This window comes from Paramormyrops kingsleyae, chromosome 20 (genome assembly GCF_048594095.1).
Source record: "Paramormyrops kingsleyae isolate MSU_618 chromosome 20, PKINGS_0.4, whole genome shotgun sequence".
Lineage (NCBI taxonomy): Eukaryota > Metazoa > Chordata > Actinopteri > Osteoglossiformes > Mormyridae > Paramormyrops > Paramormyrops kingsleyae.
The window spans coordinates 20,569,936-20,714,114 of record NC_132816.1 but is presented as its reverse complement, the minus strand read 5'-3'; the positions used below and the strand labels follow the sequence as shown (position 1 = coordinate 20,714,114).

The following is a 144,179-nucleotide window of genomic DNA, read 5'->3' as shown; positions in this document are numbered from 1 at the left end:
CCCCTGTGTCGTCCAATGGGGTTGGCTAGCACCGTTCCTATGAGAGTCCTATACATTCCGTGTATTCATTATACCAATAGTACGCTCAGAACTCCCACAGTTGTTGAAGGGTGTGGTGGCCATTCAGATCAGCTTCTCACCACGTTCCTCAGCCCCTTCACAGCTACCAGCTGGCCGGCTTTCCATATGAATCCCTAATGGTTGGCATCTTTAGAGCCAAGCCTATAGCTTGTCCCACAATGGTTGGGATCCACCATTTCCTGCCAGGGTGGACTAGAACCAGGCCTCAGAAACACTGCAGCAGAGAGTCAGGAGGATGGATGTCGGCAGCCATTTAAGGTCTGGGGCTCTTCGTGCCTCCTGCTGTCTCACAGGTCCTCTTCTGATGCATAGGCAACATTGTTAATTCATTGTTTAATATGCTTATGTAGCTCTTCATGGTTGTATGACCGCTAATGGCTCTGTCTACTGATAGCATAATGATTAATAATAAATGATAATTACAGTGATACACTCAAAGCTACTCATTTGAGGTTTTGTTCCTTGAGACAGTTCAGTTCCTGGAAGGTTCAGTTTCTAAATTAGGAATGAAAGGTTTTGTGGTAAAAACATCTAAATTTAACGTGTAAAACGATACATCTTTTCGGGCTTTATATGGTCAGATCCTATTCCTAAGTGGAATAACTGATTACTATGTGCCCTTTATATGCAGAATAATCATTAATTCTGGATTTCAGCATCATATTTGAGTGTCACTTTGAGAATAAGCATCATCACTTGACAAACACGCGTCTATCTTTCATAATCTGGCAGCGTTCGAGAAACGCTCGCAGGGCGTGAATACTACTGCAAAGGCATTATATATGTTTTTGTTGTTATTGCCTGAGAATTTAATAACGACACCTCCGGCCCTGTGATAGCCGGGAAGGCAGGAGAAGGCAGAGAGCAATGGCTTTGTCTAGGCTTTTAACAAATAAAAATGTCCTGATCTCTTGACAGTCTATATGAGATCCACGGCAAGGAAAACCTGGCTCCGGGGGAGGGGGCTCAATTTCCAGCTGTCCCCGGCCAGGCAACCCATCCAGGCATAATGAGAACTGGAGAGTGGTGCCTTGACCACAGCCGGCCGTAGATAGAGAGCCTGCGAGCTGATGAAAGATCCTGATTCTCCCCGAGGTTCTGATTCCCCCATGTGGCCACTGAGGCCCTCATGATGAAGGCTGAGAGCTCACATCTCTCTCCTCTGTCCTCTTACACAGATCACATCCCTCTTCTTCACCGCCCACTCTTTGCTCACTTCACACATCCCCCTTTCCCCTCCCTGCTTCATTTCTTCCCTGGGTGTTTCCCCGATGAGCATTCGTTCCTTCTCTCACCTGTGTCTGTCTTGCCTGTGTTCTTTCAAAAAGCAAAGCTAACCACAGGCCTGGTAATCGCCATGACCTCGCTAACATTCAGATCAGGCTTGCAGCTAATGCTGTCGCTCCGGTCAGTGGCTACACCAGCGGGGAGCAGCGTGCAGTTGTTGCTCTTAATTGACAAGACATATGACAAGACACGGTAACACCTTGAAGCTGGGGTGTCCAACTTCTTCATGAGCTACTGTCCAGTAGGTTTTCTACCCTATCTGGCTTCTGATAAGTCACACCTTTTCCTGGTATTCACCTGAGAACTGGTGTGGCTCATCTGAAGCCAGCCAGGATAGGAAACCGGCTGGACAGTAACCCTCCAGGGCCGGAACTGGAGACCCCAGCCTTAAAGTAATATAGTCCGCTGGCAGAACCACAGGCTTGCCAGGTTAACACTGACCACAGCGCTACTCCTCGCCTGCGAAACATACAAAGGGCTTCCTGGAGCCGCATATCGAATATTAGCTGAGCATATCAATTATGTAACACGCTGTGACGTAATACATAGAGTTCCCGACGGTGGCGTGAAGCGCACGCATATTGAAAAATTATCCTGTTCAGACCGGCTTCTTATGGTTTTGAGCCTTTTGTTTCGTAAGCCGATACTTTTCTCGGAATATTATATTAGCTGTTAACATTTAATGACGCATAATGCCGTATGACCGTTATCATTATCAGGTCGTTATCAGGATAAGCACACCCTTAATTATAATACTCTTCTGATTCCGGACACCTTATTTATAGCGGCGTCCTGCCCTCCTCCCGCCGCGTTTCATCCAGCCTCCCCAACGCGACGCGCCGTGAATGTCAGTCCGGAATCCCCCACCCTCCGGGTCCGTATCCCTCATTGTCGCCATTCGCTGACCTTCTACGAAAATGCGGAGCTGAAGTCCCGGTTACAGTGAGCAGACTCGCGAACGTGTGCATCTGTTGACCTCATTCAGGGGCAGTGTTCTTCTGTGTGGTACTTCATATATTTCAGACACTAAATAGCTCCTAAGATAATATCTAGCTGACTGGTTAGCAGAACGTGCTGCCATTGTATGTCTTGAATAAGGAACGCGTTTATTTAGTATTTTGAGTAGTGACTGTTTGCGGCCCCCAGGTGGCCCCAGACCTCGTGTTTGAGTGGCAGCTTACCTCACTGCTGGCTACCAGCCTGGACAGTGAGAGATGTGATTCCGTAGACAGAGCACCGAGCAACACCTTAATTCTTACATCCTTCCGCCTTTCTCCTGCTTAACCAGTACAGGGTCCAATGCAGTGAGTTTGTGGCATAAACTCCCCAGCTGGAAGGTTCTGGTTAGGTAGACCGACTGCTATTATCAGTCAGTAACATTGCTGGGTTCATAAGAACATCCCAGTACTTCTGGTTTTGCTCCAGATAAGCAAACGACACACAGAGAGCATGAATGTTACACTGAGAAAGTTCTGGGCTGTAGAAGTGAAGTCGAAACAGCTTCTGAAAAAAATTGCCAGCAGATCAATTCTTCAGAAGTGTCATTTAAAGCAGAATACTGCATGCCGTGGGCTAAGATGTGGTAGGGGTGGGGGATGCAGCTCTGTGGGTTAGGGCACTGAACCTGTGTCCGGAAGGTTGTGGGTTCAAATCCCATGGCCAGGAGTATAATCATACCACCGTTGGGCCCATGAGCAGGGTCCATAACCTGTCATCTTTGCAGGGCCTTTTTCATGTTATAAAACTGTGTAATAAGAACACACAGCCACTAGGTGTCAGTAGAGTGGTTGAGGATGATGCAGGTCGGTGATGGTGGTGGGGGGGACACATGGCCAAATAGAGCAGGAAGCTCCTCCACTTGGCAGGTCCCCTGGGTGCTCTTTAAAACGCTAGATGACTTGTCTGTCATCTGCGAGTACAGAGCTCCGCCCTGAGCGAAACACAGAGCTCCGCCCAGAGTGAAACACAGAGCCCCGCCCCGAGCGAAACACAGAGCTCCGCCCAGAGCATCGCACAGGGCCGTGCTAGCATTAATCAATCAGCCCCCTTTCCTTTTATTTCTTCACGTGGCCCAGTGGTTTTCCGGAGTTTTCCGTGCCAGTATCGCCCCCACAGCTCTTTCCAGAAAACAACTCATTTATAATTGCTGGTGTGTGTGGATGTGTGACTCTGCTAACAGATCGTGTCACACACGCGAGCCATAAAAGCTTTGCGGGTCTTCAGAAAGGCACTCAGCCTCGTACCGGTCCTCAGGGGCTGGACTTCCATATTGGCAGGAGAATGGGGGGGGGGGGGGGTGAGGGATGTGTGGGATGGGGCAAGGGGGGGGCAGGTACCATTGTGTATGATCGTATCATTCTGTTTTCCAGTTCACCTGCACCCTGCCTCCCCCCCCCCCCCCACTCCCACCATGTGCCATTAGCCCACTGTGCCGTTGTCACCCTCCTGCCCGTTCTCGTTCTGCCCCTGGCATGACAGAGCCCTCAATGGCCGGTGGCAGATGTTTTTTTTGGGGGGGAGCAATGGGGTGGGGCTGCCAGCTCCCCCGCCGGACGGTGCTTGGGTGCCCATTAAAGCGCCCTCATGATGCTGCTCAAATAGCTATCATTACACCGCTGCCAGGGGGGTGGGGGGCTGGAGTTTAAAAATGAACATTTCAGAGTTAACAGCCCCCGGCGTTTTCTACCCTATTAACCGCCATATCACCATTTCGTCAGCTCTGCGTGAAGCTGCTCCTCGCCGGCCTTGTCTCCTCCCCTGATCACCGCCCTTTTTTTTATACCATACCGCCCCCCCACACACACACATCGCGGTGTCCTCCCCCCGAATGGCCACCCTTCTTTCGCTGCTGATTATTCCTTCGCCTGGCTTTTCCCCGCATCTGTCCGCTGTTCCATTGTCACTTCGTCCGCTCTGCTCCCAAACTCCCACCTATCCTCTGTGCTCCTTCATCACCCCCGCTTCGGAATAATCCTCAATCCTCAGTTTCCTCTCGTCATCTGCATTTTACTCTCTCTTGCCATATCTACAGTCCCTCTTTCTGTCCAGGCTCCCAGCTCTTCTGCCTTACACTTTTTAACTTCACATTTTCATTTATTTTTTTTGTTAAAGAAGCCCCCCCCCCTCCCCAGTCCAGGGGAGGAGGGGCATATGGTAGCCTCAGGGTCCTACATGGACCAGGTGCGCACTGACCGCTACTTCCCGAGGTCTGGAAGACAGATGAGACATACTGCACACAAACGGTCATGCAGACCGTGAACGGAAACACGTGCCAGAAACCGCACATCATGGTGCGGAGTGTGGAACTCACACATACACACACACCGCGACACAGCCATCATTAACACCCGACACACACAATTAACGGCATCTAGCATTTGCTCCGGCGAGGCACGCACGCGCGCCCTGTTCACGTGTGTGCGGTCACACATGTCAATACTTAAAAACACCGGGACACGCAGTCATCAGCATGGCTCTGCAGAAACGCATTATCACGCACACAAAAGGGGACACCCGTGCGACTTTCTCCGCTCATACGCACTGACATACAACCCGAAGCATTTAAACGCGTTTTAAAAAATAATTACATTTATTATGTTTATTAATCACGCAAAGTGTCGGCGGGGGAGCTTGCACAGCAGCATATAACCCCCCCCCCCCCCCCCCAATATATATATATATATAACGTTATATGATATATTTAATATATTAAACTCATCAAGAGCCTCCCCCCAAGCAACAATATAATTCCAGCCACGGCCATTGTAAACAAATCGTAAACGGCCGTTGTTCCTCAGGCCTGTCACTGTATCAGCTGACGTCACTTTAAAGGGCGTAAGTTTGATTGCAACACTGGTCGGGACCAAATCAGCCCCGAATCCCCGCCCGCCTATACACACACGGTACTGCCACAAAATTGATAGGCACATGTCTGTACTGTCCATACTATATATATGCCCTTGGTGACTATACTACGTGTAGGTACTGACACCCTTAAACGCCGCGCACATAAAAACAATAGCTGTCATATTCTGATTAAATTGACCTTGTAAAGTGTGATAAGTACCATAAGAATGTTAATGTTACAAAATATTGCATGTTTTGTAAACAGATAAATGCCCCTTTATTCATTGACACAAGTGGGAGATCCAGTATAATTTAAAACGATGTCAGATGGGTTTTGGCGAAGTGAACTTGTATCACTCACCAGTAGCTATAATGGCCTGGTTTATAAACCAATCTATACCGTACCGATGGCTGCGGCAGTAGATTTAATGCAAACCAGTTGTGCTATCTAAAATCCAATTGAAATCCAGCTGACAGTATATATAATGTTTCCATTTGATATTTGCAGTAGGGCGTGCACATTTTGCAGTAATGTTACATTACGTATTACATTAAAATGATGAGTTGGAGTTAAAGCGCCAGCACTTGAATCACGTTGCGCTTTACTAGTGAAGACGACCCCACTGGCATCTAAATATGCCGGCGCTCTGTGCAGTTCACTTGATTCGCCGCTGGGTGGCAATGTTGCAGTTCCTTTATTTGTGTTTCTACATTACGGAAGGGGGGGGATGAAAAAAAAGATTGATGTTCGGTTTGTCAGTCCTGGTGCCCCTGTGACCGTGCACATGGTAGGGCAAGATTCTCATTACTATTTTTAATCAGTCTTTTATTGCACAGTTAACTAATGGTCTCTCCTAGAAACGTCACTTGTGAACTCAAAGACACCAGCATGAGGATGCTATCTAAATCATCACTGAAAGCAGCTGCTCAATTAAACACTTAAATATGTCAAATGACCAGTTGACGTCGCTTTGCTGCTAGCCGACGTGAACCGCGCTGTATAATCGTACAAATATAGCTGTATATTGCAAATACACGAGGGCCAGCGACTGGTTTTGTAATCATTACATGAAATTCACTCCGTTATATTTTAGTTGTTCGTTAGTGGTCTCGTTTCTAAACGCCCTATTGCGCTTCTTCACAAGTAACAGTTTCGTCCATTTGAAAACGATTATTTCCATCTCTTAACACAACAAATAAGCACGCGTCATGTAATTGGGATTTTATGTAATAAACATAGACGTTAATCCCCAACGACTCCGTATTGAATTAACAAACGGTTTACAGCGTCCTCCTTCCCTTTAAATCAATAAGGAAACTACCGAAGCGTGCTTGCCTGTTGATCATATTCCTCGCTTCTGCTGTTTCTCACTAGTGGTACTTACTAGCGGCCCTAATGGATTGGGGTTTACGGTTACGGCTGAAATATCTGTTTTAATATAAGAATTTACTTAACATTGTTAAACTAAAAAGTTTGCGTCACCTTACGAAGCCCATCATGCAAACGGTAGTAATGTGTAAAGAAAATTAAGAAAGAGCTGTTGCAGCGTTTCAGACATCTTATTACTTGGCTCGCAGAACATAATCAGAATTAAAATAAAAGTGTCCGCAAAGGTATTTTTATTGTGGAGGAGCCACGTAGCGCCCGCTTTCTGTGACACACGCCGAGTGGCAGCTAAGGGTTAAAGTGGCGGGGAAAACAGGAAGAGCGCGCCGCAAGAAATTCGCCGCCGACCAATCCCGTGTGAGATTAGCACCTTGCCCTTCGTCGATTGGCCGTAATGGATTCAATGGGCGGTCTGCACAGTATGGGCCCCACGTGGGGTCTGGGCTCACGGCGGCATTTCCACGGGCTGAGGCGGCGTGGAAAGGACCGCCCCCATCCCCGGATCGCCTTCCTGATTGGTCGCACGGTCGTGCTGCGCGCCGTCCCCGCCTCCTTGTTCCCACTAGGCGGAAATATACCCCCGCGATCAGAGCGGAGCCAGCGCCCTCGGCTCGTCACTCCGCGGCCAGCAGGCAGTGCGTGAAACTAACATGGATCTGACATTTTGCACCGCACAACTTAACAGCCGTAATATGATTTCTTTTAAAAAACATGATTATTAGATATTATATTTAACTCAACGTCTCCGCAGCCTCCGTGCAAGACAGGCGCACTTGCCTGCTGCAAATCTTTCACCCTCTTTTTATTTCATTTTATTTAATTTTATTACTACTTGCTGTAGACTTTTCCCCTCTTCGTGTTCCACCCACAGCCAATATCCGTATTTTACTGCCGAGAGTTATACTACTGCGTATTTTAGGACACATCAAATACTCCAGGAATAAGTGTGGTTAGTTAATTTATTATGGAGCGTATTACATTGCGAGCTGCTCGTTGTGAGTTTCAGTACATAAAGGAACGTTAAAAGGCTGCCTTCGGTGTACCCTGTAGAAAAAAAAAGAAAAGAAAATAAACAAACGTACCCTGAATGTAAGACAAAGTGTAACATCAACCGGCAGTCATTGCCGTGAAGACGCCTAGCGCAATAACAGGCTATTTCTTGGGCAATCGCAACCACTTACTTGGCAGGCAGGCCTATAAGAATTGGCGAAACGTGTATAAACATGGATATATAAATTCATGCGGGGAGACTGGAAACAAGGAGAATTATCCGCATTAAACCTTGGAGTTACAGTCAAAAAGATTCACTGAATCTGTCCCGAATGAGACTCCTCCTAAAATCTGAACAAAATGCCCATACAGCAAAAGCTGAAACAGGAGTGAGTGAATCCTACAATAACCAACATTCCCATGTCGGGCCGGACCAGGCCGGCCAGATGGCCTGTGACATGGAGGGAACCACCAGTAACAGCTTCGTTAGGCCTTGACAGGTCTGGTAGGCGCCAGTGTAGGACGATTTACGTTTAAATTTACCATAATGAATGCTCTCAATTAATGGAGGCAGCATCAAAACCAGAGAGTTAATTGGATATGGAAGAGGAATCCCAAGTCCATCTGTTTAATTATTATTATTATTATTACAACCAAAATTTTTTCTAAGATCGCTGCTCTCTGGACAGGTCCCTGCAGTTTTAGCTCCACACCCAAACACTTCTCTCCAGGCCAGTGTGCCGCGCAGTGTAGGCCAGTGACAGATCGGTGGCTTCTGCAGTAAGCGCTTGCTGATGCGACTTTAAACAGCAGCAAACAAGCCATGCATACTGTATTTCAGGATTTAAGGCGACACATGTGATTTACGATTTTTTATTTTTTTGTTGTTAATAGACAAAGGCAAAACACGCCTTGTCACAGAATGTGAAGTATCTATTTTGTAAGATTATTATTTTTTTTGTAAAAAGGTTCCTGTTTTACTCAGTCACATGTAGATGCAAATGAGGGAGAACTTGGTCGTTAAAAAGCTCCCTGGTTGAGAGAAGTCCCTCAGATGGGAACTCATAAATCAGCAGAACAAAAGCACTTAAGAGTTTAATTTTCAGAAGGTGGAAGTCTGGCTGCCCGCTTTTGGGCCAGTGGGGGCGTTGTTGGCCTGGTAAGTAATTCTTAAACCGAAAGGACACCTTATGCGCTAATAACCGGCTCTTCACTGGGTCGTCGTCGGTCACGCCGGCGTCCCGGCTGCATTCAGGAGACACGTCCCACGGTGGTTCCGGCCGGATAATATAGTGAAGCAGTGAGTGGCCTCACCTGCTAGTCGGGATGGGGGTCCGGATATGGGGTGAAGTTGCCCCCCCCCCCCCCCCCCCCCGCACTCTAAAATATTCACTCCCCAAACCACCAGTAGCCCCCGGGTGAAATGAAACACTTTACCGGGTCCCAGTCTGAGATCCGAGACAACCCGGGGGAGGTACACCCCCCCACCCATCACCTCTGGCTCATTGACGTCGGTTTTGTGGAGATTTCTAATGTGGCATTCTTAGGCTGACAGGACTGGTGGGGTGGGGTGGGGTGGGGGCGTTAATGAGTTCACTTCGAGCACCCACCACACTCGCTTGCGCTCACTCTCTCTGCGACTCGGCCACTGGAGTGTGGCGAGTGGTGTGAGACGTCCGTAATCCATCACGGCAGAGTGCACCACGACGGCCTGTCCCTGTTCACGCACACACACACTCACACTCACGTGGGCCCTTCATTCATATGCAGTCTCTCTCTCACACTCACGTGGGCCCTTCATATGCAGTCTCTCTCACACACTCACACTCACGTGGGCCCTTCATTCATATGCAGTCTCTCTCACACTCACACTCACACTCACGTGGGCCCTTCATTCATATGCAGTCTCTCTCACACTCACACGCCTCCCTACCGTGTAGCCTGAGTTAGGTCAGCTAGCAAGATTAATAGCCCCCCATGTGTCCCAGAGGCCGGGCAAAAATACACAGTTTGTGGGGGGGGGTGCTTTTTGTTGCTGGGTTAGTGGCACTCGCAGGCCCTGCAAAGCCTCGGCACCCCGCGCGGGGGCGGCCCCCCCAGCCTGGACATGGATTAATGCCTTCAGGACAATTATTTCATTCATTACTGTCTGGGGCTTTTTTAGATAAGGACATTTTTCAGGTTGCTAACCATTATTACTGTCAGGACTGCCAGTGCTACTGGGGGGGTTAGGGTATAAAGAGGCAGCTCTCCCTTTGTTAGGGGCTGCTTTGCTGCTCGGTCTGCTCTGTGACCCCCCCCCCCCCCCCCACACACACACACACACACACATACACATACACACACTCCCCAGCCCTCTTTCTCAGGCAGCCATGAGCCTCTGTCTCACAGTGACTGTAGACCCACACGTTCTGTGTTTCTGTAGCTGTGGAAGGTCTTTCCTCTCCTTGTTTTTTCAATATTTACGCTGGGGCAGTTTCAGGGTATCATGCCGTTGGCTCTGCCTCCGCCCCCCCAGGCCCTAGTGCCTGTCACCAGCTCTGTTCTCAGACCTCTGGTCTCCGGGGGGCGCTGTGACAAGGAGCTGACAGCGCTGGGCGGCCCCTTGAAACTGGAGCGCTCCCCCCAGGCCTGACATTGCCCGCCATCCCCCGTCCATCCCACTAATCAGCATTCCATCCCAACACCAACCGCTTACGCTCAGTGGCTCCTGCAGGCTTCGTCCAATGAGGGAGGAGATGGGGGTCACATGGTCCAGTGCTCTGATGGCGGGGGGAATGCAAATGAGCCCTGGGGGGGATTTCTGGGTGACGGGGCCGAGCGGAGCCTTTCCACCTGCCGCGGAGACAGAGATCGCTTTACAGAGCACCTCTGGTGTTCGAGACGCATCGCAGCGGTGGCCGGGTCTGGGCCTGCAGGAACGGGTTTGGGCGGCGCTATTGCGGTGAGTGCTGGGCTGAGTCAGTATTTTAAAATGATCTGCACATCCCGGGCTGCTACGATTGGCTGGACGGCGACCCAAACAGCCTCTACCATGCCCTTTTGTCATGTGACCTGGTTGTCATGGCAGCCACTGCCAACCATGGCCTGAAGGGTTGTGCTTTGGGATGAGGGGACTGACAGAGACAGTCTGGGGTGATGTGGTGTGGGGGTCCTGGGGCATGTGAGTCTGATTGCAAAGTGTATGCCATCACCGCCCCTCAACCCCCCCTGGTCTCTGAAGGAGCCCCCTCTCTGCTGGTCTTGCCTGCCCCCTCCACTGCTCTCTAACATGTAACTGCCCCCCTCCCCATACACAGCTTCACCCACTACGGACAAAAGGAACAGGTTTCTGTGACTCTAGTGGGATGTGTCTCCAGGGGTGTACCTGCCGTGCTGGGTGGTGTGCATCTGTGTTTACTGACACCCGAGTCTGGTCTGGAATGGTCAGCAAGTAAAGGGGTCTACGCACCGAGAGGTCTATGCACTGAGAGGTCTATGCCCCAAGAGGTCCATGCACCGAGAGGTCAACACACCAACTGATCCACGCACCGAGAGATCTACGCACCGAGAGGTCCATTCATTGAGAGGTCCACGCACCGAGAAATCTACGTACTGAGAGGCCCATTCATTGAGAGGTCCATGCACCGAGAGGTCCATTCATTGAGAAGTCCACACACCGAGAAATATACCACTGAGAGGTCCATTCATTGAGAGGTCCACGCACCGAGAAATATACGCACTGAGAGGTCCATTCATTGAGAGGTCCACGCACAGAGAAATCTACGCACTGAGAGGTCCATTCATTGAGAGGTCCACGCACCGAGAAATCTACGTACTGAGAGGTCCATTCATTGAGAGGTCCACGCACCGAGAAATCTACGCACTGAGAGGTCCATTCATTGAGAGGTCCACGCACCGAGAGGTCCATTCATTGAGAGGTCCACGCACCGAGAAATCTACGTACTGAGAGGCCCATTCATTGAGAGGTCCATGCACCGAGAGGTCCATTCATTGAGAAGTCCACACACCGAGAAATATACCACTGAGAGGTCCATTCATTGAGAGGTCCACGCACCGAGAAATATACGCACTGAGAGGTCCATTCATTGAGAGGTCCACGCACAGAGAAATCTACGCACTGAGAGGTCCATTCATTGAGAGGTCCACGCACCGAGAAATCTACGTACTGAGAGGTCCATTCATTGAGAGGTCCACGCACCGAGAGGTCCATTCATTGAGAGGTCCACGCACCGAGAAATCTACGCACTGAGAGGTCCATTCATTGAGAGGTCCACGCACCGAGAAATCTACGCACGGAAAGGTCCATTCATTGAGAGGTCCACGCACCGAGAGGTCCATTCATTGAGAGGTCCACGCACCGAGAAATCTACGCACTGAGAGGTCCATTCATTGAGAGGTCCACGCACCGAGAGATCTACGCACTAAGAGATCTATGCACTGAGAATGCATTCACAAAAAGGCATGCCACATGGCGATATTGTCAAAGGCACCTCTTTGTGTGTGCTTGGATAGGTGACAGCGTGTCGCACACCATGTCGCACTGAGAGGTCTATGCACCGAGAGGTCCACGCACTGAGAGGTCTACACACCAAAATGTCTTCACACCAAGAGGTCCACACACAGAGATCTATGCACTGAGAGGTCTACGGACTAAGTGCATTCACAAAAAGGCAAGCCACATGGCGATATTGTCAAAGGCACCTTTTTGTGTGTGTTTGGATAGGTGACAGCGTGTCACACACCAGCAGGAGGCGACGACGAGGCATTCAGTTAGTCACTCTTAAAAGTATTTACACGGGCAGCACACAGTCTCAGTGGGGAGCACTGTCACCTGACGCCTACAGGGCTGGGGGTTCGGCTTGCCTACAGTGTTGGGGGGGGGGGAGAATTCACCCATTCTCTCCGTGTTTGCACAGGGTTCCTCTGGGGGCTCCGCTTTCCGTCTGCTATCCAGGAACACCCCGTTAGGTGAATCGGCGTCTCTAAATTGCCCATTGTTATTGTGTACTCCATGATGGACTGGCTTCCTGTCTTGAGTGTCCCCTGCCTCACACCTGTGTCTGTGGGGATTAGATCCAAGCTCCCCGTGACCCTGCCCAGGATATGGATGATGGATGGATGGATTCACGTCAAAAACAAAAACACAATTTATCATTGCTGCAGAACAATATTGTCCAACACGAGGAGGCTGCCTCTGTTACTGGTCTGAGCAGAAACGTTTTGTGGGGGTCAGAGGCCTTTAAGATCCCAGAATCCCAACACACACAGAAGGAATGTTTTTACAAATGAATGCATGTTTTTTTTTTTCGTTTTGTTTTTTCTTTTTAAATCCTAAAATTTATTTGCATCTGACTAGGAAGTAATGCAGTTTTCACCCACGGCTCGTTTGGAAGCATGCAGGTCACCCGCAAGGCCACAGACAGAGGGGGACGCTTGGCTGAGAAATCGCGGAGCTTGGCTGAGAAATCGCGGAATCGTGGGAATTTGAATGTGCAAGCCCTGTCAGTACTGCAATGCTGAAAAAAGGTGGAAAGAAATTAAGATCAGGCTGTACAACTTCAGGCACCGTAGGGTCATCAGAAATGGGGTTTGTAGTTATGGCCCATATTGCCCTCTGGTGGCCCTTCTCCATGAGAAATTCCCCTCTAGACACACAGAGCATGATGGTCGCCTCTTAACGAGTGCGATGACCACATGTTCTCTCAGAGTGGCAGTGCAGATGCAAACAGCGTCCCCTTCAGGATGCGGGTGCAAACACCCCCCCACACACACACACACGAGCCGTGACAGATTTACTAGACGCTATAACAGGGAGCTGAGCGGTCGGTTCGCCAGCAGCCCATTAAACGTAGCTCAGTAAATGTCAGAGCGTGAGACGTGGCCCAGGCGGCGGGGGGACTCCTCTGGGCCTAATCGTCACTTGCGTGCTCGTGTCGCATCGTCGCCGTGGCGTCAGGTGACATGGGAGTCTTGCACGTGGGTGAGCGCACCTGGGAGCCAGTGACACTGAAGCGAGCGGTGTGTCACATGACCCACACACACACACACACACACACACACACAGCCGCCTTGTTTACTAGTTGGCTGCTGGCTCGGTGCCAGGTGTTAAATAGAGATGCAAAGTTCTGCGGGGTATTTTGGTGGCCGGGGGGGTACGGGGGGGGGGGGTATAAAAAGCACCACCGTCGTGCCTCCCCCTCCCCTGCAGAGGCTGACAGGTGAGAAAATATATGGGGCCGAGGGACTCGTCTCTTAATGGAGGATCGTCTCGCTTTCGCGGGAGATCCGGCCGCGTAAATTATGCCCTGACAGGTGTGCGGCCCGACACCAGTGTGGCCCCCTAAACTGACACGGCACAGACCCTATTCCTGTCCTGGGGTGGCCCTCCCTCATCTACAAAGTGGGTGAATGAGGGCCGTGTCTTTCTGTGTGCCTGTTGTGCTCCCCTGGTGGCTTTAGTGGTCAGCTGATCATCCTGAAGCGTTAGCTTCGAATTGCGACAGGAATTGCAGCTTCCGCCCTGCAAGGGGCTCCATACTTTAAATTGTTCTGGAGACTGAGAAGTCTGGGTGGCTTGGTTTGGCTGCAATGGTGCATGGCCCAGTGGGCAGGACAGTGTGCCTGTGTTCGGAAGGTTGTTGGTTCAAATCCCAACATCAGCTGAGTGATATTGCTGTTGGGCCCCTGAGCAAGGCTGCTAATCCCAGTTATTCCAGGGACTGGCTGATCTCACTTTCTCTCAAAACGTTCGTCATTTTGGATAAAAGTGGTTGCTAAATAAATAAGTTATTATGTGAAACAGCCGCCTTATAATGTGACAGGCGGGTTTGGTATTTTATCAGCTTGTCACCCTTTTGTCAGCGGTCCCACAGCCATGACCTGAACACAAAACTTAGATGAGTGGCAGGGTTGTGGGGGGGTGGGGGGTGGGTCTTGGGTTCCATTTCCTGTCTTTGTTTGGGTGCTCTGATTCCTGTTCATAACCAACTCCCTATCCCCCCCCTGCCTGCAACCACCCACCCCACTCCCAACAATTAACTGTGCTGATAATGGATGTTGTTTACCGTGTTCCCCTCCCAGCGAAGTGAATTAGCACGGGGGGGCGGGGGGGGCTGAGTGATTATCTTATCAGCTCTAAGCACTGTAATGAAACATAGTTATATATATTGGTGCAATCCTTTTTAACAAATACCTGAGCACTGGCCAGTGATAAATCAGCACCTGATCATCTGGATGGCGGATGGACGCTCAGGGGGGGCAGGGTGTGGGCCGGGGTGGGGGCCACGTGTGAAGCAGATGGACGACCCGAGGATGCTGGCTCATAATACCAAAAAAAACTCTTAATTTTGCAGAAACTGTTTTTTATTGAGAAATGTGTCTTTTGCGTACAAAGTTCCACAACAAGCAATTTGGGTATGTAATCTCCCCCCCCCCCCCGCCCCCCCGCTTCTGCTTCTGGTATTTTTAAATTGCTTTCAGGAGACGCCGTTTGGGGCCCCCTCTGGCAGCCTACGGTATTGGTTTGGCCTGGCATTAACCGTACGCGAGACACAGTCCAATAGCTTTTAACTTTTTGTTTGCGTTTAAGATCAATTAGTTTTTCAACAGAGTCATTTCCCTGATTATTCGGCCTGTTTTCAATTACAGCGCGACTGGTCCCGGCTCAGTGGAACGAGGCCCTGCCGTTACGGAGTCCGGGCCGCCTCTCAGAAACCGCTCTCCTTCTCTTTCCGCCGTCACGCTTTCGTTGGCACGGTGACTAATTGCCCTAATCTCGCACTGCCGTTCTGGGAGCCCCGCAAAGTGCTCCCCGCGTCCCATCCAAAAAATATGAGCTGTGCCTCGCGTTATCCAGCGATGCGCTTATTTGTCTCGTCGCCAGCTGTTACCAGGGAAACACAATTTTTTTCCCCCCGTAACCCTCGGGTTAGTGAATAAAACTCAGGGGAGGTCAGAGGTCAGCAGTGGAATGTTTAATCCTCGCAGCGAATGTTTGGCTCAGGATCCCCCTGCTGTTGGCCGTGGGCAGCATGAGCAGGGGGTAGGCAGAAGGGGGGTGTCGGTGTCTTAGAGGAACAAAGGGGATGCGTGCCCCCCCCCCTCCCCCCTTGGCCCCGGAGGTTGGTGTAACTTGGTCCAAACAGCACCCATCTGACAGGAAGCTTTTCCCACAATGCTCTGTGGCCTAGAGCTTAACCTTCTGGGGCTCCTTATAAGGGCGACTCTTGGGAACTGTCCAATCGGCACCGGCTATCGCTACAGATCAGCAAAGTTGCGGGGAAAGCACGCGCGCATAGACACACACACACTGGTGTGTGTGTGTGTGTGTGTGTGTGGTGTCTCAAGAAGCTGATGCAGGGCACAGGAAGCCCAGACCCTCTGGGTTTTACTTCGGTAAAGCAGAGGAGGTGCTGGGGCTGTGAGGCTCAGGTCCATAAGCACACCTGGGTGTCTCTGGTGGGTGGAATTTTTGATGGGCGGAGTCTCTGATGGGCGGAGTCTGTAGCACAGATGGCAAGCCTGGATTTTTCAAGCATGTGCTTCACTCTCCCTTGACCTACGTGCCCAACAAAGGTGGCTCTTCATCCACGCTGGCCGGTCAAAAGAGTGACACCTGGGGGACTGGAGGTCCAGGCTGAGTAGGGATGGTCCAGAGCACCGAGCTGGATGTGACCGACACTCATCCCTCCGATCATCATCCTCATGTTTCTATGGTGACATGCAGGCAGGAAGGCCCCGCATCCCGAACCCCAAGCACACTTTCTGGTGGGGCAGAAGAATCGGGGTTCAGGCTTGTTTGAGGACAGACAAGAAAAGATGGATGCCAGTTCCTCCTGATTATAAGACAGTGTTTAGTGGCCTGGGTGGGGGGGGGCACCCCAGTGTGTTAATCCGGCGCACTTCAAAGGGTTAAGAGGCCGCTGGCCCCTCAGCTATCAGGCCTCTTGAAGAACCTGCAGTAAATCAGGCAGTACTAATCATCCATTAAAATCACTATTACGCTCACCATGTTTGCCGTCACCCCCCCTGCTGTCGCCACGGTGATAGGCCGCGGACTCCAGGCTGAACCCCCGGCAGGTTTGCCACCCACGGCACGGGTGCTTGGCTGTCTGTCCTGCACCTGGCTCCGTTCCCCTTCACATGGACCACCTGTCCTGGGGCTCATAATTGATGCGGGCGCGGCATTGGAGTTCCGTGGGGGGGGGGTTTCCCCCACGATACTTATCTCCTTTTTGATGCACACAGCTTTGAAGGAGATGCCAGACATAATCATGGTATCTGGGTGACGGCAGTGGCATTGGGGGTAGGGGCTCTCTGTTTTGGCCAAGTGATGAAAGTATGGAAGCAGTGAGGAACGAACTGCAGACATACGGGTACGAATGCTGGGCCTGGTTCCAGCAGGATGGCCTGTTTAAATGAACCTGGTGACCATTCGGTTTCTGAGAAGTTCCCAGTGCCGTCGGTAACCTCCTGGCCCAGGAAAAGGGTGACTTTCTTTGGTGGCTTTTCTTTTGAGTATATATAGAACAGATGACCGTGTTTGGGGAGACACCGAGCTCAGTCACTATGGTCACTGTCACGCCACACCCAGAATCTGCCGTCAGAATTTCCCAGAGTGAATTTTTCCCAGGCTTTTCACCAGTGGCTCACTGTGTGAGAAGCAGAGAGTTCAGCACTGCAAACATGGCCAGTGAAGGACTCTAACATCACCAAGACATCAGTGCCGGCTGGGAAGGCGGAGGATCATGTGACCCCATACTCAACTGGAACATGACCCTACCATACTATATTCTTTTCTAATTGCCCCCCATCCTCTCTCTCTCTCCACCTGGAAATCAGTTCTTCTTTTCTTAACAGATATTTACTTCAAGCTCATAGCAGATAAAGTAACAGTGGCGGAACGACCCCTCCCCCCTGCCTCGCTCATCCGGTTGGCCCAACCACTCGCCGTCTACCTGCTAAGAAAACAGAAATGGTCCTTGTTGTCGGGGGGAGCACCCCGCCCGCTCCGCCTGACAGGAAGGAGGAAGCAGGTAAAATAAACAGGGAAACCGGAATGCGGCAGAACCGGTCGTAGCCGGTGAGACGGGTCGCCCAGCTCCACGCGGCCGTCGCTGGATGTCCCCCACTAACGCCACAGAGCCGAGACCCGCTCAGGCACTGTCTGTGCCACACGCAAGGCGACACCGACCACAGGGACCCAGCGGGGGAACGCCGGGCTATGACTGTTCAGCCGCGAGTGCAGGCCCTTATCCGCGAGCCCCGGGGTGTGGTACGTCTGGGGTCCGTGTAGGAGTTCAGCAGACCGGGTTGGTGAGGGGGAGAGGGAACAAACAGCCGATATCGATTCACCGCCGGCATCCTGTCACCCAGGACAAGCGTGCGTGCCGAGTAGGGCCGCGTTTCCATGGAGACACAGACGGAGCAGGAGGCGGCCGGTGGGTCCGTTCCCGGCTGTGTCTCCGCTGCCCAAAGGGGCCGTTTTCCCATCCCTAAATCCCAGCTTCCTTGGCCGGTGGTGCTGGGGGGGGGGGGGGGACTGCTTTTGTCCATCCTGGACTCTTCACGTCACCCTTCCCCTAGTTCTAGAAATGTCACCCCCCACCCCCTGACATTTTTCTTTGTTTTTTTTCTCCATGGTGTACAATTCCTTTTGGCAAAGATATACATCAGCCACTGACCTTTTGCCGTCCCCCCTCCCTCAGAGAAAGCGCCATTAGGCCTCCATCTGAAGCCCCCCCCCCAAGTGACTCAGCTCCCCTTTGACCTTAAAACACAAAAAAGAGCGCAGGGCATTTCCTGTCCGTGTGACGGCATCTGCCAGGACACGTTTCTTGATTTAACTCCCCCCCCACCCCTGTCCCTAACTTCCTGTGACTGTGGCTCTTTGGGCTCATATCCACACCCCTCTTCCCCCAGTCAAACATTTTACAAAGCACAGTAGGCATGGATACTGCAAGACTCAAAGTCCAACCTCTAATTCAAGAACACAGATAGCTCCCCCCCCCCGGTGTGCTTAGACTGCTGACTCGGTGATCTGTCCTTTGGGGGGAGTTGGGACATTTTACCCCCACAGGTCCCGCCAGTCCTGGGCGCAGACGCCGTTTCCAGCGCTGTGGAGAAACTGCGGGTCTGGAGACGAGTTTGGTGTGTTTGTCAGTCTGTCAGCCACAGGGAGCCAGTGCACCTGGGCTCTGGAGGGAGCAACACAGGCGACTAGGGGCTTCGGGGGGGGGGGGAAGCTGCGGGGCACAGGTGAAGGAAGAAGGAGGGATAAATGGCGAGGGGCAGCATTGGCTGATGGCTCTGGGTGACAGCAGCTCTGCCGTCTTCACTGATGCAATGCAAGCTGACTTCATTCCAGGCTGCCGGAAAATTCTCTCATCCCTCTTTCTGCCTCTTTCTCTGATTTTTTCTATCTACATTATATGGACAAAAATATTGGGACACACCTGTTTCATTCAGGTGTGGGGTTATTTATCATGGGCTGAGCAATAGGCCCCTTAGGTCTAGTGAAGGGAACTCAGTGCTTTTGGACAATTCTATGCTTCTAGCTTTTTGGGAACAGTTTGGCGCCCTTTTCTGTTCCAGCATGACTGTGCCCTAGTGCAAAAGGCAAGGTCCTTAAAGACATGGTTGGGTGAGTTTAGCATGGAAGAGCTTGACTGGCCTGACCTCAACCCCATCGAACAGCTTTTGGATGAACTTGAATGGAGATTGTGAGCCAGGCCTTCACGTCCAACATCAGCGCCTGACCTCACACATGCTCTCTGGATGAATGTGCAAAATTCCCACAGACACACTTTAAAATCTTGTGGCAAGCCTCCCCAGAAGAGCAGCAGCTGTTATAGCTGCAAAGGGGGGGGGGGCGACTCCATATTGATGCCTGTGGATTTAGAATGGGACGTCATAGAGTCGGTGTAGTAGTTAGGTGTCCCACTACGTTTCTCCATATTGCAATTTTTTGTTACTTCTCTCTGTTGCACCCCCCACCCCCCCCTGGCAGCTCACCTTCCATCCTTCTGGCCGCTTTAGAGCAGTGCTGATGGAGGGCTCTTCTATCAGGAGGGGAGGAGTTGTTTGGTGACATTGGGGGTTAGTATTTGGTCCATGACATCATTGTATTCACCCTCACCTTTTTTTGGTGGGACTTGCAGGTCAGGGGTACGCTTCCCACTCTACCTCTGATGAGCAGATGATCACATCTGCAGTGACCCACCCTTCCAGGTACAGTGGGGGCAGGGTATGTCACTGGGAGGTGTGGGGGTCACTGTCCACCTTCTTACATATTCATGGAGTTCCAGCTTTATTCCGTTCAAAGTTCCAACGACTGCACCATTCCCAGGATCTTCTGGCCATCTGACCTTGGTCTTCCTCATATTCACATCCTCGTAGTCCTCAGAAAAGCAGAGTGGTGTCAGAGAGCACTTCTGTGGCCAGTCTGGGAATGATCCCCCCCGTCCCCCGTCCCCAACAGAAGAGAGAGCTGAGTGATTTTCTCAGCTGCCGTATGTTTGCTCTGATGCGGACTGGTTCCACCGGTTTCTGAGGGGGGGGGGTGGCTACTTGGAATTGGGATCTGGCTGGGAAACCCCCCCCCCCCATATCCCCTGAGTCTTCATGTTTCCTCACACACTGAGTTTCCAGTGAATTTATTTAGGGTAAAGTTTCTGTCCAAACATGTTAGTTGCGGTACAGGGTGAGAACTTCCTCGCCTGGGCTGCAGAGCGGCCCTGCAGTTGACGCGATGATGGGTGTCAGGACCTCACGCCTTCACCTAGGCCCTCGAGCGAGGACCTGCACATACAGGAGCGTGCAGCGCTGCCCCAGGGAATGCTGGGATAGGATCACCCGCATCCAGTGACACGCGGTGTCACGCACGGTTTAAGCTCCTGCTTGTTTCTCTTGCAGCAGTTGGCCCTCCCATCGGCATGGATACCGGCTTCGGTCTGACTGCGCCATCGGAGCGATCTGCTCCTAACCGCCGAGGAAGGAAAAAGCAAGACAAGGTCACATGGGTCCTGCGACGTGTGACGCTAAAGAGAAGTATATGGAGACAGACTGGAATTTAATAAGGATTGTGTGTGTATGTGTGTGTGTGTGTGTGTGTGTGTGTGTGTGTGTGTATGTGCGTGTGTGTGTGTGTATGTGCGTGTGTGTGCGTGCATGTATAACCATAAGTAACCAAACAAAATACAAGACTTTCGATATTTTTAGTTTTTTGATTGCAGTCACAGATTTTTATAAAACTGAGTTCTCCCTTGTGGGGACCAAAAAAATGTTTTTCCCCACGGTCAGGATAACAGGTTTTTAATCACATTGCGCGGACATTTCATCTCCACAATGTAATATATATCTGAACCCCCCCCCCCCCCACAAATACACACACACACACACGCATACAGACTTATTTGTATTCATATCTTTGTGGGGACCATCCATTCATTTCAATGCGCATAACCCTAATCCCAGCAATGACACCCTTAACCCCACCCTGCCCTAACCTTAACCATAAGTAACCAAACAAAATACAAGACTTTTTTTTTTCAATTCAAGTATTTTTAGGTTTTTGACGAAAGACTTTTATAAAAATCAGTTTCCCCTTGTGGTTTTCCCCACAGCATCAAAAGAGCAGGTTTTTATCACATTGTGGGGACATTTGTTCCCTACAGTGTAATATATACATACCCCCCCCCCCGCCCACACATACGCTGTGATGGATGGCCTGGTTCCTGCCCCTCCCCCCTGGGACAGTACAGGTCCGTCTGTCCGTCTCTCGACTGACACAGCTCTCCGCTCTGAAAAACAACAGCATGCTTGGGGTGTGTGTGTGTGGGGGGGGGCAGAAAAACAACCCAGCAGCCCCGTGGCTCAGCGGCGCCCCCCCAGGAGTCCGCCACCCTTATCAGCCCCGGGACGATGGCGGCCCGGATAAGGCTCACTTTGAAGGCGCTCTCTGTTTAACACTTTGTTTTGTTGTGCTTTCAGTTGTTTTATCAGCTCTCTCTATTCAGGGGGGGGGGGGCAGGTGGGGGACAGTGATCCTCTGTGGAACTAGCTGGTCTCCCCCCCCGCTGACTGTGGCCATCGCCTGCCCAACATGCCGTCACCTGTCCGGATGCATCTGGGTCACCGGGTCACAGCCGCATTACGGACGGCAGGACACGAGGCGAGTGAGGACCTCAGGGGGCCTAAAACTTTTAGAACATAATTGGACTGGTGTTGGTTCAGGGCCCAGAATGTCATGAGGTGTCCCTGCGTCATTGACAAAAATCTCAGTACATTTCCCCATAGTTTACATCATTTTCTCATTTGTGCCATAACCTCGTCTCGCTCCCAAATAAAAAATCTTGGTTGACAAATAATTTACATCATAGTTTTTGTCAAAAAATTTAGCACTGGTTCATGGGAAGTTCATGCCCCTTGTTTGGGAATCTCTGTGTTAAACAGACAACACTGTCACCTGTCTCTTAGGGCTCTGCCCATCATGGCTGCCCCCATGATGCCGTATGGCACGTTCTATCTCGGTGACCTGAAGTTGCAGGAATGAGCCCCCAGGGCGGCGCTCTGCTCTCATCCACCAGCTAAAGGTACTTTAGCTTTATATGAACCTTTCAGAGAAATGAACAGCTGTCAGATATGAACAGCATGATGTAATGTTGAATCTCCAGGGAGCAGGAGCTACATTTACAGCGCTTCGATTATGGAAGCGCTCTTTTGGTGCTCGCTAACGGGGGGGATTCGGGGTGAGGGGGGGTGGGTGGTAGTTTCTGCTAAGGTGCGTAACGGAGCCACTTTATCCGGAGAATCCGACCGTCCCAGCGGCGGAGAGCTGCAGTTAGTGTTACTCAGTGCAGTGAAGCTAATGAAATATTCATCGCATCCAGGCAGTGGCGGGCGGGGGGGTTATAAGTATGTAAGTGCCGTTTCTGCCCCAGGGGTCGGAAGTACAGGTGTGGGGGGGTGAGGTGCTCCATGGTAACTCATGGTGGTTGTTCAGGCTGACAGTGTGTGTGTGTGTGTGTATCTGTGTGTGTGTGTGTGTGCGTGCGTATGTGTGTGTGTGTGTGGATTAGGTTTATATTACATTTTGGGGGACAAAAAACAACCTGTTTTTTGGACGTTGTGGGGACCATTTTTTAAAAAGTAAAAATGCCAAAAATCTTGTATTTTGTTTGGTTACTTATGGTTAAGGTTAGGGCTGGGTAGGGGTTAAGATCGTAGAAGAAATTAATGGATGGTCCCCAGAAAGATATGAATGTGTGTGTGTGTGCATGTTATCTTTATTATTCGTAATTATTTCTTTGTAAGGACCACATTTCCCTGCACTGTAATAAAAACAATGACTGGAATCGCATGTAAATCATGCCATTGGTCACAGAAGTATTGTACCCTGTTGTGGGGTTAACATACATTCATTATAATATTCTTAACATATTTTTTTATGTACTAAATGCAGACTGTTGTTGTGAATGTCCTGTTGTTACAACATATTAAAGAATTATATCATTTCAAACAGCAACAGTAGAGGCTCCGCCCCCTGAGAACAGGTGGGTGTGCCCCATGTGGCCACACCCCCAAGCGCGGGTTTAGAATGGTGTCTCCAAATCGCTCACAGACCAGCTGTCAGTCTGTCTTTGAGCTGCGAAGGCCGACCCCTCTCCAGGGGGCATGGGTCCTGTCCCATGCTGCCCAACATCATTCAGGCTCCTCCCATGGGGACTGGAGCCTCACACCTCCTGGGTCAGAGGCGTTATTATTGTGCTCGGCTCCGTCTGCACGCGAGAGTTTCCGCGTTCTCTCAGTGATTGCACAGCTTCGTCTTTATGTTGCAGTTTCCTACAGTCTGCAAGTATGGTTGGTCACTGCATTAGAACATCCCCGCGCTCTGCTGATCCCCGTGGGGGAAACTGCATTCTCCACGAGACACGCAGATACATACAGAAGTGAGAGCAAGATTGGGGTCACGGCGCAGGAGCAGCCGGCATGCAGAGCCCCTGGACCTTGGGGTCATAGGCCTTGGACAGGTGTTAGTCTGCCAGCCCTGATATTCCAGCCTACTGATCACGGAAACACGTCCTAACCGGCTGAAAGTCTTATTTCCATACTTATTGCACCCTAATCATTTAATTCCACAAATACAAAAATGTAACTTCAGACATTGAGATTATTAGTCTGTAATCATACAGAGATGAATGTTACTTCAGACTGACATTAGATATTAGCCATCTGGAACCTGAGGACTCTGGTACCTGCTTTAGCGGTGACATGAACAGAGCACCAGTTAATTGACCTTTGACCCCTTCGTCTGGTGTATCACTACTCCACACACCATACCAAGGGCAGCCAAATGTGCCCCAGCAATGAAGACCAAATTCATAATAGAATCTGTGTGGAATAAATGATGCCTTCTTTGAAGCTAATGTCTAAACAGGCAGATCAGATATTGTGTAGATTTTATAGAGATTACTCAAATATTCACACCTGCCATCTTGGAGCTCACCTTGAGGTGCAAAGGCCCCTGGGAAATGTGGTTCCTGGAGGTGTCTGCAGTGGCAGCTCTCGGTGCTGGTGAGGAATAGGGTGTCTGTGCCATTAACGCAGCCTCGAAAACACCTTGGGGACGGGTCCCCAGCACGGCACAGCATGACAGAGCAGCAGTCATACCAAGTCCTTCAATTTCCCATTTTTTAATTACCTCATCATGGAACCCAAAGAATGTGAAAGCTTTCATTCCAAATATTTATTGCGTCTGTTTTCTTTGATACACCACAACTGTGTCATCAACAGCTTGCCTGGGGAATTATTAATGGCTCCATTTACATTTCTTATCAGAAAGACATAAGCTCATCTACTTTAAAAATATTTTCACTTTGTAATTTACTACTTAGTTATTGTACATTTTAAAATATAGCAGTCCACTAGGTTCACTAATGCCATTTAAATCTCCTACCCATTTCTTATGATGCTGTAGATGATGTGATGGTTTGGGTAGTCGTACGGAATGACTTTGCAAGTCTCCGCAAAAAGCTAAGTGTTGGAGAAGACAGTGGTTGCAGAAGTTTCCTTGTAGATCATCTGGTCCAGGTTGACCTCCACTGGGTAAGCCTCCCAGCGCTGGGAGAACATGCCAAAACCCCTCTCCTCGAACACGTAGGGAACCTCGTGGGCTTTCAGCCTTTTTTGGGGTAGACACATGAGAAGACAATCCTCACTTTGTTTTTCCTTGTGATGACGCCAAGACCATTCTCAAGGGATACTGTTTCATTTCTGAACATCACGCTTTCAGTGCTCTCCTGTAACAATAACCAGATACGCTGGATAAATATCCAACAACCACCGTATCACGGCAAGTATTGAAAAGGAAATACAATGAAAGATGTGACCAACTACAGGAGGTCAGTGATATTGTGCCAATCAGATGCGTTCCGTTTGAGGTCAAAGTGCAGTTTGGATGCAAATGGTCTTCATGAAGTCCTGGATTGGATGACTTCACTACCTCAGCAATCATCATTGTTTCTTTGCAAATCACCCGCAGTATGTGAAGTACAAAGAGTAGTATGTACTCTTATGCTGCTGAGAATGGTGAAGCAATAATGAAACCAAGTGATTGATGTAAATAAGACTATGTAATAAGTATTAATCTATATGAATATATAAACAATATTAATCCTGGTTGTAGAATCAAATGGTTTTTACCTGCTTTGTGTGGTTTTCATGTCAAAGCAGAACATACTAACCAGTCTTGCACCTAACAGTAACGATGTCGTTGAGTCACAGGTTGTGTTCAACCTCGGAAGTGTACAACATTATAATAATGTTACAAATTCATTCAGATACAGTTTCCAATTTGTGCAATTCTGTAAAACATAAAGACATATTTTTACAGACAATGAAAACCTGAGTAAATAAAAACCCGACTTATGAAGACAGGGTTGGGTGGGGGGGGGTGTAGACCCTAACCCATAGATGCTCTCCGCTGTGATGTTTTTTTTTGGGATTCCATTTAACAACAGCTTCAGCGGTGCCCATGTGAACGCATGACCTGCTTGGTGATATTCAGCACACCGCCTGTAAGAATGTTTCTTATCCTGTGCAAAAAGGAGAAAAGATGGACATTCTACAAAGAACTTTACAAATTTGCGAAGAGCCTTTTCACAAAAATGAAGGTTTGAAAGCTATCCACGTCTGAGACAGGAATCGATCGTTGTCCCTGCAGACATTCCGCTCGTCCCATTCCCGCAACGCCAGCTTGACCCGAGCCCCCCCAAGTCGAGTGAGGTGAGCAAATTAGTGAAGAAGGCAACATCTGCTTCTGGCCCAAATGGAGTCCCATGCTGTGTGTATTAACCACCACCCCCTCCCCCCCCAATCCGGAAAATTCTTTGCAGATTGATGAAAATTCTGTGGGAAAAATAAAACATCATCCCGAGAGCATGACTCAGAGCAGGGGGTGTAATCCAAAGGGAAAAAGATCCTTCCCCACTGAACAGTTTTGTCAAATCGATCTTCTGAATGTAGAAAGAAAGATGTTTTTCAATGTAGCGGCACAGAGGCTCTCAAAATACCTGAAACGGAACAATTCAATCAATACATCATTTTAAAAAGCGGCCTTTTCAGGATGCCCACAACATGCCAGTGTCACATGGCATCAGATCCAGGCAGAGACCAACATGCTTTATTCCTAGACCTCAGTCAGATGGAGTGGTGGCTCTGAGGCTCGAGATGTGTACCAGTAACTGGAAGGTTGTTGGTTCAAATCCCATGAATGCCCAGAGTGATTCTACTCCATTGGGTCCTTGAGTAAAGCCCTTAACCAGCGATTGCTTCATCCTGGGTATGACATTAACAACTTCCAGCTCTATAAGGAGGTCCTCCAACTTACAGGGAAGTTTGGAGGTTGGTGGCAGGATTGGCACTACAGTCACTGGGAAAAATCTCACACTGGTCCATTCGCACTGAGGTATCACCTGCCACATGGGTTACAGGGTTCTCATCCCTGAGGTGGTTTGTCGTGTGGTGGGTGTGGCAGCGCACTGTAATCAGCGCACACTCTTTACGCACTGTAATCAGCGCACACTCTTTACGCACTGTAATCAGCGCATACTCTTTACGCACTGTAATCAGCGCATACTCGTTACGCACTGTAATCAGCGCATACTCTTTACGCACTGTAATCAGCGCACACTCTTTACGCACTGTAATCAGCGCATACTCTTTACGCACTGTAATCAGCGCACACTCTTTACGCACTGTAATCAGCGCACACTCTTTACGCACTGTAATCAGCACATACTCTTTACGCATTGTAATCAGCGCACACTCTTTACACACTGTAATCAGCGCACACTCTTTACGCACTGTAATCAGCGCATACTCTTTACGCACTGTAATCAGCGCACACTCCTTACCTCAGTCATGACTATGGATCGTTTCCACATCCCTTTTTGTGGGAGGCAATCGAATTCTGCCAGGTAATTGTGATATTAACAAATTCGGTCAAGCACTGTGTCGCAGATCTGCAGGTGTCTTTGACAACACAAGACATCAGTGGAAATAATGGCTTTATCAGCTTTGACTGTGGTGATGGCGTTCATCATCAGATTGAAACATCAAGTCCTGTGAGCTCTAAATATGAAAAGATCATAGACATCTTGTCTGATTGCCAACCGCCCACATCCACCCTCTGGTCATGAAAGGGCCCGGAGCCTTTCCGTGGAAAGCCAGAGGACACTACGGGCAGGATGCCAGGTAATAGCAGGACTTGCACGTGCACGCGCACACACACACACACACACATTTGTATTCATATCTTTGTGGGGACTCCATTAATTTCTTTTGGCATAACCCTGATCCTAAGTATGACACCCTTAACCCCTACCCAGCCCTAACCTTAACCGTAAGTAACCAAACAAAATACAATTTTTAGTTTTTTCATTTTAGTCACAGATTTTGAGTTTCTGTTTGTATGGACTGAAAAAGTGTCACAGGTTTGGTCCCCACACACACACACACACACACACACACACCGTGGGCACAGTAGAGATGTTGCCTTGCCAGTCTGCATGTTTTTGGAGGGAGACTTGAACACTGGGTGGAAACGCTGCCAACATGGGCAGACACATATGGACTCCACCCACTCACACAGGGGGTGCTGAGAGATTCACACAATTGTTTTTCTTAATTTTTCCATTGATCAGTACAACTGAAGTACTGCAGAGTTTGTAATAAGATTATTGACTTACACTGAACACACGGCTGTAGCATTGATTCTGAGGTCTGGGTCCACGTCAACAGAAACTCGGACATATTCTCCATTTCTGTGAGTTCTCCTTCAGTACAGGATGGAACTGTTGAGTTAACTGCAAAAAGGGAAAAGAGCCCTTACTGGCACACTGATGTAGCGAGGCGGTTATGGATTTAGATGCCTTACCGATGAACGTCCCTGGACTACAAAGTGCAGGGGTGTCTTGCTGAGTGGAGTTGCTATACATGTCTGCCAGTTGTAACGGGCTGGAAATGTGCTGATTCTGACTCTGCTGATGTTCCTGTAAGTAACAGGGATTGATAATTGTTTCAGTGGCAGCCACGACTTCAAAGATGAACTGCCGTCCACATCGTACAGCATAAAGGGGAGAGCTGGATAGTAACGGCATGTACTCCTAAGGCTGGAGGGATCTTATTGTCCAGTGTGCAGGAATTCTGAAGACAGAAATTAGTGATAAAATTAGAAATTTTAGTGATAAATTGCAGCAAGGGGAATTCCATGCCAACAGAGAGTATGAAATGTATTTCATTACCTACAGAAGGAAAGGATGATGTCTACTGAAAATGTCTGCATGGGCGTTCCAGTGGCACCAGCACAGCGTACCACAGCAACCTGTTACACGTCGCCTACGTGTACAGAGTGTGAGAGAGTACACATACGTGTAGAATGAGTGTAAGAGACACGTTATATGTTGCTTGCTTGCGGTTTGACAACAGAAAGCAGGACAGTACATCACTCTTACTTTACCCAAGTGGATATCTGAGTGCTGGTACGTCCCACACGCTGCAGACTGGACTGTGCCGTGTCTGCATCTGACGTGGTCTCCATCTGGAGCGTGAGCGAGCATGTTGATTCTCCTGGGACAATTCTGAGGAATGCTGAAAAACAATTTGAAATGACTATTTTTGTATGAAATACTGCTCAGATACTGCTACGCATCCTCATTTTCATTTGTTTCTTATTTATATGCACAGAGCAATCCATGTATAACCCGAAGCAGGTGTAATATTCCGACATTTAAGTGATCAGTGATTTGCTAGGCGGGGAGGATCAGTGAGAGAGTCATGTGACACGTGCCATCACTGTATAAGAGGGACACTCATGGATATCACACCCTGCTCCCCCCCCCCCCACGTTCTCTCTCCCTAGTGTGGCTCCTGTTAACTCAATCCTCTTTTCAGCCCTCGTGTGACTCACTCCGGCTGCCTCTCATCTGCTCCCTCATCAGTGGTGTATAAAGTGCTTCCCAGTCTTGAGCTCCCCAGTCCGGTCATTGACGTCGCCCGAGTGTGTGCTCCAGTACGTTCCCTCATTACTAGTTGTGCTTTCTGTTTGACCCCATGCGCTCTGCCTTTTGTCTGTCCTGTTCCTGCATCCTTAATAAACCCCTTATTAGTTTATCCTCACGCCTGCTCTTGCCTATTTCGTCGTCAGAACATGACAGTGGAGAGTGGCGAGGTGCTGGTTTTCCTGGTGTCACATCTGGTACCAAGATCCACGTGGGTCAAAAGGCTCCTGGCCCCTCGTTTTTTTGAGGAAAAATCCAGCAACAACTTGCCACACTGTAATACAGAAGATAATACAAAAGCCATTTCAGGTCATTTTCTTTTTATTGCAGGATCATTTTGTGTTTATTAGAATTTTACTTCAGAAAAACTTACCGCATTTTCAAAGGTATATTGGTTGGAATCCAACCAACCAGTTTCACGTCTATTATTGCTGCCACAGTTCCCAGTGGAGCAAACCCAGATGTGTTGGGGAAAACATTGAGGTGAACAATAGGCTTCTTTGTATTGCAAACCACCTGCAAATAAAATTCAAAATAATGAGCAAGTTATACATGAGGTCATTTCCATCCAGGGATTTACAGGTACATTTCAAAACAAAAATATGAAAGAACATATATTTATGTAAGGTAATCTGTGTGGTTAGATTTCAGTCTGTATTATTGTCCTTGATAAATTCAATATGCTGTTTCAAATATTCAGTTTTAAAAAGATTATCTTTTCCCTGTGGAAGACGACAAAATATGTGTAGGTGTGGACCTTAATTCTGTGGGGGCCCCTTATGCAGGCTGTTTGAGATGTGAGCGTTTTTGGAGTCAAAATTGAAACCGGAGAGAATTAAAAATGATGGAACATCAGAAAAATGCTAATCAGTGATAAAACTTACTGATCAGATTGGGGGAGGGAGTGCTGTCAGTGAAATTCACCAAACGGCGGGAAGGGGGTATTGTACCGGCGGATCAGTCGGCCAAATTTACAAAGTTTAATGGTTCCGTCTTTCACTATAGCTCAGGAGAGCTTATACCTCCCGTAGCCCCTGAGGGTCTGAATTTTTGCAAACGTTAGTTTAACTGTGTTCTCTCCACATCTTTTCACAATCGTCTACCACTCTAGCGGGCCAGTATCAAAGATACAAGATGTAGTACTGACCTTTGTACTGCTCTCTTCTGTTATGCTACCTACGGCCGGTTCACTTAGCAGTTAAACAGCCGCTGCTGCTAGACTCCAATGCAAAAAGAATCGGGTATCGTGAAGTCTTACGGTAGAATAGTCCATTACAGATGAGGCAGGGGCAACTTTGAGCATACTGAAATACCGAAAACTGTCACTAAAAATGCAAAAACAGACACGTTGCTATAATTTAAATAAACATATTTACTTCTGGACATTCTGTCTTGATGGGTCCCCTAGCTTTTGGGGTCCCCTAGCTTTTGCGGGGCCCAGGCTTTTGGGTGTCCCTGGCTTTTGGGGGCCCCTGGTGGCTGCCTATTCTTGCCTTACGGTAAGTGCCTCCCTGAGTATTGGTCATTCTCAGTCCTCTGCAGTTTCACTGAACCAGTTCTGTACTATATATTATCTATATTGCATTAGTTTTATTCTAACCAATATCCACCCATGAAACTGCTGAAATTGTCCCCTATTGAAACATATGCGTGTTTAAAAGATATTTTAGATAAAGATAAAACTTTAGCAGTAGGTAATGCAATAACTATAAAACATGGTGATCAATTAATTATTACAAATTTCTTTATAATGGGGAAATACTTATAAAATTAAATCATGGTGACAGATCAAAAGGATAAGCAGATTCTTTCATTTTTTGTCTTTCCTTTTTCCTTTTTTGTATTATTCTGTCTTAATGGCGCGATGTATTACAACACACCCATGTAAAGAGCCATGGGGCAACTCTGTTGTGAAAGGCGCTATATAAAAATAAATTGAATTGAATAATACATGTTTTGTGACAATATTACTGCTTCATCCTCCTTTTAAAATTTATATTTCAAATTTTGATGAAAAGAACTATAGTTTCACCAATCAGTTTTGAAAATGGATGTATGTTATATTAAAAGCTATTTCATAGTTTAATATCAATGCCTTCAATAATAAGAATGTGTTACTTCCATTTGAGTTAAGCACTCAATGAACCAATACTGCTATAAAATTGTCACTATAGGCTTTTTATTGTTTTAATCTTATGGTTAAGTAACAAGATTAAGCTGAACAAAAAGCACTGAAGAACATTATGTAATGTTAGGGGACATTATAGGAAAAAACTTATGCTAAAGAGTTGTGACCTGTGGTCGCTGCTCACTGGAGGTCAGGACTGAACACGGGGCAGTGAAAGTGAATTCTGACAGTGTAAAGTTATACCTCAGCTGGATCTAAAGTGAAGAGCAGGTCTCCCTCAGAGATCCATCAGGGTTGTGTCCTTGGGGGGTAAAGTTCATGCCCCCCCCCATAGTAGTGGGACACTGAGGTTTTGGGCTCCAGTGGCAGCAGTAGCAGGGTGATGCGGAACATGCTGGAAGCCTTTGAGAGCTTCAGGGTGAAGCACAGCCTCTGCCTTTATACCGCCCACCTCGTTACCTCGTGTTAATCCCTGATTGTCATCACCTGTTTCCTGTTCCTTTTGACTTGTCCTGTGTATTTAGTCCGAGTCTCAGTCAGTGTTCCCCAGATCAGTCATTGTATTGTCCGGATGTTCGTGCCTGTCTGCCTGTTCGTTACCAATAAACCCCATTTGTCCATCTTCACGGCTCCGCTCGCCTGCTTCTCCGCTCGCCAGCTTGCGATCGTGACAACACGGCAGCCTAGATAGATGTGCAGATGCAATTGTGCAGTGCTGCTGCTGTGCAGTGCTGCTGCTGTGCGGTGCTGCTGGTGTATAGTGCTGCTGCTGTGTGGTGCTGTTGCTGTGCGGTGCTGCTGCTGTGCAGTGCTGCTGCTGTGTGGTGCTGTTGCTGTGTGGTGCTGCTGCTGTGCAGTGCTGCTGCTGTGCGGTGCTGCTGGTGTATAGTGCTGCTGCTGTGTGGTGCTGTTGCTGTGCAGTGCTGCTGCTGTGTGGTGCTGCTGCTGTGTGGTGCTGTTGCTGTGTGGTGCTGCTGGTGTATAGTGCTGCTGCTGTGTGGTGCTGTTGCTGTGCAGTGCTGCTGCTGTGTGGTGCTGCTGCTGTGTGGTGCTGCTGCTGTGTGGTGCTGCTGCTGTGTGGTGCTGTTGCTGTGTGGTGCTGCTGCTGTGTGGTGCTGTTGCTGTGTGGTGCTGTTGCTGTGCAGTGCTGCTGCTGTGTGGTGCTGTTGCTGTGTGGTGCTGCTGCTGTGTGGTGCTGTTGCTGTGCAGTGCTGCTGCTGTGTGGTGCTGTTGCTGTGTGGTGCTGCTGCTGTGTGGTGCTGTTGCTGTGTGGTGCTGCTGGTGTACAGTGCTGCTGCTGTACAGTCCTGCTGCTGTGCAGTTCTGCTGGTGTCCTGTCTTTGGAGGATTTTGTGTTTTTGTCCGTTTTAGGTTCCCAAGTTCCTCGTCCAGGTTCTCCAGTCCTCTGTGAAGTCTGCCTTCTGCTTCACCTCACCCTGGAGGCTGTCCATCCAGTCCCTCTGGTTCACTGTTTCAAGAAACGTTGGGACTGTTGCTCTCAGGGGGGGCCTGGGGGCAGAAGACTGGGCACAGGTGTGGTCGAGGTGTTCTGTCACAGACTTGGTTCATGATGGCTAATGTTTATACCTTGTACTCTGAGTCCCAGTCATTACATTTTGTGTCATGAAAAACATTACAACTAAATCGAGCATATAAGACCTCAGTGTCAAACTCCATTGCTTTCAGAGGATCTACAGATTTTTCCCAGTAAGCCTCCTTTCAAGTTTTGTCCACGCATTTCTATGTTCGTTCCATCTGTTCATCATGGCGTCTTTTCTCGAGGTTCAGTCACCCAGCCCCCACAGATCTGCTTCCTTTCTGCTCTCATTAAACTCAGGTCTAGCTCCCTAACCTTGGTGCCCATTGTCACACTCCCCCATTGTGAGAACGCCAGCTCATCAACGCCTGAGTGGAACCACCTGCCCTGTGCCTTTAAAACCTCAGGCTGCCTTACTTACAGTGCAAGGAATTGTTATCTTCTCATGCGACTATATACCGAATATACTAACTATGTCTCTTGTCTAGCCCTGATCCGTCCGTCCTGAAGGCCTGCCTGCCTGTTCTGGTCTTGTCCCGGCCCCGGTCCCTCTGGACTTCATCAGTGTGTCTTGGTGACCCTAACCAAGATCCTGCTGGCCGGTTCTGTTCCGGTTCCGTTTCTAACCGCCAGGTCCCTAGTAAACTCCCCATGTTCTACACTTGGGTTCCCCCGCTTTCTGTTCATAACGCCCTGTGATTATTTGATGTTATCAGCCAGAATACTGAGGCTGATATTCAGCTGGTTTAAGGAAACCTTTTTGTTGTGGGTCCTCTCCTTAATGACGATGGGTGAGTCTGCATTATTAATGGACTCAAAACCATCTTAGGCTGAACCGCATGCTGTCATTAAACCAGTCTCATAAATAACTGGCAGTTCTAGATCTTTCCACTGTGAGGGTACGTGGTTAGTGCGATTCTACAGCTGCATATGTGTCTTCTCTGAATGTGCGTGTCTGAATTCTGTCGGGGTTAGTACTCTTGCTAAGAGGATGTTCTGGTCCCATCCACGCTAGACAAGACGATGACATCTACAGCAGATTATCGTCAATTAATCGCTGGCTGTCTGAATGGTGCCCAGTAAATAATGTGGGATTATAAACAATTGGCAGACATTTTGGGGCAGGTCTGAGCTTTTAAAAAGAGACGTCCTTCACCCTTCATGAGTGGGTGTTGACCTCCGCTCTAAAAACATAGCAAATAGTCTTAGGTCAAAATGCTGACTCGCCAAAGGCCTGTCTGGGCAGTAGACAGACTGGCTGAGACAACTGTCTGCTAGCTGCATAGAGTTGTCACCTGGGGTCCAAAAAATCCGGACTGTGCCTGTTTCACGGACAAACAAGCATAGAGGTGCAGTCTGCCGTAAAAGATGCTTTGAAAACTTCAGCATCATCTTGAAGTATGTAATACATGAGATATAAATGTAAAGTTGGGTTTGTTGAATAGGTTATTAGTCACTAAGACCCTGCTTATAAATAATCTCACTAATGATCACGGTCTAGACAATTTGTGTTTGACGGAAACTTGGCTTAAGCAAGACGACTACATTCCTTTGAATGAATCTGCTTCTCCTGGTTATGCTGATACACATAACCCCAGACTGAAGTCCCGAGGTGCTGGTGTTGCTGTTACCTTTGATTGCAAACTAGGTATCACAGAGAGATTAGGGCATGAATTCAACGCATTTGAGTTCATGGATTTTAATGTAATGCTGCCGCAAGAAGCAAATCTCCCACAAATGTCACTATGGTGATTGTTCATAGGCCTCCTGGCAACTACAGTGACTTCATAAAGGAATTCACCGATTTCTTAACAAGCTCGATCATTCGTGCAGATAAAGTTGACATTGTTGGGTATTATAATATCCATATGGAAAATGATGGTGGACCCCTAAAAAAAGCCTTTATCCCCACACCTGATTCTGTTGCTTTTACGCAGAACGTCGTAGGTCCTGCTCATCTGTATGATCACACACTTAGCTGTGGTATTTCTGCAGAACATGGAAATTCTTCCAGTAAACTCTGCTATCTCAGACCACGCACTGGTGAGAGTCAGACAAGGACTCCCTCTGTTGCGTCTCCTGTTGATAAACTTCCACACACTACGCTTGTTAGGTGAAGCCACTGGTGAGCTGAAATGGATCATGTGTTCCAAAAGATCGAGCAGGCATTTTGTAGCAGTTTTGGCCCCGTCGCCTGAAACACGCCCCGTGGAACATCCGTAGAACATGTCAGCTTCCCGTAACCCAAATGTAAGTAGCGTTTCGCTAAGTTAGAGGCCTTCCAGATTGCCTAGGGCCAGGTCCACGTACCTCTCCAGACTGATATAAAACGACAAAAACGATCCCAGACTTCTATGGTGCTGTGTCACGCCTGACAAGGAATCATGCAGCATTGAACATGCAGGTCCCAGTGACACTTCGCAGTAATAACTTTTTTGACAAGATAACCAACATTAGTGAGATGATTCCGAGTGTTACACCAGCTGCTCATGACATTCAGACACACGGTTCTGCTACATCCGATCAAATACATGACGAGGCGTTTGAATTCTTCTGATAGGTGAATCTGATCTACTAAACTAATATCTTAAATAAAACCTACGACCTGTTTCTTAGATAACATTCCTGCAATGCTGTTTAAAGAAATTGCACCACTAATAAGCAGCACACTACTTAATATGATAAACTCATCTTTAAGACTGGGGTATATACTGGGGTATATACCAAATCCACTCAAGCTTGCTGTTGTCAGACCCGTCCTCAAGAAACTGATTTGTTGATATCAGGTTAGGGTGCTTTATAGTGCCTCATCTGCCAGCCTTCCTGAATTTTTGTACCATTGGAGTATTTTGGTGTCACACCTGCCCCAGGTTCCCTAATCAGGGAATGAAATCTGCTCTGGGCTGAAGCAGGAGGCTTTAATTAGAGCCAACCTTATTGACTGCCTTTGAAGGGCTCTGTGGCTCCTTGTTCAGAGTTTTGCTGCACGGGGTTTGCTGGTGCCCTGTCATCTGGCATTTTCACACGTGTCGTCCTGATGCTCTGCGCCTGTCAGTAACCAGCAGGTTCCGAATTGGCAGTGGGGGCGGCTTCCAGTTCATGGACCTTGTCGATTGGCATTTTGCCTCGGAAACCTGTTTCCCTCTGATCAGGCTAATTACAGACCTATTCCTAACCTTTCACTTATTTCTAAAATAAAACATATTTGTAAAAGGAAAAGTAGTTGCTAGTCAACAATCTCTTTTTTCTCAAAGGAACAACATTGATGAAATGTTCAAATCAGGTTTTAAGCTACATGACAGTGCTGAATCTCTGGGGGCCAATCAGCTTTCAGCAGGGGCCAGTGTCCCTGTAGCCCCGCCCCTGTTTACACCCCTGCCTAAACACAGCCCGAGTCCATCACCGGTGCCTGGAAGCCTGCCGCGTCCCGCTCTACTGCACCAGTCTGCCTGCTGCCTCTGTGGAGTTTCGACTCTCAGGTATGGTGGACAAGCTTCTGCTCCAGTGGGGGGAGGAGGATGGGGAGGGGGGGCTTAGCTTGGGATTAAGGTGAGGTTGTGGCGGGCGGGTGCTTGTGCACGTGATGGATGGCCCCCGAGCCAGTAGCAGACAGCGGAGCGGTGTAAATAATTGAAAGTTCAAAGGACAGGCTGCCGGTCCGGGCGTGAGCAGTGATGGATGAGTCAGAATGGCTCCGACAACTCTCACGAAGAATTCCTCATCTCATCCCGGCCTCCTCTGGGACCTGAGACACCCTGAAGCCAGACCATTACCCGAAAAGAAGAAAAAAGAGAGACCTGGCAGGAAGTGGAGGACTCCATGTATGTCACAACCAAGTATTTCCCCTGCCCAGACATCCGTGCCTGTCAGACACTCGGGCCCGGCTGCGGACAGCTTAATGAGCCTTCCTGCGCTCTGATTGGACGTTAGATTAGCTGTTTTATTTTGTCTGACACGTGGCCGATTGAGAGGGGGGATTTGTAGGATGGTGGTACGGGGGGGGGGGAAGGCTCGGTTGAGGGGGGTTTATCTGTCGGCATCGCCGCGCTGGGTCCCCGTCTTAATGGAGTCGTGGTAGTAGCTCGTGCTCAGAGCTCGGGGGTGAGAGTGACTGTAACGTGTGACGTGGGCAGCGTTTCTGGAACTACACCGAATCGATGGAGTTCACCGCGCTGCTCAGCCGACGAGATAACCGGCGCTGAAAATAATTCCAGACTCGAACCCCCCCCCACCCCCGAGCTGTGGGGATCTCCGAGCAAGGACTCCTTCGCTGTGATGTCATACATCTACCAGCAGAGCAGAAGGACATGGGAATTTCCTGAGATACCATCAGCACCGATTAATCAAGTAACTGACTAGCAATGACCAATCAACATATACCTCTAATAAAGATTGACTGGCAATAACCAATCAGCGTCTACCTCTAATAAATACTGACTAGCAATAACCAATCAGCGTCTGCCTCTAATAAAGACTGACTAGCAATAACCAATCGGCGTCTGCCTCTAATAAAGACTGACTAGCAATAACCAATCAGCATCTGCCTCTAATAATGATTGACTAGCAATAAACAATCAATGTCTACATCTAATAAAGACTGACTAGCAATAACCAATCAGCGTCTGCTTCTAATAAAGATGTTGCGTTAACTTCAAAGGAGATTAAGAGTCTAACAAATATTAGACTAATTTCCCTTCTTTTGAATTCAGTTGGAATAAAACTAAATATATAAATGTAAATAATTGCTTAATTAAATCAAATCCAGGGAAGTCGTAGTGAGAAGTATCTGAACACTGGGAGGAATTAAATCCATTCAAATTCAAATTTGGGATTGACTTGGCAGGCCGCCAGTGTCACGCGGCAGTAATGGCCTGGAAATCACTCTTTCCGTAAATGTTTAACGAGGCCACAATTCTTCATCATTTCAAAACAGCCCTTCGTTCCCATAAATCATCACTAATCTTTTTAATAAAATAAGTAATCATCATAACAAAAGGATAAAAACCATATGTTATATTAAGTTATAATGCAAATGTTAATTTAATAATAATACATCCAATGTAAAATGAAATAATAGTCCAACTAATTGAAATTCAATTATCCTTCCAGGCTTCTATCTTGTGATTTATATTTTTCAAAAATAGCATGTTGTCCGACTTTGTAGCTTTAAGCGTTTATGCCGGTTAGCCGGCATTAGCGCGGTTCTGCGTAGCCTGCCTATACCTGGGGCACCGTCTGAAGCGTTTATGCCGGTTAGCCGGCATTAGCGCGGTTCTGCGTAGCCTGCCTATACCTGGGGCACCGTCTGAAGCGTTTATGCGGGTTAGCCGGCATTAGCGTGGTTCTGTGTAGCCTGCCTATACCTGGGGCACCGTCTGAAGCGTTTATGCCGGTTAGCCGGCATTAGCGCGGTTCTGCGTAGCCTGCCTATACCTGGGGCACCGTCTGAAGCGTTTATGCGGGTTAGCCGGCATTAGCACGGTTCTGTGTAGCCTGCCTATACCTGGGGCACCGTCTGTGTTTTTAATTAGCCTGTATAGCTGCCCTGCCGGTTCCATTCACTCAGTACATCGGCTGCCTGTTTGCTTGTGAATTTCTCTCTTATTTGCCCAATTTGACAGCTATTCAGGGCAGTAAACTGGCAGCTGGAGATTCAAGGGGGCGATGTGGCTGAGTGGGTCAAGCAGCTGTGTCTGGAATAGCAAGGTTGTCAGTTCTAACCCTAGAGTTGGCAGAATGATGTCGCCTTTGAGTCCTTGTGCAAGGCCCTCAATCCCCAATTGCTCTAAGGCCTGACTCTGCGTCGGATAAGAGCATCTGCTAGATAAATAGACTGCAAATACTTTTCTGCATGGTAACAGTCGCTAAATGATAACGAAGTTGATTATTAAAATATACAAGGAAGAGTCGCCTTTCCGGGCGGCCAGCTGACCTAGGTACCAGAGAGCAGCCGCTTCCTGGAATTCATTTGGTGGCCAAAAAGGCTAAAGGACAGAGGCATGTGACACCTTGTGCCCCCCCCCTCCCACCCATGTCATCAAGAGGAGAAACTGAGAAGGCCAGCAAGTGAGACGTCTCTTATTGGCTGTCACGTGGCCCTCGGCGGGGTCTAGTAACGGCTAACACTGCATTTTATTGCCGTTATTTCCGCCAGGCGACTGCACGGCGCGATGCATCTGACGGCTGCATGTGAAACTGCCCCCCCCCCCCCAGTGCCCCCTGCCAGTGATGTTAAAATTAATGCGAAGGACGGACATGTTGGACAAGATGTGGATTGTGCTGTTTGAGGCCAGTGGGCCGGGGGCCACACGCCAGCCGTTGGCAGGGGGGCCCATAACGTAGATTTACGCAGGTGTTCCTGTGCCTCCCAGCTGCTGCAGCGTTAAGTGTCTCTCAAATGGGGGGGGAAGGGGGTTTGGGTGAGAACGCCAGGTGGTGGTTTGCTTTGTTGTGTGTGTGTCTGTATGTATGTGTGTGTCTCTGTGTGTGTGTGTGTCTGAGTGTCTGTGTGTGTCTCTGTCTGTGTGTGTTCATGGTTTCTTGAGCTTATACAGGCTCTCAAAGCACCACCTCAAGGTGCTGGCTGGTTGAGGTGGTGGTGGGGGGGGGGGGGGGGTCATGCCGAGGGGACATGGTACCCAGAGGGGTGGGAGCTTTGTGAGAGGGTGACGCTGATGAATGGGGGCATTGGGGGGGTGGGGGTTGGCTGAGCGTTTCAGGTTCCTGATGGATTTTGTGCAGGTGACGGGTCTGAGCGATCGCCCCTGCAGACACCTCCAGAAATGAAAAGGCCGGGGGCTTCCAGAGAGCTCTGCCCCCCCACAGGGGGCAAGGCGATATTTTCATGAGGCCCAGGCAGTGAAAGGTGACCCGCCTACCCAACAATAGCAACACCCAAGCAGGATTTAGAGGCTGTACATTAAAGGCACTATATTTACCTGCCTTAAAAATATCCAGTGTAATCCATAAACAAATGTAATGCTGGGTGTCGTCGGTTTCCTAAAATTCTTGCCGGCCATTTTGGCTCAGAGATGCCATTTTTGTTTTCCATTTTAGATCGTCCAATCAAAATTATGTAAGAAGAAGCAGGGTAAAGGCTGGCCTACAACTTCTCTGATGCACTGGTCTGCGAAGTGACCACAGGCTTATTCAACCCTGACTCCTTCAAACACCTAGCCGACGGCAGACTGTACAATAAAGGATCCAGAATGGAAGACAAACTTCTCTTCAATGGGCTTCCTGCCCACAGACAGATCATGTGACCCAGGAGGGATACACTGTGGTTCTCAGAGGAGGGAAGAACATTGAGCAAGCCGGAACGTCGCTAAGCCTGTGCTAATGTTAAGCCTCTCGACAGCTACACGTCCCTCACAGCTTGCATGCTAGCTCTGTTAGCCATAGTTATATATGCTACACTAACGGCCTTCTGCACTGCAGGTATATGTAGGACCTGCCAAGACTGGTCGAGTGTAGAAGAAGAGTTGTGAAGAAAAGGAGGCCTTTGAGCCCATGTTGTCCTAGGGTTGACCGGAATGGATCTGCAGACTGTGTCTCCACCCTGTGATCTGGAGACCCGGCTACTTGGTCTCACTGAATTGGTTAATGAGCAGCTGCCATCAGTGGTATGATCTGTCATTTAGCCCATTAAGGATTGTTTTTCAAAAAATACTGTATCGATTTTTGAACGCAGGCCTCACTCTCCAATCAAGGGCGTAGATTTGGGTACAGACGGCAGAAACATGGTCCTACCAATGCTGTGGGAGTTCCATGCATGTTTGATAGGGCGGGGGATTCGGGGTTGACCAGTGCCCTTGACCCAAATTCAAGGTCAGGGGTTTTTGGCCCAGAAACTCACCACTTCTGCAGGCACTTGGTCCCAGTAAGTTACCGTGAATGAGCAGCACCTGTTTATGCAGCTCCACTCAGGCCCTGGACCCATTACATCTGTGTTTTGACTGACCTGAATGTCCCCCTGAGTGTGACAAAGCGTGGGTCAGACGTCCCTTAATCAGCAGCATGGCCCCCTTCTCTCTGTGTCCCAAGGACCCAGAGAGGGGGGAATGACTGTCCCCAGAAGTGTCCCATGATGCACCACTGCTCCACGGTTTCAGTACTCGCTCAGTTTGAATGTCACGCTCTTAGCTCGTGCTCGGGGGGGGTAGACACAGCCGGGGTGAGGAAATGGTAAATAATAACAGCCAATATAGGTAAAATACCAGCACCTGCATCCTTATTAAATAACAATGTATCAATGGCAACAGAACCATTGTTGGTGCCAAATTAGAGTGAAGTGCTGCACCTTGGGTTTGGTTAGAGTTACAGCCTGAAGAGCTTTGCCTTTTGTCTGCAGTGAAACAGCTAAGTGTTCCCACAGCAGTGAGGGGGCTGATCTGCCACAGGGGGCGCCATTGCGCAAACCACACAGCATCTCAATAGAGGATCCCCATGGGACACGAATCATTAGACATTCTCCTTCCTTCCCACAACGTCTTTGTCCTCCACTGGGTGAGGATGAGGGCAAAAGAGGGTCAAGGGTCACCAGCGACAGGCGCACACCCAATCGCCCCCTTTGCAAGGCACACGTATCTGTGCCTTTGTGTGCAGAGTCTGCTCCAATGAGGACTGGAGAGGAGAGACAATCTGTGGCATTAGTGAAGCGTGGATCGTACCATCTTGACCCTTGTGGTGGGGGTCAGTCCCAGTGTGATTGTGGCAGCTGTACAAATCGGACCAATGAGATGCAGGGGTATGAAGTCACAGCACCGCCCACCTGTGCATGTGACACACAGCTGACAGCCGTCCGTTTACATGGATAATGATTCCCTGCTTAAATTGTTCTCTAGAACCTCAGCATCCTTAACGTAAAGCTGCCCTTAGTGTTGCTTTGAAACTATGAGGAGTATGAAGGGAAGGAGAGTGTCCAGGATGAGCTATGGCACACGAGGTGGGGGTGGGAGGGGGTTTGCCCAGGTTGCCACAGTAACATGTACATTCATTTTCATTAAGTACTGTAGTAAATATACACTATGTTGGCAAAAGTATTGGGACACCTGCCTTTACACACACATGAACTTTAATGACATCCCATTCTTAATACGTAGGCTTTAATATGGAGTTGGCCCACCATTTGCAGCTATAACAGCTTCCACTCAGGCTGTCCACAAGGTTTAGGAGTGTGTTTAGGGGGAATTTTTGACTCTTCTTCCAGGAAGTTAGATACTGATGTTGGATGAGAAGGCCTGGCTCTCAGTCTCCGCTCTAATTCATCCCAAAGGTGTTCTATCGGGTTGAGGTCAGTGGTCTGTGCAGGCCAGTCAAGTTCCTCCACACCAGACTCGCTCATCCATGTACTTATGGACCATGCTTTCTGGACTGGTGCGCAGTCATGTTGGAACAGGAAGGGGCCATCCGCAGACTGGTTCCACAAAGGTGAGAGCATGAAATTGTCCAAAATGGCTTCAAATGCTGCAGCATTAAGAGCCCAACCCCTGAAAAACAACCCCACACCATAATCCCCCCCCCAACCAAACTTTGCACTTGGCACAAAGCAGTCAGGCAAGTATCATTCTCCTGGAAACTGCCAAACCCAGACTCATCCATCAGATTGCCAGACAGAGAAGTGTGATTCGTCACTCCAGAGAACACGTCTCCACTGCTCTAGAGTGCAGTGGCGGTGTGCTTTACATCACTGCATCCAAAGCTTTGCATTGCACTTGGGGATGTAAGGCTTGGATGCAGCTGCTCAGCCATGGAAACCCATTCCATGAAGTTCTCCATGCACTGTTCTTGAGCTAATCTGAAGGCCACATGAAGTTTGGAGGTCTGTGGTTATTAACTCTGCAGACAGTTGGCGACTTCTGTACACTGTGCGCCTCAGCATGCGTTGTCCCTGCTCTGATTTTTCGTGGCCTATCACTTTGTGGCCGAGTTGCTGTTGTTTCCTGCAGCTGCTTCCACTTTGTTATAATACCACTAACAGTTAACTGTGGAATATTTAGTAGAGGAAATTTCACGAATGGACTTATTGCCCAGGTGGCATATCCTATCACGGTACCACGCTTGAATTCACCGAGCTCCTGAGAGTGACCCATTCCTTCACAAATGTTTGTAGAAGCAGTCTGCATGCCTAGGGGCTTGATTTTATACACCTGCGGCTATGGAAGTGATTGGAACACCTGAATTCAATGATTTGGAGGCGTGTGCCAATACTTCTGGCAATATAGTGTAAATCACTGTGATGATTCTTTGCATGATCAAATCGCCTTTAAAATTAAGATTAAGCTGTTTATAAACACCTTAAGGATTAAAAATGTGTTCTTTTTTTGTCCTTTGCTGTTGTAGTGTGAATGGGCAGTGGTGGCTTAATGGTTAGGGAAGTGCACTTGTAATTGAAAGATTGCAGGTTTGAGTCTCCGACCAGCAAGGTACCACTGAGGTACCCTGAGCAAGGTGCCGCCCCCAAGCACTGCTCCCCGGGTGCTGAATTAGCTGCCCCCTGCTATGTCACGATGTCACATGTGGGTTAAATGCAGAGGACACTTTGTTGTTGTGCACTGTGTGCTGTGGTGTGTCAACAATGACCACTGATCACCAAATTCTAATGTGTTGTTTACCAAAACTTGTGCATCTGTAGCGAAAAGGTCACCTGAAAATACCCACAGTATGTTGTTGGGACGGAGCAGATCCAGGGGGAGGGGCAGAGCACCACCATCCTATAGGGAGAAGTGTAAGCTAATTCCCAGCTCCGCAGTGCACTGCAGCAGACAGTGAGGCTGGGGGTGAGGGGCTCTCTCATTCACCCCTTAAATACAGGGACCTCCAGTGGCAGGGTGATGTACTGCTAATAGCATTAATCATTACAAACCCGGATGCTTGCCTGAGATGCAGCTTCTCTAATTTGAATGAGCTGCTGAGGGCATTCCCCACCCCCCCGCCTCAGCCTCCCCGTTGGCTGTAATCACAGATAATCCCGGACTGAGCCCCCCGCCGCGGCTGGGAGCGAGGCAGTGACACACACAAACGTACTGCGGGGGGGGGGGGGGGCATGTTTCAGTATTGCTGCTGTACTGCCAACGGCCAGGATGCCATGGCGGGGTGGCATGAGCTCAGGAACCCCCCCACCGCCCAAATCCCCCATAATACCCCAGGGGAGGCGCATCGGTCTGTGACAGTGGCCCTCGGAAGCGTGGAGATGGATTAGCAGACTGGGAAGCGGCAGGGAAGTCAGAGTGGGAGTGTGTGTGTGTGTGTGTGTGTGTCTGTGTATGAATGTGTGTGTGTGTATGAGTGTGTGTGTGTGTGTCTGTGTATGAATGTGTGTGTGTGTGTGTCTGTGTATGAATGAGCGAGTATGAGTGTGTGTGTGTATGAATGTGTGTGTGTGTGTGTCTGTGTATGAATGTGTGTGTGTATGAATGTGTGTGTGTCTGTGTATGAATGTGTGTGTGTGTGTGTCTGTGTATGAATGAGCGAGTATGAGTGTGTGTTTGTGTCTGTGTATGAATGTGTGTGTGTGTGTCTGTGTATGAATGTGTGTGTTTGTGTCTGTGTGTGTGTGTGTCTGTGTATGAATGTGTGTGTGTGTATCTGTGTATGAGTGTGTGTGTGTGTATCTGTGTATGAGTGTGTGTGTGTCTGTGTATGAATGTGTGTGTGTCTGTGTATGAATGAGCGAGTATTAGTGTGTGTGTGTGTCTGTGTGTGTATGAATGTGTGTGTGTGTGTCTGTGTATGAATGTGTGTGTGTGTGTCTGTGTATGAATGAGTGTGTGTGTGTGTGTGTATCTGTGTATGAATGTGTGTATGTATGTGTATGTGTGTATGAGTGTGTGTGTGTGTATCTGTGTATGAGTGTGTGTGTGTATCTGTGTATGAGTGTGTGTGCGTGTTTCCTTTTTAACACGTTGTCTCCACCTTAGACCGGTATTGGATTTCATCAGGTTTCTCTGCATTAGCTTCTCATTACCTTTCTGAGACTTTAACAATAATCACTGAGCATTAGCTGTTAGCGCCCAGCGTGTCCCGATTCCGGCAGCTGCCTCTACAGCCAAAAACCCAACTGGAGTCCGTGACCCTGGGACACACGGGTGGGACTGTGAGTCCGCCTGGGGGGCCGGCCTCAGTCCTGCGGTACCTGCATGCAGTTCAGCATCTTGGGGAGCGCTTGGTGTTGCTGGTTCAGCAGCAGTGGTTTCTGGACCGTAGCCAATCAAACAGTTTGCTGTGAACACACAGCGGACCCTGGACCTGTCTGATAAGTGCGGCATGATACACTGGTCACAGATCAGTTGTTGAGGGTAAACCTGGAGCCCCCGGCCCTTGTGCCCCACCTTAACCCCCTGCACACAGACAGGTTCACCAGACCAGAAGCGCCCTGCTTCACGGCGGCTGATGGATGGGCTCTCAGATGCCTTCTGTACCCAGGCCTCCTTTCTCCAGTCTTGTTTGCCTTCTTCACTTTACCAGCAACACCTCATCCATTAAGGCCACCCCCTCCCCCACCTCCAGGCAAGGTCATGCAGGGGCTGGGGCGTTTATGAGGTGAGGAGGAGCTTCTGGGCCCCACATGGACCCACAGTGATGGTCTTTGGGTGAAGTCAGGGGGGGGGGGGGTCCCTTATACACATACGCATACAATTGGTATGAAAGACATGGCAGGTTTCCATCATTGTACCTCCCAGTGAGAGACCCGGGCAATGTGGGACTGCAAAGTGTGCGGAGCCAGTGAAGGAGATGCTGAATCGGTGAAGCTCTTCTAACCCGCTGGAGGCAGGGGGCGTGACTGGAGGGGAGGGGGAGGTTAGGAGCCGGACTCCTTGGTGCCTATGTGTCTGGAGACCCTGGGGGCGGGTTGGGGGTTGGCAGCTCTGCCGGGATAGGCGCAAGCTATTTATGGCGCCACTGAATGGGATGTAGCGGTATGACCGTGAGTGGCGTGCGATCAGTCTAATTAGCCGGTTTACTTTAATTGATGGAGTGCAGTTGACGTGAGCCTACATTCAACCCAGAGAACTGAGGGTAACGTTAGAGCCTAGTAAAGCACATCTGGTAGCAGGCTTGTGGTGTTTCCTCTACCCTAAATTAAGGTTGTTACCACTAATTGATTCCATACGTAATATCTGGCTATAGAGAAATGTTTAAGTATGAAATTGTCACTTTGGATAGACATTTCAGGTGATTACATGCGCGGTGTTCAGAGTTAATGGGATGGACCTTATAACGAATGTTTGACAGACAGATCAACGGTGACAGACAATTCGACATAATCAAAGACACGCAGGGGGTCGGGGTGACAGGATAAAACACACAGACAGAAATGCCATGGTTTTCTTATCTTTATTCATAAGCCATATATAAAAATCTTAATACTGAAATGCTTTTACATAGTTCATAAACTCCATTTTGACGTCGACCCAAAGTGTGGAATGGAAACGGAGCCGTCACTGTAGAACCTTTACAACATCTTTACCACATGGAACACCTTTGCGAGGGGGAACGACAACAAAGAAATTACAAAATACCAGTATCGATCTCTCAAAAAAATCTCAATCAGTGTTAAAATATTTTTATATTTATTTAGCAACTCTGAGAAATACCGCTTTTTAGGTACACGCCTTAACCCTTAACTTATTACCTCCTAAGCGCGGTCAATAGTGACTTTAAATAACATGGCATGTAAGGAGAGATGTTCCTGCATCTCCTTCAGTAATTCATCACAGTTGCATTAAGCCCTCGCATCCTAACGACTGAATATCAATGCAATTCTATATGTTATAATAGTATTGCACCTGTGTCTTTTGGGGGGGGGGGGGGTGTGATCTTGCCACAGTGACATCACTTCTGTCTCATGAGAATGTGCCCAATCGCATCGTCACGTGCCCCGTTAAAAACCACCTTCATGCACCAAGGGGTTACACTTTGACCGGTCTGATTCAAAAAGGACTGGAGAAGGCAAGTCCCTTTTTCTGCACGACTGTGCTCGTCTGTGAAGGCCCCCCCTTGGAGTTACACCCCTTTACGGATTCTGGTGCTCTGCTCCGGAAAGAAATAGTCACAGTCTACATGATTGGAGTTTTTTTTATACACTCAGTCCTCAGTACATTCGTGTCCCTTCATCCAGTGTCATTCACACATGCGTCTGACGCAGACATGCGGCAGAGGGGGTCTGTCGGGGGGCTCCTCCGGCCTTTGCCGTCACGGGCCGGCTTCCCGGGGGGGCCCATCTCCCTGTGCCTCCAATAACTATTTTAAAAAAGCAGAACACTGAGAATAACAGAGGCAGCAGGAGCACAGATCTGTCATGGATTCTAATCAAATTAAGAAAGAGCAGTATGATTCAGGAGGTATTAGCGAGAGGACGGGCAATATGGTCACCCAGCTTTGCGGCTTAGTATGAACTGAATTTGTTTCTTAATGTCTCTTAATGGTACAGAGGACAGTGATCATTAGTGCTGCCATTATATAATAGTGACTGACAACCTTTCAGACACCTGTACTAAAAGAATGAGGGAGTCCCTCGAGTCCCCGGTAAACAGACCTGCTACTTGCAGTTAGTGCTTTTCAACATCAGATTTCACAAGCAGATTTCTTTTTTAAAAATAAGCTTAAAAATGTTAAAACTGACAGCTTTAGATGGAGGCAAAAAATGTTGAAAAATGTGCTGCCCTTCTTAAAACATTAAGACAGACAAAGAACTCTTGGAGATTTTTTTTTGATACGTACAAAAAAAAGATAAACTGAATTTTTAAATCACTTAGCATAAGATGGCCTGTAGGCTTACAGTACACAGCAAGGTTAGAAAATAACCATGGCTGTTTATCAAGAGGGAACACAGACCGCAATGGCTAATCCAATAACAACAACAAAACTTAAACAACAAAATTTGATAAACCAGTAAAGTATTTCCCTGTGGGTATCAAAATCAGGCTGCACAATGATGTCACTTCCTGTGGGGGGAGGGGGGGGGATCACAGACACTCCTAAAGGCACGCTGCTGATGCTATCAAACAATGTTCAGAAATGAATCCAGTGTAAGTTTGCGTAAAATACATATTTGTTTTATTTTAGGACATCAACCATTTAGGTCATACCGCAGTTAAAAAGGTAAGCGACATTTAATGTAGCCCCTGATTTCTCTTTAAAGCTATTTGGTTTGCAATGTTCGTAACACCAACACTAACATACAAAAAAATGTACAACAGTTCCCCGTCCCCCACATGTACTCATTCACACACTTAATTAACTTATTACAGGTTTGCATATTAAATGACAGCAACAAAAAGAATGACAAAATGGTTTTGGCAAAAAAAACACCCAAATACATGACGTGTTTGATTATGCGTGCCCCCTTGGAAAATGCGCCACATCGCTGCTAGTCTGATTGTCCTTCACAGTTACACAGAGGAGGCCGTAACGGGCCTACAAGTGCCAGAGTCGCAGGTCCGGTTGCGACGCGAAAACAGCAAAACACACACAGACACACGCAAACACACGCACGCGCGCTGGGTTCTCTCAACGTTGCTGCAACGTAACAGGGACGTTACGGGTATGTAACGCTTACGCCGGAGAGTGCTCCCGCGATACAAGTAAGAATCAACATTGTCAATTAGTCATAAATAAATCAGGTCCGTCAATCTGATTGCAGGCTCCCGGATTTAACAAAAATACAACACTCTGATTGGATTTTTTATATACTTAATTTATCATAATTTAACGAAAACCTTACAGGTCCTTTGGTTTCTGAAGCCAGAAAAAAAGTGTTGACGTTTCAAAGTGACCTTCAAAACCAGAGAAAAATCACGCACACCCACAGAGACCAGGCTGGCCCTCTTAGTCCTCATTTATGAGGGTCGGTAAGTAACAATAGAGACCGTCTTTCGGCATCTCGTCGGCAAACGATCGCCGGCCGCTTCGTTTGTCGGTCACTGGCGCTTGTAATGTGTCCTCGTGAAGTTTCAGGATTTGCATTTTCCTTGTCTTTGTCTTCTTGTACAGGCAAGGCAGCTGTCTCTTAGTTTTTTGCTCCTCATAGTAGCATAGCGATTTGAAAAAAATAAAATAAATAGTTGCCAAAAGAAAAAGACAAATGAACAGGAAATGTAATGAGGCGGACAAATAGCCAGGCTGGCAGGCAATCTCCTGCTCCTTCGCTCCTGATCGGAGCCTCTTCCCAGGGGAATATGCCCGTGTCGTCGTTCCAAACTGCCACCAGCACTCTGCACCGTGCTCCGTCTCGATTCAGCCGGGCACAGGCAGGGCTAGCCTCCTCTGCCACCGTCTGCTCATCTTCACCAGGACGGTCTTAAGTCGATACGCTCCACCATTAGAAAAATAAAAGGCGCGATCGAAAAACATCAAAGGAGGGGCGAGTGTCTCTCTTTGCAGAGATATGTGTATAAAAAATGTGGAAAAGAGTCATTGATCTGTACAGTTTTACACCTGAATTCGAATAGGCAAGAGGTACTGATTTGTATGGCTTACTCAGACAGTTATTCTTAAGTAGACGAAATTTGGATACTTATTTTAATGACTACTTGAGTTGCCTAGGTGTTTTAAATACTCAAATTGTGGTTTAGACAGTATCCTGTACACATCTGAAGGCCTGCTCTCCTGCAAGGCCTTTCTCTTCGTGCCAGTTGTACAATTCCAGTGCACCCCCATGATCCGAAGCCGGCCAGTTCGGACCACATCTTAACCCGTGCCTTCCGTTGTTCTGGGCACCTACAGACCCGTACTGCCGAGTCGTCAAAGAGGACCTCCTTTTACAAACTCCATTTGTGTCTTTTTTTGTCTCTATTTAGCCTGCAGAGGTTGCATTTGATCGTGCTCCAGTAGTTAACAGCTCATGACAGAGGCTTCTCAGGGGACCAACACAGGACCAACACAGCGTGAGGTTTTCTCCCACTCCCGCTCCTCATCTTCTGCAGTGCCGTCGTGCTCCACCATGGGGCGTGCCTCAGCTGGACCAAGGTTCACTTCCCGAGCAGCCTACCACTCTCCATCGCTGTGCCAGCAGCGGGTAGCGGAAGCAGAGGGTGAAGTTCTGACAGAGGGGGCAGTTGCATGTCTGCGGTTACAACTCCTGCCCTTCACAGTGTCCCCTGTCAGGCAAAAAAATCACAGCTCGTCGACCATCATTTCTGATTGAGGTCTTTCAGTAGTGCCACCAGGAGAGCAATATCGGGGCTGCTAGCACAGGATAGGCACCCCCTCGGCAGTGACCAGCTGACCGCTGCTGGGGTCGTAGCTTCCAGCCAGGTAGTAGAGGTCCTGACTGTCGGGGGTCAGCTTCCGGCCACGACTTAGCTGCTCGTACTCCTCGCGGCTGACCACTTGGCACTTGTGGGAGATGGTCTGCACGTCGTTCTCATCCTCATGGGAGGACTGGTACAGAGCATGCTGGGACAGATTGAAAGGAACATAAGATTAATGCCCGAGGCTACTATAGTTAAATAAAACACAGGCTTTGAGTCTCCCAGCTAGTATTAAAATACCAGCCCTTGGTTCCAATATTTTGAAAATGTTGACACACAACTGTAAACAAGGGACAAGGATACTCTAGTCTTCAAGGATGACTTTGAGGCAGGTTGTATGCAAATTCTGAATTCATACAAGCAACACAGAGGTAAAACATCCAAGAACATCCTAGCTTTGAAAAACCTAAAACCCAAACCTAAAAGCCAAACCTGTCTGCAGCAGTGTAAGAGAGAGCTCTACCTTGCCATCCCTGTGCCTTTTGCCCAACTTGGTCTCCTCTGGATGGTAGAACCACTTGACCTTCACCACCATGCTGCTGGTCCAGGACTCCCAGAAGCTCTCGATGCGGCCAATGTACGGCAGGTTGGGCCGGCCGGCGGACAGGAACACGGCACAGTCGCCCACACGCACCATGTCGCGGCCGCGCACGATGGCCTTGTAGAAGAGCTTGCGTGCTTTGCCCTTCATGCCTCTCCTCTGTGGACACAGAAGCAGCCAGAAATGTCATGCTTATTCCGGAGAGCCTCCAGCAAGTCCTTTGCTTAGTAACACGCTCAACTTCCTGGGCCCTATTACATACTTGTATGCAGAACGGTACTGAATACGTTGATCTTGGTTAGTTTGTCAGGCATGAATGTCTAGAAGGACTAGTTACACCTTCAGTGCTTGGGTTGGTTTACAGCAAACCAATTGCCAGCAGATATAGCCTTCCCAACACAACACATCATTTTACTCCTATATACTAGAAACCAGCATTAGCCTGTGGGAGCGGTTCACCATATGAACATAAGTATAAACTAACTTTCAATGTGTGATCTTGAGCAGTGAAGCCATCTCACCTGGGTTGGGTTGCCAGACCACCGCCATAGTTGCCGTGCTGGAAGGAAGGGAGCCATCTTGGGTGGACTATTAGCTGACGGTAGCTTGTCCCTCCTCGGAAGCTCCTTTGAGCTTTTGGATGGTAAGAGTGAGGAGGGAGAGCTGATGCACTCTTTCCTCCTGACCAGCCTGTTGTGAGCACTGTTGCTGTTGACCCCTCCTCCCTTGGAACTGCTTATGGCCATGGCCTTTGCCACAAAGGTCCGCTGCGCCGGAGGCTCCGTGGACGGCAGCAGGGCACGGTGAGACGAGAGGCAGCCCTGCAGTAGCAGGGTAGAGCCTTCCTCGTCCTCTGAGCTGTAGGATGAGTCGTTGTCAGAGGAGCAGAGGCTTGAGCTGGACAAGGAGCCAGAGCTGGATGAGCTGGAGGACCCAGAAGAGGAGGAAGACACAGAGAGGCGAGAGAGGAAGCGTCCCGCTGTCCTCAGGCCGCCTGAGGCTGCAGCCAGCTCTGCTCTGCCCTCCTCATCTTCCTCCTCGTCCTCCTCGTCCATGTCAGAGTAGAAACCGTGGCAGTCAGTGAGGCAGTTTATGGCAAAGTCTGAGTAGCTGCCCATTGCTAGGGCAGGAGATGGCTTCCGCAGGTGAGAGGCCCCCTTCTTCAGCAGCTCGGCACGGGCACTTCCACCCTTCTTGTTGTCCTTGACGAGCAGCACTGGGTGTGAGTGTCCCATCGGCGAAGACATGTCCCCTAAGCCTTTAGTCCCAAATCCCTTGTCCATCCTGCTACCCTGATATGAGGAGCCAAGCAACAGTAAGGCTTTGCTGTTTTTGGTCTTGGGTGATGTCACACCCTCATGATCCAGCTTCACCAGGAATTCTGAACCAGCCTTTTTACTCCGAAGAGTGCTGACTTCTCCTGGTCTCCTGCTCCGACTGCAGGCAGTATTCTTAGGGCCAAGAGGCACAATGGCTGACTGGCTGCCAAAGGAGGAGCAGCCATTAGCAATGCTGCTGAAGGAATCCACCTCAAAGGTGCTTCTGAAGATGCCTTTGGCTGGGGTTGAAGTCGAACCCATGAGGAGGGGGAACATATCCTTCCCTTTAGTTGTTTTCCTAGGGGTGCCATTGAACTGGAAGAAGTTGTGGGAGGGCTTTTTTCTGGGGACAGCGATCGCCGGCCAGGTGAGAAGGGGGGTACTGCTCTCTTTCGCACTGTCCGACGTGGGACTCTTTGTTCCTGAGTTGACACTTTTTGGTTTGCCTGGAGGGAAGGGGAGACAGAAATGAACCACATATCCATTTCAGTTGCAGGAAACTGACACTGCAGCCCAATGGCTGTAGCAACCTCCCATGATGAATAAGCGAGATGCAGCATTACATTCCCTGCAGCCTTGTTTGCAGATTTGCTACAGGTCTGTCCTCCAGTCATTACAAGAAGTGGAACAACCGAGAAACTAGTAGGTTCCGTCAGTGATTTTGACAGGGACAGTAGATAGCAAAGTAGTCAAGCCCAAAGAGGTCCTCTTTCTGTAGCATATTTGAAGAACAAATAGCTTGATCTTCAGCAAGATATTAAGCCGTACAGAGAGATAAACTCGGTAAATCTCCTTGGATAAATATTCCCGCTAAGCTATTCAAATGCATGCGCTGACCGGAGGTATTTTTCCATATGAAGCGTGGTGCAGGTCTGATTACCTGGCTTGGTCTTACTGGGGTTCTTCATGTCCTGTGCGCTTGCAGCCACCGCGTTGTCCAGTTGGTCAGAGGAGATATTGGACGGTGTATTCTTCCCCAGGACCATGCTCCGGCGACCTCTGCGACTTTGTGAGGCCAGGAGCGTAGGAGGTGGCTCTGCACCTGAACACACAGGAAAGTATTTGAGTGAGGATGGGGGCGGGGTGGGGGGGGAATTGAATCAGAACATTTTCTTTCTTTGGGTTTTCACACAATTGGTTATTAATCAACTTACAGTGGATCTGGTAATCAGGTGGAAGGAAGCGGACATTAGACAAGGAGATCCACCCTCTATCCCCATCGTCAAACTCCACCATGACGCTGCCTTCCTTCTGCTCCTCCCCAGGACCCCCTGCAATCGAATTATTCAAAACCAAACATGAGGGTGGACATGAGGTCAAAGACTCACAAGCACCCAAGCGCACACCTTTCCGTCTCCCTCACCTTGTTGCACGTATCCTGGGTACAAGCACCGTGAGCGCTCGCTCCAGTATGCGCACACCCGCGTCCCCGTCGTCAGCCTGGAGCCTGTTTCTGGGCGCACCTCCAGCACCTGACAGACACGGAGATGGGTGCTTATCAGTCCCAGTGCTGGGAATCGCTTAGGGAAAGAGTCGAACAGGATGAAACCAGGGGCTACATCCAAGTAGAGGAAACCCTAGAAAATGAGGCAAGAATGACCACAAAATGATGTGGATGTGAGGGCACCAACACAAAGCCTCCTCTGTAGCTGCTTGGGAGTGAATCCCGAATCGGATTCCGAGTTATGACCGCAGCTGCGTTTAACACCAAGGGAGCCAGACAGGGAGAGAGCAAGCCTCTGTTTTCAAGGCTGATGCGGATCTGGAGAGCGGAAGAAGTAGGATGTATTCAAACGACGGCTCATTTAAGTTACAGGACGGCTTGTACTCAAACGCTGACCCAGACTCTCGCAAGCGCACACACACATCTAGCTTCGTCAATGCAGTAACCAGAGCGGAAGTCATATTTAATCTTGGGCCAAGTCTCTAGCCTCGGCCCTCCTTGAAAGGGCTGGAATTCATGATTGGTAATTCAAGACGTGCTGAGTAACCCGTTCAAAGAAAAGCAAAATGGAGAACGAAAGAGAAACAGAGGCGACTGTTTAATAGTGGCTGGCCAGCTTCGCGGTTTTGGGTGGGTCTGACTCCCCATGCTCAATGAAGGCTTGAGGGGGGGGGGGCTCAATCTCTTAGCCAGGATATACAGGTATTACTCCTGAAGCCTGGGAGGCAGTTAGATCATTGAAAGGGAGAAAATGACAAGCTAAACTAGAAAAGGCCCCTGCCTGACCACTGCCGCGTCCAAAGTAAAGAGGTTAGTAGCCTGACGATATTCTGCGATTGTTTCTCGGTGCTGTGTAAGGTTAGTGCATGTGTGAGGCCACTTCCAGGGCCAGGTCCAGACACAGGCAAACTAGCCAGCTGCCTTGGGTCCAATCAGCACAAGGGAACCTAGACGTAGTCATGAAAATAAAAAAATATATAATAATATATATATATGGCTGGCTGTAGCTATAGGCAGAATAGGTAGCTGCCAATCACTCCTAAAAAACCTGTGTTGTGCAGGAAGTCAAATGGTCAGTTTCATTGTGGGGGGGGGGGGGGGGAGTAAAGCTTTGCCAAGGGCCCCTGAAAAGGTAGATCTGACCCAGGACAGGAACACATGAGTCTGCTTCAGATCCAGAATGGGGTTGATTGGCCCCATATGTTCACACACCAGGAATTCCACTCTGGCTGTCAATGGATCTCAAGACAAGACGAGGCGATGGTCATAACTGGGTATGTGTCTACAGACAGGCGTGTGAGTGCGTGTCTGCGTGCTCGTCTCTGAGCGCAAGAACCGGAAAAACAGAAACAAAATCCTGAGGGAAAAAAGGCAGAGCACAAAAGATGGAGGGAGCCGTGAAGGAAGAGTGAATGAGATGGGAAACAGGAAAAAGTAAAACCTAAAGCCTTTATTTGCCATGGATGTCTTAGGTTGTGTGAATCTCTCTCTGTCTCTGTCTGCCTCTCTCTGTCATTTCTTGGCTTTTGTGAATCTTTCTCTCTCCCTCTATCTCCTTCTCTCGCTCCGTCGTTTCCCTTTTAATTACGCTGCTGCATCCGGAAGCACTGGCTGACTCACGCAGATAAAGGCGGATCAGATCGCAGGCGGCAACAATGCCAAAACGTGACCCCCCCCACCCCACCCCACCACAAAAAAAGGGGCAGCCAGCTCCCCACCACTGGGGTGTGCTGGGCAAAGGGTGGTGCTGGCGGAGAACTGGGGGGGGGGAGATTGATGGCACGGGGGTGCATCAAAGCCGTGTTTACTCAGAGAGACTGGCCCATTCGCTACAATGGGTGGTGGGAGGGGGTTTGGCAGGCGACACAGGGACTAATCGCAGGAGCACAGACAGCTGCGCCGCCTAATCCCGCTGGCACGCCGCCCCGCGCCACCCCACGCCGCCCCGCGCCGGGGCTCGTATCTGTTTGCCGTCGCTGCAAAACAACAACACCGCGTGCCACTCCGTCTCGCCGTTTTTTGTCTTATTTTTTTCTTTTTTGTTCCCTCCCCCTTTTTAGATCTAGATCCTCCCGGAACCCCCTGCCCCCACCTCGCCTCATTCCCCTGCCTCAAGATACTCCCATAATTCCCCCCCGAGCCCTGAGGGTCACAGTGCTGGAAATGACATAGTGCTGGATGTGGCGCCCGTCCAGCAGCCCCACAATGGCGGGACGGAAGTGCCGCCTCCGAGGAACTCGGCCTTGTTATTCACCGAAGGCAGAAAAAAAGTCAAATATATCAGCTCAGGTAATGTATTGCAAGGCTGACAAAGCATTGTGGGTTTACGGCGTGTAATTAGCCCCGTCTCCCCCATTGGCTTAGACAAACTAAGCATGTTAGCATAACCTGGAGTTCAATGAAGAAGTATGCTGCATAAAAAAGGCCCCCAGCCCCCCCAGGCGCTGCAGCTAAACCAACTGGGAACAATCACGACTGATAGAACCCAGAGACAAAACAAGCAAGATTCCCCCCCCTGACTGGCTGCTCTCTGCTAGCTGGGGCTGAACATGGATGCGTGTGACTGCCGGGGGTGGGGGGGCATATTGAGCTCAATCTGCCGGCCATGTGGGGTCAAGGCACGCCCTAGGAAGGGGGGAGTGTTGACGGCAACAGGAGGCAGGATCGGGGTTTTCCCATGAAAACAAAAATATCCTGCCCCCTCTACCCCCCCCCCCCCACCCCCCTCAACAAAATCATATCATCTACCGCAGATGTTTGTAAGTTGTTCTACCTACAGTCACCCGGAATGGGATTAAAAACACAGTAATAAAGAACACACACACATCCCTGCCGGACACAGATGTTCGGCCTTTAATGACTTGAGCAGATTGTTGGGGAATTGGGCTGTGTCCGCCCCCCCCCCACCCCACGCCCTCACTGGCCCTTCCTGACAATGCTTCCCTCTGGGGGGAGTCTATGGAGGCTGTGGGTTTGGGAGAAGAGGCTACGATGGTATGGGGAGGATGGTGACTGTGGGGTGGGGGGAGGCGGGATGTGGAGGGGGGAGAATAACTCACGGCTTCCTGAAGCAGCTGCTCCAGGGAGTAGATCCTGGGCCGGTGTCCCCGCTCTCCGTCGATGACAACACTGTAGCTGAAGGAGTAGATGGGGGGGCAGTGAGAGGGAGGGGTGAGAGGGGGCCCCCTTTTTATGGGTCATCTCACTTGCGGTTATTCCTGAAGGGGTTGGCTGGGATGTCCATAACCTGTACTTTGAAGTGTGGAAATGGGGGGAATGCTCAGTGCTGGGGAGGGGGGGGGGCGCCATGCGCAAGAGCGTCAGCTGTTTAACCACCCCCCCCATCCCCGCAGTGCCTTTAAGCTGGAATTCAGGTCACAGAGCCCCAGAGATCTCAGGTGAGGGGGTGGTGGGATCAGTCAACCAATAAGAGGCAGGGAGGGCGGAGTCATGGTGGAGGGGCGGAGCTTACATGCCGGGCACCTCCAGCGTGTGCACGTACGCTGCGTAGAGCAGCTCGTCCTCTTTGGAAATGAGCACCTTCAGGCCGTCCACCAGCAGCTCCTTGGTCAGCACACAATTCGGGAGGGCTATGGGGGGGGGGGGCACGCAGTGGTATCAGACAGTAGCAGGACCGAGGCCTCACAGCACACATGCAACCCCCACCACTCTACACTGCCAGGCCTGTACTGGGCCCTTGTGTCCCCAGCATAATGCTCCAAGGGGGGCCAAGGGGGGCCAAGGGGGGCTAACATGAAGGCAGCACAGGAAGGAGACTTATACACCTATAATATGCTTTGGCTCGATCCCATTTGTTAGCCAGAATGGTACAGTGTGTGTGTGTGTGTGTGTGTGTGGGTGTGTGTGTGTGTGTGTGTGTGTGGGTGTGTGTGTGTGTGGGTTTGCATAGATCACATATAAGGACCAAATTGTCCCCAAAGTGTAGTAAAACCTGAAATTTCCCTAATTTTGGGGACATCTTTTGAGGTCCCCATCTGGATGACCTCAGTTTTATAAAAATCTGTGAATGCAATTTAAAAAGTAAAAATGCCAAAAGTCTTGTATTTGGGTTGGTTACTTATGGTTAAGGTTAGGGATGGGTAGGGGTTACGGGTGTCGTGATGGGGATTAGGGTTTTTCCCATAGAAATGAATGGGCGGTCCCCATTTAGATAGGAAGACCAACTTGTATGCATAGATAATCTTCACTCCTACCTGCGGGGGGCGCTCTGTGCGACTGCAGCATGTTTTCCCCATCGCCACCATCCTCGTCCTCGTCCCCGTCCGAGAAGCTGCTGTCCTCGTTCATCTGGAAGCCCTCATCCGCTGCCAGTTTCTCCAGCAGCCGGCTTCCGCCATGGGCCTTGGACTGGGCAGAAGGGGACAAGAAGACGTGAAAATCATGTGACACGCGCAGCTTCCCGCCTCGCGGATCGTGCCCAGTAGCGGCCTAGTCCACTTTGGGCAGATTCTGAGGCAGCCAGTAGCTCTTTGTGAAACAGTCTATTTGTCTGTGTACTTGAGTTTCAGAATTGTCCTCTGAGGTCCATAGAAGAAAAGCCCATTTGATTATAGTGCCCCGGGGGATACTGGTGTGGGTGGAGATCCCAGTTCTGCCCCAGTTTCCTGCTGCAGAGCAGCGATGCCCCCTGAGCCTGCCGTAAATGGTCTGTCTCGCATACTTTCGGGATGACTTGGGGCAGAAGCGGCTGATTTACTGCTCGGAACGTCTCACCGCCTCTTACTTCCACTTTAACAATGCATCACCCCCCCCCCCCACCCCCGCCACCCCAACATCCTTATCTTATCTGGGATGATTTGCAAGTGTTTACATTTGACATATTACCCGTGTTATGTAATCTGCCTATATGAGTCTCTACAGGATCGGCACAGCCGGGACGGCAATGCAAGCTCTCCTCAATCATCACCCCTCCCCACATCCACCCCAAGCGCTCCCTGCTCACCTGCTTGTTCCTACGTGGCCTGCCCCTGCCTCGCTCCTTTCCCTTGGGGGCCGCGCCCAGGCCTGGCCAGCTGCCCATCCTCTGCAGGGGGCAGAGATCACAACCATGCTGAGACCAACTTCCCGACAAGGCCGAGCGCCCCCACACCCCACCTCTGCTCACCCTGTCCCTGCTGCAGACACTTCGCTCTTACACACTTTACTATCCATCAGGGTAAACAAAGCATTTAAATAAGCTTGACTAAACAGAGGTTCCACCAGCAAGTCTCTCCATCTATGCTAATCAAGCCCGTTATTATATGAATGACAGTGTGAATTTTTCCTGTGAGTAATGAGAGCCTTTTGCCCTCATTCCTTCCTCGAAATCCAGGAGGGGCTGAGCTGTCATGCTTCTATTATGCCGGAAAAAGATGAACGAAATACTGCAGTTCCCTGAGCGTCCAGGCCGTGCTCACCTTGCTCATAGAGGCCTGCAGCCCGGCGGTCCTACAAGTGGTGTTTTTCAACCTTTCACCGGCCAAACCCAGGGCACGAAAGCCGCTGCCCCGCCCGCAGGACCCAGCCCTGGCCCCCATCCCCAACTTCAGTGCCTCCTGCTGGTGTGGCGGTACCCGGGAGCCGCGTGCCAGCTTTGACCCCTCCTGCGGCGAGAGCTCAGGGTGTCTCTTTGCTGCAATGGCAGGACCGGGCCTGCAGGGGGCCCTCTTCCTCACTTTCACCTCTCCCGCTGAGCCGTGCGTGGTCGGTGTGCCTGGAAGCCGCAGTCATAACAGTTTGACTGCCTGCCACTCAAAGGAACAACGAATAACAGGCTTGTTCATGCGCTCTAATCAGTAATTAGGGCGGACACATTTTTACCCAGCATTCCCTGTCTTTCCTTCTTATTCTTGGCCTTTTGATTGGCCTCCAGTTTCACCACAGAAGATGGAGAGGGACCAGTGGTGGCTGTACACGGAGAAGGCTCCTTGGAGGAAGGAGCTTTGATGCCATTTTGTCCTTCCTCACTGTCGTAACTGCCTTCATCTTCCTCGTCTGCAGATGGGGCCAGATCAGAGATTTCAACATAAGAGGAAACTTAAGTTCAGGCCAGACAGATCTGGCCTTTGTGGTGGAATGGAGTGTCAACACTGGACCCGACTCCTGCCTGGTCGCATCCCAAAGCCCCGCCCCTCTAAAGCCCCACCCATCTAAAGCCCTCCCCCCCCAGAGCCCCACCCCTCGAGTGTCATTGGCAGGCGTCATCAGCCCACTGGAAACAAACAGGATAACTTTCAGGGCAATCAACAAATCACTGAAAGAGATGCGACCTGGTCGTGCCCCTAACCTTTGCCCACATTAACTGTCCCTTACATTTAAACATTATTCCAGTTACTCTGGAATGTCACCGATGGGAAAATGGCCTCCTCTCCTGTGCTCTCCCATTACTAGAAGGTCCGTTATTCTCAGAGAACTCAGCAGAAGGTGTCCCTGGACCCCAAACGGTGCCCCCCACTGGACTCACCCTGCTCCGAGGACTCGCTGTCCGTGGGTGACGTGTCCTTCTCCTCCATCACTTGCCGTGTGCGCAGCTGCTCGTTCCCTGAACGGCTAGTGGCCTGCAAGTGGAGGGGGCTCTTCATCTGTGCATCCCCCCCCCTCCTACCCTCCTGAGTCACTCCCCCATCTCCGCTGGCTGTTGGGGGGTAGCAGGAGTTCAAACTGGACACTTTCCTGCTGTGGTCCTGTGTGACGGAATCTCCCTGTCTGAATGATCCACACCCACCTGTGTCGCTCTGGCCACCAGAATCACTGGCCCTCATTGGCTGTGGGGCCCGGCCGTGGGCCCCCGTGAGGGGGTGCTGCTTGGTCTGGGCCTTCCGTGTTAGCTGTGACACCTTGCGTGCAAGTTTGGAGCTCAGCACCCCTCGCTGGATCCCAGGTCTTGACCTCCCCTCCTTCATCTGAGGAGGAAGAGGAGCTAAAGCTTTTCATAATGACACCTGGTTGATGGTTTGACGATCGAAATAAAGCAGAAGCACGTTTAAGGGACTGTGTGTCCTGCCATAAATGACATGCGAAGGGCAGAAGCAGTGAATCGGGCAGGATCAATGCTTAAGGCATAATCAGTGCACAGGGCAGGATCAGTGTTTAGTGCAGAATCAGTGCATAGGGCAGGATCAGCGCAGGATCAGTACATAGAGCGGGATCAGTGTTTAGGGCAGGATCAGTGCATAGGGCAGCATCAGCGCAGGATCAGTACATAGAGTGGGATCAGTGTTTAGGGCAGGATCAGTGCATAGGGCAGGATCAGTGTTTAGGGCAGGATCAGTGTTTAGGGCAGGATCAGTGCATAGGGCAGGATCAGTGTTTAGGGCAGGATCAGTGCATAGGGCAGGATCAGTGTTTAGGGCAGGATCAGTGCATAGGGCAGGATCAGTGTTTAGGGCAGGATCAGTGCATAGGGCAGGATCAGTGTTTAGGGCAGGATCAGTGTATAGTGCTTGACAGAAAGACGCCCAGCAGGGCCCTCCTGCGACTCGAACCAGCAGCCATTTAATTCAACCACCCCCCCCCCCATCTCCCATTGTCTGCAACCCGCATACAAAGGGCCCAAATGACAATCACTTCATTAGACGTATAACCCCCCTCCCCCGGCCACTGACCTGTGTCCCCCCCAGGTGGGCGAAAGCACGGCTGGACAGCTTGGTCCTCTTCCTCTGTGAGTCGCTGCCCCCCTGGGTGTCGTCGCCGGCCGAGCCGAACCCCGCCCCCAGAGAGCTGCCAATCAGTCAGAAAGGGGCATTCATTAGGAGAGAAAGAGGACGACAGGGAGAAGAGGAAGAAAGGAGAGATCAGAGGGACGAGCGCAGGGGCGAGTCAGCGCACCGTGCCTTCTAATAACACCCCCTTCATCCTTTGATGAATGGAAAAGCGCCACCCCACCCCTACCCCCGCCCCCCCCCAGGCCGTGGGATCTAACAGCAAACCCTGAAATACCGCGGGGAGGCTGTCTCTGCCAGCCCCCGCGTGCGGCTCCAGCCACTCCGCGCACCATTTACGCCCGACGGCTGTGAAGCACGCCTCCCCCGCCCCCCACTGCATTAAAGCCCCCCACTGCATTTCCATATCACTGTACCGCTTTCCCTCGTTCACCCGTCTGCTTCTCTCTCCTTCTCCATCTCTCTTCATCCTCCCACTCTCTCTCTCCATGCACCTTTGTATCCTCTCAACCCCTCTTCTCTCTTTCTTTCTCCCCACCTCTCCCTCCACTCTTTCATCCTGTCTCCCTTTCTCTGTCCTATCTTTCTCTCCCTGTCTCTCTCCATCTCTCTCCCCCCTTTCTCTCTCTGTATCTCTCTCCCTCCCCATCTCTCTGTCTCTATCCCTCTTTCTCCCTCTCTCTCTTTCTCTTCCCTGACTCTCTCCCATCTCTCTTTTCCTCCCCATCTCTCTCCCTCTCTCTCTCTCTCTCTCTCTCCCCCTGTCTCTCTCGCTCTCCTACAGTATAACTGGCTGGTTGGCCCCTGCAGCTTTCTGAATGAATCTAATATTGAGCTCTCCTTGGCTATGGGGGGGGGGGGGGTCCTCCCCCCACACTTCCCTTCTTGCCAAGCGTCTCGCTGGTCCCGTTTCCCCCCTGGGGGCTAGTAGATGGGCTGAGCTGTCAGTCATGGAGCTTTGATTGACTGGGGGGGCGCCTTCAGTGTGGGCTGACAGACGGCAGTGTGACAGGATCTTCTCCCTGCTGGGTTAACGCCACCCAGTCGCCGGTGGGGGGCGGGGAGGGGGAGGTGATTGCGCAGTGGCTAATTGAACAGGACTGTGATTAGCGGGGTACTGCTGAGACGAGTGTGCCCCCCCCCAATGCCCACTGAGCACTTGCTCCACCCTCCTCCCCCTTCTGTCACCAGACAGGCAGTGGGGGGGGGGGGGGGGGGGGGGTGAAATATTGAGAGGCTGTATTCATTAGCCCCAATGACCCCCTGCATCCCACCCTGAAACACACGTGTCTCCCTGGGCTCTGCCCCCCCTCCATCTATCTGCACCCCCACCCACAAACACAACAAAAGAAACCCTCCCAACCACCTTGGCCCCCCCAGTCTGCCCTATTTTCCGTCAGCTGTCTTAGTCCTGGCTGCCTGCCCTTTAACGGGGGCGCCGCCATCCCAGGGCATCACCGTTCTGGGGGGGGGGGGGGGGCGTGTGTGTGGAGGCTGTCTGTGCTGTCCTAGGGGGGTGACCGCCTGGCAGTATGCCTGCCCTCAAACTCATTGCCCCCGGTCTGGGCAGGGCCCGATTTCTGACGTGACTATGAGATGGGGGGGTCATAGAAGCAGGGGGGATGTTGATCTGAGTACACACACACACAGACACACACACACACGCACACACACACACACACACAGACACACACACACACAGACACACACACACACACACACACGCACACACACACACACACAGGGGCAGTGGAGATGACACCCGTGTCCTCAGACACACATGCCCCCTACCCCCCCAGGAGTGTAGCAGCAGTGAAAGCAGGAGGGATAGGAGCGGAGAATAATAGTGGCCTGTGTGGAGGGGGTGCAGTGGACCAGGGGCGGGCAGGTCCGTTTTAGAGGAATAAAAATACAGAAGAATTGCTGTAGGGCGCTTAGACTCGGGGGGGGGGGCAGAGACAGATGGGGGGGGGGTCCCGCGGGAGGCTGTCCACTGACCTGAGCTTCAACGCCGGATCAATAAACACTAACCTCTATCGAGTGACGGGACGGCTCCGCTCAGCTCCGCCCCCCCGCCCCCCCACACAGCCTGCTGCCCTTCATGCAAACAAAACTTACCCCAGGCCCTGATCTGCGTTTCGCTTCCCCAAATTCCCACTTCGCTGCCCCCCTCCCCCCAAAAGTTATCCTTTGCACACCCACACACAGACCTGCGCATAAATGCATATTTATATACACACAGATAGACACAGACGCACAGATACACCCCCCCCCCCCCCCCAGAGAGGAGACTGATACCAGGTTCTGGGTTCTTCAGAAAGAACAGCCGTCTAGGTCACAGACACACACAGTTGTCAGTAAGGTAAGAGCTTCCAGAATCTTCCCTGTGCTGGGGGTGTTTGTTCTGATCCGAATCAGCAGCCAGCAGAAGTGTGAACCCAGTCCCAGACCCGCTGTCCTTCCGGCATGGACGCTTAGGGCAGCACCCCCTGCCGAGGTATAAATACGGGCTTGAACCCGGAGCCTTGTGCCCTGGAGGAGCCTCATCTTGCCCCCCCCCCAACTACATCCGCAGTGACCGCGATCCTGCCTCAGTAAGGAAGGGCCCAGTGTAACCCGATACGGTGGGCCCTGGTCTGCCTCATTAATGCCGCCGTCTGCCCCCCCCCATGCCCTCTGAGAAGGACCTCCTGCTTCCTCTTCGCTCCTTGTCACATACTTGCACCCCCAGTACCTGTGGAGGGGTCGTGCAGTACGGCGGATAGTGGGGAGATTCTGAGAATTCGCAGCCCTCTGATTATGTTTCCTGCCCAGTCAGTACCTCCCCCCCCCCCCCCCACTGGATTACTGGCCAGTCAGCTCCACAGCAGCATGGCATATCCACGATCCTTCCCCCCAGTGGGACTGTCAGACTGTACTGGATCCCAATCTGATGTCCACCCAACCCCAGTGGGGGTCTCTTCCCAGCAGGCCTGCTCCTTGTCATGTCACACGTGCGGAGACCCCCCCCCCCATCTCATTTAAACGGCACTCGGACCCCAAGCCCCACCCCCCATGCCCTCCGGACCCCCAAACTCTTCAGTCTCCAGCCAGGTGTGACCTTTAACCCCATCCAGACCACCCTCTCCCCCCACATCATCGCTCCGTGTTCCCCCAACCCCCGTCCCACAAACCGCTGCATTGCCGTGATGATCCCAAAGGACACCCCCCAGCAGCAGATATGGAGGAAAGGAACGCCAGCCAAATAAACGGAAGAAGGACGCGGGCCCTGTCTCCATGGAAACGCTGCGGCGTGACGGAAGCTTGGCTGTTGCTCCTGCAGTCAGCTGACCGCCAGCACACGGGTAAGCAGGTCGCAAACAGCAAGGATCCGGAGGTCAGGCGAACAGACTGACTGTGATGACGCCCCTCCTCCCCCCACCTCCGTCCCCCGGGGTGATCGATGGTCTGTGATTAATCGCTCTGGCTCGCTGCTCAGATTAAGCTCTCGAATTCCCTCGTTTGAGCTAATGTGAGATTTCCACCGTCATCCTGGCAGAGTCGATAGGTATCTCACATGTGCATGCTCTGGCACACACACACACACACACACACACACACACACACACACACATGCTTCAAGGAGGCCTCGTTCACAACAGTGTGTTCATCATGTGCTGCTAATTGCAGCCACTTCGTTAAAACAACATCTGGCAGATGCCTGTAATTTGTCTTCATGCCGATCTGTTTGCTCTGGTTGCTGGTGTAACTAACCAGACGCCTCCCCCCCCCCCACCCCCCGCCCCGCTCAGTTAACCTCTGACCTCATGGGCACTTCATGCAAAGTGGCCAGCAGTTTGAGTAAGCACTGGTGGGGGTTTGGCTCACCTAGGCTCACACACAGACACACACACACACACACACAGTCTCTGAAGCATGGAAACAGAGTGAGGTGGCGCCCCCTAGTGTTCCCTCTGCTCATTGGCTGCTCACCTGGCTCTCTTGGGGGCCTCTGTGGGGACGGGGGGACCAGCACTGGGGGTGGATTTTCGCTTCCGGGGACGGCCTGGTCCGCGGCGAGCTGGGCTTCGAGAAGTCTCCTCTTTCCTGGGGGGGCGGGGAGCACTGTGTCAGCTATGGTGCATGGTGGAGGGTCAAGGCTACTTGCTGGGAGGACTGGCTGTGCTGGTGGCCACAGCATAAGGCAGGACTGTGCTTTGGTGGCATGGCCTGTATATGGTGTGCGTGTGACGTGTGCATGGCGTGTGGTGTGTGTGTTACATGTGCATGGTGTGTACGTGGTGTGCGTGTGACGTGTGCATGGCGTGTGGTGTGCGTTTGGCGTGTGTGTTACGTGTGCGTGGCGTGTGACTCACTGGTGGTCCTGCTTCCTCTGAAGCTTTGCCAGCTCCTTCTGCTTCTCCTTGTAGCGCCTCTGCAGGGCAGCCAGCCGAACCCGCATGGCCAGCTCCTGCCCATCCAGCGTCTCCATGGCGATCTTCGTCGGGCACACCTGTGGGGGGGGGGGGGGGGGGGCAGTGGCCAGGGGGGTTATGGTTCAGTTCCTCAGCAGTAGAGCGAGGAACACACACACACACACACACACACACACACAGTGAGAGACACAGGCACACACATACCGGCTCGTGTCGGGGAGTCCAGCTGCACTTTCTGCGCAGGTTGAGGGTCCTCCGCAGGGAGCCAGGCCTCCCAGCCCCAGCCTCGGCTCTGGGCCCCACGTGGCCCCCAGCATCCAGCTCCAGGGCTCGAGCAGCCGCCAGGGTGGCCAGGCTTTGGAGGTCAAAGGTCAGCAGCTCCTCGCCTGCGCAGCAGAGGTGATGTTTGCTTTTAATTATCAGAGTCAACACTGAGCTGGCATACCATAAGCCGCCCCTCCCACACTGCCCCCCAGAGGCTGCAGAGATGGGCGGCGGGACAGAGCTATGTCTGCTCATCCCTCTGGGCATGGTTGCGTTTGTGTCACTCAGCCACGCAGTCACACACCCTGTGTCCACATCTGCGCAGCCAGGGCAGTGCGTTGAAGCAGACATGAATGTGTCACATCGCGTCAAGTCAGGGGGGCACCCACAGCACTCGGGGTCGGGGGGGGCTAATCTGAATTTCGTCAGTGTCATTAAGGCTGAGGCCAGGTGATCTACATATCGAGGAGGGGGGGCAGCGACCACGGCGACGCCATGGAGATGGCAAAGGAGCCACGTACGCTGCTGTAGGAGGGCGGCACGGCGGCACAGGGAGGGGGGCACGGGGAGGGGGGGCACGGGGAGCAATAACAGGGTTTGGCAAGTTCCCATTTCATTCCCAGAAATGACCCCTTTGCTGGGGGAGGCGGTACGAAGGAAAAAAGTAAAAAATGGAGAGAAAGAGGGGGAGGGAGAGAGGCATCCTGGGGGGGGCTGGGGGGGGCTGAGCACTGTGGTTTTCACACACAGCCACGAGGACCCTCTGCTGACCTTACTGCTCGTGAGATATTTCTGACTCTAACAGCAAACGTGTGTGGGGGGGGTTGCTGGACAGGTGGGGGTCCATCCTGAGAGCAAAATGGTGATCAAGACACTAAAACTGTAATAGGCTTGGGATTGCACAGTGAGGCAGGGAGTGGGAGGGGTGAGGAATGTCTGGAGGGGGGGGGGGGGTTATTAAGAGGCGGCCTGTCCCTGCCCTTGATGCAAGAGGTCAGATGATGTCAGTCCCTGAATTAACACACCCGTGATGTCAGATCCTGTCCAGGGTCGGGTTCTGGCACCTGGATGACATCACCTTCCCATGAGCTATTGTGGCTGGCCCTCAAATCAATACAATCAGCCGCACGCCGTCCCAGTGAGGTAGGGTTAGGGGAGGGGGGCCAAGGAGCCTCACTAAGAAGGGGGGAGCGACTCCAAAGATGCCCGAGGAATGAGAATCCACCTATGGCCACATCCTAACCAAGCGTGTCTGGATCACACTAACGGCTGGATCACACCAACGGCTGGATCACACCAACGACTGGATCACACCAACGACTGGATCACACCAACGGCTGGATCACACCAACGGCTAGATCAAACTAACGGCTGGATCACACCAATGACTAGATCACACTAATGGCTGGATCACACCAATGACTAGATCACACCAATGGCTGGATCACACCAACGACTGGATCACACCAACGGCTAGATCAAACTAACGGCTGGATCACACCAATGACTAGATCACACTAATGGCTGGATCACACCAATGACTAGATCACACTAATGGCTGGATCACACCAATGACTAGATCACACCAACGGCTGGATCACACCAACGACTGGATCACACCAACGACTGGATCACACCAACGGCTGGATCACACCAACGGCTAGATCAAACTAACGGCTGGATCACACCAATGACTAGATCACACTAACGGCTGGATCACACCAATGACTAGATCACACTAATGGCTGGATCACACCAATGACTAGATCACACCAACGGCTGGATCACACCAACGACTGGATCACACCAACGACTGGATCACACCAACGGCTGGATCACACCAACGGCTAGATCAAACTAACGGCTGGATCACACCAATGACTAGATCACACTAACGGCTGGATCACACCAATGACTAGATCACACCAATGGCTGGATCACACCAATGACTAGATCACACCAATGGCTGGATCATACCAATGACTAGATCACACCAACGACTGGATCATACCTCACTGCATTACGCATCTGCAGCTGGTGGTCATAGTTGCAGACAGCTGGATGCCTTAACCAGACACATATCAGCCCCCGACACAAAAGCACAGCAGTGTTTAGTCACAAACACACATCCTTCACTGCACCCTCAAAGCTGATGTTTTAAGTACCATGAAGATAGACCCTGCTGATGTTATGTGAAAGGGACTTAACCTGATGTACTCCTGTGAAATAAATAGGTGAGGACAGACACTCAGAAAGGCTGCAGTGTCTGCATGGGTCAAACCCCGAGTCCTGTTTCGGCGGGATGTTAAGCGGCACTGAGTCACAGCGTGAGCCTCGCGCTGCTGCTCCTTAAGCTGGTACTCTTACTTGTTTACTTTTATTTTTTTCTTTCCTTAACAACAAGGCGTCTCATCTTCCTGAAAGGCACCGGCACAGACGCCTACGGGGGCCTGAGGGACAGAAACGCCCCACCCCACAGAAACAGGGAGAAAGAGACACACCTTCAGCAGACTTTGAAGACAATGGGGCCTAATTACAGAGTTCGAACTACGTCTGAAATCACACTGACTTTCCAGCTCTGGTCCTTGGTGAGAAATGCCTGATGTGTTTTAAGTGACTTACTTATCGACTTATTTTTGGTATTCAGGATGTGAAAGATTATACGCTGGAGTCTTTATGGAAGCCGACTGCAAAGTGTGGGGGAGTCCGCACCCCAGGCTCTGGAAAGTTCTGGAATATGCAGCGTGGGTGTGAGATGAAGTTCTCTGTGTTTGTCAGATGGTGGCCAGAGAGCATTAGGGTGCGTGTGTGTGTGTGTGTGTGTGTGTGTGTGTGTGTATATATGACTGTGTGTGTATAAGCAAGGTTGCCTATGGGGGCGGGGCCAAAGCTGATTGGCCCTCAGAGTGCCCCTTCCTGATTCAAAACATGTCATTGGCTAATGATAAGGTGCCCTCTGTATGACTTATGGCCCCTCTTATGCCCCTCACTGTTAAAAATCCAAGAATCCCCCCCGTGTATAAGTTTATAATGTACATAAGCAGACTGGGGGGGGGGGCTCACCCTGCTGATGCTGCTGCTCCAGGCCGGCCAGCTCGCTCAGTAGTTCCATGCCGCGGTGGGGAGCCCAAGCCAAGAGCCCATGGGGCTGCGGGGGGGCGGTTAGGGTTGGGGTAGGGTCACCGCAGAGGGCGGCGGCGATCAGCAGCTCCAGCCTCCAGATGCAGCGGGCAACGGCGTGAGAGGGTGTGGGGCAGGAGGCCGCGCTGGGGGCGGGGCTCGCCGGGGGGGTCCCCGATGACCCCCTCATACCCTCCCCGGAGGTCACCAGCTCCTCTTCCCTCGCTGAGCCAGGGGAGAAGGTATCGGTGGAAATGTCCACAGTCGGATGCTGGTCCCAGAGGCCTTCCTCATGCTCCTGGATCTCCTCCACCTGCGCCTCCACCTGCGTCTCCACCTGCGCCTGCGCCTGCGCCTGCGCCTCCTCCACCTGACATTCATCCTCAGAGGCTCCCACCATGTCCGGTTCCTCTTGGCAAGCATCTGTTGCCAGGGACTCCTTCCCTGCAGGACAGGCCAGAAGACTGGGCCCGGTGGGCGGGACTTCAGCCACAGGGCAGACAAACAGCTCCCCCTGCAGGTCGTCCCTCGTCCTCCGCCCTTCCACACCCCCACGGGGACCTTCTTCCTCCTCAGCAGTCCTATCGGGGTGCTCCTCTCTGTCATTGTCGAGGTCCTGCCCTGCCCGGGCAAACGGGAGGGATTGTGGTCCCGGCTCCGTCGGCTCAACCTGCACCGCCTCCAGGTCGGCGGGCTCAGCCAATCGGACGTCCTGGGGGGAGGGGCCACCCCGGTAGCCCATGGCCGGATATGTGTAGCCAGGCGGTAAGTCTAGGAACAGGACACGGGAAAAAAGAACATCAGCCCCCTCCCAGGCACCTGAACTCTTCATGCAGTGGGGGGGGGGGGTTTCTGGAAGCTCACTGTGTTGTCAGGAACAAGCTGAAGGACATATTTAACCGTTTAATCATGCGCGTCACTGGTATTAATGAAAAGCATCACAACTATTTAGAGGTAAATAGAAAATTGATTTTTTTTTCTAAAATCTATGAGAATGAATTAATCAACAATTAACACTGAACACTGAGCAGAGAGGGGTTTTAAGGATCTGGGTACATTCTGCAGGATGCCACTTACTATGCACTTTGGCTCTGTGTGTGTGCGTGTGCGTGTGCGTGTGCGTGTGTTTACTGAAGCTGAGCTGGACATTGATGACACTATGCTGTGTATGTGTGATTGCAGGCACCATGTCACCACCAAAGCCGTGTTATTGATGGTATTCATGCGCCCCACCCTCAGTCAAACAACACTGCCAGATGAATGCGTATCCTTCCGCTCGTGTAGTGGCAGTGTTAAACCCACACACACATACACCAAACAGAACTACATGCGCCACACCATCCCAGTCTTTTCATTACTGCCTTTCTCTCGCTCTGAATCAAAGACAGACTTTCCCTTTCTTATCTTCCTCACTTCCCCGTGTCCCTGGCTTACCCCCCCCCCGCTGGTCTAACCTTGAGAGCAGCACAGAAATATCTCAGCCACTCTTTTTCTCCAGTTTTTAATTTCCCTGTAGGGTGGGTAGGCAGGCCCAGTGTAATGAGGGGCGGAGTCTGGGTGGGTAAGTGGGCAGGGCCTAGGCAGGCAAGTGGGCGGGGCATTGGACTTCCAATGGCGCCACCAAAGGTGTGATTTGAAGGGAAACAGCTCCTTTTTAATGGTGTCACAGCGTAGGCTGGATGCGAGAGGCCTCTTCTCTCCCTGCCAGCTTTCACAAATGTGCCTGATTAGAAATGTGGCTGATGTGTTTTGGTTGGGCGGGCGGGGTGTTTGAGTCGTTACGGAGGTGACAGACTTGGAAAGCCAGGCTAGCTGTCACTGAGGTCACTTACACAGTAAAAAGAGCAAGATGCACAACTCACATGAGCCCTAGGGAGACTATGCTAACATCCACATACCACCAACAGCAACTCTCACGAGCCCTAGGGAGGCTACGCTAACATGCAAGTGCAATAGCTACTGACAGGAGACCTAGGGAGGCTACGCTAGCACACACACAACCAACAGCAACTCACACAGGCCTTAGGGAGGCTACGCTAGCACACACACAACTAACAGCAACTCACACAAGCCCTAGTTAGGCTACGCTAGCACACACACAACCAACAGCAACTCACACATGCTACAGCTATTGACACAAGCCTTAGGGAGACTACGCTAAAGCACTCAGTCTGTGTCTGCTTGTGTGTGGTTCACTCACCAGGTTCCAGGGATTCTGGGTAGTCTTGGGGGGGCTGCCCTTTGCCACGCTTGTCCTGGGATTCCACTCCCTTCGACAGGTGAGATGGGGTGGGGCTGAGGGCAGGAGAGCGGGGGGTGGCGGCCGCTGCTTTGCCGTGGGGGTGCAGGGAGGGCGAGGCACAGCACGGGGAGAGGCGGGAGGCACAGGAGCCGGGGGAGGGGGCACTCTTGCTGGAAGGGGTGAGGGAGAAGGGCTTGGTGGGTTTGGGGGTCCTGGGCTCTGACAGCAGGTCGTCCACCTCCACATGAGGGTCCCCCATCTTCCTCTGTGTATCATAGGGAACCAAAAGTTAGAGATGAGAAAACGTTCCATACAAAGGCCTCCTGGGGAATGCCCTGGGGCTCAGGGCCCCCTCCCAGGCTGCTGTTGGTGCTCTAGGACCGGTGCTCTGTCTTAATGGGCCTTCCGGAACATCAGCATTCCCCGGAGAAGACGCGTGCATAAGCCCAAAGGATCAGCATACATCTTCCTAACGACTCACTGCTGTCTGGCAGTCAGCCCCTCCCACCAGAAAAACCACAGCTGCAATGTGTGTCTTATTTGTTTATGCTTTCTCTCTCGGTTATGCCGCATGGAGACCGGTGGGCTGGAGGGGGCGCCAGTGAGGCCGCCAGCTGATGTGCACCTTGGGCTACTCGCATGCCAACAGCCTCGTTCCACGGGAGAAGAGCCATTAAGATGTACGGGGAACCGCTACTGGGCCATAACTGCCAGTCCACAGTTAAATTCAATTCATTTTTATATAGCGCCTTTCACGACAGAGTCGGCCCAAAGCGCTGTACATGGGTGTGTTGTGATACAATCCAGCATCATTTCTACAGAATAACAAAAACAGGGAAAAGAGAAAAAAAAAAAGAAAGGAAGATGATGATGTGTGTCTGGGGGCAGCAGCAGAGACGGCTGGGAAGGTGCATGTGTGTGTGTCTGCGTGTGTGTTTGTGTGCATGTCTGTGTGTCTGTGTGTGTGTGTGTGTGTGCATGTCTGTGTCTGTGTGTGTGTGTGTGTGTGCATGTTTGTGTGTGTGTGTGTGTCTGTGTGTGTGTCTGTGTGTGTTTGTGTGCATGTCTGTGTCTCTGTGTATGTCTGTGTGTGTGTGTGTGTGCATGTCTGTGTCTCTGTGTGTGTGTGTGTGTGTGTGTGCATGTCTGTGTGTGTGTCTGTGTGTGTGTTTGTGTGCATGTCTGTGTCTCTGTGTATGTCTGTGTGTGTGTGTGTGTGCATGTCTGTGTCTCTGTGTGTGTCTGTGTGTGTGTGTGTGCATGTCTGTGTCTCTGTGTGTGTGTGTGTGTGTGTGTGTGTGTGTGTGTGCATGTCTGTGTCTCTGTGTGTGTCTGTGTGTGTGTGTGTGCATGTCGGTGTGTGTGTGTGTGCATGTCTGTGTCTCTGTGTGTGTGTGTGTGTGTGTGTGTGTGTGTGTGTCTGTGTGTGTGTGTGTGTGTGTCTGTGTGTGTGTGTGTGTGTGTGTGTGTCTGTGTGTGTGTGTGTGTGTGTGTGTGTGTGTGTCTGTGTGTGTGTGTGTGTGTGTGTGTGTGTGTGTGTGTGCATGTCTGTGTCTGTGTGTGTGTGTGTGTGTGTGTGTGTCTGTGTGTGTGTGTGTGTGTGTGTGTGTGTGTCTGTGTGTGTGTGTGTGTGTGTGTGTGTGTGTGTGCATGTCTGTGTGTGTGTGTGTGTGTGTGTGTGTGTGTCTGTGTGTGTGTGTGTGTGTGTGTGTGTGTGTGTGTGTGTGTGTGTGCATGTCTGTGTCTGTGTGTGTGTGTGTGTGTGTGTGTGTGTGTCTGTGTGTGTGTGTGTGTGTGTGTGTGTGTGCATGTCTGTGTCTGTGTGTGTGTCTGTGTGTGTGTGTGTGTGTGTGTGTGTGTCTCTGTGTGTGTGTGTGTGTGTGTGTGTGTGTGTGTGTGTCTCTGTGTGTGTGTGTGTGTGTGTGTGTGTGTGTGTGTGTGTGTGTGTGTGTGTGTGTGTGCATCTGCGTGGCACCTGGCTGTGGCCGCTCCGGTGCTGCAGCTCTGTGACCTGCGTCGTCCGGTGCTGCTGCTGCTGTTGCTGCTGCAGAGCGTACAGCTCCTGTTGCCGTAGAAACTGGGAGCGAGAGTACACAGCAGGGTGCTGCATGTGAGAGGCGGGGACCCGGGGCCCGTAAACAGGGGGCCACAGACTGGGCTGGTCCATCACATCTGTGGGGGGAGAGATAGAGGGTGAGAGGAGGGAAGGTGTTCACACACACAAACGCGCACATGGCAGACAGATACGCTCACACATTCCTGAGCCCACACCCTGTCACACGATTCCAGAATCTTCCTGCGCCCATAATCCCACACGTCTCCATGAAGGTACCAGAGTCACCCTGAAATCAGCCTGATACTAATTCACCCTGCCCCCCCCCCAACCTCAGGCGGGACATGGATCAGCTTTTTACCCACTTCAGCACCTTCCCCTGCCCTTGCCCCAAATTCCCGACTCTTTAGAAGGGAGTTAAAAACCTGTCCCTCGTCCTGCACGACCCCCCCCCCCACCCCCCCCCCCGCTAGCCAGAGTGGAACTGCTTTCACTCCACCCTGGTGAATCGCAGTCAAGAGACCAATCTCAGCCCCCCTCCCCCCCGAAAGCAGATGCCCAGTACTGGAGACCTACTCAATATCACAGTCGGCTAAGGTTTGGGGGGGGGGTTAATGATAATGTTACACTTTCAGCTATTTACACTAAGGGAGTGTAACAAAGAGACCTTTACCCACGAGACCCAGGGCCCTTTACCCCTATGACTTGGGGCCCTTTACCCCTATGACTTGGGGCCTTTTACCCCTGAGACCCAGGGCCCTTTACCCCAATGACTTGGGGCCCTTTACCCCTATGACTTGGGGCCTTTTACCCCCGAGACCCAGGGCCCTTTACCCCAATGACTTGAGGCCCTTTACGCCTGAGACCCAGGGCCCTTTATACCGATGACTTGGGGCCCTTTACCCCAGCGACCAGGGGCTCTTTACCCCAATGACTTGGGGCCCTTTACCCCTGAGACCCAGGGCCCTTTACCCCGATGACTTGGGGCCCTTTACCCCAGCGACCAGGGGCCCTTTACCCCACCCGGGGCCCTTTTTTCACCAATGACCCGGGGGCCCTTAACCCCCATGACACGGGGCCCTTTACCCCAGCCCTGCTAATGTTTCACCAGGGGATGTGGCCCTCTCCACCCTAACCCTACCCACAGGAAACCAGGGGGCTAATTAAATTTCACAGCTCGTTTGCCAATCTCTGACTGGGGGAGGGGCAGGGGGTTTGACAAGGCCTGCGCCAGCTGCACAGTCGGCTCCCAGTGAGCATGCAGTTCCGTGGGTGCCACACTCCCCTGGCTACAGGCTCCAAATCAGATTAATTCAGCTGTAAGTGGTTCTGTGTACTACTGATGGCCGATCATAGAGCACAGGGGGCAGAGCTCTTCTCAGTAGGCCAATGAAGGAGAATTCTTGGAATCTCACTCTGCCCAATCATAAGTTGCTTTCTAGCTTAGAGACACACTGTGGTCACACAAGACCTTTGTCACACACCCACTTTGTTTAATACAATATTATGGTGACAAGAAAAGGTGACGAAGGTGGCGTGGGTTTGTTAGCCGCTGCTAGAACTTTCCCCAGGACAAGTCACATAAAAATTGATACTGTTGACCAAACCGAATGACGAGCGATTGTTATTGTTTCCCAGTGGCTCGCTACAGCCGCATGTATCCGGCTGTTTTTTCTCATTCGTTATTTGCTGCAGTAGCTTCCCGTAAGCTTGCTTGGCCGCGTCCGGGGCACGGCGCTGGGTCGTACCCAAGTGGTGCGTGGCGGGCTCCCCGGGCAGCACCACCAGTTGCGTGGGGGGATCCTGGGGAAGGGGGAGAACTGGCTGGAGGGGGCTGGGCATGGCCGCCGAGAAGCCCGGGGGCAGGTTCTGGTGCAGGGCCGCGTGGCTGATCCCTGGGGGGGGGGCAAACATGAGACCGGGTACATGTTAGAAAACCAGGACCTGACAGTGACCAGCAGGGGCATCATCACTGGACCTTAATACAGTGAACATAGTATGGATTTTAAATAGAAAAAAATACATAATTTGCTAAATAAATTTGCTGTCTACTGCAAATAAATGCAAACATGGTTTAGATGCAATTGCAGTATATTTACGGTGGGACATCCAGACTGAAAGGTTATTGCTCTACGCACCATAAGAATGTCCCGTCATCCATAAGGATGGACTTCCCGTCCGTGGCATCCAATGGTGATGAGGAGGGTGGGCGTGTGCAGTAGGGTCGGCCCCTAATTGGCTGGCCTGTAAAGAGGTCCCGCTCGGCACCATGAGGTGGGAGGTGAGGTCGCCATGGCAACTGCTGGAGGGGTGGATCCTGGCAAACTCGACCCGTTCTTTGTTGTCCCTGGAGGGGTGGGTGGGGGGGGGTCACATGCAGCTGAAGTGATGATACAGGTCACTATGGTGATAATGAGGGGAGGGGGGCGAGCAGCTCACCTGAGGAGCACCCCCCGCTCACGGTCCAGGCTGGCCAGGCCCAGCGGCTCCTCACACATCCGCTTCCGCTCCTCTTCTGCATCCCGGTCCAGCGGGAACACCGGTCTCGGCAGGCCTGGGGACAACGGCAGCGGCAGCTCAGGGTCAGGCCTCCGCACCTGACAGCAGGCCGGGTGTGGGGGGCGGGGGGGATCCCAATGCCGTCCCACAGCATTCCTGCATATTTATCCATCTTGCCACCTACCAGGGTATCTTCCTGTCCTCTCCTGACTGTTTATAAAAAACAACCCCCGCCCCCCACCCCCCCCTCAGCACTGGAGCCTAACAGGGCCAGGCTGTTTACAGTTCAACATCAAGGTCCTCTAGTGGCTAGAGGCCGGAAAGCCACTTGACCCCCCACCGCATGCACCCGCCCTGGCAGACGCACGGGAGTTACCTTTCATCCCGGGCATCACCCTGCCCTGACGAGCATTTCCCGGATGACCATCCAAGGGCTGGCAGGATGGCGGCTCTCTCTGCCTCGCCACAGCAACCGCGATGCCCACCGGCGGCTGCCGCACCTCCCCTTCCCCGGTGGTGGGCGGGGCTTCCCCAGGCTCCCGGCCAGTTCTGATCCCGCCCCCGCCGCCGCAGTCAGTCCGGTCGCTGTCAGCAGGTGGACCCTTCCTGGGTGGCAGCATCTGCTTTGCCTCCTGCAGGACGCAGCTGGCCCCACCCCCACTGCTCCGGGCCCCGCCCCCGCTGAAACGGGCCCCGCCCTCAGCCACACACCCCGGGGCAGACTGGAGGCAGCCGAGGCCACCAAAGGGGCTCTTGTGCGCCAGCAGGAGGGGCTGCTGCTGGCTGCTGTATTGCAACAGACTCTTCATGGCACTGTCCTCCCCCTCCGGCCCCTGCGTCTCTGGGGGGGCCATCCCCAGATGCTGCTCCGCCTGCCGCAGCGCCCCCCTGCCGAAGGGGTCCCTGTAGCCCTTCCGCTGTTCCTCCTCCGCCGGGATGCAGAGGGAGCGCACAGGCCACGCCGGCAGCGGCGGCAGAGGGGGAGGCGGCTGTGCTCCATAAGCGAAGGACGCCATGTCCGGCTTCCGCTTGGCTTCCGGCCCGTCCGGACCCAGGTCGGGTCGGGCGTGCTGCTGATGCCGGATGCGCGCCACCTTCTGGCTATCCCGAGACGTGCACCCGGCCCCCCCGCTGCCCTTTCCTTCCTGGGGCCGGGTGGGTTGGGTGGAGCTTGAATGGGAGCAGTCACGGTAGGGGGGGGTGCCGATGTAGGGCCCGCTCTTGCTTGAGGGGCCGCCCTTGGCCCCCTGGGGGAGGGAGGGCCGGAAGACGTCCACGTCAGCGCCATTGACGCAGTCCCCGCCTCGGCCGCGGCCTGGGAGCTGGGCCTGCTGCAGGATGTGATGGTGCTGGTTCTGCAGCCAATCCGGTGCCTTGTCTGCCTTCTCGTACGTATGCTGTTGCTGCTGTTGTTTCCTCTGACAGCTACTCAGTGCCCCACCCCCAGTACTGGCCCCACCCTTCTCTGCCACCTTGTCTTTGGCGCCTACGCTGCCGCCGCCTACCCCCCGGCACCCGGGGTTCCCAAGCTGGAACGGCCCCCCGCCCTTGTCGCCCAGGTGCCCCACAGATGGCACAAAGGTGGGGCCCGTCACCTTGAGCTCGTGGCCACCGTCGCCGGCGTGTCCCTTGTTGTGTACGTGTGGGGCAGGCAGGGGTGGGCAGTAGAACTCCTGGTGGTGGTGATGGTGGTGGTGAGGGTGATGCGGATGGTGGGGGTGACTGGGATGCAGCGGCAGGCAGTGGAAGCCTCCTGTGTTGCCCCCCCCAGCCAGAGGGGGCGCCATGGAGTAGGGCATGGCGTGGTGCAGCACCTGACCCCTTTCCAGGCAGTCGGGCAGCTCCCTCCTCTCCCCGGTGGCCCCCTGCCGACCTTGGGCCCCCCCACAGCTGGACAGGGGGCCCGTGGCACAGGCCCCCACATCCCCGTTGTGCATCTTGGCGCCCAGCAGGCAGGCGCTGAGCTGCTTGGCCCTGGGGAGGCCATCCTCCTTATGCCGGCTGCTGTCCTCCTCTAGGGACGTGGGGTGCTGGAGGTGCGGTGGGTGGGGGTGGTGCTGCGGGTGGTGCTGGAGGGGCGGCTGCGCGGGCAGCTGCAGGCCTTGTGACAGCCTGTCCTTCGCCTCCTGCTTACCGCCTGACCGGTCCCTGTCCTTCGTGCTCAGCAGGCCCCCACGCTCTGCTGGCACCCCCTCCTTCAAGCTCTTCTGGGGGCCGCCCCCACCCCCACCCCCCGGGTCCCGCTCCCTGCTGCAGGAGCCCAAGGGGTGTCCCGGCGCGGTCCGCGAGATGGGCGGGAAGCTATGATTGGCCGAGAGGAGGGGCGGCTGGGACGGGAGGCTTCGGAGATAGAAGTTATCTGGATGGAGGAGGGGGGGGGGGGGGGGGTGTTCAGTGTCAAAGGCCTTGGAGTCAGGAGGCGCCACAAAGCCACAGTCACCGGGGGCGAGAGGCTCCCCACCCATCTGTGAGTCCCTCACTTCAGGTTATTGTGTATTTCTAGGATTCTATGATTTTTTTTTAAGATGGAGGGGCACATAAGTGGGGCCATAATTCACACAGAGGGGCTGACCTTATCATTAGCCAATGATGTGTTTTTAATCGGTGAGTGACAGGGGACGGTCCAATCAGCTTTCAGCCTGGCCCAGTGCCCCTGTGGCCCCGCCTCCATATAAAGCCATGAACGTTACCAATACAGATAAGCAGCTTAAGCTCTGAGCTCCACAAATCTGTAAAGAAGCTGATGTTGGTGATGTTACTCATTAAGATCCTGTGAATGTGTGCAGCAGCCATGTCATATAATTCAGGCAAGACTGTAGCGAGGGTCTGAGTGGGGGAGGGGACTGGGGGATTCCCTTATCCTCCACCTCCGGAAGTGCCTGATCGTCCAGATCATCTCCATTACTTTAGAACCTTCGTCTATAGCTTTGGTGCTGCTAATTTTAATTAATTAATGTTAGCGGACAAATCGCGCTAATCTCCGCCTTGCAGAGTTAACTAACTTGGCCTTAGATTGCATGTGTGGCTGACTAACCGAATAAAGCAGCTTTGGAAAAAGACTGAAAGGCGTCACTCATGGTCTCGGACAGCAAGAAAGGGTTAAGTTCTCTCACCTTTCTGAGGGTCATAGAAGCGATGCTGGCCGTACAGAACGCTGCTGTTGCCGTGGGGATCCAAGTGGCTCATGGGAAGGAAGGTAGGAGTCAGGCTCCCAGAGAAGCGGGGGTACCCAGGGGCGGCTGAGACAGACAAAAGAGGGGCAGCTCTGCTGAGGGGGGGTGACGATGGTGAACCTGCCCCCACCACGCCCCCCCCCCCACATCGTCGTTACTTAGCAGACACTTTTAGCCACTTCAGCATGTTTTACACACCAGTACATTTATAAACATGAGTCTTTTCACTGTTTAACGGAAACCACAAGTGGCACCAGGATGGGGAGCAGAGAACAGGGACCAGACAGCTGGAAGACGAGGGACCCCTACCCTCCCTCACGCCCGGGGGGGTCTGTGGGCAGTAAACGGCCTTGCACTCAGCTCTAGTGCCTCTGGACGGCAGTCCGCTCCGGAGAGAAAATGTTCATGTGCTCCGTAAACACTGTTTGACACTGAGGGTCACGAAGCTTACAGGATGCCAGGCCTGTACAGAGACATGTGACTGAGCGCGTGTGTCTGTGCGTGAGGGTGTGCAGCGCCACGGTAACCAACAGCCCATAAGCTGCGTATGCAGCCTTCCGATTGCAGACATGCACACACACCCCAATAGCCCACATCAAAGCCGCACCCCCAGCTCGTACCCCTCCACTCCACCGGACTGTAACCCCTCCAATGGGGGTATCCTTACAGAACACCAGTTGTGATGGTGGGGGTTGGGGGGGCATTTTAATATATGGTGGAGAGAATGGAATTACACCACAATCACCATTAGGGTGAGTTAAGTGAAACAGCCTAGGAGAAGTGTGGGGGAGGAAGGAGAGTGATAGGGTGAGAGAGAGTGATGTGGAGTGGTCCTGCTCAGGTGACCACAGCACACCGCTGCTGTCACCAAGTCCTCGCACCCACACTGAGCCCCCTCCTCCCGCCCACATGGCCACATGTCCCTCTCCCAGTTGGATGTGCAAAAACCAGAAAGATCTCCCTTCCTCAACTATTGTGCTTCGATTCTAAGAAGCGGAAGGTTCTGGAAGAACTTCAGAACAGGACTGCGGCTCTGACAGAAGGATTCTCGCGGCGAGCGAAGGCTTTGCCAAGCGAGCCTCTCCTGCTGTCTCGCACGCCTCGCCGATTTCTGGGCCTGCCGCTTTTTGCCAGGCACGCCGCGTTACGGCAGAGATTATCCTCTTTTCCCCGGCGGCTTAGAAAACGGCTCGACTCAGCAGCGGAGATGCGGCCGTGGCTGGACACGCCTGCTGCGCGGTCCTTGCGTCCCTGGAAGCGGCACTGCGAGGGCTAATCCCTTTTCACGGCACAGGCTGCCCGGCCTGGATAACGTCCAAGTGCCATGACCCCCCCCCCTCCCCCCGTGACGTGATGTCGCTGCCCCCGCCAGACACTCTGCTGCAGGTGGCTCACACTGGGACAGCGAATCAACACGCTGCGGCGAGTGTGTACTGGCATACTGCATCCATGCCCATCTCGGGCCCCCAGGTGTTTAACTACTATGCCCCCCCAGGTAAAACACATCCCTGCTCCCCACCAACGAAAACTTTTGCTCAGATATTCAGTCAAAAGTGAGCACAGAAACAGTACAGCAACCAAGGCCCAATGGGTCAGATTACATCATTAAATTATTATATGACCCCCCCTCCCCACACACACGCACTGTCCAAGATCACTAGATGATGAAGCCGCTCTGAACTGGTGATTCTTGGGGGCGGTGGGGCAAGGGCTTATATAATCAGTTATTTCTACATCAGCCTCACCCCTCTAACCCAATCCTGGCCAGCAGGTGGCGCAGCGGTTTGCAGTCTGAGCTTAGGGATAAATGGTTACTGGTTCAAATCCCCAAAGTCTTTCAGTGACCTCTCCCCCTCCGAAACTGACTGTAAACTCTACTCTTTCCATCAGTATAAATATGAAATAGTGTAAGAAATGTCAGTTGGGGGGAGACTGGCAGGGTGGGGGCCTCATCCACATTTGCTCACCTGCTTCCCTGGAATAATGATCAGGTACAAGGCAGGAGTCACCTGAGATATATACAGACAGACCTGAGCACCCCCCCCCCCCATCCACATGGCGTTGGAGGGGCTCTGTAGGTAATTACCTGTGTGTATGTTAGGCGCATGACAGGTGCATGATGGGTATGAATGGGGGGGGGCATACCCCATGAAGGGCTTCACAAGACTGACAACCATGGACGGAGCCAGGCTGGGAGGGAAGGCCTGAGAGCTGCAAGTGGGGGTGGACTCATGTATTTTAACTTATTTTTATTGCCCCCCCCCCCCCCCCCCGCTAACGACAGGGAACCAGATCGGTGAAGCGGTGGGAGGGAAAAACGTGGTTAATGAAGCTTTCTGCTCTGCTTTCGGCTCTCTGCCCCCCCCCACACTCATTTTTCCTTCTCCCCATCTCTCTCTCCATTTCTTTCATTCCACCCGACCCCCGCCTTCAGCGATTCATGACTTTCTTAAACTGACTCCCACTAGCCCCCCCTACTCCAACGGCTCCCATGAGAGCACTGAGCAGTTAGACATTACAGCAACCTTATATTCACCTGTCAACCCAACCCCCCCACCCCCAACAGCCACATACGCGCAGGTTTAGAAGGCACAGCTTACGACGAACAAGGATCTTAATAAATTTATTGCCCCCCTCCCCCCCCCAGGGCACAATTACTACCCTGTAAAAGCAGCCGCTGAGTTCTATGACACTAAGCTTTGCTCCGACCCCCACGTCTCCTTTTGAGGTGGCGGCCCGGGACCGCGGTCAGGCTCGGCGCCGTGGTTACAGAACCTCCTCAGGCCCCACAGCGGCTGCCGCTCCACTGACCTGACCAACGGATTCCTTTGTTCTCCTCTTAGTGCACTTTTGCTAACCCCTGACACTACGAGGGGGGGGGGGGGGCAGGCAACTGCAGGCGCAGGCGGGGATGGGGGGGGGCACCCGCATCACCGAGCAGAGAGGACAGCCGCACGAGCGAAACAGCCGCATGAAAAAATAAACTCTTCCTCTGTTTTCTTTTAGTTCCGCAGAGAGGGAAGGCTTTTAATCTTTCGCTGAGAATGCCCTCCCGAGTCTTTTTCTGAATATAAAAACAAACAGAAAAGGTTCCATGGCGACCGGCGTGTTATGTGCAGAATCTGAAGTCTGTGTGTGATGCCCTGCAGTCCTGTGACCTCACCGCCACACAATCCTGACCACTTCAGACACATTCTCGCATGCCGCATTGCTCTGTCAAACTGCTCTACACTCCATACACTCTCCACAGTAAATACAGCTCTGTTCTGCCCTACACTAAACTGTCCAGAGTAAATAGAGCTATACTTTGCACTACACTATACTGTGCAGAGTAAATACAGCTATACTCTGCTCTGCAATATACTATGCTGAGTAAATACAGCTATACTCTGTTTTACACTATACTGTGCAGAGAAAATACAGCTATACCCTGCTCTACACTATACTGCGCCGAATAAATACAGCTATACTCTGCTCTTCACTATACTATGCAGAGAAAATAAAGACAGCCATACTTAGCTCTACACTATATTGTGCACTCCTCAGCCCTACAGTACACACTGCTATACATATTGTCTACACTTTACTGTAAACTCTGCACTGGTTCATACTCCTCACCACTGTTCTGCACAACCTTAGGTTTCCCTAGGGAAGGAGGGCCCATTATAGAAGGCCTCCAGTGATTGGTGAGGAGGCCATGCCAGAGAAACAGGGGGCATACAAGCCTGTCACTCACATTCACTGCATCCGAAAGGGGAACAGAATGAGGCAGCCTATAAGAGGAAGGGGAATGGAGAGGGGTGGGGGGCAGAGTGTCAGGACTGCTAATTGAGAGGGAGGGCTGAAAAGAGACACAGCAGATCCATGGAAGGGGGGGGGCGTCAAACAGGCAGTCCCCATAGGGTAAGACAGCCGTCTGTGCAGGAAGGAGGGAGTGGGGGGTGCTGAGGGGACAGTGAGAACACAGGTGAGGAACAGCAGATGGGTGACGGGTGGGAGGTGGGTGGGAAATAAGCTGGAAGAGTGGGGGGGGGCGTAGGGGAGAAGTACAGGTAGAGAGGCAGGGGGAGCAGAGGGAGGGGGACGAGCGTCACTCGCAGGCCTGGCCGACATCCAGGGCGCCGTGCTGGAGGGAGGCCAGCTGGCACGCGGCTCGGGGGGGTGGGGGGCTTCCCAGCCCCATAGTGGGCCACGTTTCAGCTGGTCGTGTGCCTGAACGGACGCACTTTTACATTAGTGTGATATATGTGAATGGCGATGATGTAGGCAGCCCCCCCTAACCACACACACCGAGAGCATCAGAGGTGAGCAGGGGGAGGAGCAAGATTGTGAGGCCTAGCAGCCCTCCAGAAAGGGGGCAGAGGGAGAGAGCGGAGCATAGGGAGGGAGCACAACATGGTGAAGGACTGGAGAAGAGGGAGGGAGCAGCGCACGGGGAGAGAGCGGAGAACAGGGAGGGAGCAGCGCACGGGGAGCGAGCGGAGAACAGGGAGGGAGCAGCGCACAGGGAGCGAGCGGAGAACAGGGAGGAAGCAGCGCACAGGGAGAGAGCGGAGAACAGGGAGGGAGCAGCGCACAGGGAGCGAGCGGAGAACAGGGAGGGAGCAGCGCACGGGGAGAGAGCGGAGAACAGGGAGGGAGCAGCGCACGGGGAGCGAGCGGAGAACAGGGAGGGAGCAGCGCACGGGGAGCGAGCGGAGAACAGGGAGGGAGCAGCGCACGGGGAGCGAGCGGAGAACAGGGAGGGAGCAGCGCACGGGGAGGGAGCAGCGCACGGGGAGTGAGCGGAGAAGAGGAGGCAGTGGAGAAGAGGGAGGGAGTGGAGGAAAGAGAGAGAACGGAAGAAATAGAGAGAGCAGAGCACACGGAGGGATCTGTGGATGCTTAAGTCCTCCTCAGTCTCACGCACACACGGGTCATGTATATATTACACTGTGGGGACCAAATGTTCCCACCATGTGATAAAACCCCGTTATTTTGTGGGGACCATTTTTTCACAAAGGAAAACTCAATTTTATAAACCTTTCAGACTACAGTAAAAAAAAAAAAAATGCCAAAAGTCTTGTATTTTGTTTGGTTACTTATGGTTAAGGTTAGGACTGGGTAGGGATAAGAGTTATGCCCATAGAAATGAAGGGAGTGTCCCCATAATAGTGTATGTGTGTGTGTGTGTGTGTTTGTGTGTGTGTGTGCGTGTGTGTGTGTTTGTGTGTGTGTGTGTGTGTGTGTCTGCGCACGTGTGTGTGTGCGTGCGTGTGTTTGTGTGTGTGTGTGTGTGTGTGTGTGTGTGTAGATCTCGCTTCCAGCCACTGCAGATTCCACTCCTGCCAAAAGCGGTACTTTAAATCACCCCCCTAATCGGCAGTGACACGGCTGCTTGGGAAGTCGGAGTCCGAGCCGCTATAAGAGGGGCAGCTCGCTCCCCTGACACATGCTGGGCTTTCCCGCTACCTCAGGACCCCCCCCAGCACTGTGCCCCCTCCCTCCTGTGACACAGAACACCTGGTCTGTCTGTTTAACACAACTAGGATTAGTCCGTTGGGGGGGGGGGGCTGCTGCAGATGCACAGTGCAGTTGACGTGCTGTCAGGGGCGACACTGCGACTGGGGGGGTCATTACTGACCACAGATATAGTATCAAACACACACACACACACACACACACACACACCTGTCCAGAGGAGATAAACCGCTCCCTGCTTCCCTGACCACCAACGGTTATCAGAAGTTTCTGGAACGTTTCCCCACCCTCGCACCCTCGCACCCCCACAGTGCCCCTCACATGCAGACAAAGGCAGAAAAAGCACAAACACTTTTCGTGCTGTCACTGACTTCGCACGACGGCACGCACACATGCATACAGAGTGCCGGCAGATAGTTCCGGAAACACACTCCATTGGGGCTGTGCGGTGGCCGGTCCGGAGGCCACAGGGCCCCTTGGGGGGGGTGGGGCAGGAAGCAGGTCGTTGGCCGTCAGTTTACCCAGCAGTGTCACCCCCCCCCCCCATGACACAGCAGATATTGCCTCAGAGGGACCCTCCCTGCACCCAGATCTGACACCCCCCCCCCCCCCCCAACATGTGCAACTCAGCTGAAATCCCCCCATGTCTATCACGCCTCCACACTCCCAGGTCCATCGCCCAAAACCCCCCCCATCCAGCTCATTTCGCTCAAATGATGCACATGTAGGTCAGAGAGACTCCAGTGCAGTTTAATGAGACATTCAGCATGCAAAGGACAGTCCGGGTGTGGGCAGGCTGGGGGGGGGGGGGGGGGGGCTAATTTTCTCACGGATTGGCTACACCAGACAGCTGAGGCCAGCCACACGGCCAACAAGGTCAACAGAAAGTCGGTGCGGGAATAATTATGGAACAGAAGGGTAGTGGTTCGAGTCCCAGGAGAAGAATTACTGCTGCACTTAATTACAAAATTACGAAAAAAACATGTTTCAATTGGAAAATAAAACAAAAGCCGTTTATGGGACAATGGCAGCTGTGCAAATAAATAAAAAGTAATGAAATTAATGAGCGCTGCTGTTATTACTGCCATTGTTTCATTCCGCATGTCAGAATGGAAATGATACTAATAAACTCCTGGGGCAGGAACAGAGGGGACTGGGGTTTACGGGGGGGGGATCCCTTTCTCTGGATAGCTGCCCCAGAACTGCGGGGTTGGGCCTGGGGGGAGTGAGGCAGCTTACAGCACAAAGAGACAGCGGGAGAGGGAGGGAGGGAGAGAGAGAGGGAAGGAGAGGGAGGGAGAGAGGGAAACAGAAAGGGAGACAGAGGGAGAGAAAGAGGGAGGGAGAGGGAGATGGTGGAGGAGCGGTCCTAAGTCAGCACCAGGGATTCTTTAAAATGAAGAGAAATGATGTGCCCCCCCCCCCCCAGAGCATCTCTGTCCTGGGGATCTCCCTGCCCTCCTTCTCTACCTCCCCCCATCTCATCCTCATGTCCTCATCATGGTTCTGGTCCATCTCAGTGGCTGCTCTTCAGGACACCGTACAGGAAGTGGGGGGACTAAATATGGGCGCCCCTCCCTGGGTCCGCCTACAGCTCTCGTAAACACTTTGCCCACCCCCACCAGCTAAGTGTTCCCCTCCAGTCTGTTGTTGCCTCTTCCTCCCTCACAGATTTGTTTGGTTGCTGAGTTACAGTACAGCTGGGCTTCGGTGGCCAACCCCATCAGCGTGACCTGCCAACAGCCGTTACTGTCCTCACCGTGGTGTGCCGGCCGCTTAACCCATAATGCTCTGCGGCACGCGGGTGCCCACAGACCAGGGCATATTCAGACAGATACATGTGCACGCAAACACACACACTCACACTGACACACACACACTCATACATACTCACACTCTCTCTCTCTCACACACACACACACACTCACTCACACACACACTCTCATACATACTCACTCTCTCTCTCTCACACACACACACACACTCTCATACATTCTCACTCTCTCTCTGTCTCTCACACACACACAATCAGACAGATACATGTGCACGCAAACACACACACTCACACTGACACACACACACTCATACATACTCACACATACTCACACTCTCTCTCTCTCACACACACACACACACTCACTCACAAACACACTCTCATACATACTCACACTCTCTCTCTCACACACACACAATCACACTCACAAACACACTCTCATACATACTCACACTCTCTCTCTCACACACACACAATCACACTCACAAACACACTCTCATACATACTCACACACTCTCTCTCTCTCTCTCACACACACACACACACACACACACACACACAGGCATATGCTATGGCAGCGTCCTGCCTGGTTTGGGGATTACGAGACATACTAATTAAACAGACATTTTGAGCACTCAGCACAAACGAAGAGGGCTGTCAGGGGCCGGGGGGGGGCAGCGATGTTTACAAAAAGTCTCACAGAGACAGTACAATGTCACAATGTCACAATGTCACAATGGCACCGGGCTCCAGCTCACTAGTCGGGCCACATATCAGCAGGCCCAGTTTTTCTGGTGTGTCTCACTGTGTGTGTGTGTGTGAGCGTGTGTGTGTGTGTGTGAGCGTGTGTGTGTGTGTGTGTGTGAGTGTGTGTGCGTGTGTGTGTGTGCGTGTGTGTGTGTGAGTGTGTGTGCGTGTGTGTGTGTGCGTGTGTGTGTGTGTGTGTGTGTGAGCGTGATCACCCTACCTTCATGAGAGTGGGGAAACCAGATCTGGGAGGCGCTGGAGTGGGGTCCCCCACGGAAGGGGGGTGAGGAGGGCGACGACGGGGGTCCCGAGGGATGGGGCGCATGTGAGGGGGGGGAACCCAGGCCCCCGGCCAGGAACGTCCCCATGAAGGAGGCCGAGGAGTTTCCCATCAGCCCGCTGCCTGCGAGAGGAGAGGAGAGAGGAGGGGCTCAAAGACGGAATCTCAGCATTACCCCACATTGGGGGCTGGCAGAAGCTTCTGGAAGCTTCACCCACTTATACAGTCCATGCACACATTTCACAAAACGGGATACAACAGCCAGTGCATGAGCCAACACCTTCATAGCCTGCGTGGGGCGCTGTTCTGCCCTCTCCTCTGACTGCTGTGATTTACCTTTTATTGCCGAACGCGTTTGCTCTGCATGATCGGCAAATTTGTGGCTTCCTCGATACCCTGATACCTCCTCTATCCAGCCCTAACCGCTACCCACCGCTAACCCCAGCATGACTCTTCTGGAACCACTAGAGATACCGCCACCATTAATCTGCAAACAAAAACGAGGCCGTTGAGACCTTTACTACACTGCAACCAGCAGAAAGTCAGGTAACACCTGCTCGCGGCTGGAATGTGTGTGGGCGGGGCTTGGGGTCTGGGGCGGAGGCAGGAGTAGGGGGTCAGGGGGTCATACACATGAGGGAAGTGCACTGAGGGGGCAACTCTACAGCATCTGTTCAGGTCCATTAGGTAATGCAGTGGAGTAGAAGCCACACCCAGGTAAGGAAAAGGGGGGAGTGTTTCTGTGTTTGGGGGGGGTCAGAATCAGACCCTCAGCCTGACCCCCCGGAGCCAGAGACGCACTGTAATTAAGGGATGAAACCAGAGACAGACTTCCCCTCCCAATGGCATTCACCCCCCCCCACCCCCCACGGCCCTCAGCAGCACCTTGAAGCCTGGACATATAATCAGCGGTAACGAGCCGTCCAGAGCACCTGCCCCCCCCCCACCGTCAGTCCCACACCAACCAACTAATCTTCATCCATAATTTACAGTGCTGCTCCTGAGTGTTTGCCCCCGCCCCCCCCCCCCCAACCCCCAGGGTCTCAGAGACACAGAAGAAAGGAACAACATCTCAAGGGGGGGGGAGGGGGGGCAATAAAGAAGAGAACAGGTTTGGGGCTGTTTTATACCAGGTGTAATAAATAAAACACCAACGTGGAGACGACCGCCCCCCCAGCACAAAGTAAGAGACGAGGAAGGAGAGACACACACACCCCCATTACTCAGACAGCCATAACACACTCAGACTCAGTCTGTTACCCATAATAAGTGATTTAAAACCCCATCATGATGAGCTGCTTTCCCCGTTTCCCATTCAGAAAGCAGCTGCTCCACCCTGCAGCCAATGATGACCACATCTATGCCTTAGTGCATTCTGGGAAATGAGCAGGATGACTTAGGCAGGGATTTGGGCCGGTGCTGGGAGCAGAGCTGGAGTCCACATGGGACTCTGCCATTGTACCTGTAACCCCCCCCCCCCCCCCCCACTGCCACTTGGGGGAAAAAACGCAATGAGTAAGTACAGCGGGATGACAGGGAAGGAGGGGAAGCTAAAGCCCCCCGCATCCCCCACCACCACACCCTGCCCGTGCTTCCTCCCCTTGCTTGTTTGCCCTTCGTTGGCGGGTCTCACTGCTGCAGCCCCCCCCCCCCCCAGTGGAACGGGGTAACCGCAGATAATCTGCATCTCAGCCAGCCGGAGCGAACGCTAATCCAATTAGAGAATTAGTGGAGTCCGCTTCCCATCCCACCGCCACCCTAAAATCAGCGTGCAATGGCACGTATTGGCAGCACTGAGAGAGCTGGCATGGGGTGCTGAGTCTGTACCCCCCAGTGGCATTTTACAAACACACAGACACACACACATATACACACACACACACATACACACACACAAGCACAAATGGCCCTTCTGCGGGGTCAAACAGCACTAGATGGCGAATCAACCCTAGAAACGGCCCCCCCCCCCCCCCAATCCCCCATCGGTTTAGAATTAAACACGACATATCAGCCGAGGAGCCAGCCTGGATCTCGCATATCAGACACACGAGATCTGCTGTGTGCCCCAGGAGCGTCGCTTTCCCGGGATGCACAGCCCGCGAAAGAGGACCCAGGCAGGAACTTCAGGAGGGAACGACAGATGGGATCCCCATGGGCCCAGGGAATGTTGAGGGGAGGGGCTTTATCGCTTGGACCATGCCAATCAACCAAGGTGACGGGGGAGTGCAGCCACTCGCTCCTCAGAAACAACTCACCCACGGAAAGAGCCTTTTAATGGAGGGGATAATACACATATTCGCTGTGACAGAAGCTCCATTAGCGCAGCTCCATTAGCCTCGGGTCTGGCTCTGTTCATGGTCCCCATCCCGCCCCCAGTGAGCCTCCTGGGTCACACAGTGGAACAGGCCGGTCTCGCTACAAATGCCAGCGGTTTGGGGGCAACCATGACAACGGCCATCGGGGATGAGTGATTCTGTTTGATGAGCCGAGAATGAGGGAAGGTGATGTAGTATGAGAGAATAAGGGAGAGAGTACGAGTGAGGGAGAGGGTGAAAGGGTTAGGGAGAGTGTGAGAGGGTGAGGGAGAGAGTAAGAGTGAGGGAGATGGTGAAAGGCTAAGGGAGAGAGTGAGAGTGAGGCAGAGTGTAAGAGGGTGAGGGAGAGAGTAAGAGTGAGGGAGATGGTGAAAGGCTAAGGGACAGAGTGAGAGTGAGGCAGAGTGTAAGAGAGTGAGGGAGAGAGTAAGAGTGAGGGAGATGGTGAAAGGCTAAGGGACAGAGTGAGAGTGAGGCAGAGTGTAAGAGGGTGAGGAAAAACGCAGGAAGCAAAAATACAAGTGCGCGCTCCCCCGGCATGCACCCCAGACTGGGGGGCTGAGAATACAGTCACTGCTCATAAACACCCCCCCACTCCACGTGCCACTCTTCCGGAAGAAACATTTTTCCCATTCTCACATTTCCGGTGCTGATCCCAAGCGGAGCGGGTCGGAGCGGCACAGCTGTGCGCTAAACGGAGTGTTACTCTCCCCGGCATTGCCGCCGCGATGGGGGGGGAGGTACTTACCGCGCAGAGAGCCGGCGGGTCGGCGCGATGGCCCGCTCTCAGAGTGCCTGGGATGCATGGCAGAAACAGGATTGGGGAGCAAGACGAGGAAATCAAACGGGGGGTGGGGGGCTGTCCTCCGACTGCGAGGCAGCTTGGAAACATTAAAGGGACAAGTAGCCAAATTCCTGACTGTTTGGGAACAAACTCTGCTGGGGTGGGGGGGGGGCAGCACAGAGTACATCTGCCACAGCCGGGCCAGGGCTGGGAGTGTTTGAGAAGGAGCAGAGGCTTTCTGGACAGTGTCTGGGGAGAGCGAGGCGGGAGGCGTTGTGAGGGAAGTGGCGGCGGACAGGCCTGAGCTACACGGGGGCCAATGCATGCCGATGGAGGGAGGAGGAAGGATGTGGTCAGGGAGGTGGAGGGAGAGACGGAGGAAAAGAGGAGGAGGAAAGGGGGTGGAGGGATGATTGGAAAGAGTACGGGGGGGTGACAAAGAGAAGAACAGATGGAGGGATGCAGAAAGAGGGAAAGAAAGCCAAGGGAAAGTGGGGAAAGAGGGAGGAGAAGACAGATGATGTAGGGAAGGAAAAAAAAGGAGAGACTGTCAAAGGTGTGAAATCACGCATGTGAAATTCTTTCATCTGAGTGTGGGAAGGTGGCAGGTAAGATGTGGGGGTGGGCAGAGTGGAGGGGGGGGGCACAAGGGCTGCTCTCAGGAGCCAAAGCAGCTGAGGACAGAAGGCAAGTGTGTGTGTGTGTGTGTGTGTGTGTCATCTGCAGAGCCCAGCGCATGTCCTGACTGTGTCTCAGAGGATTCTGGGAAAGGCGGGGAGGTATGATGAGGTCCGATAGTGGCCCCCACCCTGCCGGTCCTGCCACCCCCATGAACAGCTGGCCTTCCTTTTCCCTCAGCTTTACACCTCACACATGTAGACACCAGACACCCCCCCAGCCCACCGTGTGCACCCCACCCCTGACAGCAGCTCACCACTGATTACTCAGCACAACACGCCTGACACTCCACCTCCGGGGCTGTTGTGTGTCTCTGTGTGTGTCTGACACACCTGAACGTGGCCATATTTGTGTTACAGAATCGCTGAAGAGCCATCAATGCCCCCCCCCACCCCCCGCCCCACCACCGCTGACATTGACCAGGACGTGCGGTGACGGTCAGGACATCAGCTCATGCGAAGCGTGAAAATAACTCGCGAAGAGAAACAGTCACAGCGATGGCGAAATCACTTGGGGGGAGGGCGGGGAACGCTGTCACAGAACGCTGGGGACCAACCAATTTGACGGTGCTCCCCCCTCCCCCCCAGACCCTGGGGGGTAAAGAGAAGACTACAAAAAACTTAAAAACATGAAGCACAAGCAAATACCCGCAGAGAAACTGTAATTACCATGGATTATTTTAATACAAAATGCTTCAGCCTTCCTGCTGCAAGAGCGTAACTCCCCCCCCCCCCCCCCGCCCTGCATGCCTGTGGCGGGGATCACACGAGCCGGGGGTGGCGGCGAGAGGCACGTCGGGGTGCTGGGGGGGTGCTGAGTCATCGGCTGAGCGGCTTCAGGGACCGGCGTTCCGGGCAGGGCTGACAAAGACGCCGGGGCCACAACAAAATGCAGCCCTGCTTCCGCTGCCACCCCCGCACCCATAACCCCCCCCCCCCACCGGGCTGAGCAGGATGTCCCTCTCAGACTCAGGACCGGGGGAATTGGGGTAGAACAGAATGTGCCGGAAGATGGGGGGGTGAGTATGGACCAGGGCTCTGATCTAACCCAGACTTAGAGACCAAAAAACTGCCCGGTGTCAGACGGGTGGGGCGCACACAGACGCTTCCAAACCCTGAAATACAGCCCCCCCAGACTCAGCAGGCTGCATAGTTTTCCTTGGACGGGGGTCCCATGTCATCCGCCTCCGCCTTATTCGGACCGTGGACGCACACTGCTGGCATCGCGGCGTCCAGCCGCCTCTGCTCCCGCGGTAACGGGCCGGTTGTCATGGCGATGCCCAGCCCGTGAGTGAATCATCCTCGGACTGTCAAACGGATGGGAAGTTTGTTATGGATCTTCCCTGGCTGGGCCGGGCTGAGGGGGTGCTGCAGGGTCTCTGTGAGAGCCCACATGCCATCCGCCGGCACTGACAGCAAACAGAGGGTAACCCCTAAACATCAGAACCCCCCAGCCTCGGGGTGAGGCCCCGCCCCCGCCCCCCCACCCCCACACTTCCGCATTCCTTCCGGCTGCTTCTCATGCCCCTGTGCCCGCTCCCCCCCACCACCTCCCGAGGCTAGAGCTCCACAGCAGCAATCGTCTGCTCCGCAGCGACCCCCCCTCCCCCCCCATGGGGCCCCTCGTTCTGTTTTCTCTCCCATTATATTTTCCGTTGGCACTAGGAGCAGAAAATCACATTACTCTCCCGCTGGGCCAATGTAGCTGCACTGATATGGAAAATTATTTCAGGGGCAGCTTGAACGTTATTTTTGTTCCATTTTGTTTTTTTTTTAATCATTTTTCTTTTTCTTTCCTTTTTCGTGTGGGAGACCCTCTTTCCCGGCGTGTTCAGTCCGACGCGCACTAACCCCGCCATGCAGATGCTCCTGAATCAAGAGCTCCTAGCTGCCATGTCACACTCACTAGCTCACGGTGACTGACAGCGCCCCCTGGGGACTGGGGGAAGTCTCACGCCCATTCTCTGCCAGGCCCAGTGCACCACGCCTCAGTCTCTGGGCACATTCTGCCATCTTGCTCGGCTGGGGGGGATGGGGTCCAGAGGCTTTCCCACAGCCTTCACCCCCCCCCCCCAATGTCACTTTGTTCCGGATGGAGGGGTGCTCTATTGCTCTATATACTCCTTGCTGAGCAGGAGCCCCCAGTGGCCACTTTGCGTCTCCTGCGGGGCCTGGCTCGCCGAAACGCCCCTCTCTCTACCAGTTCGGCCGCCACGGTAAGACCAGTATCAGGCTTCACTGCTTTGACGTTTTCAGAAATTGGTGGATGCCAGCTTCTTCCTGTCTGAATTCAGGATCTCGTTTTGGGGGGGGGGGGGCATTTAATGCCCTTTGCCCCATATTTTTAGGTGGGGTATTCATGGGCACAAGGAAGTGTCTGATCGCGTTCTGATCGCTGGGGCATAACAAACCGAACCTGGGTCCAGCTTATCAAAGGCATGGGGGGCAGAACATCCATGCGGATCGACGGGGGACGCTGTACCCATCCGGGTTACACTACTCACTCTGGCGGGGAGAGATGAACGATTCGATGTCACCCCCTCCCCCCGCATCCCTCCCGCTTGGCGCGGCCCGCTACATGACAGCGGCGATTGGCTGGCGGCCGCTCCACATGAGCTCGGGGACCCCCTCTGCGAGCCGGTGGATATTTTCGATGACCTAGTTCCCACACGAGCGCTGGAGAAGGACGTCCCAGGATCCCGCCGCGAGCCAACAGCGAGCCGCCAGCGAGATTCAGGTTAAGGAGCTGGAACGCCGGCTCCCGAAGCACTACGCCCCTGCTGGTCACTCCCACGACGCTTCACGTGTTGTCGGTTTGGCAGCAGGCCTCCTCCCTCTGCCCTTTTAGCGTGAAGAAAATTATGGGGCGGTGAGCAGGCTGTCGGGCGAGAGTGCACCTCCTGTCACCTCCTTTACCCTCCTTTAATCCTGCTTTCTCTCTCTCTCACTCCCCATCCTCAAGGGGCCGGCTATCATGTTTGCACAGAGGATGAGAACTGGGGAGAACGAGGCAGGGAGAGAGTGAGAGAGAGAGAGAGAGAGAGAGAGAAATAGAGAGAGAGAGGCTTGAAGTATCTCAGCTGTGCTCCTTGGGTGGGTATCTTGAGGATTTGGCTGTCCGCTCACACACTCGCCTCTCCCCACACTCGTCTAGCTGCCCCCCCCCATCCGCTGAGTCACAGCACCGGCGAGCAAGACTCACACAGAGCTTCCAGCACTCAGGCATGCAAAAGCGCACGAGGACGCAGGCCAGTGTTCCTTATAAATAAAGAGTGACACGGAGAGAGAACCACACATGTGTGTGGAGGAAACCCGAATACCACGCTCGCGCACACCCACACACACACACACACAATCACACGCTTGCACACACAGACACACACACATGTAGACACACACACACGCTCACACACACAGACACACACGCTTGCACACATAGACACACACACACGCTCACACACACACACACACGCTTGCACACATAGACACACACACATGCAGACACACACACATGCAGACACACACACACGCACGCACACACTCACACGCACCGTGTCACCATAATTGTGAGAACACAGGGCACACACACATGCAGTGAGACTCCTCTCTCCCACGCCCCGCATCTGGCTGCTCTCTCGTGCCCTGCTGACCTCCTCTGCTTCCTCCCATCCCAGTTTTCTGAGAGCCCACCCCTCCCCCATTCCGAATGCTCTCCCCCCCCCCCAGAACTGACACAATGCCATCTTTCGGTGCTTCGCCAACTCTAACGCTAAGGGTTCAAGGTGCAACAGCATTCCCCAGGCCACGCCGTCTCGTCTCGTCTCCGTCTCCCACCGTGCCTCCCGCTACCGCTGTTTACTTGATCTCCTCCTGCTTTTCATCACTTTGGAGAGTTGCAGGTACAGTAAGCGCTCCCCACCCCACCCCACCCCCCACACGCACCGCGAGCCTGTGCAGCCTCACACTGTCAGCTAATGAATCATTCCCACAATGCACCGCCTCCCTCAGCCTCCCTTTTCCTGTCAGCCTAACACCCCGACATCCTCTAACTGTCCACAATGTGACTGACTTAACCCCCCCCCCACCCAGCCCACCAGCGTGTAACATCTGAATCTTCTTTAAATAAAAGCTTATCCCAGTCAGCAGAAACAGACGGTCAGGAGGCAGGCGGATAGTGGGGGGGAATTTTTCAGACTGGCAGGTTTCAAGCCCGAAAAGCTGGTATTTTTTACCATGTCGATATTGCAACAGATGTTATAGCTGTGGTCAAAGGTCAAGGCTCACCTTGAATGTGAACCTGCGCAGGACCAATCCCCTGCCGTTCGGGACACTCGGCCCACGTTTGCAGGGCACTGGGCCCTTCACCGACATCACAGTGAGCAGGTGAGCGGCCGTGAGGCACTAATCACTCTCAGGCGTGCAATTTACAATCAACTTACAATCAACCAACTATCCAGACAGCAGAAGAGAAACACACCACAAGCTGAATTAACACTGACGTGTTAAGGGCCCAGAGTCCAGGTGAGGGGCACACCTGTAGAAAAGCTGGGCGGAGACCCCGCCCCCTCCCCTTGCCAGTGGGGAGAGGGAGGAACACGATTGGTCGGCATCCAGACGGAGAGCAGCACAGAGCTGGAATGTGGCTGGGGTGGAGGGGGCTGTTACTGTTACCGATCACGGCCTGGAGACTCCGCCCACAGCCCTCGCAGCCAAACACGTTCGCAGGGATGGGAATGACACGGGGGGCGGCTGAGTTTCGCCAGAGAACCCGGGGGGAGGGGAAGCTGATTTATTTCCGGATCATTCCAATCAGACGGACGCTGCTGGTTTGCAGAGTAGGGACCACAGTGCCCGAATGTGCGGTTAAGGTTCTCCCACCTTAATATTTTTATTCCCTGTAATCATTACTCTACAGCCCCCTCCCCCAGGCAGATTAGCTTAACTGGGGGCCATAAGGTGACATCGGTATGAACGCTCAGATGTTGCTGATTTAACTAACTGTTCCATTTTTCCCGAGGCGGGCGGGGCCCTAGGTTATAGCCTAGAACAGCATATGCATTAATCCCCCCCCCCCCCCCACAAGAACAGCTTAATTAAAGTGGACCCTTTGATGGGCCCCAGCTTTGGCACTCGGTCACTCTGAGGATGTACCAGGGGCCCACCCTGAGTACCAGGGGCCCACCTGGGACCGTCTGCTTGAGAGGACCTAATAAATTAAACAGGAGATGATGGAGATCAATGAGCACTGATGCTCAGGTACTCGGGTCATACAAAGCGAGGGGGGGGCTATGCGAAGGGAGTACACAGTGAAGGAAGGGGGAGAAACTGGAGAACTGCCGGTAAGGAGACCACTAGGGGGCGCCATAGAGAGAATGTACGCAGAGGGGTTACAGCCACACCCTAAGGTGGGGGGACCCCATGTGACTGGGCAGCCATGTTCTCCTGAGAGCTCCAGGCCCATGCAGAATGCGAAACATCCCCCACCCCTTCGTACAGGGATCGATCGGCCCAGCAGCTCGTCAATACCGCCTTCGGTCTGAGCAACTCCTCAGCCCCCTCTGGTCGCCCGCACCGACACCTGCCAAACGTGAGGCAGGGGCGGGGCCACAGGCCTGCCAGTCAAATGGGGGGGGTGGGGGGGAATCGATACCCAACCATGTTCTACCATCACACTCGCCAATTAGCAAGACGTCTCCCCCAACAGATGCTGACAGAGCCTGTCAAATCAGCAGGGGGGGGATGGGGGGTGCACAACAGGAAGCTTACAGTGTCCTTTACCCCAGGGAGTAGGGGGTCCAGTGTGTGAAGGGGACAGCAGTGGAGGACAAGCATGGAGGGAATATAAGACGGAGGAGCTGAGAGAGTGGGGGGGGGGCTCCTTTCTGATGTGTCTTGACACAAAGAAACATGTGACAGGGGGACTTAAAAAGGGTGGAATTTGGTGGATTTTTAGGATGGAGGTTAGGATTACAGTTGCTAAGAAAACTTCTGTAGGCTGGGGGAGGGGGGGGGGGTGCAGTTCTACTTTAAGGGCTTTGGTGGGGCAGTGATAAGTGAAGCTAGGGCTCGGCAGCAGAGACTGTCATAGGCAATTTGGGGGGGGGGGGGGGGGAGAAGGGGATTTGACTACACAGCTCGAGGAGCTCAGCCACTGGACCTGCTGGTTTCCAGCACCACCAAGCACCTGGTCCAGTCCGGCAAGCAGTTTCACCAGTGAGCCGAGCAGCACCAATCAGCGTGTGACTTCACAGACTGACTGACCCTGGCCGGGCTGGGGGGGGTGTCAGTGCTGGGGGGGAGCGTGCAGGTTCACAGACTGGAGCTGGTGGCGGGGGGGTAAACGTGGATTAAACGCGCCACAGTCCAGCCCAGCACCCCGCACAGCCCACCCTGCCAGCCGCAGGGAACACGGGGATATCTGCTCCCGCATGCGTGCATAAGTGTACTTCTAGGAGAAGGTGGGGGGGGGGGGGCAGGCCACTCCAGCGGGGTACCCCAGGCCACGGCTCCATGTGTTCGCTCAGGCCCTGCCCCCCCCTCCCCCCAATAAGGCAGCGTCTGAGTCAACAGGGCTGCTGTGAAGTCCTCCCCCCGCTCCTGTTGACACTGACCAATACCACCTGTTTGATGGACCCGCACAGTATGCCCTTCGCACCCTCTCTGCATCAAGGGGGGGTTGTGGCTCTCATCCAGGTCGCCACCCCCCGCTGTGAGAAGTCTACCCTGGCTCTTACTGTGCTGGAGTAACAGTGCCCCCACCCCAGGAGCCTGATGAGTGTAATCAGCCACCTGCTAAGTTTCCACCTCGTTACTCTGAACAAACTTTTGAATATAATTTTCTGATATGGATCTTGCAACAGGACCTTGCTGAGGATTCTGGGTAATGTGTGATGGCAGGTCTGTGACAGAAAGAAAGGCACCCCTAGACGCCTTGTTCCTACTGTCACCGGTGTCTACACACAGGGCTGTGTCTGGGGGAAATCCCCCACCATCTGAGAGTCAGCCCGGTCTACATGAGTCGCCCCACCGCGACCCCCCCGCCCCCCTCCTGGCTCCCTCTCTCATTCCATCAGGACACCTTGCTGGCTGTGAGTCTCAGCACATCATATAGGGAGAGGAGGAAAAGGGGGGACGGATGAGGAGGGATTTCTTTTGCAGGCGTGTAAATCACAGTGCACAGACAGAGACAATCTGCCGGCAGATGGCTGTTTAAACACATGAGCCGTTACCCCCCCCCCCTCAGGTGGCCCGTGCGTGGAGCCAGCGCACTGAGCACCTCCGCGGGCAACTGATCTCTGTGCTGGGGAAAGGGGGCCTCGTGAAATCAATCACAGCTGGGGGGCACTGTCGCCCACACGCCCCCCAGCCTCCCCCCCCCCCCCCACTCTCCCTGCCCAAATAAAACCACCTTGCACTGTCACATAAAGTAACCACTGGACAGCCACCTGGGGCGAGCATGGGGGCTCCCATCACGAGGCGCAGCAGGGGGGTGGACCTGGGGGCGGGGCTCTCACTAACCCCGCCCCTCCTCCATGCCATAACACACACACAGTCCCCGCCCAGGTTTTAAACGCCTGTACCTTCACACACACTCATGCACAGAATGACCGCCCAGTTGACTTCACTGGTTTCACTGGTGCCACTGCCATCCAGCTGCTCCAGTAAGACTTGATACAGGCCAGAATAAACTCAGTGGCACCCATCACATAGGGGACCTTCAGAAACAGCCAAGTTCACTAAAACACCTCAGCTAGATCATCCATGGTAACGCAGGGAGCTTTACAGAACTTTGGGAATTGACTTGTTGGGGTTTCTCTCTGTGCTGCTTAATTAATGGCATGTGTTTTCCAGGCTGTGATTCCACCCGGCAGCCAAATGGTATGTCCCATTGCTGGCCTTTATTCGCCATTGGCAGTTCATTTACAGTACAGTCAGCATCCGACGGTACCACTACGTACAGGGGGGTCTTTTAGAGCACCGGAATGTGATATGAGGTCCAGAACACGTCAGGTAAGTCTGTGCCCAGCCTGGCCAGTCCGGGTCACATCTTAAAGTGACTCAGTAGGTGACTGTCACATGCCATCTAAACAGGCTAAGTGTGTGGCTCTGTGCCGGCCGAGACTAATAGCGAATATCTGCTCACTGTTCCCTGTGACCTCAGCGCCAAATGCTTGCCAGGATGGAAACTTTCACTGACCCCACTTGCAACATCTCTCTCTCCTCTTTCTCTCTCATTATTTCTATTTCTTTCTCTCTCCTCTTTCTCCTTCATTTTCTCTATTTCTTTCTCTCTGCTCTTTCTCCCTCTCATTTTCTCTATTTCTCTCTCTCCTCCTTCTCCCTCTCTCTCCATCTGACTCTCTAGTTCTCATCCCTTGTTTTTCTCGCACCCTCTCTCCCTCTCTCTCTCCTCCATTCTGTCTTCCTCTATCCCTTTCTGTATCCTTCTCTCCCTCTTTCTGCCGTCCCTGAGTTTACACGCATTGTGGTTGCGTGTTCTGTAACAACATGTGTTTTCTCTGACGACACGGACGCGGCACTGTGTCAGCGAGGCTGGGCAAGAAGGGCAGAGCAGGGCGGGGGCCAAGGGGGGGTGTTCATTAGACCGAGGTCATGACCCCTGTGCTGCTCGGGGGAGTTCCATTAATTAGCAGTAATGAGGTTGGCGGGGGAGGGGTGGAGGGAGATTGAGGTAGGAATAAAACCAAACAGCCACACACACACACACTGACACACACACACACACACACACACACACACTGACACACACACACAGTCCATGTATTCATATCTCTATGGGCATAATTCTAAGCCCAACAATGGCGACCCTAACCCCTACCCAGCTCTAACCTTAACCATAACTAACCAAACTTTGATTGCAGTCATAGATTTTTATAAAATGTTCCCCTTGTAGGGGGCGAAAAAGGAGCTGGTCCTTTCGCAAAAGCTCCTCCCTGCCGTGGAAGGTTCTGGGCGCTTCTAGGCCCTAATCACTGATTACAGATCACCCTGCCAGTGGAGATTCTAGACCATTTAAACTGGGGGGGCCAGACTGGGGCCAGTTGTTCGGTTCGGGGGGGGGGGCAGAGGCATTTGTCTTTCAAGTGTTACTTACAGTAGATTGCCAGCGTTAAGAAGCAAAAACGATTTTGAAATCGAAAAGTTATTTATGCAATGCTTTGCAGTTACACTTTAGTGTTTACAAATATGTAGCTGACTCTGATTTCTTGTTTATGCATGCATGTTGTCACAGAGGCACTGGCTCCCCCTGCCCCCCCCCCCCAGCATTGTCCCTGCACCCTGCCCCTTCCCAATCTCAACCATCCCGAGAAAAAATGCAAAAAAACATAAAATGAAACTAGCAGAAACCCAGGCCTGATTACTGATCTCAGGATTACTGATTTCCTCCACAAGTGCGGAGGAGGTGGGTTTAGGGTTAGGTCAGGTCAAAGGTCATAGGTCACAGGTGGACACCAGAGGGGGGCGGGTCCTGATTGGGTGAGTGGGACATGTGAACTGCCGCTATTACCCCCCCCCCCCCCGACACACCTACTAATAACGGGGGCAACAGAGCCTCCAAAATTATGACGGGCTCCAGGAGTACAGGTGTCATGTGGGGAATATCAGCCGGCTGATGACAGGTCAGACACAAAAGAGAGGAGGGGGAGCGAGGGAGAGAGTGAAAGAGGAAGGAAAAGGGGAGTAAGAGATGAAGGGAGAGAAGGAGAGAGGGAAGGAGCAATGTAGAATGAAATAAGGACTGGGAGAGGGAGGATGTGGTCGGTAAGGATGTGTAGGGTGACCCAGTGGGTGAAGGATGGGGACGGAGAAGACAGGCGAGATGAAGAAGAGGAAATAAAAGCAGCGATTCTGGGTGAGACTCTCTGGCTACAGCCACAGAGCTTAGGCTCTTGCCCTGGGGGGGGTTTTTGGGAGGCGGGGGTAGGGACTAAAAAAAGGCCGCCGCATTGTGAAGCACGTTCCAAGGTAAACCCACACAGTCCGAGTACGGAGACGGACTGCCCCCCCCCCCCGCTTCCACCCCGCAAGATCTGCCCCCCTCGGGTCTGCTGTGGGTGCAGCATCTAAATTTGTATCCTGAAAAGAGAAGGAAAATAAAGTGCAGAATAAAACCAGGAGCTTTTAAAAATAACCTGACGAGTCGAGTCTGATGGAGAAGTCCGTGGTTGCTTTTTTTTGGGGGTGGGGGGGTGTTATTCTAGGAGATGGCTCAAGCGGCGTCCACATTTGTGACAGTTTTTCTCCTCAGCAGCTGGGGCTGATGGGCCCCGGGCGGGGGGGGCAATTACGACCCCCCCTAAGCCCCCCCCCCCTTCAACACACACACACCCTGATCCCACTCAGGTAATCTCCTCTTCCTCTCCGGAAGAAGAGAGCGGGAGACAGAGAGAAGAGAAAGAGAGATCGCGGGTGGCCTGTCCGAACGGCAGTATCTCCGCCGATTAATCTGCAGCACAGTGAACGGCAGAGCCCCCCCCCGGCTGTGAAGCAACAGGGAAAAAAACAGCAAGTTCAGATAAACCAACCAGAGTGAAATTTCCACAAAACCCCTTTGGCAGCGACCCACCCGCTTGCCAGGACAGACCCCAACGAGGTGGGGGGGGGGGGCGGTATTTTTAGAGGGAAATAAGTACGTTTGGCATATTTTTCTTGGAGGATGGAGTGTCGGACGGAAGTCTCCCTCGCGCGGCTGGGGGCCCACGGCTCTCTGTCATCCAGAAGCTACTGCTGCCGCTGTTTTCCTACGCTGCTGCCGGGGGGGGGGTGAGTTCAGCTCCCACTACATCACTGGTTCGCCTCGCCCCCTAGCCCCGGCCTAGTTTTTCTCTGAGCTTGAGAATTTCCACGTGGGCACGTTGGAGGATGTGTGACCAGAACCAGCTGCCGTGGCAACCTAACGGACATCTCTCCAGGGCCCTGGGGCTGATCACGGGTCCCGGTCCGAACTCCTACAGCAACCCATGCAGGGGACGAGGTACCAGGGTGTTTATCTCGGTTATAATCTGTTTGAGGTTCAGGACTCGCCCAGACCCCAGACCCCACTCCCGCCCAGGCCCTAAGCAAACAGGGAGAGCTCAAAGGGGAGCTGGGGGGGGCAGGGTCTCCACCTGCTAGCACCACCCCCCACTGAGGTATTTCACAGGGTGGAACGAGACCCCTACCCAGTACAAACACCCACCGAAATGTGCAGCTGTGCTGAATTTACCGCCAGTCTCCTCCCCACTCCCTGAAATGCACACACTCATGCCCCCCCCCCCCCTACGAAAAGGGCTCTCTGAGAAGAAGAAGAGAGAAAGACAGTGATGGACAGTGGAAAGAAGGAGAGACCATGAAGAGGGATGCAGCCACAGCGATCCTGCAGGAATCACCCTTATGGGTTCATATCCCAGTGGACCACCTGTTAGCTTGTGTGAGTCTCAGCCACTGATTACAGCTGGGTGGGGGAGGGGTCACAGCCCAATTACAGTTGGGAGGGGTCACAGCCCCTCGTCAAAGGTGAGGGGGTCACAGCCCCTGATTACAGCTGGGCAGGGGAGAAGTCACAGCCCGATTACAGTTGGGTGGGGGGGGTCACAGCCCCTCGTCAAAGGTGAGGGGGTCACAACCCCTGATTACAGCTGGGCAGGGGAGATGTCACAGCCTGATTACAGTTGGGGGGCGTCGCAGCCCCTCGTCAAAGGTGAGGGGGTCACAGCCCCTGATTACAGCTGGGCAGGGGAGAGGTCACAGCCTGATTACAGTTGGGGGGCGTCACAGCCCCTGATTACAAATGTGGAGTCATAGTGCCCAAGGACCAGGTGGGGGTGGGGGGGTTTGGACTTAGGCACACCCACACTGTGCCCTGGACTTCACACTTCCTGTGACCCCAACCCCCTCTATAGCCCCACCCACCCTGTAACCCACCCGCCATGCAGGGCCTCACTCTCAGCAGGGAGGACGTCCTTGGGGGGCACTCTACACCTTACGCGCACGGTGTTCCCACACGGGAAGGGGGGGGGGGGGGGGGGCGTGGCCCAACTATCACGTAATTAGGGGCCACTAAGAGCTTCCGGAATTTCACATACGATACATGGCTTTGAAGTGTTTTACAGTTTCCAGGTGTGGGAATGTGAGCAGACAGGCCTGGGGGAGACTTCATATGAAACTGAGTCAGCCAGCCTCCCACACACAGACCAAGACACAGACACAGATATACAGACACCACAACATAATCTATACATGACCCACACACGCACACTCAGGCAGACAGACAGAAACACACAGACACACACACAGAGACAGAAACACATAAACACACACACACAGACAGACAGACAGAAACACACAGACACACACACACAGAGACAGAAACACATAAACACGCACACACAGACAGACAGACAAACACACAGACACACACACACACAGACAGAAACACATAAACACACACACACAGACAGACAGACAAACACACAGACACACACACACACAGACAGACAGACAAACACACAGACACACACACACACAGACAGAAACACATAAACACGCACACACAGACAGACAGACAAACACACAGACACACACACACACAGACAGAAACACATAAACACACACACACAGACAGACAGACAAACACACAGACACACACACACACACAGACAGACAGACAAACACACAGACACACACACACACAGACAGAAACACATAAACACGCACACACAGACAGACAGACAAACACACAGACACACACACACACACACAGACAGACAGAAACACATAAACACACACACACAGACAGACAGACAAACACACAGACACACACACACAGAGACAGAAACACATAAACACACACACACAGACAGACGGACAGAAACACACAGACACACACACAGAGACAGAAACACATAAACACACACACACAGACAGACAGACAAACACACAGACACACACACACACACGGAAGCCCCCCAGGCTCACACCCACAAACCACACCTCGCTTCCTTAACACCAGAGCTTAACGGTTAACTCCTGTCGCCACGGTCACAGGGTCAGAGAGGTCAACCGCAAGTCGAGTCTGTAACGTTCACTGTGCTCGCCGTAGTCGGGGGGGCGCGGGTGGGGGGCAGGAAATTACATTCATACTAGTAACAATTCTCTTTTTAGATCTCTGCTATAGAATTATTATACTCAGAATGTCTATTTTAAATGCAAAATGGTTTGAGACATTTGTTAGGTAATTATAGATATCTAAAATTACATTACTACTAGTAAGAACTCAATTTCCGATATCTCAAATGCCCAGTTGTACTAGTAAGAATTCAATTGTGGATATGTACACCTCAAAGTATTACTAGTTGAAACACAATTGCAGATATCTACAAATGAATTGTGGATATCTGCCAAGAGTGATATGCATAACTGCATAACAGTTATCTTAAACCTTTTTGCATTTTGGATATCTAAAATAGACACTGCGACTAGTAAAAATTCAATTGCAGACATCTAACAATAGAATTGTTACTAGTCATAATGCAATTTCATATATCTAGAATTCACATCTGCGATATCTAATATCTCAAATGAAAACCTCAATACAGATGAATGACAAACGTGATGTCATTCCTACTAGTAAGAATGTCTCAAATGCTCATTTGTACTGGTAATAACTGAATGAGATACCTGAAATGCCAGTTTGTACTAGTAAGAATTTCAGTACAGATATCTAAAATTACTACCCCACCTATTTATTTAATGTTAAAACAGCCACTTACATATGTTAGAGAATTGAAGACATTTTACAAAGAAGTTTTACTAGGAGAGTCTACATTATACAAATACAGTTTTTACTAGTAAGAGTAAACTTTTGGATAATTCTAATTTTCATTATGACTAGGAACAATACAATTCTTACTCGGAGAAATAGAATTCTGGATGTGAAATACAACTTCAGATGGGGAAGGAGGACACAGGACCAGCTGGGCTCTGACCCAACATCCCTCTAGCAAAGACAAGCAGTGTCAAGCCCCAAAGAGTCAGGGACAGCAGCAATGCGGGGCCCCAACACGGTGACCACACGGAAACTGAGTACAGGGTGGCTGTTTTGGGCTCACGCTTCATTAAGTGTGTGTCCCCCTATAATACTGCCCTGACCCCCCCCCCCCCCCACACACACACACACACACACACAGGTTTGTAATTACAGTGGAACCGTGGAACCTGAATGCCTCTTAACCAACTCTAACGTTGAATAGAGTCTGTTGAAATTTTTTTTTTTTTACTTGGGCCTCGAACAGGTCAGCTGAGAAAACGAGGAGCCGACAAAACAAAACAGAGCTGCTATAACCTGTACGGATCGAGACGCGTCTCTGATGGGCTGAAACGAAAGCAAACGGACCTGCTGGGATGCTGAACCCTATGAATCGCCCTCAGTCTCGCGGTGCCTCTCGACTGAGTCTGACGTGAGAAAGCTGTGTTCCTGGTCCTTCATCTACAGTGCATTTAGTGATACAGTAATCACGGCCTCTAAGAAAGTGAGCAGTGATAGCAGCAAACCAAAGAGGACGGTAGTGAGAATAACTTCAGAACTTAAAAAGAAAATTACAGCGAGACTTGAAGGTGTTGCATGTGTGTCTGCTCTCTCTCCGGAGTTTGGGATTATCATTTATTTAATGTTTATTGCTTTTGTATGTGTGATGTTTCATGTGTGTATTAGTTTTATATTGATTGATACTGTTTTTTTTATCATTAGTTAGGTACAGTAGATAAGTTTAAATAGGCAATCATTTGGGGGTCTGGAACGGATTCAATTAGTTTACATTACTTCTTACAGGGAAATTCGAATCGGAACTCGATCAAATCACAACTCGACCAGTCTTCTGGAACGAATTAATGAATGAATTTTCTGTTCGAAGGTGCCACTGTATATCTGTGTGAGAACACTCCATTCATTTCTTTGCGGAAAACTCTAATCCCAACATGACAAACTTAACCAAACAAAATACGAGACATGGCATTTTTAGTTTTTTAATTACAATCTTGCAATCAAGACACAGGGCAGTGGGGGGTTTAGGCAGGCAGACATCCGGCGGGTGTTAGTGCATCACTTCCTGTCACTCCTCTGCCTCAATCAGGCTGCCTTCCTTGTTAATCAGTACTCCCTTTCTCATTAATCCCCCCCCCCCCACCCGTGGTTTATCGGCCAACAGACATGAACACAACGAAGACTTTCCGCTGTGTGAGGTGACCCAAGCCCGGAAGGTGTCACACTGGTATCTCTCCAATGTCAAAAATCTACAGCAGCTTGAAAAACATAACCCCTCCCCTGCCCTGCAGTCATGTAAATATGGAGGGACCCCCCCCCCCCCAATAATCATGGCATTCCACCAGTGAGGGATTACCTTCAGCATAGTTTCAGCAGTTTTCTCTTGCGTGCGAGGCTGGGTGTGAGCATGCCCGTACCTACCACTGAGGGTACCGAGGTCAAGTCCTCACTATGTTTTCTGCAACTCCAATAACCACGATCCATTACAGGGCACACCTAAAAAGGCTCACACTTATGAGCTCGGCATTTTACACATCCTGGCCACGGTCCAGGATGTGTGTGTGTGTGTGTGTGTGTGTGTGTGTGTGTGCATGCACGTGTGTGTATGTGTGAGTGGGTTTACCTATCCTTATGGGGACATAATGTCCCCATAACGTGATGAATATCCGTTTTTTTTTCCCTTACGGGGACCGGTTTCCTGGTCCCCATAAGGGAAAACTCTATTTTATTAAAATCTGTGACTGCTATGAAAAAACTATTTTGTTAGGTTAATTATGGTTATGGTTAGGGCAGGGTAGGGGTTAGGGTTGTCATAGTTAGCATTAGCATTTTTCCCATTGAAATGAATGAGCAGTCCCCATAAGGATATGTATACCCTATATATGTGTGTGTGTGTGTGTGTGTACCCCCAAATGGGCCGTCCCATGCAGATAAACTCGGGACATTTGATCTCACTCAGCGCCAGTCGCCCCCCCCCCCCCATCGGCACCCTTTCCTTTAAACGTTACCCATTAAATTAATAACCATAATAACCCGTCACACGTTTTAGCAATGAACTGGCAGAGGTTTTAATTACGAGTTGACGAGGAGGAGAACCCATACATACATACAGCCAAACGCGCGCACACACACACACACACACACCCATACACACACACACACGCGGTCGTGCTTGATTATCTACCCCTGTGGGGACTCTCTCTCTCACTTTAATGTAATGCCTGAGTCCCGACTCCACCCTGGAAATGTTATTTTTTGAAGAAGCTGACTGGATTTAAAATACCAGCCTTTTCCCCTTGTGTGGACGTGCCCACGAGGTCTATCTAAGGCTTTACTGTCTGTGGGGAGACACTTTCCCCAAAAATGTCACCACAAGGTTAGGAAAACAGGCACACACACACTGACACAAACACACACTGACACACGCACACACTGACACAAACACACACTGACACACACTGACACACACACACACTGACACAAACACACACTGACACACGCACACACTGACACAAACACACACAGACTGACACACACACTGACACTGATGCACGCACACGCTGACACAGACTGACACAAACACACACTGACACACACACACACACTGACACAAACACACACTGACACTGACACACACACAGACTGACACACACTGACACACACACACACTGACACACACTGACACTGATGCACGCACACGCTGACACAGACTGACACACACGCACACTGACACTGACACACACAGACTGACACACACGCACACTGACACACACGCACACTGACACACACACAGACTGACACACACTGACACACACACACACTGACACACACACAGACTGACACACGCGCACACTGACACAGACACACACACACGCACACTGACACACGCGCACACTGACACACGCACACACTGACACACACTGACACAAACACACACTGACACACACACACACTGACACACACACACACTGACACACACACAGACTGACACACGCGCACACTGACACAGACACACACTGACACAGACACACACACACGCACACTGACACGCGCACACTGACACAGACACACACACACACACTGACACAGACACACACACACACGCACACTGACACACGCATACACACGTGTGCCGTGCCGCCGGCTGGAGGCCTAACCATACGCACCTTCCGGGTGTCCGTGTGCATCGCGCGTGTGATCTGCCCGCATCAGCCGCTCATTATGCTCGTCTCACGTGCCCCCCCACCTCGCTTACCCTCCCATCCTCCCCGTTGGAGTATAAAAATGGCCCAGCTGGGATCTGAAATAGAGCCCCGTCTAAAATGGGACGCAAACAAACCGCCGCGGCCCAGCCTGTCAGGTCAGTGCCCCACATGGCCCGTCTGCCGCTCCATCTCCCACGGCAACAGCCGGGTCGGGGGACGTGTAACCCTGGAACCAGGATTCACGAATGCGGGGGGCGGGGTAAAGGACGGGCAAAGAGAGGGAGTGAGAGAGATAACGAACGGAAAGGAAAAGGAAGGGAGAGGGAGGGAGCAGAGCCAGGCTGGGGGTGGTGAGGCACTTCCTGGGGTGGCAAAACAAACAGGCCATTCAGGGGACAAAATAAAACAAACGTAAAGACAGAGAGAGCCATTAGCTCGCGGAAAGTTTCGACTGACAAAAAGCCAGGAGAAAAACCAGCCACCTGGGAAGAAGGGGAGGGGGGCACGCACTGCCGGGACGTGTCACCCCAAACGGGGGGGTCCCCAACAGCTACTCACAGAGCCCCCAGGGTCTCATTAAAACACGGAGCCTCCAGCCAATCGGCAGCATTCTCCAAGGCACGGGAATGAGCCCGGCCGGCCGCTCCCATTGGCCGCGTGGGGGACATGGCGTCTTCCCATCACGCAATGCGGCCATCGATGTGTGTGTGGGGGGGGGGTTCGTATGTTGTGAGCAGTTTATCCCCTTTGGGTTTGGTCGGCATCACCGGCTGCTTTCTGCAACACGTTTGTTTTGTTTCTGGATAATTATACAAAGTATAAATGCAAAAAAGATGGGAGAGGCATGAGAGACCTGGGGGGGGGGGGGTTGGCGAGGAGAAAGCAGAGGTTTTCCCTGTGGGGGGGAGAGGGGGCAGAGCTTTCTGAGGGAATCTCTCAGTAGTCAGCAGGGATTGGTGCGGGGGTGTCCTTACACTTCAGTCCCCAGTGGACGAGCTGGGGGGAGGGGGGGGGGTTCAGGGGGTGGGGAGGAGCTCGACTCCCACGGGGGGGCCGGGATCCCAGCAGCAGCACCCCACAGCCAAGCGCGGGGGGCAAAGGCCGGCACCGGGGGCTTCCCCAACATGCCGCTCTCTCCGCAGACACGGCGGGATACACCTCTGCCGCTCGCGCGAGACAAAGGGCCCTTCGCAGCAGACAAAGCCGACGTGCTCGGGGTCCCATCATTTCCCGTTACGCGCGCAGCAATGCATTCAAGATAGAGCCGCGAGTCAGTCGCATTTTCCGGCTCGCCGTTGACGGTCTTTCAGCTCTGACTTGAAAGACGCAAACACACGCGGGTGCAGAGCCACAAAGAGGATGGCCTGGGAAAAACTGTGACACGGGGCGGGCTCGTGTCCCCTCAGTCCACCCCCTTTCACGTACAGACACGCACTGAGCATGAAAACCCAGAAAATGAAGGGGTCTTCCGAACTTTATTGATCGATTCAGCAATTGGTTGGGAACCCACAGAAAGGTCACAAAATACAAATCCATCCCCACTCACGCCAACTGTGGTCCATGACTGTACAGCCCCTGAAAGTCACAGGACAGGGTCTTCACTCTTTACTCTTCCACCAGTTTTTATCTTCAGAAGGTACATAACTCATTGTTACAGTTCTACTGAAACGTCTCAGGGTCAGAACCTCAGTCAAGGGTACAGAAGCGATTCCCACCCTCAAATCCCAGCCTGTAGCTGTAAGGGGGAAGGGAGAACAATGGGGGAAAAACCACCATCCCACCCCCAAAAGAAAGCATGGATGCAAATGCGGGGACAGATGGGGTAGATGGGGCTGCCAGGATGACGCCTCAGTGTCCATGTCACCAAGGTGTCGATTGGCCAGACCTGACGTGTGCGGATGGTGATGTCAGAGGAGAGCAAGGTGTCGATTGGCCAGACCTGACGTGTGTGGATGATGATGTCAGAGGAGAGCAAGGTGTCGATTGGCCAGACCTGACATGTGTGGATGATGATGTCAGAGGAGAGCTGCAGGCACAGCACAGACAGACAGACACACACACGTTTGTATTCACATCTTTGTTGGGACCATCCATTCATTTCTATGGGCATAACCCTAATCCCAGCAATGACACCCTTAAGCCCACCCAGCCCTAACCTTAACCATAAGTGACCAAACAGAATGCACTTTTTGTTTTTTGATTGCAGCCGCAGATTTTTATAAAACTGAATTTCCCCTTGTGGGGACCGAAAAAGTGGGTCCTCACAATGTCAAAATAGGTTTTTTTTATCAGATTGTAAAGACATTTGGTCCCTACACACACACACATACACAGACACACACACACACAGACACACACACATGCGCGTGTGCTGGCCCCCCCACCCCCCCTGTTTAAAACGCCATTTTTCTCCCCTTTCCCTGACTTCAAAGTGAACTCCCTCAGCTTTTATTTTCTTAGCCAAATCCTAAAATTGTTCCTGATTTAGGGGGCTGGCAGCAAGCCGAGTGGGGGGGTGGGGGGGCAGCCAGCCCCCATGTGGAGACGCCTCTGACCGTGGGGGGGCCTGTTTACAGCCTACATCTGCCCCCGACCTCTTCTGTCAAACACACCCACACCCACCTGTGCCCTCACTGCCAGAACATTCCGCACCGCGAGGGCATGCACTCTGTAAAAGTGACACCCCCCCCCATGCCAAACCTCCTCAACTCTCTTCAGCCACATGAAAAAGGAACCTCCCCCCACCCCACTGCATTTCGATTCAGATCGTTCCCCTACCGCTCGCCCCAAAAGCATCCCGCAGACATAAGCTCTGCCGTCTACCCTGAAGGCTACTGAAAGCGACAGGTTTCCATAGCGTGTGAGACAGATACTGAGGTTAGCGACCATCCCATAAGCAGAGGGCCTGCCGGGAACACCTCCCACCCTTACAAAACCTTCTCTATTCTTCCTTAAATAAACAGATGTTTGCTTCCGCAGGTAGCAGCTCTGTAAGTGGGGGCGGGGTCTCACTCAGGTACACCCAGGGGCGGGAATCGAGAGAGGAGACGCTTACAGCCGCCAGTCTGGGAATCGGGGAAGAGCAGCCACTCGTAATGTTAAAGTTATTAAGAAGAGCGGCAGGAGAAACTGGCGTGGAGACACTGGAGACAGCCCCCCCCGCATGCACACATGGGCATTTTGAGAGTCAAGTCCTGTCTGACCCCTCTAGGGAACCTCCAGAAACAAAAGCCCTATTTTAAAATTCACCAATTACCGGCACAGCGGCCTCCCTTGAATGAGCTACGCTGCGTCGCTCCGCTGCGGTCGCGCTGTTTTCCGCTGAGCCCAAGAATTTAAAAAAACACTGAATCAGTGGCTCGGGGTGTCACCCTTGGATCAGGGTGCCGGACTGCAAGCCGCCGCAGACTAATCGGGGGCTTCATGCTGGCGGTCGCTGCTCTGCAGACTCCAGAAAAGCCTTACAGCCTCCCCCTCCCGGGGCATGAGTGCCCATTCAAGTCACGTCTTAAGCAGGTTTCTAAAGTAAGGGTAAAGTATATATTGTCTTTTTGCTTTCACTTTACCAGCATATATAGCTTGCTATTTAAGCGAAACAATCAAGGGGCTTCAGATATCGGAGCATTAGCACAGGCTCAGTTAAGCTCCGGTTAACCCGCGGCATCCAGCGGCTGTGGCGGACAGGACTCCCGCTTCCTCTCAACGTTAACCGAATTACGACAAACCTCCCACATCTTACAGCTGGAATAATTTAATTTTCATACTGGTTTTTTTGTTATTGATATATTCCATTTTTGGGGCCGTTTTGAAATAGAGTTGCAAGACGTTTTCGACTGCCAGCGCATTACGAGTCAGCCCAACTTTTTTTTCCCAAAACCAAAATTTTAACTAAGCTTTTAATTCAGAAGCAAGCACGCTGAAATATTCTGGTACGCCACAATAAGTCCTAAACGAAACAACGCGTGTTTTATTTCGGATTACGCACTAATAAACAAAAACGTGGCAAGTAATAAAGTCAAAATCTCTGACGCGTCTGAGTTGGCAGGACTGAAAAGACCTGACACGTTACACATCACGCAAAATAAGATGCTTGGCTTTTACGAGGGGCTTCATATCCTGACACGGGTCAGAAAGCTGTCTTTAACATCTGCACCAAGGAATCCACCATGGCCGCCCCCATCCACAGTGTATTTCCGCGACGTTTAATCGTTTAAGCCTCGCGTATATTAAAGCACCGCGCATGCTTACAGTCTCTGCACGGCGTCAAGTTACGGCGGGCCCGTGGCCGGCATGTCCGGGCAGGAGCACGGAGGGCGTGAGGGAGGCGCTGGCAGCCTTTTTCTGCCACTGTATTCATGTAGTATTAGGCTATCTGCAATAGGAGCAGCTAAGGAGCGGAAAGCCGCCAATAGATGATACAAGTGACGTTTGCTCTTGATCCCGGCTTCTCTTCTTCCTCGGTGCTTCAAGGGGCTCATGCTAAAGACGCCACGGCCCGAGTTACGTTTAGGTCCAAGACGGCAAGCAGAGGCTCCCCCACCCCACCCGGCGTGCCGTATCGACCCTCCGCCGCCAGTGACGCGCCCACCTCGCGCTATCAGGAGCCCATAATTGGTCCGGATTACCAGCCAGGTGGAAAGTCTCATACATTGGCAGCCATCCCCAGCAAGAATCCCAGAAAGGCAAAAGGCATCGCTCTTATCTACGGGAGCCTGCCATCAGCTGCTTGGTGTTTAAATCAAATAACCAAACACCGTTAAAGAGCATTCCGCTTTTTACAGTGTTTATTTATAAAGAATTCTTGCAAGTGTGTGTGTGTGGATTAAGTTTATATTACATTGTGGGGACAAATTGCCCCCACATTGTGTTAAAGCCTGTTATTTTGACATTGTGGGGACCATTTTTCTGGTCCCCACAAATATGAGAAGGCAATCAAAAACTAAAAATGCCGAAATCTCGTGTTTTGTTTGGTTACTTATGGTTAAGGTTAGAGCTGTGTAGTCCCATAGTAATGAATGGAGAGTCCTCACAAAGATATAATTACAAACTTGTGTGTGTGTCGGGGGAGGGGGAGGGGGAGGGGGGGTGAATGCAGAAGTCAGTCTGCTGTGGCGAACTATACGGTGTTCCCTCACCTTCGCATTCACGCGCAGACACGACTAACAAGTCTCCCGGTGGAAAAAAAAGAAAGAAAGAAAGACGAATAGAGAAGTGTTTTCTACAACCTCGATCAAAGCCATTCGGCCCGGGGCTAAAGCCAATTGAGCTCAACTACAAGATATTACCGGAGCAACTCAACAACTGCGCAGCGTCAAGCAAGTTTCGCTAGACAGCTGAGGATCTCGTGCAGGGCGGCGCAGGCACGGATACATCAGGCTGTGAGCCCGGCAGAGAGAGCGGCCAACTGGCGCCCCGTACACCAGCCTGTTACTTTTCGAGAAACATGATTGCTACAGAATAAAGCCAAGGGGCTACAGAAATAACCAGTCTGGGAAACTGGGAGGGGGGTTAACGTTCATACAGAGAAAGATGCAATGTTTAGTAACAGCGTGTTAGGAATGTGGGATGAGCGGCCAGGCCAGAGTGCTGCTGCAACAAGCGCCTTCGGTTCACGGAGATGCGCGCGATGCGAAAGGCCGCTTCTTTTCAAAGCACCTTTAAGGAACCGCGGGAGAGACGCGTGGAAGGAGCACGTTCCACGTCGGTTTTGAAATATTCAGGATCTTTTAAAGTATTCATCCTGCCAGCCTGTCTCAGTCCTCCGGAGGAGGGAGAAGAGTCTAACTTGGATGATTCAGCCATTATTCCACCAGGCAACAAGCAGACTTCTAAAAAAGTTCACTAAGTGCACTGGATTCACACGCTTTTCAGTGGCGTGGGTTAACCTACCCCCGTCCGTAATAAAAATGCAGTAAAAACAAAAAAAAAAACGTTTTCACGTGCAGAAAGGACGCTGCACAGCTTTGCCAGGCACGGACGTAGAAAAGTAACTTGTGCGGCCGTTTGTTACCGGTGGTCTGCTCCGCACTCACCCCTATATTACGGCTCGTAGACTTTAGTCTTGAGGCCGACTCTACGAACATCTGCAAAAGGCAAAGCAGGAGGATGACACGGCTGCCTCCGCCGTCCGGCTCCCCTCGGCGCCCCGTCAGATGAGCCTATCGGATTCGAGCATTGCGGTTCGACGACACCACAAAATCAATGAATCACCCTGATGCTGAAATGCGCTACAAATATAATGTATTTCAGCTGAGATCATTCTGATTAATAATTGGGGAAAATCAATATAAGAATTCGAGCATAAAATGACATTTACATGTATAATTCTTCTTTGCTCTTTAGCTCATCGAGAACTTCGAGATATCTATTTGTGGACTTGTCCTTCTTTATTTTAAACTTTCTTGTATTTATTTTACTGTCATTTGACGCAGACAAATACAGATTATGCTGTAATACCAGCCACGACGAAGACAGACGTGTAGATTGCGGATTTGGGCAAAAAGACACCGCTTGCCTCAGACCGTGCGGACTGCAACAGTCAATAAATACATATTACACGGATTGGCAGGAGATAAAGTTCTGGGTGGGGGTGGGGTGACTAAATATATCTCTGAAAGGCTAAAAAGAATAGTGTGTGTCAATTTCTGGGTTGAGGGGAGGGGGGCGACCCCTGATGGCTCAAGAACAGAATTCACCTTCATTTTAGAAGAATGGGAATATCCGGACATCGGGGATTGGGGGAGGGTTACATACGCCAAATGAACAAGGAGCAGGGAAAAGAGCACTGTAGACATATTTTGTAGAAGTAGCACCCGCGAGCTTATTTTATTCAGCGTTTGAAAGCCAGATACAGAGGTAATACCGATGCACCAGCAGAAAGTGGATTTCTAAAATAGCAGTGACATATGTTCCGTATACTGGTTTACACAACACACGAAGAACAATATTTACAGTTTGGCTGCGTGTGTTAACCATAAGCATTGTTTCGGCACAATCTCTGACAGCAAACAGCGCTGAGAGCACCTGAGTACCAGACAACAATGCGGGAAAACTGCCCCGTCATTCCAGGCAGAGTCGTTAACTCGCAGATGTCCACACAGTTTTAAAGACCCATTTTCTAAAACTACCTTTAAAATCAAGGTCGCAGAAATATATCACGAATGTGATACATGCAAATATATTGCCATTTCATTTAAAGCGTGATATACAGGTTGTGTTACAATAGAAGATATTGTGTTTATTCAGCTATATTATTATTAAGGGCAACCAATGCCATTTACCGAATATTAGACTTCAACTACCGAGAACAACAAAATAATAAAATTGTGGGCTTTCTTCCTCAAATGATATATATTACCGCAAACTGGAGTGCATTCTTGTTATCGTTTTCATTAATTCCAGAACTGACGGCATGGCTAATGTCATATTCAGAATGCTTCACCGGCGTTGTTTTTCACGCAAACGTTCGCCTCAAAATGAATTTAAAAGGGGTGATGGTCCGTGCACACTGGAAAAACGGCAGCCTAAATACATTTGCCAGACATCTGAATGAAACCTCTTTAAGCGTTGCAATTATTTCTATCGTGTTGTCTTTGACTGTTTCCTTATATTATGCAAATTACCCAATAAATCCCGAGACTCTTTCGAGGCTCGGCGTCTTCACCTATATCCCATCTCTTGCTCCTGGACCACATACGGGCCGGTGAGACGGAATTAACCCAGCGCAAGTACAATGTAAATAATTACAGTCTGTTTGACAGAAAAACCTTCGTCTTGATTACTGTATTCTGTATGCTTTACAATTATCATGTTTGATCTGACGTTCAATGGCCTCGTCAATGAAACAAACACATTTAAAGTCAATTCTAAATTGTTTTAACTACCTTGTTATTTTTCAATATGATTAATGTTGACCAAATATCAGTCCCTGCTCCTTGTGCAGTTTCCACCCCATGAGCATGAAAAATTAATAAATAAAAAATAGATAAGAAAACGTATTATCATGCCAGTTCTATTAGAACAAAACAACTGCATGTATCCTTTAAACAATACACACAAATAAAGCGATTTAACATCCTTTGAAGGAATTTCCCCTAAGATGACAATATGACGCAAAGCCACTCACGTGAGACTCGTTACTTATAATTTAGGAGGTTATGGTCCTAATAGATTCTGCACACATATGCGCACTGGCACGAGGGGCTACATATATTTCAATATGCAAAACATGCATACCCCCCCCACACACACACACACACACACCGCCACCCCACGCAGCCCCCTCCTTCTGGAGTTCTTAAAACTGGATGCCGTGGCTACTTGTTAACCTAATGCACGCACTGTCAAACCATTCGCACCCCATCACATCACTGCTCAATATAGAAACCGGATTTTCTGGTATTGCAGACCCTCTATTAGCGTAAACCACTGACCCAATCCCGGGCGCTCTCGCGCCGAACTACCCCCGCAGACCTTAGGCCGACTGCTCTGGACAACAGGCCGTAAATGCAACATAAAACTAAAACACGAACAGGAATTATCCAAGGACTAAATCTATTAGATGCTATTGAGAATGGTACGCCTAAAAATAAAACGTACCCCCCCCCCCCCCCCCCCCAAAAAAAAAAAGGTAGCCTAAGTACGCATTCCTCAAATAATTACAGAATGCTAGTAGTGACCATACTCGTCTAACAGAAATTGCAGACGCCTTTTACAGAAGTTATAATTTCTTTAACTAAATCGGCAGTAATTTATTTATCATGAAAGACCAGTTATAAGAAATCTCTACCACAAATTACCAAAGATTTATTTGTAATTATGTTTGATTTTCTTCCCCTTAGTGTTTTACTTCACGATTCTAAAAAGCCCAGTCCCGTTTTATGACAAACGTAGAAACAGAGCAGTAAACAGTTCAATAAAAGTTAATAATATTGACACATAAAATGTAAGGAGTCTACCACTATAGCTAATTTCCAAAATGGCCAAACTGTCTAACCGATTTCCTTATCCAATAAATTACTGTTTGGCTCTGAAGCGGCAGGGTTACGTTTAAGTAACGAGTGGGGGGTTTCGACTCTAACATTAACTCACTCAAACCAAAACAAGACGATGGTCTACAAAAACCGAAGTCAGCAATGGCGTGCTTTTTTCATAATTCGCAAACAGACAGCGCGAAGAGCAATTAGACAAACCTGAGTGCGGAGCCATGGGTATCGGGGACGGATAGTATTTTCCAGGCTGAAAATGACCGGGATGCTGTACGGAGCCGTGGCCGGTAGGAGCAATCCGAGAAGCGGCGCGGTGCACCAGCGCGCCGCGGTCAGACAGGAGATGGGGCGGAGGAGCGAAATCCCGGCCTTCCATTATGCAGAAAACGGATAATTCCAAATCCAGCGGGGGAACGAAGCGCATCAAACGCCACCCAGATGCTATAATCCTTTCGCAGAACTTCGCTTATGTCTTGCATTCAGCGGACCGTTGGCGATCCCAGCCTAAAAAGTGGTTCCCGACCATGTTTTTTCTGGAATAGAAACACAGAAACTGTCGATGAGTAGAACAATGAATCCCTACTTAAAAAAAACGCACTTAAGCTAAACAGAACAAACAATGACATTCAAATGTTACATTTCGTGGAAAAGGTGATAATGTATTGTAACCTGTGCTTTGGGTTAAAATGCACGTTTATTGTTTGTATGATGGGCCTGTTAAAGCTTACTGAAGACTAGTTAGTACAAAGTACAAAAACCGTGGTGAAGAATGTACCTGGAAAAGAAATTATGTTCTGCTAACTATGTATGTATATATATTATATATACGTGTGTGTGTGCGTGTGTATATAATCACACGTGTATATGATTTATATTTATATATATATATATTTATATATATATATGTATGTGTATATATATATATATATATATATATATATTTAAAATTGTAATTCCTCATTTTTGTAAATAGTCGCAGTGAAGTTTCACTTGCCCCAAAGTTCCAGTTTTCTGAGGCGCGTCTTGTTCAAATATCATAATATAAAAACGTGAGTGAAATAGGCCGTGTTTTCACTAAGTAGTACAGTCAGGATTAAAATTTTGTTTATATCGCTTTTAAAATACAATTATTAGAATATAGGTATGCTTTAAAAAAATTCAATTTTACAAAAATTTCACTCTAAAAAATATTAAACCAATAAATATCACATACTAGTAATATTTGTACCTATGTTTGTGACATATCTTTGGTGGATAATATTTTACTTTAACTGAAGAGTATTTTTTTTTTTTTAATCTGATTGGCAGCTTACACACATCTCTAAAGTGTTTGTGTGTGTGTGTAGGCCTTTATATGTATTTATATGTATTTGTGTATATGATGTTTGTATATATATATATATATATATATATATATATATACGCACACACATCATAGATATAATGATGTTATGAGTCAAAGTTATTTAAACATTGCACGTTTATTATTAACCTATGCTGCGTAAATCACTGTCTCAATTTATGTGCTGGAATATTTTTGCAAAAAAGACATTTTCAGGCATTTATTACAGCGAAGCCTTAATTCTATTAGCACCCTAGCTATCATTCGAGATAAAACAAAAGAAAAATAATGTACATAATCCTAAAAAGCATACACCTGAGTAAATATGAAAGTATTGGCGCACTCAATTCTTTGTACCTAGTCCGAAAAGTGACTCATTGATGCTATTGGTTAAATAAATTCAATTATTTGTGGCAGCCAAGGTGAGACCGATAGAAGGCGTCATAATGTTGTGAGTTTAGTGGGACAACTTAAAACTAAATTCTGAAAGCCGCGTGCACGTGTATGTTTCTGCACTCACCCACTTTGATCTGTCAAAAGCAGTGTATAGCTTTAAGACTGATTGTTTGACAATAAAACTGAAACCATTCTGGTGTAGGAAGCACATCCCGATGCATGCATTTCCATACAACGGTGAGCAGCCGGCTTGCTGAACGTGGACGTCCATTCTGCTGTATCTACAGCTCAGTCACAACGCGCGAAATCACGAAGACGACTGTCTTCTGCCGTACGATATAGTGAAACTATGTCGCGCACTGGACTGGCACTGAAAACGTGTCTGGTTTAGCTACACCAAATGACCCAAATACAAAAAAAAAATCAAGATGTGTTGAAACGAAGCAGCACTGCCCGTCTTGTGTCTTCTAAAAGAACTTCTTCCACTGATACGTGATGTTTCTGTGAGCAAACGGAGCAGGATTTCAGCTCGGAATAGCCGTATTCATCAAGGGCTAATTACTACGTGCTCGGGCCTTCCGCACACAAAATATTTTTTTCCCATAAATATTAAAGATAAAAGTATAACATTAAAATTAATTATTAAATGCAAAATGAAAAGGTGGTTCAAAAGGAAACAGTCATAAAATAGGTGTGTGATACTGGGTTGGTATAGGACTTCCATCTTCTCATCTCTTGAATGTTTCAATCTGCCATTACCGTCGTTCAGCGTCACTGTCGTTTTCAAATGAATCCCTTTCAAAATGGTTCGAAAATAATGAAACCACCAAACTTGCTGCTTAAAAAAAACATGTAAAAAAGCAGTGTTTCGAGATCGGCTGTGGAGTTTTCTCGTCGTAAACAAAGCAGAAATCATGTAGTGTTGAAATGTAATCCAGTCTAGTTTGATGAACAGTGTTAAACGGCGTCTTCCATATAGAAACCCAGTGTTTGGCGTTGCGCTGTGACCAACATCTCGATAGCAGCCTTTTATTCTTGTAAAACATATAGCGGTTAAATAAAATACAGTGAAATAAAAAAATTCAATATTAATTTCGTGACCGTTTCGCGCAACGAGGAAAGCGCCACCCGCTCAAACAATACCACGGTGTCAGTCCATCGTGCCTCGGTTAGACTGTAAATAGACTAGCGGAGAAGCCATCCCTCTACTCGTGATAAAGGAAAAAACGCGTTTAAATACCACAAAATGCAAAATACTTAGTTAATGTGCTCGGCATTTTTCTTGAAATTAGATTCAGTACAAGAACACAAAATTCTTCATGAGGTATTTATTTTGAATGGACTACTAAATGGCTTCTTCATTTGTAAACATAGTACTTGACGTAATAATTTATGCTGTGCTCCTGTTGTTAATTAATTTACTAATTTCAACATTTTTCAGAAATGTGTGCGTACCGATGCACAGTTTTCCACACAAAATATATCTTTGCTTTTTTTCAAAATTAATAATTGTGTAATTTGAATAATCAAAATCTAAATACCATAGTTCATACATATATATATATATATATATATATATATATATATATATATATATATATATATATATGTAGAAACTATAGTGTACATATACGCATAAATACACCATCAATTTATCAATCTGCTATACTTTGAGAGGCTGATCTTATTTATTTTTTCTGCTAAAAATAAATTATAAAATTATATAAGTCATGTGATTCTAGAAAGAATGTTGTAAAACGGCATATGAAAGCATTTTTTTATTATTACACATCCGGAAAATATACAATAAATAAATAAATTACTTACTGGTAAGTTATTCCTTGCATAACAATAAATGTTTGAATTTAAAAAAGTCAATAAAAACATTAATGCATTAATGATATTTTTTGGAAAAATGTGGAAATGGTTGCATCCTTGTCTGCTGCTTGTAGTTGAAGTATAGATGCTCCGAGTTCGAGCTACTAGCGAATCGAGGAAGGCTCCTCCAAACAGCATCTCTTTCCCGATGCCTCGAACAGCTAGCGCCACTCAACTGAGGAAGGGGTGGGGGGGGCGAACGTACACGCGTCAGCCCATTGGTCGGATATCTGAATGCTAATAAGCTCGTGCAGTTCGCCTGGGCATAAACAGCAGCTTCTATTGGACATTTTGATGAGCCAATAGCATAGCAGCTGGAATAACTAAATAGAATGGCGGGCGCCAGTTTCATGCTTTCCCATTGCGCAGCATGCCTTGCGCAACCTAGAAGGCAACCTGCATTAATGTAGATATGTAAATGGAAGGAGGAAAGTTCCCCGCAATCCATTTTGGAGCTTTATAACTCCGTTTATCTTTCGAGCCAAAGTCTTGGAATGTTCTCGCGTATTTTGTTTTCCATGCCTATTGTATGAACTTCATTCATGGCACTGAAAAGCTAAGCACTTTCAGCGAAACGTCCACATCTGTCTGCCATCGTACAAATCCGAGACTTAGAATTTAACTGGTTGCTTCAAAATATATTTTTATCCATTCATGAAAAGCACGCGTTTCATACGATACTCACAAAATCATGAGACTGATGAGGGACAGTAACTGCAGTCAGATGACCCCTTTCGTTATAGATTACGTATTTTGTACATTGCATTCACTTATTTGGTTGCTATACTGTGTCGCTCCTATATTTATGTTTCATGTTATCCTGGGAAATGTAGCCTGGCATTTTCCCTTTCTTTGTGTCCCGTATTCATCCCTCAGAATGACTTTATGAAATGAATTCTGATGTTTTTATAGCTACCAGGAAGCGTGGTTATTAAGGACAAAAATGTGTAACTTCTGTTGGTTGGGCTCCCGTGAGGGGCTCCACTGCTTCGTGTCTGATGTGAAGTACTTCACGTGGATTTGTACTTGGAAATCCCCATATAATAATAATAATAATAATAATAATAATAATAATAATAATAACCATCATAATCATGATCAACTTAATTATACTTTACGATATGTCTGAATTTCATGACGATAAGTATTCAAAAGCTTACATTAAATTTCAGATTCATGGCTGAAAGCTAAAACCTCGACAGTGAGTAGTTTAGGACCAACTCTAACGTCTCAGTTTCATTTTAAGTCACAGAGTGAAAAAGTTATCAGCCTGTCAAGGCTTCCAGGTTGATTAGCAAAAGCTGTTTGAAGTGAAAGAATTTGAAATAGGAATTCACAACCCAGCAATAAATAAAACGTAGACATTTCATGTGTGCTGCGAAACAATGAACAGAATCTTTACCAAACTAACAAATACTATTTTAATTTTAACGTAATCAGGTCGAAAATTAAGTATGTCAGTTTTTGAAAGTGATGTATAATTACTGTTGTTAATTGAATTAGACTTATTTGAAAAAATGTTCCTTTGTATTTTGTTATGGATGTTTAGACTCACATGAGGTATGATGTACAGTCCATTGAGCTTTAACAATAAGATGGTGCAAAGATGCTGGAAATCCAAAGATAAATTATATTTTCATTACCTTCTTGATACTTTTATCAAGCGAATGAGTTATATAAACAGAATATACACGTATGTACACGGTGTCAATTGTGGATTCTGGAGACAGGTAGTTTAATTTCAAAGCGTTTGTTTTTATATAGGCATGGGATTAAAATTGTTCAACGGTGTGGGACTTTAACATATTTCACAGGAATACAAAGGGTTAAAAGCTGGAGAATCACTCAGTGCCGCCGTTGATTGGCTGGAGAGCTGCCAGACTATTGTCAATCACAGAGTGTAAACAAGGTTCTGATTGGCTGTTGGCCAGTCCGCACTGGGCTGCCTGAAAAAAGCAATTACTGGACCTGCGGTTTCAAGGCGGCCCACAGTTGGATGATGAAAGGAGATAAGGAGGGGCTGTTTCAAGGCGTCCCCTAGGCGAAACCCGCTGGCCTCAGAGCCAAAGGGGAGTCGGGAGTGACTAAATCAAAGGGAATACAGTAAAAAGGGGGAAATTACACGTTGTATTAAAATAACGAAGCTAGATGTTCGAATTACTTCGATGCAACAACGACGCAGCGGTTAGTGTTAGAATGCAGATCTCCGCGAGCGGTGCGAGCCGGCGCGGTGTTTACCCAACCCGACGGGATATTAACCTCCGAAATACTAAAGTTAGGATTTAGGTAAAAAACGGACGCGACTGCTGCGTACTGCTGCTAAAGAAAGGTGGGGGCTATCAGGAGAGAAATATACAGTGGAGTTATTTCCTTAACAGGGTTTATGTCGTACAATTATTTTGTGAGGTTAGATGTCGTCGTGATTTATTGGGGGAGTTAATATAATGGTCAAAGATATTATAACTGGGCGGGAGAATACAGTAAAAACACAGTAAGTATTGCATATAGTACCGTTACTGGAAACAGCGGAGAGTCGGTGGTGGGCTTTTGTTAATCGCGGTTTCACGGATCTGACCGAATTTGTGCACTGATTGTGATCTTCAGTGCATTAGTTTTTTTTAAAAACGACGTTTAATTTCTGTTCGTTTTACTCGAATTTAACAGTTACAATGTCCTTTTCGGTGTGTTTCTAACCTACTGGTAATAGATGTTTGTGTGTTGTAATACATGTTCTCCCCAGCCATTAATACCCTGCTAATTTTGCGTTTTTATTATTCAGTCTGTCTTTTGAAAAGTTACGTTTCTCGCGGTTTGTACCGCATTGGGGCTGCAGCTTGCGGTGTGTCCGTGTATCTGTTTTATTGTGCATTTTAAATAAACGAATATTTACCCACAGGTGGTTGGCACAGATGTAACACGGATCTGCCGTTAGTCATCGTGTCTTTTTTATTGTATCATTAAGGAGGAAGCGTATACTGCGGATGTATTGGATTTGTAACGATCTATTCAGTTGACTTTTTACAATTTTAATAAAATTCATTTAGAAATTGAATGGATTGTACATAATATAAATTATTTCCAGAAGTTCTGGTTAATGGAGGGGGGAAGTGAAGGGGACAATTATGTAATATAGCGATTAACCTCTGCGAGTTTGAAACCTTTAGTGTTTTTGTGGGTTGGGAAAGTGCTTTTCTGTGCCCTCGTGCCACCAAAGATGTTTTACGCTCCAGTGCTAGAGGGAAAGAAATATTCACTCCTTTCATTCCTTGGTGTAGAGCCGCGACGCCACTTTTAATAACATTGACGCCAGCGTAAAATGGCTCTCCCTTTTAAAAGTTACCTGTTCTGGTAACTGGTTCTGGTTGTTCTGGCTGACAAGGCCGGCCGGTCTAACACAGTATGCATTTAGCCGAGCACAACGTAGCACGGTGCGAGGATTTAAAAGAAAGTACGAGAACCCTGTAAATTGTAACTCTTTTTCTGCGTTGCGTGTAATTACACTATTGTTACATCATATTACGATCTGCACGCCACTGTGTATTTCGCTAGGGTTGTGACCCCATGACCTGGGACTGACTTGCTTCCTACCAGAACCCCCCCCCCCCACACACACACACACACACACACACACAAATCTCGGTAATAGTTATCGATATTGTAGTGGGAAATACTGCGTGTTAAGGATTTGAAACACGCTAATAAAACTAGTACGCGTTGCACGTTTCACTTGGGAAAAAAAATCAAGTATGCACGCTCGCTTATGTTAATAGTGTTACACATATGGGTGCTGAATAGCCATGGCTTACATATACGCTGTTGAATTATGCAACTTGAGATTCGCCGAATATTTTTTATTAATTATATATCGGGATTGTCATACATTAGTGTCGTAACATTTACATTAACAGCCAACTTCCACTACTCCTACATTCAATTTATTGTGTCAAACATCTGACTAATGACGTTAGAACAATACCGAAAAATAGGGTACCTTCTCCATATCTTACAAAAGGTCTTGAATTTAAAACGGCAGTCTACGTTTAATTTAGCTCGCGGGGAAGAGGGAAGCCTTTATTACTTGATTTTAACGGATCTTTTTCTTAACTTGAAAGGTGGGATGTGGGTCTCTTTGTGTAGAAAGCACAACAAACACACACATAGAGGCGCGCGCACGGAGGGGCTTTTCTCTCTTCCTCCCCTCCACTGCCCCACAGACGGACGCGGGGATAATTAATGCAGAGTGACTGATTGCTCTTGAAACAGACCAGTCCTGGGAAGGAGATTGTCCCTGATCAATGAAGCGTCTCTGACTGACATTTTCCCCCGGCCCTCCACCCGCATCCAACAACTGGAAGGGGCCATTGGTCGCCAGCTTAGACTGGAGGGCCGCAATATCCAGTTTACAAGCCGTCGGTTAATTCTCATCTAAAAACAAGAATTCCTATCATATATCCCTCCAAACCTACCTCTGAAGTGTGTTACTTCCAAGAGTGCCCGGAATCTGGAGGTGACTGCTAACCACGCCTGTTGAGGGGGGGGGGGGGGATTTCCCAGGTCTTCTAAATAATTGACACGTCGAATTCTAGATTTTCGGTGCTGGACTAAGCGACTGGGCTTTGCGAGTGATAAAATGTAACATATTCAGTAAACGTTAAGGGAGAAGTGCGTGGGACCGCCGGAGGTCTTCGCGCCCAGAGCCCCTCTCCGAGGGAACCCCACCCCAGCCCAGCCCGCCAGCGAGTCTTTTCCCTTTAAAATAACTAAGTCTGTTGACACTGAGTGCCATTTTTGTGGATTCACCTTGGGAATCGCATAAGGAAACAAAACGGTTATTTTAATTCCTCTTTGGCCACAATGAGAATATCACGGCGATTTTTAAATAGGCACGTTTAAGCGCAGGTTTTTTCAATAGTCCATTAGTGGGTGTCTGCCTCAGTGACAGTTTTAGACAATTACACATATTTAAGGCGTAAAAACGGATGGTTGGGTGAGCTGTTGTCCTCATCTTTTATTTATGTGACAGTTTTTGATTGTGTGTTTCTTATGAACAATGAAGATCCCAGTTTATTTATATATACACACACACATATGGCAGGAATCGTGTAACATTGCATCGATATCAAATTAGGGAAACTTTATTAATATCACACTTTCATAAACTATACACACCAGACGTCCCTATCTCGGCATTACCTTTTCCCCAAATTTCCAAAGAAAAATGCGACAATGGACAATTTCATGTATTAAGAGTTTGACCCCGTGATCTCAACTTGTACTCAAACTATTTGCGCTTATTGGCCGTCCTCCACGGGACAGTGGTAAGGAGTTAACCACCCGACAGACCGGTGGATTAATTAAATTAGGTAGGCCTATATAGATTAAAGATCCACAGATTGACCTGTACGTCATGTTTGTATGTATAGGTCTACCTTAAAGAAGGAGGGTTTACGTGAATATTTTGGAAGGTCTGAAGTTCCGCACGTCATCATTTACTAATCTGAATTTATTGCCTAATTAATAGTTCAGCGTTAGAAGTACGTATACTTAACGAATCGTGTCGGCCGTTGAGGTAGGACGATAGCAGTAAGGTAGTATAACTCTCTGGTATTTATGTACTATTCTGAATTTTTCTTAAGTTTTCCAAATTTCCCAGCGATGGATTGTAACTGTTAGAGCGAGGCGTTTAACACATACAGGCTTCAGTAATGCCTTACCGTAAAGGAGTCTGGCCTAACACCTACAACATCCTTAAAGAACGGCGAATCTCAATGACATACTGCAAACATGGTGTTACGTCGTATTTCCCAATATAAACCAGGCCTAATCCTAAACTTAGGCTATTTTCCGGAAGACAGTCTAAAAGTACGAAAGAACGCAATCATTGAGACTGTGCATCACTCCGATAGGTTTCAGACAAATGAATATATCTTAATGAATAATGAAGTTCGACCTTGTTTATTTTCACCCTCTCGAAAAATAAAACGAAGACACCTTTGTTGCTGCTATAAACAGAACAATATTAATTACGCTCCAAGAGGCACACGGGGTCTTTCGTTGACGGTTCGTATTGTGTAACAATTTATGAAAGCACTGATATTTCATATAGCTTTTTTACACAGTCAGCATTATCGAATTTATCACTGACACGTGTGGACTATACTTGTCGGGTATATTTTGAAAAGGATTCTCTCTTCCACCTCAAAGGTAAAAATACAACTGTTATGTAGAGGCTCATATCCCAGAACTAAATATATTCCTCTGCCAGGCTAAATTTATTCAATGTCTGAATTAATTTTAACATTTTGTGCGATGTCCATTCCATCGCTTTAATTTAGAATATTGCACGACAGTCTTCCAGCAAAAATGCTTCTTTATTCCATAAATTGAGATAGCCATACATTTTTGTGATAACTAAGATTTTGACTTTGGTTGAACCTCAATACTCACTTGTAGTGTTTCAGCAGTATTAGTCTTGTCTGTGGAGGAGGCGACACACGAGTATTAACAGGAAGGAAAAAAAGAAGAATGCGGAGAAACCCTTAAAAATGTTAATGGAAGCGTCCAAAGAACGTGTCACGTTCATCGAGAAGCCACGTGGCTTGAATTTATGACACAAAAAAATCCATGATGTGTACGTTGATGGAACGTAATCTGTTCAGAAAGTCAATAACTGTTTCTAAATAAAATGTTGAAAGAGCCAAGACAAGTAATCAAATAAATTAAACATATGCCTATGTGTGTGTGTGTGTATATATATATATATATATATATATATATATATATATATATATATATATATATTCATTTATGAATGAATGAGAAAAAATAAGCGCCCATTCGCAACGCAGTGGCCGGTTCAGCCTGTTTACAGCGACCGCTGGATTCCGGTCCGGTATTGTGTTGGGTTATCAATAGGAGAACCCATCTGGATTCAATTATAGGGTTTCAGTTCGACTCATAAATAGCGCACGACTTCTCAAAGCTGCCTTTATTATGACCTGTTTTATCAGATGAGGTAAATTCGAAAATAACAAGATTAAATATATCCAACAATATAAAATAAAACGCAAAATCTGAACTTCTATTTTCATGAGGTTTTACGTAACAATTTTATGTCACTTGTACGTACTTTAGATCACAGTGGTTTGAGAACAGTTGTGTTGTTGAAAAATATGAAATTAAAATTAATAATTGTAGCCTAAAATTGTCGAACCAATTCTAATTCAATAATGAACACTCGTGCAAACTCACATTAGGATATTATTTGGAGAATGCAGCGGTATGTATTAATCATGCTGTGTCGTAATTGGGAGTCACTCGTACAGCTGCTCACGAAAAAACTTAAATTTTAAAAAGCGGCGTAATGTTAAAAGGAGGAAGTTCGCCTAACAGACATTGAAGTTTGTTAGATTTACCTTTTTGTCGAATGTCGACAAAAATAAAAATTACTTGATTTTATAGACTACAACGTAATGTTTTACAGTTATACAATTCTATAAAATGCAGAAAAACGAGTGTATTAAAATAAATAAACATGGAAATGAATATCTAGCGTGCTCAGCGGACTGTGTCCTTCAGATGTCAGATTTCGAAACGGCCATTAAGAAGCCCGTTTCAGACCAGTGTCCGCAATGACGCCACGTCGTATTTACCTCGCCGTCGCCTCCGAAACAACAAATAATTTATTTAATTTCCTGGTAATCTCTATAAATCACAAGGTTTCCGAGCTAATAATTTACTTTAAGAGATTTAAACATTCAAGAAATCCAACAATTGTGGAGTTTTCGCACTGAACTCTAACCTGGAAATTAAAGTACGTTGAAAGTGACGCAATGTTATGTGGCCAACCACCCGAATTTGGTTCAAAATAAATTTTATTATTTACGTTTATAAAGATATCTACGATTATACCATTTACCCTATATACGAAATCTACCTGTTGTAACAACAGGGTTGTAAATTATCGGTGGCATGAGATAGACCCTATAGTCTAGGTTGGTTCTCGGGTAGATAAATGAAGTCAAACAAACAAACAAACCAAATTAATTAATTAAAATTGTCTGGACTGTTTCTCTTGACCGAACCACGTCGGTGCCACCTAGAAACAAACAGTAAAAATGTCTTGAAATTTCTCAAAAGATCAAAAGGCGGTCATATAGTATCAACAGTGGAAAGTGTTGGTCTGCTTAATGTTTTAGGTGAAATAGGTATGTTTTCATGACTTCTAATACAGCTGTTAATTATTAATTATCTGAGCAGACAGAACGTCTATGCAGATCCGAGTAGGCAATCAATCCTACGTATATTCAACGGTACATTAAATGTGGGTATCATGTGAATTGTTGTGAATTTGATTACATTGTGTGATATACTGAGCAACACCAAAACGTCCGTAATTTGTCAGGAGTCAAGGAAACTAAGCTCGCTAAGTTTGACAGTTGATATTGGGTTTGAGCCATTTGTACCTCTGACTGCCTAAAAGCAGCCGGTTGAGTCAATTGAAACCACTTAAATTTGTCGAGAAAATGCGCTCTAGTGCAAAAGTACATTAATTTTAAACGTGGCATTCGAGCAATACAGCCGTACGCCAAATTCCTAAATTGTAAAACATAATTTGCACGCACACATACAAACGCGACAGCACAACGGCTCCGAGACTCGGATGGTGGGGTGCACTTAAAATGTACAGTGAAAGAGCGGCAAAAAGCAGTGCGCCTTAAGTCCACCTGAAATCTGTCTCCATGAAAGTAATTGATTTTATATACAATAGCAATGCATCTAAACGCAATGACAAGCTACACGGATTGATTATCGATATTACAAAACCCGGCGATATTACAACTGCAGTCACAATTATGCAAATGTTTGAGTAACGATCACATTTACAGTGTGCGTCCGAATAAGTGCTGCAACTTGTGACGCCCCTCGTCTAAATTCTGCATGGCGAATTACCACGTTTCAAACCAACGATGAAAAAATGAGATACAACAAGTCTGCCCTTAATAATGTGATTCCGGCCTTGTCGCAAAAGAATATAGTTATGCAAAGTCACATTTTTGTGCACTGTTGTACGAAGAAATTTATAACTGAGACAGTCCTAAAGAAATCATTTAGAACAGTTGCTACCAGCACTGCAACGAAAATAAGCAGAGACTACGTGTTACAACGTGTCTATGTCATGTAATGTAATGTAATGTAACTCTATTGCAATGCAAGAGGAATCCAAAACGCAGTGGTCCAGTTCTCCCAGTCCTTGATAGTATTGTAGGCCAGTAATGAGACGGCGCCGGCCTTGGGAATCAATGACCATACAATTAAACATATCAGCCTTAAACTAAACGTTAAAACGAAGAGGCAGTGTGACTTTCATTCAAACTAGCAAATGCAAAACACACAAGTAAGTCCCATGTAATTAATTTGCAAATGCCTGTATACGCGGCACATTCAGCTGTTACACTGATAAATATGTGTATGTAGGCAGAGCAAAATGACCTCGCGAGCTTTTAACCTTGCAGCCTGCCGATTACATTGTTTCTCATGAGTAGTTTCTACCGTTTTCTGCTAAAAGAAACGCAAAGCAGAGCTACCCAATCCAGCAAAAAAAAAAAGTCACGGAGTTAATGGAAGAAACTATGGTGGAAGTTACAACCCCAGATAATTCATGGCCCTCATACTGCGCAAATAAATAATAAAGCCGGGTAATATTCGCGGCTAAAACAAATTCAGCTTCCCGAAATTAATAAATATGGCGTGTCCACATTGTAACTGAACTCCACCCTACAAGGATAAAACGTAACAAGAAATATAATACATTACGAGATACTGCAGTAATAAATGTTACATTTTGTTAATAAATACGATACACGATTACGTTAATATAGATAATTCATGAATAAAGTTATGCTTTTCTACTAACATGAGATTTTATATCAATATATAAAATAATTAATGGTCATTACAGAAAATGTCAATTAAATTGTTGATATAGTATTCTTGTTTTTTCTCGCTAAATCTAACCCATTGCACACAATATACAGTAAATTTTGTTGTTATGCCGATATGGTCGCGTAGTCTGCCGATTTGATATCTGAAGTAAAACCAATTCGTTTGTCTGCTATTCCAGTGTGAATTGCACATTATCGTGTGAATTGTCTCTGTATTGCTTTGTCAAATGAGGCGTGGATATTCAAAATTAATAAGGGTTCTGTAAAGACTAAACCGCCGTCAAAGGCTCACAAAAAGCTCTAGCCGTAGTAATTGCAGAAAATTAAAAATTGCTTGTGAAAGCTCCAAATTACACATTACAAACTGTTTTACATCTATATTTACACACGACGGAGGTCGCCTTTCAGTGTGCACATTTTCAGCAAGTGAAACCACGAAAGTTTAGTAAAAATGCATTTTGCATGTCATATAGTATCATAAAACATCAACAAAGAGCCTTAAATAATAGCCGTAATCTGCTACACGTGCTCAGCAGTTTTAGCGCGTTTAAGTGCAGAGGCGGTGATTAATTGGTAAGAATACAGTGTTTACTTTTCAAATTTGTTTAGGATCATAGTTACATATTTTGTCGTCGCAATTCGGTAAATGATAACGACAATGATAAATGCAATTGTGGAAAACAGAAAGCACCTACCTAGATAAACGACAGTCCATGCAGAAAAAACCGAAACCGGCATACCAACAATCTGTAATTCAAGTTATACATGACTAAAAAAAAAAAATCCAAGAAATCCCGTTTTTAAAAAGAGGGAAAACACTCTAAACTTTCGTTCAATTACGGCTCAATAAGAGGCGAAAAAACCTTGGGAATTCAATAAAACAACAAATGATTATTATAAGACAGTGTCTATATTTTTCTTATTTATGATGTAGTAACGGCAGGCGGCGGTTTTTATTTTCCTTCCCGGATATCTAGCAAATAAGAATGGCTGTTGTTTCTACCTCGATCTCTCCCTTTCGCTCTCTCTCTTCCACTTGAACTGATCTTTAGCTGTACGCGCGAAGCAAATCCGTCCGAATAGGACCAACAGCGTCTTCTAGCCTCTATAATCACAAATTTATGGCAGGATGACGCGTCCTCTTCTCCTACAATGGAGCTCAGTGACATTAAACAGAAAATTGATGGAGAGACGAACGAAATCTAATCTCTTTTCCAAATACAGGCCATTGCTTCTTGCTTTTATTAATTGGGGGAGGGTGCACACTGATCATGAACGCACGGTCCCCCTCCCCTTCTTCCTCGTGTCATTATTTTGTTTATGTATTTGATTGTTGTCATGAACCGGACTTTTGCAGGGATTGTTGGGAAAAACCCTACCCCCCCCCCCCCCCCCCCCCCACACACACACACACACACACACACCTTTGCTGCTTGGTGCTGCCACGGAGCTTCCATTTTTGGTACCCCCATCCCCCATTCCTGAGACACCCATTTATCAAAGTACTCCCGGTGATAATCCTTAAGAGATCGCGATTAAAAACAGCGCTTTCCTCGCTGCTCACGCGTGAAAGTGCATTGCAGGGCTCCTACACGAGTTTCGTTATAACCAGGAAAACTGCTCCGGCGAACGGGTACATAGAGACCACCGAACAAACACGCACGCATACGTAGCCAGCACCAAACACATAACTTTAATCCACTTTATGGCTGTTTTTGCAATGCCCTCCCTTCTTTTACAATATCAGTTTTTCACCCGTTTTAAAATAGATGCGCTCAAATATGTAGGCATGGATAAATAGACGCGTATCATATCGCCGTTGCCCTTGTTATGAAGAATCCAGCGGTCACACTTTTCCCCGACGACTCAACGCTTCAAGATAAGGAAAGATTAATGAAGAATAACACATACACACATTCGATTCCATCGATCGTTTACTTGAAAAACGTCGAGTTACCTTGGCGTAAAATTATGTCCAGGAACAAAAAGAAAACAATTCCCTAATTTCCCTTGTCAAGTTGTTCTTAAAACAGTTACCAAAGCGATTAGTGCCAAAGTTTGCAGCCTTAAAGGGGGATTTAAGCCTTAAAGGCGATGAGTAATTTCCCACACATCCCCGGAGCAAATCTGTGTCCCCCTACCTTTAAGGTCACCGCCCCGGGAAAGGTGACGTCACGCGGTTAACCCTTACCTCACCCGGCAGTGTGCCAGGCGCGCAATTTCCTTACGATCAGTTTCAGCGTGCTCTAATTTTGAGGTACGGCCGTCACATTACACCACAAGCACGAATAAGCGCTTATTGCCATGTGAGAGGAAAAAATGTTACGCAATTCCCTCAGTACACATGATTGAACAGTGTTTTTCTTTTTAAATATAAATTTATTGCTGTTATTATTATTATGAAATTGCTATTAGTCTGATACCTTAATTATCTGTTCATCTTATGTTAGATCACAGCATGATGATGAAAAATACACTTTTGGTATTCCACCTCTTTTTCCAATGGTAGGTTCAATTTTACCGGACCCATTCAGGTGAAGCTCGGCCACTACAGGAAACGGAACCAGTAACCTTCTGGTTAAAGGTCTTTAAGATATCAGAAATATACTAGGGTGCTACATATATTTAGCAAAATATGCTGGGACTCTGCATAAAATCAGTAAAAATTCAACTGTTATTATGAGGGCAACGTGCTAATTTCCGTTAAACAGCTATCCTCAGGGGATTCCAAGAGGAAAAAGTTATTTGTCGGTGTTCCATGTCCATCCCTAGTGGTGGAGCGGGCCGGCAGTGGGCCTTCTAAAGGAGAAGGAGCGTGTCCATGCGGCCGCCGTCGCCGGCGTGTGGGCATTCCTGGGTAACGACACGCCGCGCTTCACTGTCCCGGCAGACACACTCCACTGTCCCCAGGATGCGTGCCTACGTCTCGCTAATTATGGGATGGACCTTAAGTTTGTTGCTGGTTTCTACCACAATTACAGAGAGAAAACGCGGTAGAGTAACAGCGGATTAAAACGCACAATGGCTCTGCCCATCCAGTGTTAAACAAACACCCCCCCCACACACACACACACACACACACACACACACACACGCCCCAACCCTGTCGCGTCAAGAATTTCTTTTAAACCAGTCCATAACCCACCTCCCCCCGATCTCCAGCATCATTTAAATAAGCTGCTGGCCTCCTCTCCAAGCAAGCTTCTCAGTTAGCTTTGTAGGAGCTGACTTGGGTGGAATTACGATGTTAGCTGATATTTGCATCTGCTTTGGTTTCGAACGCGAACACGTGCTCACAGAGGCGGCCCGGGAACATGTTTCTGCGGAATGAAGGAGCGTCCCGCACGGACAAAGAGAAGGGAACGGGGGACAGATCAAACAGCAAATGGTCAATAAATCAGCCTGTGATCGCGGCATCCATCAGATAGCTGCCGTTCTAAGGACTGGCACGGAGACAGCCTGTTATTTTGGTGGGGGGGGGGGGGGGGGGGGCGTGATCTTATTTCTGAGACATTGATCAGTTTCAAAGAATGCCAGAACGGGAAGGGAGGGGCAAGAGGCAGGAGGAGGTGGGAGGAGGTGGGAGGGGAGTTATAAACAAACCAAAAGCAACTTACTTCCGTTTGTGTGGAGTGGAGAGACTGGCCATCGGGGGTGTCAGGGAGGTCTGTACACCTCTGCCCATTTCTCACTGGCTCCGCCTTTTACAGCCCTCCCCTATTCCCAATCTCAGATGTCTCTCATAGTTGTAATCATCAACCCCCCCAAGATGACCCACCTTAAAGACTATCCAGTATGTTACCTTCATTTGCCAAAGAGCCCAAGACATACAAACTGTTATGCAGAAAAGTCTCTGTTGCACTTCTATCAGTGCCTGCTACAGACCTTCATCAGTCTATCACCCCCAGTCTGACCACTGGCCCCTACTGTTCTATGACTGCAGCGTAAATGACATTGAAGAAATGGAGACTGCATTCACACTGCAGAGTGGGAAGACTGACAGGAAGATACTTCATTCCTCCCAAAGGAAATTGCTGGTTTACAGTGGCACAACACACACTTTTAGACAATAAAACAGACATTTAGACAATAATAAACTGATACAATAAACAGTATACGACAAAAAGCAGTAACGGTGCAAAGAATGTCACGGAATGTATCACACGTAATTCCATAGAAGTGGCTCAGAAATAATAGTTTTGTGCAGTGGGTTGTGCAGTGGGTTGTGCAGTGAACGAGTGAATGTTCTGTGAATGTGTCTAAGTGGTTCTGGTCCATTTAGACAGATGGTCCCTTCTGCCCACACTAGGACTACACCCTGTATCTCCATGGTGATGGGACCCCTACCATCTAATGTGAGTTCCAGGCCATCCTGCCGATTATTAGAAACCACCCCCCCCCCCCCCCCAAAATCATAACAACACAAACAGTTTAGATTTGTTAAGCACATGAAACAGCTGTATTGTGGTTGGGTGAAAGCTGGCCACATAAGAAAGAATTGAGCGTGTCTGAGAGCCTCACTTTGACGGAGATGGGCGTTGACAGGTTGTGGGGCCCCTAGAGACGGGGCCTTTTCAAACTGAGGAATACGTCGTAAATGTATATGTTTCAAAAGACAAGACAGACACTCCTTCTTGGACTTAACCTCAAGCAAAAAAAAAAAACCATTTAAACATGCAAAGATACGACGGCTTTATATGTACCCACTAAAGACAGACCGCGCCTCGTCTGGATGGAGCGAGAGCAGTGATAAGCAGAGGCTTGGGCTAATGAAGTCCTCTGCTGAGGTTGGTGTCATTTCCAGCCAAAAGTACAGTCAATAATCTACAGTGATTGCCCAAGGGAGGGGTATTCATGTCCGCTTCTTGTCTGAAGAGCAATTAAATGAGGCATGGGAGACGGTCCCTCTGTTCCCGGGGACGCGAAGAGCGTGGTGAGAGAGTAGGAGAATGACCTGGTCCCAAGCTGCACTCTTTATTCAGCCCTTTATGCAGGGCCCAGGAAGTCAGCCGAAGCTCCCATTCACTCCTATGTATATGCATGCTGCAGAAAAAGCAAAGTACAGCCAAACAGAGAGCTCTCTTAAAATCAGCCTCCCCCCAGCCCCCACCACCATATTGTGCTTTGGAGAAGTTCCTTTATTGCAGCTGTTATATACAGATGCTGGGGGGTACAGACAAGGATTGTATTGTGACACTACTGTCTGACGCAAATTGCTCCAAAATGCCTCCTTACTCATGACAGTTCCACTCCACCCCCCACCCCCCCCCACCCCGCAACAGTAACGCCCCCCCACCCCCTCTCCTGATCAGAGTTCTGCTGCTTCCCATCAGGAGCAATGTCACATGGTCGGGAGAGCAGACGCTGCGATGATCATGTGACTCCGGTCAACTATGGCCGCATCCCTTGTTCTCAAGAAGAAAGGAAGTTTGTCCCGGCTGCCTGGGTGGGGTGGAGGGGGGTCACGAACGTGTTGGGCGGGGAAGTGGGCATGCCAACAAAGAGCCAACTCTCTCTGGCACTATCGCCCATCTCGCCCCCATTTGCTTCCCGGCCCCCCCGCTCACTCCGTATTTTTATCCGTGTCTCCGTCTTAGAGCCCTGGGCATCTTCCTCTACGGCCCCCGGTAGCTTGATTCACCCCCATCTTCAAAAGCTTCCAAAAGTCCCAAGACCGATTCTTCGGTTTCAGGGGTCAAGCCTGGAACACAGTGAACTTCTCAACACGGAGGAGTGAGCGGGTGAGCAGGGTGACGGAGGCTGTCCTGCAGACACCGAACAGACACCGGCAAGCATGAAGACTGTAGGCCGGCCATGTGCTGGGAGACAGACCTAGATAAACCTTGTAATCACGGAACCCATGGGAACAGAATCCTGGAACCTGGACAGTAAATGTACAGTGACAGATGCCATCATGAGTTTACGTAAAAGCTTAAAAATACAGAAAGTAATTATCAAACAAGTGAAAGCAAAAAACTGTTTTAGTTCTCTGGGTTGATGTATCTGTCCATCCACTGCAATGTGCAAACGTATCTATATCAAGTTGTCTACATACACTGGATGATGAGTAGGGGGCCATGTTGACCTGATGGACGACAGTCCCTCCCTCACACTCAGATGGATCGCTCACTCTGTCCTATACATCTTCCTGATTGTTGCTAGGAAACAGATGTCCTTGGAGTCCGTTTGCAGCACAAGGAGACCCAGTCTTCACCAGTTCCATATGCCGAGGTCCCAGGATCTCTGATTTAATTTTCCGGAAGTCGAATCTGAGAACAACGAACTTTTAACATGGACCCAAAACAACAGAATTAATTTGCCTGGTCAGTCATTCTAAGGAAAGACGAGGAAACCTTGCTAAGATATTTGTAACATTAAGCTTTTTATGGCTTTTCTGATTTGCTGGGGTAGGAATGGGGAGCACAGGAGGGCTACTGGGAGGACTTTTACTTTATTAATAAAGTTTGGCATGAAAGGAGTCATTTTTGTTATTTGAGACTAAGGGTCAAAAATGAACTTGCGTTGTAATAAAAGTATTTGGCTAATGGTTTGGTGGGATGGAGGATCCCCTTTTATGGAAACTCTGGACAAATCTAAGCATGAATTCTTGAGTCGCTCAGTCTGTGAGGACTCTCGCTGGCGAGGGTGAGGACTCTCGCTGGAGAGGTGAGGACTCTCGCTGGCGAGGTGAGGACTCTCGCTGGAGAGGTGAGGACTCTCGCTGGCGAGGTGAGGACTCTCCCAGCGAACCCACCTGCCTCCTGCTAACGGGCACCGTGCAGTTCCGAGGGCACTAACCGATGAAGTCGCGGCAGCGCTGATGTCCACAGGAGGCGCTCACGCTTTCGCCCTGGCGGTACAGCGACCTTTGCTGTCCTTCTTTGTGCATGTATTTAAAAATAAGGCTTTTAGAAAAGGTCCCGCGAGCTACAGCAGATGCTACTGTTCATTAGCGCCGCCCCGCGCTGCCCCCTGCTCCCATCCTGCGGTCCAGCACGCTAACAAAGCCACAGCAACATGAGTCACATTTGAAGCGAGGTGCCCCCCCCCCCATCCCCCCCACGCCGGGAGATCAAAAGTGCCAGGTGTCCCAGGGAGTTCTGAGGGACATCCGAACCTCACCCATCACTAGGGGGGGCTAGGAGAAAGGACAGACAAGTGGCCCCACCCTCCCCCATGCTGCTGACTCCACCCTGCACGTCATGAGCACTTTTTCAGTCCCCCCCCCCTCCCCCGAGGTCAGTAGGTCTGCTGTGTAGGAGTCACAAGACGGGCCATTGCCGATTCCTTATTAATATCCATTGTAATGTCCGGGGGGGGGGAGGGGCTCGGCTTACACACGGAGTGGGTACGCCTGCACCTGCAGACCCCTCCCTTGGTTACGTATCGCTGCTCTGACGTGGCCCCCGGACTCCCGCTCATAATTCCCACAGTTGGCAGGCATGTTACTTTTACGGGGGGGGGGGGAGTTTAATATGACATGTTTAGATATGTCACATGAATCATCCCATTAAAAAAAAGAAAATCCCATGATGAGGTGTGATTGTCGTATACAGCAGTCCCTCCTGCATCCACCCTGTGCTGTGATTGACACCATTGTGTGTGTGTGTGTGTGTGTGTGTGGGGGGGGGGGGCATGTGAGCTTCACAGAGTTTCCAAGGTGCCTGGGGCCTGGACTGCCATGGTCCCCCCCCAGTTCTCTTATTGCCTTGGCAAAGCCTGCTGGGTATAAAATCACAGGCATCAGGGCTGAAATTCAACCATAAGGACACGAGCCCAGTGCTACTCATGGCTGTAAGTCCTGCTGCATTTATGTATGTGTTATATATAAATCAATCTGATAGTTAGGAATGCCTGTCTAGGGGCTGCCACGGTGCTCCCTCACTACTCCCTCACACCTACGGAGACCAGGGTTCAAGTCCCTACATGTGTGGAGCGCTCATGCTCTCCCTGTGTCATCATGGGGCTTCCTGCCATCCCCCCCCCCCTGCATTGCCTGTAGGGGTAAATAGTTCCAGTCTCACTGTGACCCGGCGCTGGGCGAGCTGGTTTGGAAGATGGGTGGATGAATACCTGTCTATTTGGCCAGGAGCATGCGGTATCAGTCTTTGCACGGCCAGTGCCTTACGCAGCTATGTATGAGGCTGCTTTGGCATCTGAGGCAGATGAGCCTGGGGTCTCACTGGGAGATCACGCCCTGCATACCGCGGATGTGGTTCTGGTCCTCAGCACTTACTTTTAGGGCCCATCCCTCATTTTCTGCGGCACCTGGAAAACAACGTGCTGCACTACATGCATCTGGATGGCAGGAGGCTGCAGGACACGCAGAGAACATGTGGCCTCCCCACCGGCTCCGCTTGCGACCTGCATTTCCTGCAGCCCTGTACGTGATCAGTGGCTGAGCAAGGGAAAGATACATCATCATTAATTATTATTATTATTATTATTATTATTATTACTGTGTTGGACTAATGCTGGAATAAGCTCCAAAAACCCAGTAACCCTTTCCAGGATAAGCAGTTGGAAGATGAAAGGATTTATATTATTAAACACACATTTATTTACCAAAGATCAATTTGTGTTGGGAAGCGATATATTCCCACATTTTCAGTGAGTGAAATCATCCCCAGGATCACTTTTACGCCGTTGCCTTACAACCAATTTAAGTATAAATGGAATTGTGTCGCGTGATGTTACTGCACCTTTTTAAAACCCGTGTATGTGCGCATGCGCTCCCTCACAGGAGTCGACGAGTCCAAGGCGATTAGTAATAAAACGACAGGAATAAATCCTCCTAGTCGTGTCGAAGTAGCAATCGGCGTGTGATTGCGAGCGAGCGAGGTCTCATAAGCCGGCATTTTAAAAAACAAGAGGATAATGACGCGATGATCTCCGGCGTCAAATCATCCGCTTTTTTTCCTTTTTTAATGCAGTGCCCATTCATCTAGGTTTTAACGCTATTTGCATCAAGACAAAGCGAAATCGTTCACCCATCTAAGGTATATACGGATTGGGGGCGGGGAATATTTTGCTTGCAAATAAATCTGTTGTCCTCCAGGGTGTGCTTAGATAGGTGTGAACGGTGTCTGTTCGCTACCCAAGAGTGATTAAGCTGATACGCCTCTTTTACAAATGCCCCCCCACTACCACCACCCCCGCCTCCTAACCCCCAAGTAGATGCTATCTAGATGGGTTGATCTGATTTTGGTCTACAGTCGGCTGGGTTACATGGTCCCAATCCAAAATGCTACCACTGCTCGGCCCAGCATTTGTCTAATTAACTTCACACCTAACCCAACGAAACACACTTCAAATATAGGATTTTACCACTTATAAAGAGAAGAGCTGCTCCAATTGGCTGAATGCACAGGGGGGCGTGGCTTGCAGTTAAGGTGGACGCATTTTGTTCAGTCAACTTGTAAATTGGAAACGATCTCGTCAAGATCCCGTTTCGACGTCCTTATATTTACTCAGACGAAATCTCAGACTTAAATATGTTTCCCTAGCGAACCGTATTGTTTCACTGTTTGCAGTAGTTTGGCCAACTGTTAATGATGTCTCACGCGTGTTATTGACTTTTAAGTATTTCCAAATAACTCAAACCCTAACCCAATTGTCGCGCATGAAAAGCCGTATCCCTTTAATTTCCGCACATAAACACGTACAGGCTTGGTTTCTGCCGACACCTGCTTTTATGAATATGCAGATCCTCCTTAAATACCGGGCATGTTTTGTGGGATTTTCTGGTAAAGACTTCACTTATGTGGACCCGGGGATACCTCCTGCTCTATCAGACGCGCCCCCTCCCCCTTCGCCTACTCGAGCGGCTGCTTAGGGAGGGGGGGTAGTTCCCCCTATTCCACGGTTCTCCTGGAAGCCAGCTGCCTCGCAGACTACGCGACTCCACGCAAAGGAGAGTGTGCTTTTTACAGCGGCTCGTGCTGATGCTGAATAATAACCAGAAAAATGCCGGATGTTCAAAGAAGAGGCTGCGACCGTCGGCGGGGGACCGCTGGAGTTTCCCGTATGCCGATTCCCGAAGATAACGCTTCATCCTTCGTGGAGGAAAGGCGTCTTTCAGGGGAACTGGTCGATCATTGGAGGAGGGGGAGGGGAAAGGGGAGATTACGCCCTTGTTGCTTGGAGGCTAAACTTTTAAGTATTTAATTAACAAAAATATCCCCCTTACATGATACATGATCTATGTTTGCACATTTTGACAATAAGACAGGAAGCGCTGTTATTCGTACAAACCTCTTTTCACGTATAAAATGTGGTCTGTGGGCCGTTTGTGATCTGAGATTCAGCCCTTCGACGACGGGGAATGCGTCTGACACCATATTTAAAATATTCAATCTCACCCAGTCCGACGCTGCAGGGGCGCGAGTTTTGAACGGTGTTTTGCATAGAATTATTAATGCGCTGTTTATCTGCACGTGCGCCTCCTCTGAAGATGACCAGGATCCCGAAAATGGTTGAGAAAACGCCGCGCCGAACTGAGGATGGTTATCGGAACAAATAGCTTTGTGATTATTCCTCTCAAATGGAAACGCATCTGTCCTTCGCTTTGCGGTGGTATAACAATTCCTCACGTGTCGCTCACATTGCAGCATCTAACGGCGAGACACCGCTAGGCACCCGGCGAAGCAAAGGGATTACTTTAAAAAAGCACCAGAAGTGAAAAACGATGAGGTTTGCGCAAAAAGGTGGGCGAGAGACATGTCTTTTCTCCATGACTGTAGTGCTCTATTATGCTTGCCAAGATCTGTAGTGAACAAGAAACACGAGTATTTATTTTCAACGCAGCTAACAATGTTCTAGGCCCTATATCTAAAATGTAACTGCAAAAATGAATAAAGTCTCAGAGCTGTCAGACTTGTACCTCTGATGTAACCTGCAAGTGAAATAATAGTTTACAAACCGCGCGTCTTGTATAGTCGATCGCCTGTCTTAATGCATAGGCCAAACTGGTCTTTGTTCGTCAATGAATGTCTTAAAGTACATTTATTTGTTAATTAATTTAGAAATGAATGAATATAGGTAAATGGGTCCTGCAGAAATATAGTATCGCACGTAGTGTGTATAGAATTGACCCAAGAGCAACCAACACCGCAGTTAAATATCTACTAGTATCTATTTTACTACAGGGAACAAAAAATCATGAGCGACTAATCCCATTTCTAGGTTAGAACCAAAGCCCTTTTCTAATTCTCGACGGCAAAACGGCGGTTTATTTCCTCTGGGGGTAACAAAATTAACAGCACATGCTTTCTCGGTATTTGCTTTGTGCGCTCTCCTTTTTAAAATTCAAGGATCTGGCAAATAAAACAGCTGCATCGTCAAATATGTTTAGCAGACCAAAGTTTCGTGCTTCAAAAAAATATTAAAAGCTAAAAGTTTTCAAAACGTATGTTTTAAATTATTATTTTTTTATATATATAAAAATAGGCCTATTTGAACGCAACTACGGATATGAGGCCAATGAAATTAACTTTAACGCATTTCTGTTCATATTATAAAGGCGTTGTTGGCATTTATGGTCTCGAATCCAACATATCTGGCGATTATTATTTCAGTTTTGACTTTATTATTAAAAATGAACATAACACGTCGTGGATATAATACATTTGTAAACGAATTTTACATTTTTTTCAGTATTTATATTAGGACTAGTGACTACGTTGAAATAAATACATTTGTACTTAATATCATATAAATACTGTATAAATACAGCAAATAATCCAGTTAAGCTCATACGCACTCGCCTATGAACACTGAAAGTCCCTGCACGCAAATATGCTTCATGTTTGTGCCACTGGATTTTATCCTTGCTATCAATTTTTTGTAAATAAAATAAAATAAGAATAAAATCATGCCATTGTATTTACGCTGTACATACGGCTTTGTTGCTTTCGGGCATTTTTTTATTATTATTTTTGAGGCTTTGGGTGTCGAAGTGTGTCACGAAGGACACGTTGGTGTGGAGGTTAGAGGGACACATATCTACGGAGTGCACGACGTCTGCAACTGAAGCGTGGGCACGCGGGACTTGCAACTTTTGCATGACAAACGATAAAAAAGAAGTGGTTTTAGTCACCTGCACAGCGTCTCGCACCGCCCGCGTGATCGTGCACTTAGAACGTTACGCTTGCAATTGACGGTTCGCGAAACAGGCTACTCAGGAAAAGTGTGAACTCGACATGCAATTTATTTAGGCCTATCTATCCATCTACATTTCAGCTTGTTATTTAAGTAAAATGCAATACACGAGTATCACCTATTTGGGGCCCATTAAACTGTGCAAGACACATTTACTCAATAATTAGGATGAAAGCGATTATCCATGCATATAAAAATATTAAAGAAGTACTACTTTAAAGTTTTGGTATTCAAAATAAATTAAAAAGTCCTTGTTAATTTTACTATATGTGAATTTATGGTAAGAAGTGTGAGGTGGGTGTTATCTCGTTAAAATACGTCAGAAGTCGACTAACAAAACATTCCGACAGCAAAATAAATATTTGGTAGCATATATTTTGTAATATGCTTTAAACCCTGCTATTTACTGTCAATAACTTAAACTGACTGTTAACGTACGTATATATAAACAAACATATTGGTCAGCTTAACGTAATTGAAATGGAATGTATGGTCTGTCCTCACTAAAGTATATGCTGTTGTAAGCTAGAATACTTTATTCTTTGTTTTAAAACATTTTTCCTTTTATACAGGAAAGCGGTGATGTACGCTTGAAACGTATTTTATTCATCGTAATTTGTCCACACAACTTATTGACACAAAACTTTGCCTATAGGTTCTTGGGCGCCGCGTACGCGGTCTGCGCAATGCGAGGCGGCGGGGCGCAGTGCCGAGTGTCCACATTCAGGACACCTCACACCATTTATCCTGAAAAACGATCGTGGCTTTAGCCCTAATTGGTGGCCACCAAACACTGTACGAAGTGTACATTTACGACGTTTACACAGGCCTCTACAGGTTTTTATAACATTTCAACACGCGTGCATTTATTAAGATAATATTTGAACAGACGGCAGCTCTTCCGTCTATAGACCTACGTTTTTCTTGCGACGTCCGAGGACTATTGAAAGGCGTTTTTCAGAGCGAGGTGCCCCCTTTTGCAGAAGTTAAATCAAATTGGCTTGGCAGGAGGGGGGCATTTGGCTATAACAATAATGAGAATAACAGGAACAATAAGCGGCCTTTCCCGAAAACCTGAAAAATAAAATATCTTGGTGCTTCCATCCGTTATTTAGTTGTGCTGCACGATAAGGGTAGGTCATTCCTTTGTAATCTCCAAGGCAGGAATCCGCTTCTTTAGGGGGCAAAGTAAGCACGTTCCGGTAAAAATGGCTCCTTTCTACATTTTAACATCTAACGAAGGTCCAGTGGGATATCCCAGCGGTGATTGAATTGTTTGTTTTTTCATTATCCTCATTATGCACACACACACACACACACACACATATATATATATATATATATATATATATATATATATATATATATATATATACACACACACATTCAT

The 144,179-nt window shown here is 49.9% G+C and overlaps 1 protein-coding gene across 5 annotated transcripts; it reads right to left on the bottom strand.

The window, feature by feature from the left end:
• Nucleotides 1–46,137: 46,137 nt before the first annotated feature.
• Nucleotides 46,138–132,317, bottom strand: bahcc1b (BAH domain and coiled-coil containing 1b). Of its 5 annotated transcripts, none has more exons than XM_072703929.1 (29): nt 132,055–132,317; nt 117,275–117,603; nt 87,001–87,183; nt 78,740–78,865; nt 76,003–77,985; nt 75,567–75,681; nt 75,266–75,474; nt 74,876–75,022; nt 73,050–73,246; nt 71,033–71,339; nt 68,776–69,603; nt 65,653–65,834; nt 65,389–65,525; nt 65,006–65,119; nt 60,977–61,091; nt 60,097–60,274; nt 59,836–60,006; nt 59,193–59,366; nt 58,790–59,085; nt 58,336–58,416; nt 57,587–57,740; nt 56,845–56,962; nt 56,432–56,507; nt 53,292–53,400; nt 53,083–53,199; nt 52,809–52,970; nt 51,131–52,374; nt 50,532–50,768; nt 46,138–50,213 (listed from the first exon to the last, which is right to left on the bottom strand). In XM_072703929.1, exons 2-29 carry the CDS (start codon nt 117,492–117,494, stop codon nt 50,004–50,006), a joined length of 8,190 nt encoding a protein of 2,729 aa, XP_072560030.1. In that variant the 5' UTR covers nt 117,495–117,603; nt 132,055–132,317; the 3' UTR covers nt 46,138–50,003. The 5 variants fall into 5 exon arrangements, with proteins under 5 accessions (XP_072560030.1, XP_023676337.2, XP_023676334.2 ...); XM_023820569.2 differs by lacking the exon at nt 132,055–132,317 and adding an exon at nt 131,634–131,935; XM_023820566.2 differs by lacking the exon at nt 132,055–132,317 and adding an exon at nt 131,326–131,626.
• Nucleotides 132,318–144,179: the final 11,862 nt, after the last annotated feature.

What these genes read in the sequence shown, in the direction of transcription:
- bahcc1b (XM_072703929.1), bottom strand. Translation starts at nt 117,494, where the DNA reads ATGCGCTTCGTTCCCCCGCTGGATTTGGAATTATCCGTTTTCTGCATA. An exon ending in GCCCGCCACGCACCACTTGG is followed by an intron (nt 73,247 to 74,875) that starts GTACGACCCAGC and finishes CTCCCCCCACAG; the next exon opens with ATGTGATGGACCAGCCCAGT. An exon ending in CCCAGAATCCCTGGAACCTG is followed by an intron (nt 69,604 to 71,032) that starts GTGAGTGAACCA and finishes TCCTGTTCCTAG; the next exon opens with ACTTACCGCCTGGCTACACA.